General features: G+C 41.9%; 2 protein-coding genes across 2 annotated transcripts; one reads left to right on the forward strand and one right to left on the reverse strand.

The window, feature by feature from the left end:
• Positions 1-24,883: 24,883 nt before the first annotated feature.
• CIBAR1 (CBY1 interacting BAR domain containing 1) lies at positions 24,884-67,273 on the forward strand. Its single transcript, XM_050941501.1, is given in 9 exon segments — positions 24,884-25,659; positions 30,935-31,169; positions 36,392-36,460; positions 39,394-39,495; positions 45,928-45,933; positions 46,869-46,973; positions 48,623-48,736; positions 51,105-51,224; positions 66,120-67,273. Coding segments are annotated over 9 exon segments (1,287 nt in total). The 5' UTR covers positions 24,884-25,231; the 3' UTR covers positions 66,228-67,273.
• Positions 67,274-84,502: 17,229 nt separating this feature from the next.
• On the reverse strand, positions 84,503-91,109 carry RBM12B (RNA binding motif protein 12B). The gene is made up of 3 exons (XM_050940883.1): positions 90,819-91,109; positions 87,990-88,035; positions 84,503-87,267 (listed from the first exon to the last, which is right to left on the reverse strand). Exon 3 carries the CDS (start codon positions 87,237-87,239, stop codon positions 85,167-85,169), a length of 2,073 nt encoding a protein of 690 aa, XP_050796840.1. The 5' UTR covers positions 87,240-87,267; positions 87,990-88,035; positions 90,819-91,109; the 3' UTR covers positions 84,503-85,166.
• Between the last annotated feature and the right edge of the window lie 9,915 nt (positions 91,110-101,024).

The following is a 101,024-nucleotide window of genomic DNA, read 5'->3' on the forward strand; positions in this document are numbered from 1 at the left end:
GGAGCCCAATCAGAACATGGAGCCATTAGACCCCAGTGAGTAGAAGGGTAGGTAATTATAATGACAATTTTCACAACTTTCTCAAAGAAATGAATTAATGTAACACATAACATAGCCTAACACTGTCTGTGGGCCAAATAGAATAAATATAGTCATTAGCTAATTGTTTACTAAGCTGTAACTTCATTCTATATTCAGCTAAAAACATCTTTGACCACTTGGTTAAGACAAAAACTGCTAAAATTGGTTCAGATCACAGCAGTTCCAGAAGAGAGACTCAATTAAAGAACCAGATACAATTTTCCAGGATAAGCGGAATGCCTGAAAAGATGTTCAGGAAGAAATATTATGTTAAACATACTAAAATTAACTATTTATAATTCAGGACAAGGTAGTACTCCTGTTCGTCTGCAGTTTTTCCATATAAGGATAACAAATAGTGTAGTTCTTATGGGAACGTCCTGTGGAATTGAACAGAGAGATTGATCATTTTTCTATACAATTTTCATACAAACCTTTAGAACTGTTCAGCAGTGATTTAATTATCTATTGAACCCTATAGTTTAAAAATTCTACAGGAAGGATTCCATTCCCTATTATACTCTGTAGTTTTTAGAGTCATTTCTATAAAAATCTATTTAATTACTATTGAAGCTTATTGGTTTCATCTCTAAAGTTAGATTCTGTATGACTTTTCCATATGGAAAGGCTTTCTTTTATAAAGCTACAGCTAAAATAAGGTTATTTTACCATGGTTGTAGAGATCACATTTAGAATTCCTAACAGTGTTTGGAGAACACTGCAGCTCATTGAGTCAGATCCCGTCTGTGGAGTCCTCCTGCAGGTGTGCAGCCTAGAAAGGCTCTGCAGCAGGGAGGTTCCATACATAACCTGTGGCAAGATCCCCACTCAGGTGCAGCTGCATAATGCCACCATGGCCACTAAACCCCTCCTGCTGCCCAAGTACAGAATCACACACTCCACCACACCAGGTACTTCACTTGGAGATGATATCAACATCCTCCCTAACTCCATGGCAAGAGGATGGATTCTTCCTCTTCACAGAGGAGGAAACTTAAAGTGCTTACATGCCAAAATGGAGCTGCAAGCCAAGGAGTGGAGTCGGCCTTAATGGCAATCAAAGGGGTAGTCCCTCTCTCAGAAGTCTCCCTCTTGCTCATGGGAAAACTTAGTATTTTTAAGGAGAACAGGTCCAGTACCTCATCTCCAAGCTTGTCTCACCCTGAACAGGAGATCTATGGGGCTAATGTTGCCCTAGAGCTTTCTTAAAATCCACAGTCTCTATGCTGGAGGAGAGAAGTTCAGGATCTGAGAATGAGGGGGAAGCAAGTTCATGCTAACTGAAATTAATGTGAGTTTTGCTGGAATAAGAAATTCAGGATCAGATGAGTGAGCTTTCTCCTTAGCTCCTCTCTAAGGACAATCCTGCATAAGCGCCACTTTCAGAATTCCGATTCACTTGAGAAGTGGGTGGAACATAATTTTTGATAGTGTGCAGCCCTAGACATCAAAGTGTGGTCTCAGCCTCTCTTTACCAAATCTCTATGAAGAAGAATTATTACCTCCCCAGCCCTACATGCGAAACCCTTCCATAACTATCCCAATATATTATTGTTTTTATGGAATGGCATGCCACTACTAAGCCAATACATAACTCGCTTTACCTGCACATCACATTTGAAACCTAGAACAAAATTCCAAGACTATGGTTGTGTCATTTATGATTGTTTCTACACTGCAATATGTCCATCCTACACAGCAGTCTAGTATTATTGACCAGTGGTCTTAACTCACTTGTGACATTTTCATAATATTCTACTGGCTCCTGCCATAGTCTGCATACTCTCACAGAGCACATGTAACATCTGTGCAGAGTTATGAAATTACACAATTGGATATTTCAAAAGTGACTCGTCGTATTACCTTCCACTGAAGAGAGAGACATTCTTTTTGGTTCAAATTAGTTTTTCATTTATCCCTAGCCAAACAATGCTCACTCTCTCTATTTTTAACTTGCTATTTTAATGAGAATATTTATATTTTTTCTCAAGAACAGAGCAATTTCATCCTACCACAGTTGTCTTTTTCTGTAACATAAATATGATGCCTAATTTTCAAGTATATATTAAAATTCTGTGAGGCTGAATATCTTATCTATTAGTTTTATCTAAAATTACACAGTATACTGCACATGTAATTTTTTTCTAAGAATCAATGTGTACTTCTCTACCCATCATTTATTAATAGGCTTACCATCTGTATTCACCTTTAAATTCCACCAATTAATAGACCTGAGCCAGGCAACACTGTGTACAGCTTTAATAATGTGAAAAAAACGTTTAACATCGAGGAATTTAACCCAATACCAAAGCGATTGTATGAATAGATTTGTTGCAAAGACTTAAATTGATAAATTGATTTAGTTAGATGAGACTTCATTTCATAGGCACTTATTTTAAAAGCTAAATTTCCCCAGTAGCACAGAGTTAACAAATGGTGCTGCAAAGCACTAGAACTCCCACGTAAGCTGACTCACACGAGATAACAAAACCATCTGAACTTCAAAGAACCCTTTTCTTTTTTTTTGTGGTTCCAATGACTTCTCCAATTTTGAGGAGGAGAGATCTCAGAAGTGTACAGTATACAGAGGGTGATGTATAGAGATGGATGGATGACCAGGTTATAAATCAAAGTCAAAGGGTTCTGATGACAAGTGGTTTATGTCCACACCAGCAAAATTCATTTGAAACTAAAGTAATTTATCAAGTCAAATCCATTATTTTAATAACCAGCTACTAGCCCAATCCAAAACAAGAATGATCATTGCAGTTTTGCTCCTTCTCCGCTTCCTTCTCTTTCTTGTCTCATCTTTCCTCTTTACGTGGCTGCAATGTAGAAACCATGTTATCTCCTCAGTTAACTTGCACACTACAGTCATTTGTGTGTTCAAGTGACATTTTAAGGCTTACATACACTCTTACAATACAATTCTTATCTTGCTTGTTGGTCACTGAAATATTTTTCTCCCCTTTTGGCTCAAGTTCCAGCCCAAGTACAAATGTCTACACAGCAATTTTTTGCCCCACAGTCTACTCCAGCCGCAGATGTGCCACAGGGCTTTTATTCCAGTGTAGATATACCCATTGGCATATAACTCAGAAATTAGGTCTTGATCCAGCATCTGTCAATAGGAACTCTTTCCATTGACTTCAGTGAGCATTGAACCAGGCCCCTTGATCACTAGGACTCAAATTCTGGAAGCAGCAGTGGCTGCCAACAGCTTCAAAGATCAGCCTGCACATTGAGAATTCTCCAATGGTGGCAGGAGGGGCTGAAGGGGGAACAGATCCTGTTCATGTAGGATGCTGATAATAATTGGAGCCATTCCCTGGCTGCTACTGCAAACTCAAGTCAGTGGTGAAACTGAGATTAGAATTTAGGAATGCCTGGCTTTCATTCAGATCATACACTTGCTGCCTCTCTAAATGTATTGTCAAAATTCATTAATTTATGATAAATGGCTGAAGAGTATTGTTGCAGTTGTCACTTTGAATATTATGTATTTTTAAATGATTTACTGTTTCCTAGATTTGAAATATAAATTGTAGATTTGGCAATATCAGTGGCCAGATATCAAATATTGCAATGTTGGAAATAAGCTATTATTGACTCTTAGAATTTCAAACTTTATTCAAACAATAAATATGGAAAAAATTCTCAGGTTTACAGACATATGTTCAAAACTAATGAGTTGTAGATTTAATACCTTGCAGTCCATCGAACTATTTAACATTTCTGAGATCAATATTTTATTTCCTTTATTTTACATAATATGAAGGAACTTATCATGTTTGAGAAAACTATTATTTTTAAAAAAACATGATGTATATTTTGTATTTGAGGTTATGAACTATTTGATAGGGAATTTCAAATTGTGATTTAAAGATCTAATAGACTAGAGAACTGTACCATATAATGTATTTTAATAAGTGTTTTATTACTCTTTTCTGTTTCCTTTTTTCTTCCTAAAGAATGTAATTAAAAGAATAAATGTAATATTTAGAAATAGATATTACTCAGCTCCACAACATGGAATATGTTAGGCTTTGACAATCCCTTACAAATGAAATGAAATGTGACATTGTATGTCATGTTTCTCATAATATGTGAAATATTTATTTAATCAAACACAATAAAACATTATTTTGCTCTCACCGCTGTAAATTTTAAAGCTGTCTCTGTTCAATAGGCTCTCTCCAGGTCTTTATTTCCTGCCATGGTTACTGTAACTCCTCCTCTCTGTCTTCTCCAACATTTATATCACCCCCTCCACATCATATAAATTGCAACCTCAAAATGATCATTGCTCTGGTCATACCCTTCTCCACTGACTCCTGCCACCTTCCACTACAGCAAGTTCAAGATCTTTGTCCTTACCTGCTAGGCTCTATGTCACCCTGTCTCTCCTTAACTAATAGCCTAATATTTTATTGCATAGTTCCCTGCCTCCTGAGTTCCACTAGGGATGTCAACATTGACCCCCTGTTTGTCCTCTTCTCCCACAATCATCTCTGTCCTTTCTGCCAGGCTGCTCCCTCTGCACAGAATACCTTTGCTGAACTGCTACATGAGGGCCCTCTCCTCATTCATATCTCACTTTACTTGAGTTATTAAACAAAACACTGTTTATTCCACCATGTTGTCCATTAGCCTTTCTAAATTACATTGTAATTTTATTGATAATATCCCATCCTGTCTCTCTCAGACCCAGTCTTGGTATCCCTCAGTAATGTCATGTCTTAAATAAGTTTATAAGCTCCTTCTGGATAGGATCGTGTCTTCTCTGCATTTTACAAGCTTATCATGGCTAGGTCTTCTTGCTGTTGTGAGGTACCTAGCATACACTTGTGCACTAAAATATTTTTATTAACTATAGAATGATACATGTCTCCTCAATTATTTGGAACCTTGTTGTGAGTAGGAGTGTAGTCAAAGTGGATCTCCAATACTACTGGGGGGTGGGAGGGCGAGGGAATGCTCCAGATCAAGCAATGACCTTTCCTATACCCCTTCCTTCTAACATGCCCCACCTCTGAGTAAAGTGTCACTGCCAGATGCTTTCTCTGCTCGTTAGCCTAGAATGAAGCCAAATTCCCTATATGTATGCAGAATCCTGTAATGGTATAGGGCTGTCCTAAAGCCTCCTGCATCACCCCTGCTTCCAGCCACCAGCACAAGGGATGCAGCTAAAAGCAAGGGGGAAAGCTAAGGCATGGAGCATCACCATTAGCTTGCAATAATCCTGATGCTGCTTGAAACCATGCTGAAGATGGGTTGCAGGACTGAAGAGCTTCTGAGGGCTCCTTTCTGGTCCCTCCTCCTTAGCTCTGCCCAGTGTTCCTTGGACCATATGATTTTAACCTGCTATTGCTGACTCAATTCAGTATTGACATAGATGGTGGGTGAAAATTACACGTTGTTAAGTCACTGCAAATTGACGCAATGTAATGTAAACCACTGTAAGAGAGTGTAAACTGGGATAACTTACACAGTCAGGGAGTTGTAGCAGGAAGTGTAACCAATAAAAGCATAAAAGAAACTATAATAAACCAAAGCTTCATCCTCCTTCTCTTTCCTCCTAGAACTGTGCAGACTTTGGTAGAGGGCTCTCAAAAGCAAAAAGTATGACAGCAAGGTGTCTGCAACCTCCACTTCATCAGCGTGCCCACAGCTGGCCAGCACAGTGGGCAGTGCTGTTGACAGGGTGGCTGTGCTAACTACCAGGAAGAAGGAGCAAGAAGAAGTTGCTCTCAGCCTCTACTGACTAGTCTCCTAGGGAGCTGTCAAACCTTAGTCCCAGATTTGGACCTTAGCGTCCAAAATATGGGGGTTAGCATGAAAACCTCCAAGCTTAGTTACCAGCTTGGACCTGGTACTTGCTGCCACCACCCAAAAAATTAGAGTGTTTTGGGGCACTCTGGTCCCCCTGAAAAACCTTCCCTAGGGACCCCAAGACCCAAATCCCTTGAGTCTCACAACAAAGGGAAATAATCCTTTTTCCCTTCCCCCCTCCAGGTGCTCCTGGAGAGATACACAGACACAAGCTCTGTGAATCCAAACAGAGTGACTCCCCCTCTCCGTTCCCAGTCCTGGAAACAAAAGCACTTTCCTCTTCACCCAGAGGGAATGCAAAATCAGGCTAGCAAATCCAACACACACAGACCTCCCCCTGATTTCTTCCTCCCACCAATTCCCTGGTGAGTACAGACTCAATTTCCCTGAAATTTCCCAGAAAAGAAAACTCCAACAGGTCTTAAAAGAAAGCTTTATATAAAAAAGAAAGAAAAAATACATACAAATGGTCTCTCTGTATTAAGGTGACAAAATACAGGGTCAATTGCTTAAAAGAATATTGAATAAACAGCCTTATTCAAAAAGAATACAAATCAAAGCACTCCAGCACTTATATTCATGCAAATACCAAAGAAAAGAAACCATATAACTTACTATCTGATCTCTTTGTCCTTACACTTAGAAACAGAAGATTAGAAAACAGAAACTACTTCTCCAAAGCTCAGAGAAAGCAGGCAGACAGATAAAAGACTCAGACACAAACTTCCCTCCACCCAGAGTTGAAAAAAATCCGGTTTCCTGATTGGTCCTCTGGTCAGGTGCTTCAGGTGAAAGAGACATTAACCCTTAGCTATCTGTTTATGACAGGAGCCTCCAGCAAACATGAAACTGGCCCAATTGAGAGACGTTCCAGAGGAGTGAGGCAGTGAAAACAAAGTTAGCTGTCTCCCATGGAAAAAGCTTTCTGAGATAGAAGGGGCCAGGCTGGCACAGTGAGTGAAAGATAAATTATAGTGGGAACTATACTTAAGGTTACTGCAGGACTTCCTCTGCAGTATGGGACATGGGTCACTTGCAGGTTTAAACTAGCGTAAATGGTGAATTGTCTATAACCTAAAGTCTTTAAACCATGATTTGAGGACTTCAGTAACTCAGACAGAGGTTAGGAGTTTATTACAGGAGTGGGTTGGTGAAATTCTGTGGCCTGCAATGGGCAGGAGGTCAGGCTAGCTGATAACAGTGGTCCCTTCCTACCTTTAAGTCTATGAGACTTCGTTTTAGAGATTGACATTTTTAATTCCCCTAAAATAGATATGCTTAGTCAGATTCCTTTCAAATTTGGTGTTCCTCAGGAGAGTGCAGTATAGAGTTAGTGACCTAAATTTGAGGTCATTTGAGTTAGGTTTTGTGAAGATATAACCCCACACAAACAGCCCTTTTTCAAAGAGTTTCTAGGTGAGTTTTTTCGTGCTCAGAGCTAGAGACCAAACTACTGATGTGTCAAAATGGTCTCAAATCTGTCAAGTTTTACTCAGGGTAGTGCATGGCACCCACTAAGTCTTTGGCAGACCCACACCGAGAATGTATTTATAAAAACTGTACATTTTCCAAATGTGGATGTGTAGATGTACAAACTGGAAGGATTACAGTGTGCACACACCAGTAAAGAAAAAAATGTTCGGGTTTCTATGTAGCCACTTTATACTTGCCTGGGCAGTTTGAGGAAATTTGCTGACATCATTGGCCCCAGTGAACACCCCATCATTGACATTTCTAGTCCAAATTTTTGTACTCTTGTGGCAGTAAAAATTTGATAACTCATGTTGCTGCTTGCTACAAGCGCTCTCTGTGATAATGTAATGTGTTTGTATTTTATGGGGATATTTACCGTGAATAGCAGAATAGTAAGCAGACAGTCTATCTACAATTTTTGTTTTGGGCGCAGAGGAGTTGGAGCAAGAGCACTTTGGGGAGGGAACCAGCTGTAGAGGACAGGGACAAAGCACATGGCTGTGGAGAATATGAACAATGAGGACGTGGTAGGCAAGCCTTGGATTGATTGTTTGAGAAAAATCCATATTTTACTAGCCCCTTTTGAAACTTAACATTCAGTGGATGACTTCCAAGCCACAGAGAATCCAGCTCATTCTTTGAAAGCTATGTTGGTTCTGCACTGCTAATTGTAGTAGAAGGTAGAAAAAATTATTCTTGCCAGTAAACTAATTAGATACCATTCAATAAACACTGGGAACTTATTTGCTGAGTATGATGCTATCATTTTAAAATAGTCACTTTTCAGAAAAGAACCACTCTTAAGTATGGAAAGTTCTAAACATTTTTACTGTACCTGTAATAACTATTAAGTATAATTAAAGTTGAAAGCCACACAACCATACTCAATTCTGCTGCAGGACTGTGGAACACTTCTGTGGCCAGTGCTGTAAAGTACCTTATGTCAGCCAAGTGATAGTGTAGTCAATAGCCTAAACTACAATACTGTGTATGGCAACATTTGTGCAAAGTTACAGAACTCAGAAATGTACTATCATTCTGAGAAACAGGACCAACAAATAGATATGACAGCTACAACATTGCACCCCTCATCATTTTCACTAATATATAAAACTTATCAAAAATAAAACCAACAGCTTGGGACATAAGAAAAGTAAACTTTTTCCTATGGACACCAAACTTTTTACAGTAGTTCTCTAGGTAATACACCTCAAAGATATCAAAGCTAGTCTACATACTTCAACTCTTGACTTTTCTGGATGCCTTATTGTGATTTTTTTTTCCTGACACAAAAGTTACATAGACTATTCTATGTGTATTTTGTAAATTATAGATGTAGACAACAAAAGCTTGTTTTTTTCTACACTATGTTTTATTCACTACCTTATGAAGATTTGAAACTATGGGCCAAAGTCACACTTCTGCTTTATCAACATTAGGACAGTGAACCATTCCTGACAGTGGTTTTTCAGCTACAGAATCCCCGAGATGCAGCACTGAGGACAGATTGAGAGCTAAGATATTTTCAATACTATTTCAGAAAGTGTGATTGAAATGACTCCTTCTTTGCAACAGCCTAGCCACTGCATCCCAAGTGATATTAACCAGAGAAATGGGCAAGCAGTGTGCACTGCTGAGAGAAAGAAAGATCGCTGTTCTAGCCTGCACTTGAGAACAAACTGGTCCCCAGCATCCCCTGGATAGGGGAGGCATAAGCCATCCTACACCCATTGGTCATTATCCTGGGCTCAGGGATGAATTGTCCCCACAAGTCCAATTGCGCAGGGTTTAAAGGGTAATACAAAAACCTGTAAACATGACCTGTGTAATCCTTCTGCCCGGTGGAGTTGGCAGCAACAAGAGCCAAGTTCAATATCCAAGGGTCCCTCTTAACAATATAATACAGAACTGGCTCCCACCCAGAGCTCCCACCCAGTAATCTGGGAAAATTAAAAACCACCCCTGGGCATCTCTCAGACCTGGTCTACATTGGGGGGCGTCAGTGTAAGATATGCAACTTCAGCTACGGGAATAGCATAGCTGAAGTCGACATATCTTATTTTGACATATCTCCTGTCCTCACAGTGCGGGATCAATGGCCACAGCTCCCCCATTGACTTCGCTTCCGCCTCTCGCCCTGGTGGAGTTCCAGAGTCGATGGGAGCACGTTCAGGGATTGATTTATTGCATCTAGATGAGACGCAATATATCGATCCCCGATAGATCGATCGCTACCCGCCAATCCGGCGGATAGTATGGACGTACCCTCAGAGGCAATACTTCCCCATTCAGAACACTGAGTCCGTGTATAGCAAAAACAACTGTTAATAAAAAGGGGAAAGGAACATAGCATTAATTTGGAAATACACCATGATTCAAACACATCTGACTATTGATCACTTTGGCAATACAGCTCTGTCTGCTCATACGTAAGCAGAGGGGTGTGTTCATGTAAATACAGTCCAGATCTGAAACCTTTTCCCCTCCCCAGCTCATCACTAGCTGTCAGGGGATGGATTATCCAAATGTTGCCTACATCTAAAATACCTTTTCAATACACAAAGATGTTATATATTGGAACATTCCAGAGCTGAATGATATAATATGGGCAAGGGGAAAAGTCTCACACTCCAATTTTGAGCGCTGTATGGCTGAGATAACTTTAAAGTTATGACATTCAAGGAATGATTCTCAGTGACACTAAAGGCTCTTTATAATACTCTGGCTGCACTTGGGAAAAACAGCCCCTTAAGAATGTCCCGTGTGCCTCCCCAACCGGCGTAGTGCTAGTATTAGAGGAATATACTGATCCTAGACCCTAACATAAAGTGAAGATTGGGATTTGGTATAACCAGGATGCATTATGGGTATTCACTGCTTCTCAGGGCTCACAGGGGGCCTTAAGAAGCAAAGTATATGATAGAGCAGCCCTGAAATTTCTCTAACATACACCAGGGACCAGATTGTTCCCTGCATAGCCCCAGAATATGGGGAGCACAAAGATGGTTTTAAAGTCTGTCCCAAGCAAAGCAATAGAATGACTGAAGGTATGTACTGGGTCTGGACGACGCAATTTCCAGCTTGAATAGACATACTCATGCTAGCTCTGATCAAGTGCTCACACTAAAAATCAAAGCATACCTGCAGCCATGCAAGCAGCAGGGGGGACTAGCTGATTTGAGTACAATCATGCAGGCATGTACTCAGGGCAGTTAGTTCAGCCTGCACTCATGCTCTCACTGCATTTCTATTTTTAGCATGCTACCTTGATCAGAGTTAGCATGGGTATGCCTACTTGAGCTGGAACATATACCCTATAGCTCCAATGTAAACATACCCTGAGAATCAAGACTTGTATCTATAGTGAAGCTGTTACTGCTCCAGGCATGAATCTTGCCTATTCTGGACCTCAGGCAGGTGTAATTTTGAGAAGAAATTCCACATTTGAGGAGGCAAGGAGAAAACATTTTCCTAACAGGTTGCTTAAAAAAAATTAATGAGGGCTATTTGAAATTTCTTAGGGGATTAGAATATTAGTGAGATGGATTAGTGAGCAGAGAGCAGGGCAGGTAGTCATGTCTTTATAATTTACCACATCGCTCCACAGCTTTATCACATGCATATCACCTGTGTGTGTGTGTATGGAAGAGGCGTGTGGAAGAGAGATTCTTGTCACTCTGAGCCATTTTGTAGTCTTAATTTTATATACATAACATCCTCTCCTTACCTCTGCTAGCTGACATGAAGTCACCTTATTCCAATCAAAGTGAACCTGCACTATCCACTGAGACTACTCTAGATACCACTTATTGGCTCATTAGTGGATGGCTGATATCGAAGAGTTGTGTAATTCCTACAACTTGCACTTTCATTTCCATTAGAAATGAGTTCAAAGATACCAAGGTCACCCCTAAATGTGCATTCCCAGCACTACAAAACTTTGTAAACTTGCTCCTGGAAAGCTCATGGGCTGAGTACATTTTTAAGAACAGTGGATATTCAGATGCTTTAGTGAAGAGAGCTATAGAAATACCTATATATAAATTAAATTTAATGTATTATGAGTGGATCTTTTGTTTATCTTCTGTCTCCCTTTTAGTTGCATTAAACCCTATTTGTGAAGTGATCTGCGTTTATTTTCATAAGAGAGAGAATCCCTACTTCTCCTACTCTGGTCCTTAGTCACAATGTGTGGGCAGAAAGAAAATATCACTCACATTCCATTAAATGCCACAACAAAATAAAAAAGAAAACTATTGACCTGATAAATAGATAAATACTACTACAATTATGTCATGTACTCTTTTCCATAACTGAACTGTGTCCTCAAAATGTTAATAGGAAACATGATGTTTATATCTATAGTTCATTTCACCCCCATTCAAACAACAAAGAGAAGATTGATAATAAAAGTCTAATTTATTTGATAGGCAGCACTTGTTCACTTAAAATACAAATGAGGGGGTGGGGGAGAAGGAAGCAGTAGAGGCCTAATCCTGTTCCCACTGAAGAAAAGATTCCCACTGACTACAATGGGAGCTGGATTAGGCCCTTGGGTTGCTAGCAATGCATTATCTGAATTTTGTATTTTCTCTTGTTGCTGAAAAGCAGTCATTTGCTGCCCTCTAGAAGTAGATTACTGCATATACTCTACTTCTATGCAACACTCTTGCCGTCTTTAGATGGCCATCTGAGTTTAAATGAAAATACATATGACAATGCAAAACAATATGGAAATGTTCATTGTTTTTAAGTACTCTGGATAAATAGTAAGAGTTACAATGCAATATATAAAACTTTTAAGTTAAAGAAACTAACTTGTGAAGTTCACCCACTGCTACTTTCCTTTGACTTCACTGGAAGTTGGATCAGGGCCTAGAAGAAGAAACATATAGGTGTGATAAAACGTGGGTTATCCCAGAATTTCAGGTTCATAGTATTTTGGTAACATATTCACGGTAATCTGGTAACCTACAGCAGATCATGTTACTTTGTGTCACTATTGGAATTATTGCACACAAATCTACTTCCAGGAATCTGGTTACATAAATGGTTAATCCTGAAATTGTGGTGTCAGTTCCTGAGGTATCTCCTCCATTATTTCTCCTGGGAACTATAAGCAATAGTTTTCCCTTAGTTACACCTGTGTAAACCCAGTGACCTCAACAGGGTTGCAAAGGTGTAATTAAAGGGAAAATTTGGCCCAGTGTGAAAAAATATCTTGCCACCTCTTTAAAATACATTTTCAGAAGTTAATTGGTTAGAAGGGTGAAAGCAGAAAGAGGATGAAGAGAGGGTAATGGCAGTAAGAGGTTACATCAAGATGGGATTTATTTTTTGATTCAATTTCTTCCCTGTCGAGTTTATTCAAAAGCTCTTGCTGCAGTAACGTGTGACTGTCTAATTCTAGATTATTTGCTGGTATTTGATGCCATTTTACATCCCAAAGCCATGCATGTTCCCCTCATTGCAGAGAAGGTCCACCAAAACCCAAAATAAATTTAAAAAATTACTCATAATTAAAACTGCACACTTCATTGCAAAATCAAAAGTTGGACAACTTCCAAGAAAAATTTTTCTTAGAGACATTTTTTTTGTAAAAGGGGCTTGTTTTCCAGGGAATATTAGCCTATTCTTAGCACCAGGTGGGCTTTATTTTTATAAACCACACACTTAGCTACAGCTCCTGGGCATGTCATGCCATCTAGGGGCTTTGTTAGACTTTGCTAAAATTACCAGGTGTTAATTCAGCATGCTCAGAACTAGAAGTGATTTTTCAATCCCATGTAATTTTTTAATGTTTTATTCCCCCTCTCCAAACCTAATTAGGGGCCTACTCCTCAGTAAGGACTAATTGCATGTCGGTTTTGGAGTGATTTTGTTCAGTTGTTTAAGTTATTAATGAGAAAAAAAATAAAATGCTGGAAAAGTATCTGATTCTTGCCAACTTTTCATAGATCCAAGAATGCTTAATGGGATTGTCTTCAGATTTAAAAACAAACCTCCCTCATCTCTTGGCAAAAGTTAAAGGGAGATTTGGATGTGAAAATGGGTGCTCAAAAGAAAAACCCTGATATAATCTCAATTATCTTGCAATCATTAATATTATTAATACCACCTAGCTCTAATATAGCACCTTTCAGCAATAAATTTTAAAGCACTTTTACAGAGGTCAGTATCACTATTCTCATTTTAATTATGGGGAATCTGAAGCACAGAGAGGAAGTCATTTGCCCAAGGTCACTCAGCATTCCAATGAGGGAACCAGGACTAGAACCCAGGTCTCCTGAGTCCCACTCCAGTGTCTTAGCCACCGAGTGGCAATGATGTAAAGATTTTTCATAAGGGAAGTGTTTATCATCATGCTATCAACACAAATTGAAAAGTTACAGCTGAAATTTTCAAGAATACAAACACACCTCTACCCCATAACACCACCCAATATAACACTAATTAGGATATAACATGGTAAAGCAGCGCTCCGGGGGTGTGAGGCTGCGCACTCCGGCGGATCAAATCAAGTTAAATATAACGCAGTTTCACCTATAACGCGGTAAGATTTTTTGGCTCTCAAGGACAGCCTTATATCAAGGTAGAAGTGTACTGTCCCAGTAGCTAGAACTGCCAGTTACTATTTATCTAAGCCTTTATACCATGCTGTCATGATATAATTCCGCAATCTGAACCTTAGAGTCCAAAAGATGGGGTACTAGCATGAATTCCTCTAAGATTAATTAGCAGCTTAGATCTGATAAGCTGCCACCACCCAAAACTATAGTGTTTTGGGGCACTCTAGTCCCCTCAAAAACCTTCCCTGGGGACCCCAAGACCCAAATTCCTTGAGTCTCACAACAAAGGGAAATAAACCATTTCCCCTCCTTTCTTCCTCCCAGATCTTTCCCGCCCTGGGTACACTAGGAGATCACTGTGATTCAAACTCCTTGAATCACAACACAGAGAAATCAGGTTTTTTCTCCTCCTTCTTTCCCCCTCCCAGGCTTTCCCTCCCTGGGCTATCCTGGAGAGATAGACAGATTCAAGCTCCGTGAATCTAAAACAAAGGGATTCCACCTTTCCCCTATCCCTTCTCTCTCCCTATCTCCCACCAATTCCCTGGTAAGTACAGACTCAATTCCCTTGAGCCTCAACAAGGGGAAAAAAAATCAAACAAGTCTTAAAAAGCAAAACTTTTAATAAAAAGAAAGAAAAAAAGTAAAAGTTGTCTCTGTAATTTAGGTGGTAAAAGTTACAGGCTCTTTCAGCTTATAAAGCCTAGAGAGAAGCCTCCCCCCAGCAAAAATATAATTTAAAATACTTCCAGTAAAATACACATTTGCAAATACAGAAAACAATCAAAAGACTATAACCGCCTTTTCTACTTAATACTCACTATTCTGAATAGATAAGAGACTGTAGAAGGGAGATTGGCTGGAGCATGTTGCTTAGCCTTTTCTAATTCCAGGGCCTGCCAGTGGGTTTCCCTCAGGAGTTCCAACTCTCTCCTGTGGGTAGCCTCTTTTTCTCTTTCCCTCAGCTCCATCTCTTGTAGTTTTTTTTTCCATATCTCGCCTGTGCTCGGCGTCTTTGATTTCTTCCCCGGCCTCCATTTTTGCCATAGAAGGCATGGTTTCTGTTTTCTTGTGTTGGGGTGCCCTCCGGTGTTTATTGTCTGAACTGCTGGCTTTGTTGTCTCCTGGGGTCTGCCTAGCAACAGTGCCTTTTTCCTCTAGCTAATATTTTAAATGTAAAGTAAACCAGAAAAACCACTTTATTTGCATGTGTATTGCTGAATACTTGACTCTCAATGGGAGTGCTATTGTCTCACAAAAGACCCTTAATAGTTCCTTAATGGTTCCTTGCTTAATATGCAAGCCAAAAACTGCAAGACAGAGCAGAAAAAAAAATTCTCTCTGGTTCCTTTTAAAACCAAACCCTCTCTGCTTAAAAGCCCCTAGCAGAGAAAAGAAAAATATATTATTCCTACTGGCTTCTATCTATCCCACAACGCTGCCACTCATGTCATAATATTTTTCCCAGATCTAGACCTTAGCGTCCAAAATATGGGTGTTAGCATGAAAACCTCCAAGCTTAGTTACCAGCTTGGACCTGGGAAAGCTGCCACCAGCCAGGAATCTATACAGTGCCTGGCACACTGTGGTCTCCCCAAAACCTTCCCTGGGGGACCCCCAGACTCAGATTCCTTGAGTCTCACAACAAAGGGGAATAAACCATTTCCCTTCCCCATCCTCCCCTCTAGGTGTTCCCTCCCTGGGTTCCTGGAGAGATATACAGAAGCAAGCTCCGTGAATCTAAACAGAGGGACTCCACCCTCCCTGTTTCCAGTCCTGGAAAACAGAAGTACCGAGAGCTAATCTCTCTTCCCCCCTCACCCAGAGGGTATGCAAAGTCAGGCTTAGTAAATCTAACACAAAGAGATTTTCCCCCTGACTTCTTCCTCCCACCAATTCCCTGGTGAGCTGCAGACTCAATTCCCTGGAGTCCCCACTAAAGAAAAACTCCAACAGGTCTTAAAAAGAAAGCTTTATATAAAAAGAAAGAAAAGGACATTAAAATGGTCTCTCTGTATTAAGGTGACAAATACAGGGTCAATTGCTTAAGAGAAAAAAGTGAATAAGCAGCCTTATCCAAAAAGAATACAATTCAAAACACTTCAGCAACTACACACATATAAATACAAAAAAAAACAATATAAACATATTGTCTAACTATCTTTGTACTTACAACTTGAAAACAGAAGATTAGAAAGCCAGGAGACAGAAAGATCACTCTCACAGCCGAGAGGGTCAGACCCAAGACAAAAGAACAAAGAACTCACACCCAAAACTTCCCTCCACCCAGATTTGAAAAAGTCTTGTTTCCTGATTGGTCCTCTGGTCAGGTGTTTCAGGTTACTCCTTTCCAGGTGAAAGAGACATTAACCCTTAGCTATCTGTTTATGACAGCAAGAAACCTGGCTGCACGTCTAGTCCCTTTCAGGACCCAAAGAGAACAAAGCAAAACCCAAAAACACAAACAAAGGCTTCCCTCCACTGAGATTTGAAATTATCTTGTTTCCTGATTGGTCCTCTGGTCAGGTGTCTCAGGTTCCCCGTTTGTTAACCCTTTACAGGTAAAAGAGACATTAACCCTTAACTATCTGTTTATGACACATGCTCATCTCTGTATTATCTGAGTTACGTGATCACATAGTGAACAATAGATTTGGTGGCCAAAATATTCCAAAGAGACTAGTGATTTGGGATGCCTGCATTTTTGTATGTCCAACCTGAATTTCAGGATGTGCTGGGGACCCGCCTTTTGAAAAATCAGGCCTCTTTGGGTTGTCTGAAGTTGGGCAACAAAAATCTGAAGCATCCAAATTCAGCAGCCACTTTGGAAAAATCTTGGCTCATATCCATTCATAAAAGCAGCAAAGAATCCTGTGGCACCTTATAGACTAACAGATGTTTTGGAGCTCATGCTCCAAAACATCTGTTAGTCTATAAGATGCCACAGGATTCTTTGCTGCTTTTACAGATCCAGACTAACACAGCTACCCCTCTGATACTTGACATCCATTCATAAAACAGTCACACAAGGTGGCAAAACTGAGAATGCTATTGCAGCCTTAAATCCAAAGTGTTTTTTATTCCTGAGAAATCAAGAAAGTTATTGAGCCATCTGCAATTTTTTGGTCACCATACCTGGAGCAAAGTATCAGAGGGGTAGCTGTGTTAGACTGTATCCACAAAAACAAAGAGGTTGGCACCTTAAAAACTAACAGATTTATTTTGGCACAAGCTTTCACGGGTAAAAATACCCACTTCTTCAGATAGTCTTTAAGGTGTCTCCGGACTCCTTCTTGTATATCTGGAACGTGTTTTCTTCTAACTTCTCTAATACTAACCACAGTGTTAGTAGCAATGCTAATGTTCCATATCTCCCAGAGCCATTCTGTATAGTGCTTCCTTTGAAAAGTTGAATCAGAAGTTCCAAGCATTTACTCAGCTATTGACTAGTCACCCACTTAAAAAGCTTGGTTGCCTGCGAGCATGGCATCAATTGCCAATAGACAGGGGAGGCTCATTCTCCTCATACATGAGTTTTATACTATTTTTTCTTGATTTCACTTCACTGGAATTACTGCCTGGTTTACATCAATGTAAGTGGCACAGGACTTGACCTTGGAGCAGGAGACTGTCTGGAATGTAATGCGGACAGCTGATCTAGTGTCACTTTGATACCCCAGAAGGGGAGGAATATACAGTGACGTGGATGGAGGGCTGCCACACAGAAGCAGCACTGTGAATCCTGGAGAGTAAGGGGTGGGGGGGATGCAGTGCAAACAGTTGCTGGAAGGGAGGTGTCAGACATGAAAGGACGTAATTCTCAGATGAAATCACAAGGAAGTGCCCCAATGGCAAGTGGACCCCATTACTCCAGGGTCCTGATATCACCTTTCTCCCTCCCCTCAGCCCCTTGCAGTGACCTTGGCATGCCAGAGGTCTGGGTTTAGCTGGGTGTGCCCTGCAGAAGGCGCTGACTTTTTCAGGGGCATGTACAAGGTGAGCTGGTTCCTGGGTCTGCTCCTCGGCCCCGTAGCCTTCCCAATCAATGGAGGTACCACAGCTTCCCTCACCATATCTGGGAATCTATAATCTTGTGGACAAAATACTTTTTCTTGCCTTTGAATCTGAACTGGAGGGGGAGGGAAGGGTTGTGTTTCGTTAGGGAAGGAATTATCAGACAATGATTTCAGGAGGAAAGCATAAATACAAAATGCAGCTTGAGGGATCAGGCAAGCTAAAGCTTGAAGGTTCATGGATTGATTTGTCTGCAGATTTGGTAAGGATCCACAGACTGGTGGTCTATTTTGCAAATGAGTCAGCCTGTCTTGAGGTGTTGACCAAAAGCTCCACCTTCTGTCCCACAGCAAAAAGAGTGGGACTTTGCTGTTGGTGACAGTCAGCATAATGCTTGTGTTGTCTTGGCTACATCAAGATGTCACTTTAGCTCCCCTTGGGTTTGTGGTATACCGGGTCCATTGCTGCAGGAACAGTGGGTGCTGTGGGAAGTAGAAGATGAAAACAGGTGAAAAATCATAGATAGCCAAAACATGGATTCATCTAGAGGTGTGGTCCTCATTATTATATGCAAATTCCACATGGAATCTGTCATCTTGGTGGAATTTGTGAAGCACCCTAGTTACTATTCTAGTACTTAGTTCATCCTTTCTGGTTGGCCATGCTCGCGAATGATAGGTAGTTCAGTAGCTATATTAAGACATTTCTAGTAAGTGCAACACCTCCTTTTAAACCATGACACAATCTGGGGTCCCTTGTTTGAAGTAGTGTGGTCTGAGAGGCTGTGGACGCAGAAATCATGGGAGATGAAGAAGCAGGTGGTGTCCTCAGCAGGGTGAGTTATGTGCAGGGGATAAAAAGTGCCATCTTTGTAAGCTGATCCATCACTATCAAGATGGTACAGCAACCCTTGGATTTAGAGAGTTAGATAGTGAAGCCCATGGTGATCTGGTCTCAAGGCCTTGCAGAGGTCTCAGCATGTATTAGCATTCTGAAGGATTTAGTTTGAGGTCACTTTATATGGGTGCAGGTGTCATATGATCCGACACAAACCTGAACATTAGACCACAGTTTTGGCCACAAGAACGATCAAAGTGTTTGGCTTTTATCTGGCTGAAATAGCTCACTCAAGGGACATCATGGTATAAGCAAGAAGCTTCTAGACAAGAGTTTTCCTGGGGGAACAAGTATGCTCATAATGATGAAGTATCAGAGAGGTAGCTGTGTTAGTCTGGATCTGTAAAAGCAGCAAAGAGTCCTGTGGCACCTTATAGACTAACAGACTTTATAATGATGAAGGGGTCAGTCTCTCTGTGTACTTTCAGGTGAGGGTTTGGTATCAGAGATTAGGAACTTCTGGGCAAAATCCAGGTGTGGTGCCTGGCTGGGAATCCCAGCAACCCTGGTCTGGGAGCCAAAAGGCAGTTGGTTTGGCAGTACTCTGAGCTAAATATCACTATGTACCATTGCCAGGTGATACTTGGGTCATGCTTGGCCAGCCAGGGATTCCAAGTATCTCTTGGAAGGAGAGTGTCGGGATTGGATTAGGCTGAACTGAAAGAATTCATGGTGTTCCTCAATTACTACTTCCGGAGCTGGAGTTTCCTGATTCCTGACCAGAGGCGGCCATCAACTGTCTCAACCAGATCAGAAGTGGTCTTAGATTGCATGGGGAGACCAAGTACTTGGGCTATGGTGGCATCCATGAAATTATTCTCTGCCCCAGCGTCAAAGCCCACTGGAGGGAAAAAACATGTCTAGAGCCCTAAAATCAGAGTTGTAACTACAGCTGTAGGTGAAGGGATGATCTTCAGGAGGTGGGGAGGATGCCTGGAAGGACTTGCTGAGTGAGGTTTCCTATATTATCCAAGCTCAACCCCCATTAGCAAGGCTAGGCAGGGGCATTTTCCCAAAGCCACTCAGTTCAGGGCCTGGTCTGGGTAAATAGAAGCCACATGGCCCATGCTGCCACAGTAAAAGCCACAAATTATTTTGCCATCACAAATCGAAAGTTACATAGCAAAACCCTTCCTTCTATACATCTTTAGTAACATCTGCATTCCTGATTATACACTGCAATATGTGCTTCATGATTGTCTTGGTTACTTTTCAGGAACCAATCCTTGTGTAGCATACTCTGTCCATGTATAACCTGATCTCGATTTTCCAGGTCTATCTTGTCCATTGTCCCTACTAATTTGTTCCTGCTTATCTTAGCTAAACTAACTCCAGCTCGATGCTTATGTAAGTTTTCTGGGAAGTGGAGGCAAGCAACAAGGGCTGGGTTCAATATCTAGGGGTTCCTCTTAACAATACAAAACAGAACTACTGCAAGCCCCCATTCAGTAATCTGGGAAAACGAAACCTCACCCCTGGCCACTTCTAAGAGGCAATACATCCTTTCTCATAAGCACTGAGTCTGTGTATAACAAAAGAAAGCTTTTATTAGAAGGGAAAGGAATCCAGCATTAATTTGCGAAAACACCACAACTACATTCAAAAGTATGTAATCACAAACAAACACCAACCCCACAGTATGCTGGGCAGTGTCCTTTGCCTCAGTTTCCCATTTGCAGTGTGAAATTCCAATAAATAAATGTCCCTTTAACATGCCATTCCCTTTTCCCTCCACTGCATCCTATTCACAGCTGGTTGTCTTTGATCAGCAAAGGCTCAGAATTCAGAGAGGGTATTCGTGTGGGTTCACCTGCCACCCCTGCCGCACACCTCTGTGACTGCTTATATCTGCTGCTGTTATCTCTGCCATTGTCTCTGCTGTCACCACTGGCTGCTTGCTACTGCTGTTTTCTCTGCCACTCACTGCCACTTCTGTAATGCAGTGTTCTGAAGTTCCACTGCTTAGCCCAGCTCTTAGTGATTTCACTGGGTAGCAGGGAACCTCACAACTACTACAGCAACTGCACTGTTTTCACTGCAACATTGTCCCCACACTAGGCCTAAGGGTTAGCTCTGAGACCAGCTCATCAGTGACTGAGCTCTAGTAATCACTGACCAAAAACAAGGACTCTCAGTTGAGCCTAATTGGCTATGTCACTCAACACTGAAGAGGGGCGGGCCAAATGGTGTCAAGGATTCTTTAAGCAGACGCCATAGGTGGCCTGAGCAAACTGTAATGCCCAAGGATCAGATGGGTCAAAGGGCAGTCCAGATCAGTGGTCAGAGTTCACACAAGCAGTCCTGTCAAGGCTGATTCCCCACTCTGGCACTACGAGTGCAGAAGGTGGGGACCCACAAGGATTCTAAAAATTAATACTAGCCACTCCAGGCTTGTATTAAGCTCCCAAGGTCACAGCTTCCCTCTGACCTTGGATGCATAGATGATACCACTAGAGTGCAAAAAACCCCTTTGGACCCAGGGAGGTGCACTTGGGAATTCCTTTTTGTGGGGTACCCTCAAGCCCTTTCATCCCCCACCTGCCTTGCAGGGAAGAGCTGAGAAAGAAAACAAAGGAAATTACCTGTTGCCACCAGCTAATTAAACGAAATGTGCACAAGCCTCTTAGTACACAAAATCCAATCCTGTTCTTAAAAAACAAAAAGAGCCTGGAAACTCAGGCTATTACTAGATTTAAAACAAAAACAAAACAAAACACTTACAAGAATTAAGCATTAAGAAGAACTGTCTTGAGGTCCAGCTTAAACGTTGCAAGCAAAACAAAAGCATTTGGGGTTAGCACAGAGGAGTCCATAAGCCATAAAAAAATATAAAAGAGAGAACCCTAACTGCATCTTCCTAGACATTTCCTGATCTACTTACATAGCTGAGGGCTTCAGGTAAGTAGTTTCTAGGTATGATTCAGATGACTTTTCATACCTGGCCCCAAGCTTCTTACAGCATAGTTCCAGCCCTGTCTCTGCTTCATTCCAAGAACAACAACAGACAAACAAAGGGGAAGTTTTTTCCCATCTTAAAAAGTTCTAGCCTTCTCATTGGCTCTTTTGGTCAGGTGCCTACTCCCTTTTACCTATGCAGGGAGACTTTTTAAACCTTTACAAGTCAAGCAAGTAGAGAACAACTACTAAGTGGGATTTTATGGCTGACTGAGTGTCCATAAAAGGGAGCTACCCACCCACCCCCCTTTCATTTATCACAGGTGTGATAGCCAGGAGATCCAATCCAAGGGGAACGTATAGCAAGGCAGAGTCAAACAGGGTCCAAGTAACAACCAGCACAGAATTGCTCTAACAAGGCCAGAAAGGAATCAGGAAATTTATATACGGTTACCAGGTAATCAGGGTCAAGACTATTTGGCTGATCAGGAAGCAGGTCATGAAACCTTAAAAACTGGTTTACCCAAGTCTGAATTCCACGGTAATTCAATAATTTGGTATTGCATGACAGCTAAGATTGTTTCCCAATAACTCTGTGAGCCTGGGTTTCAGACAAGTGTTGTGATACCTTTGCTATTAATTATGCTTACAGTTATAAAGATTTTCCTACTGTCTAACCTAAATTTCCTTTGTTGCAGAATAAGCTGATTACTTTTTACCCTACCATTGGCAGACATGGAGAACAGCTGATCACAAACCTCTATATAACAACCTTTTATATATTTGAAGACTGCTCTATTTCAAGTCCTAAACAAAATAACCAAGAGTAGTTTGAGTTTAGCAGTTTTCAGTATCCATAAAAAATGACCAAGCATGAGTTTACAAGATTTTCCAATCTACAAAGGCACTGTTTTTAGATAAATAATGTACTAGATGCCACCAAGTGGTGGCTGCTATCACATACCAATATCCTTGGCATTATCCCATTTTAAGCAAGCACTTCAACTTCAGGAAATATTGATTTAATGTTACAAAATTTAGTGTCCTGATACAGCAGTTTTTTGGGAACAGGATACTACTGCTGGGGAAAGAGATAAAATATTGCAGTAGGGTCAAATTCTATTCCTACTTTCATGGCAAAATTTCCATAGGCAGCAGGTTTAAAAAAAACAAAAGGAAGTATTTTTTCACACAACGCAGTCAACTTGTGGAATGCCTTGCCAGAGGATGTTGTGAAGGTCAAGACTATAACAGGGTTAAAAAAAGAACCAGATATTTCATGGAGCATGGGTCCATCAATGGCTATTAGCCAAGATGGGCAGGGATGGTATCCCTAACCTCTGTTTGCCAGAAGCTGGGAATGGGCGACGGGATGGATCACTTGATGATTACCTATTCTGTTCATTCCCTCATTGACCACTGTGGGAAGACAGGATACTGGGCGAGATGGACCTTTGGTCTGACCCAATGTAGCCGTTCTTATTTTTTTCTAATGAACTAGTTTTTAAATAAAACACCCTTGTGACACTTTATACCTCAAAGTAGCACCCTGGAGCCCTCATATTCACCACTGTGAATCATGTTTTTTTAATAGTGCATGCCTTGTGAGGTATCATTTGAAGAGTCTTGATCTGTTGAACATTAATATTTTGTTGGATTGTATGTACTATCATTTTGTGTGAAGTTATGAAGTATTACTGAAATGTTTGTAAGGCTGGAAACACCCACAACCAGCCTTTCAGTTACAACAAAAGAGTAGCCATCAATAGCTAGCATTAATGCCTCATCCAGACACAATCCACTATCCTACAGAGGATGAGGCACATATGCCCTGGGCGCAGACTCACCCATGTCACAGCAAAGCTCTTACCAGCAAACTGGAAGAAAGTATAAAAGAGCGACAGTGACATCATCACTTGGCCTTTTTCTCCTCCCTTCCCCCCATCTCAACAATAAAGTCTGGAGGAAAAAGACTTTGAACTGGGGAAGATTGGTCCCTGGCTGGAAGTTAGTCCTGGCATGTGGATTAAGGAACTGCAACCTGCTTGTACCATCTATCAGGATGAGAAAAGCTGTGAGATTCAATTTTTGCTTAGCCTAAAAATTTAGGATTTAGCAAGAGTGTTTACTTTTTATTTTCTTAAGATAGCTATCTCTGACCTTTATGCCTACCATTTATAATCACTTAAAATCTATATTTCTACAGTTAGTAAATCTGTTTTGTGTTTTACTAAAACAGTGTGTTTTGGTTGAAGTGCTTTGGAAATCTCAGGTCAGTTTACAAAGGCTAGTGTGTGTCCACTCCACACTGAGGGAGAGGTGAACTACTTAATGAACTTGCACTGCCCTTCAGCAGTGTAAGACAGTACAGTCCCGGGGTGCAAGACTGGGGAGCTGGGGGCAATTGGCTGGAGTCTCTCTACTGAGGTAGCCCAAGTTGGTGGGATAGAGGACTCAACAGTCCACGTTGCACCCTGGGGACCCCGTCACAATCCTGAACCTGGAACTGATAACTGCTACATTAGCAGATAATTGCTCCCAGAACCTGTCTCTTGAGCTTGAGAAAAAAAGACAGAAATAGAGCCGATCAAGATCCCTGGTTCAAACAAGGGAACTGTAAGGTCATCTTCTCAAAAAATGAACAAAAATAAAGGGGAAAGAGCTGGGAAGGGGGAGGGTTTTTTTAAAAACCAACATAGAAATTGTTGAAGCTAGAATGGCAATAGCAGAGTTCATCTGGAATTACATTTTTATGCTTATTTTAAGAATGCCAGGCACCTACATACTACTGTGATTGATGTGCCTCAAATTTGATAGAAAGATGGAGAGGTTGCTGGCATAGCTACATCTGCAAATAGAATAATAAAAAACTTAAAGAATATAAGAGAAAATGTAAGAAAACTTCTGCAAATTTTAAAAAAATTCAACTTGAAATAAGAACATTCTTATAAAGTTATAAAACATAAAAACAATATGTACTGGGTCAGATCAACATGTATACAACAGACCAATACTATATAAGACCCTGATGATACAAGCTAATCCTTGCAGATGGACCTCTCTGTCCATGTGGATCAATTTGTAGTAACGCACCTTGGCCTATTCCATTATCTGAAATGAAGGTGGTTGTATGTTGCAGTGAAGTTCTACATATATATCCAGGATATGCTAACTACTGAAATGCTGCTACAGTCCAGTCCAGAGGTGGTTGCACTTCAGTGATGGCTGAAATGATTTCTGGATTGCCAGATTCTGCCCTGGTTTTGTGTGCTTGAGGCTTGCACACAAGAGGTTCCAGTCTGCGATGATGGACAACTGTTTCCCATCCCTAGCATCCCTCAAGGGGATCGTATCTCCCATGTTGTTTGATGTCCAGGGTATGGGTCTGATCAAAAACTCCGAGTCCAGTCAGTGGGAATCTTTCTTTGACTTCAATGGGCTTTGGATAAGAGTGTATGTGAGGCCTCTTGATGAGAGCATTTCTAAACTCGGGGTTAGACGATCCTCAGTAGAGATCAGATACACAGCTGGGTATCACTTGCCCAGGAATGCTGCAAAGTCTCTCTGTACTCTGGAGAAATACAGCGGGATGTCACAGCCTCCTTGTCCTCAGCCCTAGAAAAAGAGACGAATGTGACCGGCGGGTAGAAGTTGTCATTGTGAGGATACAGAATCGTCCTTTCCGTCTTACCCAGGGGACTGACTGGGAAGCAACGAGTCTCGGCATCGTTCAGTTTTACTCTTACCCAAACAGGCGCTGGGGGAGGGCCAGGCTCAGCAGCCCGGGCCGTGGGCGGCGCTCGGTGTCCATGGGAACTGGGTGTGAGCGGAGCGTGCGCCGCAGCTCCCCTTCTCTCCCGGCCGCCATCATGATGCTGGGCCGCGGGCTGGACGCCAGGTAAGTGCGGTGCCCCCTGCCCCGGCAGCTTAGACTGGCGCTTCCCGCCCGCGTCTGGCCCAGAGGGCTGGGCTGTGGGAGCGCGGGGAGGGGGGCAGACAAAGCCCTCGCTGTTGGGGCGCGGAGGGGGGCAGGCAGACGGAGTCCCGTTAGTGGGAGGAGGGGCGGGAGCCTCTGCTATTGAGGTGGGAGAGGGGGCAGAGTCCCTCCCTGTTATTCGTGGCTAGGCTTGGGGGAGAGGGAAGGAGGGAGAGTTTGGCTCTTTGACTTCTCCAGTCCTGATTTGTTACCCATCAGCCCCAGGCTTTCGAGACAGGGTGCCCTGAGGTTTGGGGGTGCTGGGTTTATTGTCTTCAGAGTAGCTGGTTTATATTTGTCTAAAGGGGATGAATCCAGTCTTCATGTTGTGTTTTAATTGGGGCTGGCTGCCAAAAATAGTTTTTAAAAATCTAAATAAAATAGTTTGGGAAGGGTAACACAGGGTGTTCAAAGTGAAAATAAAGCCAGCTCTATTCCAATAAAAAAGTTACCCACACCTATACATGACCAATCTCGTTCCGCTCATCCCAGCTGTCTGTTTTAAGCCATTTCATATTGTGCCCATTGCTATAAAGTCTAGGCAACAAAATGTATGTAGGTACAGTATTCTGGGATAAAATCAAGAGTAGCTGCTAATATAATCCAGCCTTGTGCTGTCCATCCTTTTGTGGCCTTTAAGTAGCATTTTAAAAAGCAAACTAACCTTTTCACACCTTCCCTTAAGGAAATGTAATTCCTGTCTCTCAGAATTGAATGCTGTTCACATGGGGAAACTGTAGGCACAAAGTTGCTAAATGTTTGGGCTGACCTGTCTTAGGTTCCCTCTCATTACTTGATGGGGGGAGGTGGTGGTTATATGTAAACAGTGTCAGATGGTTCAATAGGACAGGGGAGGGACCCTACATTGAAGATTATTTTTAGATTAGTGTTAATTGTGGAAGAAAGATTTTTATGATGGGCTTTTCAATGAGTTTTTATATTTTTACTCAGTTTGTGAAATATTCCTTATTTAGATGGTAGCAGACTTGAGCTGGGAGCTAGGAGACTATCCCCTGATATTTGTCTTTAAAAGAAAACAACCTCCCTACCTCAAATTGTGCCTGCTTACTTTGAGGTAACAAATTGATCTTCCTCTGCAATGGTATTTTCTTCTGAAAGACTTAGGATAACACACGTTCATTTTCAGCATGTGTTTTCGCATATCTGTCTTGTCAAGAAAATATAGACTGTGAGACAATACTTTGGTCTTGAAGTATTAAATTTGCTTGGATTTTTCTGAGTTTGGAAGGTTGGTGACAGTGTCATAAACAGATAGCTAAGGGTTAATGTCTCTTTCACCTGAAGCACCTGACCAGAGGACCAATCAGGAAACCGGATTTTTTCAACTTTGGGTGGAGGGAATTGAGTGTCTTTTGTCTTTTGTCAGTTTTCCTGCTTTCTCTGAGCTTTGGAGAAGTAGCTCTACTTTCTAGTCTTCTGTTTCTAAGTGTAAGGACAAAGAGATCAGATAGTAAGTTCTATGGTTTCTTTTCTTTGGTATTTGCGTGAATATAAGTGCTGGAGTGCTTTGATTTGTATTCTTTTTGAATAAGGCTGTTTATTCAATATTCTTTTAAGCAATCGACCCTGTATTGTATCATTTAATACAGAGAGAACATTTATTTGTATTTTTCTTTCTTTTTATATAAAGCTTTCTTTTAAGACCTGTTGAAGTTTTTCTTTACTTCAGGGAAATTGAGTCTGTACTCACCAGGGAATTGGTGGGAGGAAGAAATCGGGGAGATCTGTGTGTTGGATTGCTAGCCTGATTTTGCATTCCCTCTGGGGAAATAGGAAAGTACTTTTTGTTTCCAGGATTGGGAACAGAGAGGGGGAGTCTCTCTGTGTAGTTTCACAGAGCTTGTGTCTGTGTATCTCTCCAGGAGCACCTGGAGGGGGGAAGGGAAAAAGGATTATTTCCCTTTGTTGTGAGACTCAAGGGATTTGGGTCTTGGGGTCCCCAGGGAAGGTTTTTCAGGGGGACCAGAGTGCCCCAAAACACTCTAATTTTTTGGGTGGTGGCAGCAGGTACCAGGTCCAAGCTGGTAACTAAGCTTGGAGGTTTTCATGCTAACCCCCATATTTTGGACGCTAAGGTCCAAATCTGGGACTAAGGTTATGTACAGTGGTCAAAATTAAGAGCCAGGATCATTTCAGGCTGTTAGAATTGCAACTTACACAAATGAAAGAAGTTTTAAATTTTCCTCCAAATAAGTGAGATGTGAGCAAATTCCAAGGCTAAGGATCTTGTCCTGTGTTGTCAATAATATAAGGCCTGATCTTCCATACCCTAGCAAGCACAATGTTTGAGCAGTTTTGTTGGGGCCAATGGGACTTCTTACAGTACTCTGCAACTGGTAGTTAATATTTGCAGAATTGGATCTGTAGCATATTGTTGTGGGCACCAAGCAATGGAATGAATCCATTGAGAATCATATGAACTTCAGCAGCAGTAGAATTATGTTGCCAGTAGCATTGAAGTGCTACTATATAGTGATATATAGGACCAGCAGAGGTTAGACCCTCAACTGAAGGCACTCATTAAACAGATAGGAGGAGATCTAAGTATCAAGCAAAATATTAATGCCAACCAAATAAGTCTTGACTTGAATATGTGGAATGGTTTAAGAAGAATAATAAGTGTAAACCAGGGATTGTCAAATTTTGGCACACAGCCCGTCAGGGAAATCTGCTGGTGGGCCAGAACAGTTTGTTTACGTGCAGCGTTCACAGATTCAACAGATCACATCTCCCACTGGCCACAGTTCGCCATTCCAGGCCAGTGGGGGCTGCGGGAAGCGGCGTAGGCTGAGGGATGTGCTGGCTGCCGCTTCCTGCAGCCCCCATTGGCCTGGAACGGCGAACCGTGGCCAGTGGGAGCTGCGATCGGCCGAACATGCGGACACTATAGGTAAACAAACCATCCCAGCACACCAGCAGATTTCCCTGATGGGCCACATGCCAGAGGTTGCCAATCCTTGGTATAAAATATGCTGGTGTTCGGTTGGAAGTTGAAATTTAAGTTCCATTCATAACCCATCATTAGCTTGAGTTTCTGAATTAATAAAATTCTTATCAAATACATAGTTATTGTATTAGTATTAATTTGTACTTGTATAAAAAGCAAAATATAACCAATTAAAGTAATTTACATATATATAATTTTACCCTTACAGTTAATACATTCAATCAAAGATGTTGATATGTGAAAATTTACCTTGCATGTTTTTGACAACCCACCCTGTTTCACAAGACCATACCTGCGAACTCTAAGGATGTTAGGTAGAGAAGATATCTGCTTCAAGGACTTCCTAAGCTCTATTGGAGCATATAGTATTTGAGTTCCATTGGGCAGGCATATTTTTCTGTAAATACCCCTCCTCCCACCAACCCACCTAACCAAAGGGCTCACATAAAATTTCATGTGTTTTACCCTGCAACATTTTATGTTGTTGATATTGCATAATTAATACTTTGTTTGCTATTGTGATGGAGATAGCACTGTAAATATTTCTTACAATTAGGCTTTTTATTTGTTGTTTTGTTTAAATAACTGATTGTCTTTGTGCTAGATTTTATTTACCTCTTGTGAAAGTTAGAGCCATTCAAACTAAGGCCCTGATCCTGCAATCAACATGAGCAGAGCCCTATGCCAGCATAGTACCCAATAAAAGTCAAGTCGTTTTCTGTAATATGCTTGCCTCAGTGTCTCACTGCTGATTTTTGTCGGGTTTACGTTAATATTTTCCTCTTTTAAAATACTTTTTCTCCTCTGCTGCTGTGCAAAAAACCTGCATTAAAAGAGGAGAAACAGACTAACAACATAAAGGAAACATTGAAAATGACTATACCCAAACTGTTGTCAATTGAATAAAGTTAAAAAACAAGGGGAAAAACTCTTTATTCTTTCAGTTATAGTAAATTAGGTATAACATTTGTAAGTTTAACAAAAATTCAGACAAGTGAGGTGTTTGGTTTTTTTTAATTGATTATGTCCTTTAAGTCACAGAGACTTCTAAAATACTGAACGGATTTACATCAAATGATAATAAAGATGGATCTTAACATAAGTGCTGTAATTTTGTTTGTATTCAGTATTTGTTGTCATGCCTAACAAATTTTTTAAACTTACACTTTGAAAAATTGAAATGAGCCTAACTATGGAGTTGATATTGAGGACTTCAGGGCAAAAAATGATTTCCTGAATCTGATAGACTTTGTTTACTTCTATAGTTACAGAACTTTACTTTCAAAATCAATGCACTCTGGCACTTTTGAGTATATTCCAAGGAAAGATCACTAGACTATGAATCAGGAGACCTGGCTTTTTGTTCCCAGTCACATACCTGCTGTGTGTGAGTTAGGATAAATCAATTCACCACTTTGTGCCTCAGTTTTTCCATCTGTAAAATGGGGATATGGATGCTTGGATTCTTTGAAAAGGGCTTTGAGAGCTACAGCTGAAAAAGGTATATCCACCCATCCATCCATTCCAATAACTTGTTCTCCGACCCTGTGACAGATATTACATCAAGTCTCTGAATGTCTTTCTAATAATGGTTTAACATTCACACATTAATGTATTGGGGATTTTTCTATTTTAAGAGATTGGGGTGGTTTTGTGGTTATGGTCCTGGACTAGGACTCAGGAGAACTGGGTTCTGTTCCTGCTCTTCCACAGACTTCTTGTCAGTCTTGGGCAACTAAGTTAAGTGAGACCACTCATGCTTAAATTTAAGCTTGTGTATAAGTGTCTGCAGGGGCTTTCATTTCTCTGGGACAGACTTTTAAATGTGTGTAGGTGTCTAAAGATGCAGATAGATAGCTATTGAGATTTCCAGAGCACCTAACTGCATAGGAATTTTATGAAGATTTTCTCAAGTATATAGATATATCTTGTTTGTCTCTTCTGTTACTGCATTTTTACTTTTTAAAGTTCAGTTTAGTGAGTCTTAGGCTAAAATATAAATCTCAATTTTTTATTATTTTATTTGTCTTTTTTAGATAAGCAAACACCACATCGTAATATTAAGTATAATTTTCCTCTAATAAATTTCCATTTTGCCCAGAAGTAAAATGACGAATTTGAACTATTTATGGTATAGTGATGACAGTACTGTCAAACCTGTTTAATCTGTATGTATTGTAATCATGTTGGGCTTTTTTTGCTTGTTTTTCATTTTTCCTTGGTTTCTAGGGATAATCAAACTAGACAAGTACGAGAGGCTGTTTCAAATGTGGAAAAACATTTTGGTGAATTGTGCCAAATATTTGCTGCATATGTACGTAAAACTGCTAGACTACGAGACAAAGCAGACCTTCTAGTAAATGAAATATACGCATATGCAGCTACAGAGACACCAAGCTTAAAACTTGGATTGAAAAATTTTGCAGATGAATTTTCCAAACTTCAAGATTATCGCCAAGCAGAGGTATAGAATTAAACCTGTGTATGTTGTGCTTGCAAACGTATCTTTTTAATACGATTACCATAATGTATACCTTGGTTCTCTCTTACGACTGAGGGAAACCATTTTTAAATGCATTAGTAACAAATGTTAGGAACAAAGCAAAATAAGCCCCACCAACTTTCATAGTTTACGCTAGTAGTGACCTTTCTGCAGACCTAGGCCTCAATTGTGAAATGCCTCGTGAATAGTCCTCCTGAGTAGCTTCTCACACATATTGAAGAATGAGGGACAGATAACAGGTCTTCAGTGGAGATGAGAAGAGCCAATGGATTTTATTGGGTTATAGATTATGCTTAATAAACATTTGTTTTTTGGTTTTGTGACTTGGGCTGTCTTCTGGAAACTGGAAAGATACTGTAAGTCATTTCTTCTGCAAAATCTATTAAATGTTGTTTGTGTTTCTTTTTTCCCATGTTAAATTATTATGCTTTGTACTCCCAGAATTAGGCTCCTGAAAAGAATTATGCAGATAATTAACTTTTTGCACATGCATACTCTTTGATTTCAATGTGATGACTCATCTGAGTCAAGTTAAGTAGATAATTTTTTTTTTCAGCATCAGGGCCCTAAGAATAGTTTGACACTGTCCTGAAATAGGGCATTTTAACTAGATGAGTTTGGTTCATGATTTTAAGTTCACTCTAAACAAAGCTTATTTTGATATTAAAAAGTAACATGCAAAAGAGAAAAAGTGGCTATCTATTTATTGGGATGGGGATGTTCTCCATTTGTTATAATATGTAAAAAAGCCTCAGTGTGTTTTAAAGGTTTTTTTTGCTCATATTTTGAATTAGAATTCAGGTATTGTTCACTTTGTTATAAGTTATTGTAGACAGCTGGAAAATAGGTGAGTTTATGACATCAAATGTATCAAGGAAGACAGGTGTTGATCCTGCAGTGGGATCTGCAAGAGTCAACCCTGGTACTAGCATGGAGCTCCACTGACTTCAGTGAGTCTCTGCACGTGTGCAAGAATCCAGCTACATGAATCTAATTGCAGGATTGGGGCATAATTAGAGTGCAATGGATTTTTATTCAGCTCGTTTAAAATTCTGTTTTAAGGTAACACCTATTTAATGAAAACTTTTGGGAGTTTATTAAGGCTACCTCTCACCCCATCACTAAAGAGCTCAGAAAGTCTCTACTTCACATTTGAGTCACCAAGGCGTACACTAACTGAAAGGGGGAATGCAATCGTTGACCTTCTTGCTGTTTTTATAAAGAAAAAAGGAAGTAGAAAAAAAAACTTAAAAAAAAGACGTTCACGTCATCTGTATACATTAAGAAAAAATCATAAATCCCCTTTTTTCTTTTGAAGTTCACCTTTCAGAAGGTCAGCCCTTGTTACTCAGAAAGGGCAACTGAAAATAAAAGTACTATATCTGGTCCTTTCACTATGTATTTAGGGCCAGATTTTTAAGGGTATTTAGGTATCTAGAGATGCAGGTAGGTGCCTAGTGGGATTTTTGGAAGCACATAGATGCCTAACTCCCATTGATTTCAATGAGTTAGGCATCTAGGCACTCTTGAGAATCTCGTTGTCACAGTTCCCAAGGTAATTGCACTTCTGCCCCCTTCTTGATTTCCTTGAGGGAACCCCACTCTGGTCCTATCTGTCACTTGTCTCAGGGTGGGAACTCACATTCCTCTCACTCCAGATCAGGGATTTAGGCTGTAATTCCTCCTGCAATTCACTGTGATCATCTTAACAAGTTGGAGACTAGTTCAGAACTTGCTGTCCCGTTCTCTCCCTGAGGTAATGACAGGATAGGCCAGTGACCGGCCAGTTTGTTTAGAACAAAAGCTTTACAGAGAAAATATACCATAAAACAATAAATAGCTTATTGCATGCTTACCACATAATACTTCTCTACCATACAGGACCCTGGTCAGTTTCAGTCCTTCAAACTTTATCTGCAGGGTCTGTCCCTCTTGTTCACAGTGTCATATCAGTTCTTCCATTGAGAGAAAGTGACTCCTCTTCTATATCAGACTGGTCACTTGATATAATTCTTTGTTGCTGGGCATCTTGAACCCAGTAAAAACAAGTATAGCCAATTTCCTCCAGAAAGTGGTACTTCTCCACTCCAGACATGTTTTTCTGTCAAAGGTTTTGCATTAATTACACCCTCCCCAGTGATTTTAGTTCCTGATAGTTACTTCATTCAAGCTAGGCAACTTCCCCACAGTCACTGTACTGCTTGTCTTGTTTCAGGAAAGAAATTGACCCCATCATGCCTGCTGAGTAACTATATAAAGGGAGAAGGGAAACAGTCGTGCATATTATTTAAAAAAAAAAAAAACAGTAGCCCTTCAAGTTCTCCAAATCCACTAGACACACATTTCTGCATTTTTAGGCACCTAGATACTTTTTAAAATGTGGCCCTTCAGTCAAGCCATTTTCCACCATTCCAACAATTATTTGGGGTGGGGGGGTCAAAGACAGTATAGATATAAGGGTAAAAAAGAGAAGAGGCAATAAGTTCCATCTCTTGTTATCTCTCTGTCTCCATTCCCCTTCTCCTCTTTGTGGGCATCAATTTATGTAGCAGCTTTCATATGTATTTTGTCAGAAATAGCAAGTGAAATAGCTCATAAGAACTGCTGATTCCATTCATTCTTCAACAACAGCACCAGGTACTTAAAAATATTTTGAAGTTCTTTAATTCATAAAAGTTCCAGGAATATTAGCTTAAAAGCCTTTTAATTTCAGCATGCTATAGTCATCTAGTGTTGCAGGTCTCCAGTTCAAACCTGGTTTCTTTGTTGGGTAAAAAAGAAGAAGATTAGAAAAACATGCAGAGGATGAGAGGAAAGTCAGGAGACAAAAAGCCAACGAAGAAAAATAATGGGATTTAGCTCTGTAAAGATTAGGATAAACATTTATGGTTCTAAAAAGTCCAGTTCTTAATGTAATGCTTAACTCATGTCTAATTTTAGAAGAATTGAGATAATTGATAGTACCCTTCACAGTCAAGTACTTTGTAAAGCAGTTTTTATTTGGATCTTAAGCTTTGTCCATTAATAATAATTAGGAAACAGGTCTTTCCCCAAAATTTCTCTTCCTCTGTGGAACCTAACTTTAACTTGGCTGGCATTTTTTCTTTCATCACAACATTTTCTTTTTAAGATCCCTGGTTTTAAAATGGTTGGTCCTATTTTGTTTGTACACCTCTACCCCGATATAATGCGACCCAATATAACATGAATTCAAATATAACGTGGTAAAGCATTGCTCCGGGGGGCGGGGCTGTACACTCCTGTGGATCAAAGCAAGTTCGATGTAATGCCGTAAGATTTTTTGGCTTCCGAGGACAGTGTTATATCGGGGTAGAGGTGTAATTGTAAAGCTTTACTGGACTTCTCTGGAGTTGGAACTTTGCTTTATAAACTGTGTAGCAACAGAGCTCTTTTTATATTATTTAACAAGTTAATGTGCCCCTCTAAAAGAGATGCATGTCTATATAAAAGAGAGCATAGTATGATGACAGGCATAATTGTAAATGATTGAATAAGAATGGCAGTTCATTGATTGGCTGCCAGCGTCACACACTTTATTATTATGGGCACTAGCATGCTATGTGTTCTACATCCCTTCAGTAAAAAGTCCTTAGCCTCAAAAGCTCACAGGTAGGCAAGACAAAAGGGGTGGTATAAGCAGAGATAGGGGAAGGATAAGGTAACAATAACTTCCATTTTTTGTATGCAGTGATGTTGTAGCTATGTTGATCCCAGGATATTAGAGAGACAATGTGAGTGAGGTAATACCTTTTATGGGGGCAAGTTCTGTTCTAAGGTAACAATAAAACAGACACAATATTGTATGACATGCATAGTCTTAGCTCCATTACCTGTCTTGCTGTTTTCATCTGTTTTTCTATGTAGAAGGTATTAAAACAAAAGCTCAAGTGTAAATATCTCTGAATGCTTTCATACGTGTATAATATATCTGATATTTTTAGTATCTAGTTTGCTGCTCCCGTAGCTTTCAAGAATATGGAGCTTTGCATCTCTTAAAGCATATTAATGAACAGACAATTTTAAATCATAATCTAAAATTTAAAAACAAATATGTTTACTTTTAATCTCTTAAAAGCTGTAGAATTTAAGAGATTTAACATTGTGTATTTTCAGTAGTCAGTTCTTAGAATTCCCAGACTAATTTGGTATAGTGCCATTGAAATAAAAGAAGTTACACTAGGGATTAATGAAGACAAGTTATTTCTTGTTTAGTTTTACTGGTTCTGCATTTGCTATATAAATACATATAAAATATATTGTGACAAAGCTCCAAGCCTGTATTGGTGGGTCCCACACTTCCTGGCGGATACAGTGGCCTCAGAAGCTGTCCTCAAGATGACCTCCCTATCCCGGTATGGTGGCAGAGGTTACAGCTTATTGAGCTATTTTCATCACAGACTGGTATGGGAGGTGAGAAGGTGGAATACTCACAGTGTTTGTTGCTCCTTAGAGCTCCGTAGGTACTGTTTGGTCTCCTGCCTGGACCACAGTCTGTTTCCCCTTTCAAATGGATCTCTGTAGATCATGCAGGGGGAGGAGGGAAAAGGAGGAACCTGGGCTTTCCCTCTACTCCAGGTTCCAGCCCAGGGACCCTAATGGTAACAGCTTCCCTCCTTCACTGACACTGCTTTGATTCCCTGGGCCACTTCCCCATGCTCCCCTTTTCCAAGCATCACCCTTACCCAAGGGTTCAGTACTGCTTCCTTTCCTCCAGCACCATTCACCTGGGCTCCTCTCAACAGAGCTGGAAAGGAGAGCCTTTAAAACAGTATAAGTGGGACCTTAATTGGTTCCAGGTGTCTCCATTAGCCTATCAGCCTTAACTGACTCTTTCTCAGTTAATTGAGGTCAGGTGCCAGCATTAGCCTAACAACCTTAACTGGTTAAATTGGCATCAGAAGTCATGACTGGCCTGGAGCAGCCCTTGTTTGGCTATCCAGGGAACAGGGACCTGCTCATTCTGAGGCTGATATACCTGCCTTCTTATATCCTTCTGGCCTGAGTCCGTCACTATATATACACACAACTCTGCTTCCACTGTTTCTTCAGTGAATGTGGTTAAAATCCTAGTAAGATAGAATCAGCATTACTCTTAAAGCAATCAGTTTTCTAAAAATACATTTAATATGCAGAGGACTTGGGTAACTTGACCTTTTTTCCAGGTTGAAAGGCTTGAAGCCAAAGTTGTTGACCCTCTGAAAAGTTACGGGACCATAGTAAAACTTAAAAGGGTAGGTACTATATGGTGTATTTTCTCTCAAAATTTAGTGTTTTCTTAGCCATTTTTGTGAATCTTGTTAAGTATACTAAATTATTTAAACTTTTCTTATTAAAAATAATTACTGCAACAAAAATGTATAGATGTGTGACTCGTAACAATACATTGGCATTGCAGCTGGGAACATGTGTGAAACAGATGCACTTCAGGAAACAGCTGAGAGGAAGGGGTCCAGTCCTCTAGAGAACGGTGTCCAGCTGTGGGGAGGAAGGACAGAGTGGCTTATAGAGTACACATAGAATAGTGTGCATGTACAGCAACTTGCAAAAGCAACAGAACTCCAAAATGGCATTCCCTGTAAATCCTGGTATATTTTTATTTTAAAGAGATATGTAAAACTTGTTTGCAAATGCTTTAGGACAACAACTAAATTTCTGTATATATGAAATAAAGAGACTTTACAGTGTTAATTGAATTAACCACTCACATTTGAACTAATTTAATTTGAATTAAAACAAGTCTTTGTGTCATCTGGAAACTTTATCAGCTGTGATTTTATATTTACTTCCAGTGCACTGATGAAAATCTTAAATAGCAGTCAGGCCTATTCCGGATCCCAGTAGACCCTCACTTGAAATACAGTAACTCCTCGCTTAACTTGGTAGTTATGTTCCTGAAAAATGTGACTTTAAGCGAAAAGAGGTTAAGCAAATCCAATTTCCCCATAAGAATTAATGTAAATATGAGGGTGGGGTTAGGTCCCAGGGATTTTTTTTTCACCAGACAAAAACTATATATTATATAGATAAATACACAGTATACATTTTAAACGAACAATTTAATACTGCTTTCAACTATGATGATTGTGAAGCTTGGTTGAGGTGGTGAAGTTAGAGGGTGAAAGAGGAAGGGATCTTTCCCAGGGAATGCCTTACTGCTAAATGATGAACTAGCACTGGGCTGAGCCCTCAAGGGTTAACACGTTGTTAATGTAGCCTCTCACACAAGGCAGCACGAACGTTAGGGAGGGGAGACAGCATAGCAGACAGAGACAGGCACACACCTTGCGTGTGGGAGAGAGAGAGAGAGATGCACACTGCCCCTTTAAGTAAGCTGACCCACTCTTAAGTGCATTGTCTTTTTAAGTGGATCAGGAAGCTGAGACAGCAGCTGCTGCCCCAAGCTCTCTCTGTCCCTCTCCATCTATGTCCCCACTCTGCTCTATATGGAGAAGGGGTAAGCGGGGTGCAGGAGGGGGATACCCTGACGTTATCCCCCTCCCTTCCCCCCCTGCACATCAGGCAGGAGTCTCTGGGAGCAGCTCCATGTCAGAGGGTAGGAGCAGCACATGGCAGGAGGGGGAGGGACAGCTGAACTGCCAGCGATAGCCTGCTGGGTGGCTGCAGCACAGGGAACTTAGGGGAGCGGGGAGCTGATGGGGGGCTGCAGGTCCACCCTGGTTACAAGCCCCCACCAGTTTGCTGCAACGGGCTGCTCTTCCTGCAAGCAGTGGACAAAGCAGGCGGCTGCCAAATGACATTAGAAGGGAGCATTGAACAACTTTAAATGAGCATGTTCCCTAATTGATCAGCAACGTAACAGCGAAACAACGTTAACCAGGACGACTTTAAGTGAAGAGTTACTGTACTCCCATTTACTGATGTTTCCCATTGACAACTACTTGTTGAAATCTGTCAGGTAGCCAGTTCTTAATCCATTTAACATGTGCTCTCTTGATATTGTATAATGCCAATTTTTTTTATCAGAATATTGTGCAATACTAAGTTAAACACCTTACAAGTCTAATTGTTATATCTACACAGTACCTTTTTCAATCTAATTTATAATCTCCTCAAAGAACTAAATAAGTTTGTTTGATAAGACTTGTTTTCCTTAAAACTATGTTGACTTGCATTAATTGTATTCCTATTCCTGAATTCTTTATTAATTAAATCCAGTATCAGTTTCTGTTCTGTTTTTGCTTGGGATTGATGTCAGGCTAACCAGCCTATAATTCCCTATATCATCCTGTTTGCCTTTTTTGAATATAGGCACAACATTATTATTCTTCAGCTCTTCTGGAATTCCCCAGAATTCCAAGATTTACTAAAAATTAACATCAGTGGGCTACAGATCACCTCAACTAACTCTTCGAGGGCAAGTTATTCAGGCCAGCTGATTGAAAAATGTTTATCCTAAGTAGATATTGTCTAACATCCTTCTCATTTACTAATGGACTGTAAAGTACTTCTCATATAATATGACTACATCATCCTACTTCTTTCCAAATACAGAACAGAAATATTTATTGAGCATCCTCTGCCTTTTCTGCATCATTAATAACAATTTTACCATTTTAATCTAGTTCTGGGCCTATAACATTGCTAGGCTTTCTTTAGTTCCTAATGTACTTTAAAACTCTAGTCCTGCCCACCGTAGATTTTCCCTAATATATTTAGCTTCCCATATCAATCTTCTGCACTTCATACTTCTAATTTATATTGATTGCTAGTTCTCCTTTTTCTATTTGTTATATATCGCTTTTTTTTTCTAAACACTGGCTGCACTTTGCTACTAAACCAGCATGGGCTTTTAGCCAAAGTTAACCTCTTTCTTGGTTGTAGAATTGCGACTTTTTGCCCATCTAATAAATTCTTATTTAAGAACTCCTGATTTTCATTCACATTTTTCCCTCCAATAATTTAAAAGATGGCACACACAGCCTGGGGCCCAACCCTGCAAGGCCTTGAGCACTCTCAGTGCCCATTGATCTCTTTTTCAGGAAATGCTCATCACTTCACAGGATTAGTCTGTAAAAACCTGGTTTGATGTAGAGGAGAAAAAATTCTCTACGTTTTCTAGACAACTCATAAATGCAGACAAATGTATTTTATATGCCCCTAGCTCTATATCAACATATACAAAATGGTATAAATATATTTGCAGGATGATCTCAAAGCAACTTTAACAGCAAAGAATCGAGAGGCTAAACAGTTATCTCAACTGGAAAGGACTCGTCAGAGGAATCCATCAGATCGACACATTATTGTATCCTTTCTGTTTCTAATGAATATAAGAAGTAGTTGATTCTCCAGTAATTAAAAATATTATATTTAGAAAGAGATATAAAAGCAATTGTTTTTAAAGTGATTATTTCATACATTGATCATGAATCACAAATTCTTTGCTATATTTTGTGACAGCTAATTGGCTATCGCGTATAACATTTGCTATAGCAGCATTTATTTAACAGAAAGTACCTGAGAGTTTCTGACGTGTTTTCAGTCACCATATTCACATTTTCAATTTTTCTACATTTTTCTATCATTGATAGTAGGTTTAAATGTCTGTTATATGGTGTCTGAGGGTTATGGAAAGATTATATCCTATTGTGAATGATAACTCTTTGTAAAGTTAGTGTGGGACAAACTTCCTCCTTACATTTTGTTTCATTTTAGCTTTGTTTTCATTATTTGTCTCCTAACCACCCTGACAATTTTATTGATCTTTCCTGCAGCCACAGGGACATGAACTTCCCCCAGAGTTGCTGTTGATGTTGCTCACTGAGGCTGATTGGGATGGGGAAAGCTGTAGTCTACCAGCTAAGACCCATTTTAGGCACTAAGGCATAACCCATTGTCTAGAAAAATTTCATTGCTACCACTTGTTAGGTACATATCTGGTTATCATCACCAGGGCGGATGTAGATTCTGGAAATCGTACCGTTTTTTCTATATCACATAATGTTTAAACATTATCGGCATCCAAACTGAAAAACATCGTAAAGTCACAAAAAGGGCCATAACTCAAAGAAACAGTCTAATTTTTTGACCAAAATTGGCAGAAAGCTTCTAAATACAATTGATAATGCAGCTATGTACTCAAAAATCATACTGTTTTGGAAAGTTTGGGAAATATTTAGCCCCAGGTGATGTATTTTATGCATTTTCCCATATTTTTTGTCTTTGGTTAAAGCAAGTCTGTTGCATATAACAGTATGAGCTTGTTTGTACCATGTAATACATCAAAATATTTGTCATTATTTTTAGAATGGACTGATTTGAGGTTGTTGGGTTTTTTGCCTGCTGTTTATATGAAGTTTGCAGATAAGAAGACCTCTGCATCCTAATTATAAAATGTTATCAGTATTTAAAATGCCATGGCAGATTTCATGACCAGCACCAAATCACTCCACCAGCTCATAGACATTTATCTTACCCAAGGAAAAAATTGTTCAAACACGCTTCTGGGAAAACTATGTAATGGATTTCATCCAACTATTGATGGATTACATAGAGGCAAAGAGAGATGATGGTAGGTTCATGGAGCTTGACACATTCACAGAGATTATTCCACTTGATTTCCAGTGTGGTCAGGTGAATTTTGCTAGATGGGGTTGTATAAATGTAGCAGAAGACAGACTTCTGGAGGAGGAGAAGCCAGATATATATCATGCCTTAGTTGATAATCTGGGAGCAATGTATCAGACTACCTGACCCTTCAGTGGTATATGGCATGGCATGGCCATTGAGCAATCTCTCAACATGCATTATGGGAAGCATCAGCATCTTTGCACGGAAGATAAGGCTCTGACCAAGTGTTGCTTGACTCATTAATAGCTATGACAAAATAAATGTGTGGAATTCAGCCTTCAGCAGCCGATCTCAACAAAGAAACAACCATAGAGTGCATGACTGCTGATGAAAATGTCCAAGATACAAAAGTTGTGACTGAAAGAATGACACATCCTTTTAATACTGAACCTGGAACAAGCCCAGACAGCAGACAGCCACTTGTGTACATTGCAGTGTCTACTGTGGCTCCACTTGAAACTGCAGAAAGTTTGTGCATAATAAGAGCGAATGGCATAAAATAAATGAAGTGGTTTGTAACCAGTGGAGTGCAAAGGGGTGAGGTAGACCTCTTTGATTCCATAAAAAGATATAATCTCAAATCATTTGGTAATCTCAACAAGCCAATCGGGCAGCAGAAGCAGACAGCACAAGCAATAACTATTGTCAGACATTCAGCAAGCTAACTGCACTTGCCAAGTCCAGATATGCTGATATCCAGAAGTATGAGTTGACACCTCTCCCACTTTCCTTCTTCAGTTTGGATGAATCTCTAAGACAGACCCAAAAGAGCAACACACCATCCTGGCTGGAGAAAAATCTGTCAGTGGTTGAGCTACTATCATCCGATGAGCCAACATTAGCTATTTAATGACCTCATGATGCTTCTGCAGATGGTATGCACTAATACTGCCAAGTGCAAAACTTTTGGGGAGTTGTCTGATCAGCTGCAGAACATTATCCTTTGATTAAAATGTCAAGACACTGCTCTTGTTGGTGACAAGCATGCAAATGAAGAATCAGTCATCTGGTGAGAGAGACCTCAGGGGGAACGTCCAATGCAAAAAGTTTGGAACCCCACTATGTTAATATCATTACCAAAGCAATGCTTGAAGATGATATATTCAAAGAATAAATCAGACATTACAGAATTTTTTCTCTATGACTGAATTATGAAGTATGAACAGAGATTGTTACCTGGTTGTGAAGTATACCTTGCTGCTAGATTTCATGACATCTCACAAGCAGTAAAAGTAGCATCTGGCAACCATTCTGCAATACCAGAACTCAAGGCATATCACAAGGAAGCAGATTCACACATGTTCTTGCATGTTACTCATGCAAAGCAAACACTCAGTAAATAGGGTGCTAATATGGAGCTTAGATCCAGATGTTGTATCTGTGTTCCCAAGATATTGCTCTGCTCTTGGGGAAAATGAATTCTATTTCAAAACTGGTGTTGGCCAAAATAAGAGATTCATTTCCATTCACAGAGTGGCTATGGAGCTGGGAATGGACATGTCTTACACTGTCAGACATTCATGCTGTCGGTGGATGTAATTCTACTTCAGCTTTCTAGTACAAAAAGATGACTGAAGACAAAAATTGAGCACCCAGAGTTCACAGAAGTTTGAAAAATCTTGAGATCAGTGCAGCTCAGATAGGCTGCCTCTCTCTTTTCCTCTATGCCTCCACGATATCTTCATTGTACTGTGATAAGTAGCAAACATTATCCAGAGATGTTTGCTTAGAAGATGAAAACAAGTGAGAAATTGCCACCAACAATGGTCTCCTTCAGATAGCACCTGAAACATAGACTCATAGACTCTAGGACTGGAAGGGACCTCGAGAGGTCATCGAGTGCAGTCCCCTGCCCTCATGGCAGGACCAAATACTGTCTAGACCATCCCTAATAGACATTTATCTAACCTACTCTTAAATATCTCCAGAGATGGAGATTCCACAACTTCCCTAGGCAATCTATTCCAGTGTTTAACTACCCTGACAGTTAGGAACCTTTTCCTAATGTCCAACCTAAATCTCCCTTGCTGCAGTTTAAGCCCATTGCTTCTTGTTCTATCATTGGAGGCTAAGGTGAACACGTTTTCTCCCTCCTCCTGATGACACCCTTTTAGATACCTGAAAACTGCTATCATGTCCCCTCTCAGTCTTCTCTTTTCCAAACTAAACAAACCCAATTCCTTCAGCCTTCCTTCATAGGTCATGTTCTCAAGACCTTTAATCATTCTCGTTGCTCTTCTCTGGACCCTCTCCAGTTTCTCCACATCTTTCTTGAAATGCGGTGCCCAGAACTGGACACAATACTCCAGTTGAGGCCTAACCAGCGCAGAGTAAAGCGGAAGAATGACTTCCCGTGTCTTGTTTACAACACACCTGTTAATGCATCCCAGAATCACATTTGCTTTTTTTGCAACAGTATCACACTGTTGACTCATATTAAGCTTGTGGTCCACTATGACCCCTAGATCTCTTTCTGCCATACTCCTTCCTAGACAGTCTCCTCCCATTCTGTATGTGTGAAACTGATTGTTCCTTCCTAAGTGGAGCACTTTGCATTTATCTTTATTGAACTTCATCCTGTTTACCTCAGACCATTTCTCCAATTTGTCCAGATCGTTTTGAATTTTGACCCTGTCCTCCAGAGCAGTTGCAGTCTCTCCCAGTTTGGTATCGTCCGCAAACTTAATAAGCGTACTTTCTATGCCAACATCTAAATCGTTGATGAAGATATTGAACAGAGCCGGTCCCAAAACAGACCCCTGCGGAACCCCACTTGTTATACCTTTCCAGCAGGATTGGGAGCCATTAATAACTACTCTCTCAGTACGGTTATCCAGCCAGTTATGCACCCACCTTATAGTAGCCCCATCTAAATTGTACTTTCCTAGTTTATCTGTAAGAATATCATGTGAGACCGTATCAAATGCCTTACTAAAGTCTAGGTATATCACATCCACCGCTTCTCCCTTATCCACAAGGCTCATTATCCTATCAAAGAATGCTATCAGATTAGTTTGACACGATTTGTTCTTTACAAATCCATGCTGGCTATTCCCTATCACCTTACCACCTTCCAAGTGTTTGCAGATGATTTCTTTGATTACCTGCTCAATTATCTTCCCTGGCACAGAAGTTAAACTAACTGGTCTGTAGTTTCCTGGGTTGTTTTTATTTCCCTTTTTATAGATGGGCACTATATTTGCCCCCTTCCAGTCTTCTGGAATCTCCCCCGTCTCCCATGATTTCCCAAGAATAATAGCTAGAGGCTCAGATACCTCCTCTATTAACTCCTTGAGTATTCTAGGATGCATTTCATCAGGCCCTGGGTGACTTGCAGGCATCTAACTTTTCTAAGTGATTTTTTACTTGCTCTTTTTTTATTTTATCTTCTAAACCTACTCTCTTCCCATAAGCATTCACTATATTAGACATTCCTTCAGACTTCTCAGTGAAGACCGAAACAAAGAAGTCATTAAGCATCTCTGCCATTTCCAAGTCTCCCGTTACTGTTTCCCCCTCCTCACTGAGCAGTGGGCCTACCCTGTCCTTGGTCTTCCTCTTGCTTCTGATGTATTGATAAAAAGTTGCAAATTATCAGTCATACAGATGGAATCATACAACAGCTCAGTATTTTTAAGTGTCCCCTGTCAAAAACGGATCGGTGATACTTAGCCCAGAACGTCTTGTTTGTAACATGATGGTGCTGTTACCTGCTCCAGAAGCTGTCCTCACCTTTGCGCAGTATGAATGTGAGAGTACTTGTGAAACAAGGCGATGGAAATGCTGTGGGGAAGATTTGGTGTGCTCTGATACATGGTACCGTGACAGTGATGAGAGAAGCAGGAGAGTATTGAGCACTTCAGACAGGTTCTGAGGGAGAATAGTAATGTTTCAACTATCTGAAAATTACTGTGGCTATTTTTCTGAGGTTTAAAGAGTGTTGCATTAGACATTCCGTAGTTCATAATTATATGTAGGGTTATATAAGAGTACATGGTTATGCTTCATTATTCACACAATCTATTCATACAAGACATTCTGCAGCTCTTCTACTAAGAGTCATTACTTTTATAAGTAGTGTATTTGTATTGTCATTGTATTCAATGATGGTGAAAAGATAAGATGATTACAGATATACCATGTGTGCTTTAGACTTATGTCTGCAGCCAAGCAGATAATATCAAAAATATATGTTTTATAATTAAGGAGTAAGTTCATCTTATCTGTATAACTTCATAAAAATAGCAGACAGAAAAAATTTTCTCAAATCAACCCCTTCTACAAATAATGACAAATATTTTGATGTATTACATGGTATAAACAATCTCATATTGTTATGTGACTACAGACTTTTGCTTTAAGTGAAGGCAAAAAAGTATGGGGAAATGCATACAGTATATCATCTAGGGCTAAATATTTCCCAAACTTTTCAGAACAGTACTATTTGAGTACATAATTGCATTATCAATTGTATTTAGAAGCTTTCTGCCAATTCTGATCAAAATTAAACTTTTTCTTTGCATTTTGGCCCTTTTTGTGATTTAATTATTTTTTTCAGATTGATGTTTGATAATGGTTAAACATTATGTGATAAAGAAAAACTGCACCACCAACTTCAGCAGCTGTCTACCCTGGTGATGAGCACCAGATATGTGCCTAACACATAGTAGCAATGATGTTTTTCTCTCAGATGGATTACCTCAACTCATTAATAAGACCCCTTTTTAATTCTAACTGGTAGACAACTGTAAAATTATTAGTGGAATAGGCTGATAGAACTGCTTTCCCCTCCAAAAGACTGCTGACTACTTGCAGCATAGTATTCCATTCTATATTTTAAGTATACAGAAGCATGCAACTGTTCATTTCTGCTATAGCATATTTGTGACAAGCTCCCAGAAGGAACATTCACTGTTACTGGGTATTTTTGGTGTGTGAAATATTTCACACATGAACACACACAATGTATTAAAGATAGACACTGTAGATAAAAATAATTTTTATGTAAGCATATTAACTTTTTACCAAAGGTCACATGTAACAATTGTACTATAAATATTTTACTTTCATTTTCATCAAAAATATTTTCCTTTATTAATAATTTCAGTCACAGGTGCATGTTGTGTTTCTGAAGAGGAAACATCAGAATAAAATCTTTTAATGATTTAATTTTGAAATATGAATGTTTTAGTATTTTATTGTATCACAACAGTCTGTTTTTCCTAAGAAATTAGTATATAAAATATGTCCATATCTGTTTTAATTGGATCAAGAATAACATTCTATTACCGTGACAATAATATAATTAACATTACAGTATCTGCTGCTTACTAAATACCAATAGTGACAGAACTGTATCAGACAAATGTGATATGCCAAAAGCTGTCTATTGCAGTGCATTATGGGAGGATTCAGGAAAACACGCGCATACTTAATAATTTGCTCAACAGGGCAGGTGTTACTGCTGCTTAAAATTAAGATAGTGCTAAGAACTTTGCTGAACTGGGACCTAAAGAAGGAGATGAAGATGATGTACGTTTATTTATTACTAATTCCATAGAACAGGGATGTGCTGGCCATAGAATTCCATAGAATAGGGACATGCTGGCCGCCGCTTCCTGCAGCTCCCATTCGCTGGGAACGGTGAACCACGGCCACTGGGAGCTGCAGGCGGCTGTGCCTGCAGATGGTCACCGTAAACAAACTCTCACGGCTGACCAGCGGATTACCCTGATGGGCTGCAGGCAGCCAGGGGCCACAGGTTGCCCATCACTGCTTTAGAGACTCACTTGCTTAGCATACTTTTCTACATCAGGATTTATATTTCACATTCTCTACATTTTACTTTTTTTCTTGTACAAATCTTTGAAAATTCTTCTAAAGGACTCTACATCAGTGTAAGTGATATTAATGTCCAACTCACAAGAAGTCTAAATTATAGTAACTTGCATGTGCAGGAGAGCCTATTGGTTTCTAAAGTAAAGCATAGTACACAACTTTTTAAATATCAGTTCAAGGAATAACAGTCTATTTGGTTATTTTTATAAGGCTGAAAGTGATCTACAGAGAGCTTCGATGGATGCAACTCGAACAAGTCGGCAGTTGGAGGAAACTATTGACAATTTTGAGAAACAGAAAATAAAGGACATAAAGGTGTGCATGTAAAAATATATATATATATATTTTTCACATTTAAATGCATGGCATCACTCTTGATGTATCAAAAAGGTTTTAGTAGCTGTTTGGCAAAATTAGGCAATACTTCTAGTTCACGTGAGTTGTGCACAAATACAAATTGGTGCGAATACTGTGATATTCACAACTATTTCAATACCCAAATAACATTACAGGCAAAAAAATCAGCTAGTTATTCTTCATTTCATTTCGATACAATATTAACTGTTGCCTTAAAATGTCATTTGGTGTCTCACTGAACTGTTAAACAGCTGCCATATTCCCCCCAGTAGATACTTGGGTTTGTGCGTGGAATGAAGTGGCAGTGCTGAACAACAGTAACAGCTATCAGTAGCAGAATATAGTTACCAAACTTGGAATTCGGCTAGGTTATGGGAGTTAAAACCCTTACTATTACAAGAAGCGTTTTCAGATTCTTAATGATTACAAGTGGGCAAGGCCTTCATTTTCCTCTTATCTGAGAGGACAAACGTAAGATGCTTAAGGATATAAATGACTGAAAGGGGCTTAGAAAATGTTATCGCAGCTTTACTATAAAGTTACTGAAGTGGGCTACTTTTTTTATTTAAAAATTAAATAACTAATCCAAACAGGAAAGAATGAGAGAGGAAGAAAAGATAAAACATCATGCAGTATATAGTAACATGGATGAGAATCATCCCAATAGTTTTGGAGATTCAGTGACTGTTTATGTTCGAGGGAGGGTAGGGTTTTGTGGTATGTATTAACTAGGGCTTTGGAGCTGTGCTCCGGCTCTGCTCTAGCTCCAGGCAAAAACCTGCAGCTCCACTGCTCCGGAGCTGCTCTTTGCTCCATCTCTGGGCTCCGCTTCAAAGCCCTGGACTATTAACAAAATCTATATAGACAGTAGAATAAAAAATAGACATAGATTCTTCCTAACCAATTTTAAGTTTTCAGTAGCTGGCTATCGTTAAGTTGTAATTCACAGAATATTTTTAAGGAAACAAAATGCAACATTTGAATGAGAAGGGCTGTGTAAATCAACCAGATATATATTAGTCTGATAAACTAACACTCTGTTAGTGTGAGTTTTCATAGGCAGGCTTGTTTTGTTTTGATCTATCATTTTCCTCTTCAGTGCCTGTCATATATGTCACTGGTCAACTGTTTGCTAGGAATTAAAATGGTATATGAAGTGGGAACAGCATAATCAGGGGTTCTGAAACTGGGGTCGTGACCCCTCAGGGGTTTGTGAGGTTATTACATGGTGGGTCGCGAGCTGTCAGCCTCCACCCCCCAAACCCTGCTTCGCCTCCAGCATTTATAATAGTGTTAAATGTTAAAAATGTGTTTTTATTCATAAGGGTGTTGCACTCATAGGCTTGCTGTGTGAAAGGGGTCACCAGTGTAAAAGTTTGAGAACCACTGGGATAGATAGTGTTTGCCAAGCTGCCAGCAGACCTAATAGCCAGAATTAAAGTCCAACTTTTTTTTTAAAAAATGCATTCAACTATTTTGCTGTTTGTGTCCTACAATATCAATGATATAATTCTGATACAGTTTTTGTGTGTTTGAAGCAGGAGTGTACTTTTGTCATGTAAATTAATATATCTGCATACAAATAAAACCTTTCTCTTAATTTTTAGAGCATATTTTCTGAATTTATAACTATTGAAATGTTATTCCATGGAAAAGCTTTAGAGATTTACACTGCTGCCTACCAAAATATACACAATATTGATGAGAATGAAGATTTAGAGGTAAGAGCAATCAACATTTTTTTTTATTATTTACATACGAGGCCCAGTTGCACGCTGGATCTACAAATGTTGACTAATTCAAAAAAAGCAAAGACAGATTCTCATTTACACTAAGGCCCCTTTTACACTACTCCAGCTGTGTAAAGGTGCCTTAAAGTGAGTATAGATTCATGTACCGATTTTTAAAGCCATTGTTATCATCTCATCTAATCCTCTGAATAACACAGGTCATTAGAACTTCCTTAGCTCCTGCTTCAAGTCCAATAGCTGTGGTTGAATGCTAGAGTATTTCTTTTAGAAAAACATCCAATTCTGATTGATTAAAAGATGTCCCTTGATGAAGAATCCATCACAACTCTTGGTAAATTGGTTCAATGGTTAATTACTCTCACTGTTAAAAATGTGCACCTTATTTCAAGTCTCAGTTTGTCTAGCCTCAATTTCCAGCCATTGGATTTTGTTATACCTTTGTCTGCTAGATTCAAGAGCCCATTATTTAAATATTTGTTCCCCAGGTAGATACTTATAGACTGTAACTAAGTCACCCCTTAGCCTTCTATGTTATAAACTAAATAGATTAAGCTCCTTGAGTCTTTTATTAGAAGGCACATTTTCCAATCCTTTAATCATACTTGTGGCTCTTTTCTGAACCTTCTTCAATTTTTCGACATCCTTTTTGAAGTGTGGACACCAGAACTGGACACAGTATTCCAGTAGCAGTTCCAGCATTGCCAAATACAGAGGTAATATAAGCTTCCTACTCCTGCTGGATATTCCCGTTTGTAAATCCAGAGATTGTGTTAGCACTTCTGGCCACAGCATCACAGTGGAAGCTTATGGTCATTTGATTATCCACTAGGACCCCCACCCCCAAGTTTCTTTCAGAGTCGCTGCTTCTAAGAATAGAGTCCCCCATCCTGTAAGTATGACGTACATTGTTTGTCTCTATATGGTATGACCTTATATTTGGCTGTATTGAAATGTATATTGTTTGCTTGCACCCACTTTACCAAACAAGTCAGATTACTCTCTATTGGTGAGCTGTACTCTTGATTATTTACCACTCCCTTATCATGTGTTTTCTGCAAACTTTATCAGTAATTTTTCCCCCAAGGTCATTGATAAAAATGTAGGCCCAAGAACTGATCCCTGCAGGACCTCACTAGAAATGCTTGATGATGAGTCCCTATTTATAATGATATTTGAGACCTATCATTTAGCCAGTTTTTAATCCATTTCATGTGTATCATTCCAGTTTCTCAATTAAAATGTCATGTGGTACCAAGTTAGATACCTTACAGAATTCTGAATATATTACATCAACACTGTTACTTTTATCAGCTTAATTTGTAATATCAAAAAATGATCAAGTTAATTTGCCAGGATGTATCTTCCATAAACCATGTTCAATGGTATTAACTAGTATAGACTATTACAGTGGTTCCCAAACTGGGGTTCATGAAATGTTACAGGGGGTTCTCAGGGAAAAAATTCCCTAATGGTGGACAGAGCTGTCCCTAGGGACCCCGGGTAGCACGGGGCCAGCAGCCCAGAGCCCCTGGACTTCCAAGAGCTCAGCAGATCACAGCAAGCATATATATCACACTGAGGAGATTTAAACTTCAAGACTCCTTATAAGAAATGGAAAGGGAGGTGGATATTTTTTGCTGTTTTTAAAATTAAATAGGCAGCTAGTATTGCTTTTTAAATTATTATGAACAACAAGTTTAAGCTTTGTTGTAACATGCATTGTTTGCCTGGACTGCTCAAGACCTGAATGCTTGTGTAGGAGGAACTCTTTGAGTTGGCTTCTTAAATACCTTCATGCTGTTTCACATCTGATACTCCTTGATGAAACATAGGAGCCTTGTCTTATAACAGGCTTATTCAAAGTGATACAAGCTACGAAAGTGATATCTTGGAAGAGTGTTGCAATTTTCATAATGTAATAAAAATACTGTAATGATAAATAATAATAATAAAGTGTGTAATAAGCTTGTCATAAAACAAATTTATATTTCCAAGATCACTGCTTTTATAATTTATACTCAGGTAAAGGAGAAAATCCCTGGAAATATTCATTTTTAGGAGGGGGTTCGCGAGACTTGACATTTTAGTGAAAGGGGTTCACAGGTTGTTAAGGTTTGGGAACCACTGGACTATTAGATAATATGCTATATATAGACTAAGTATAGATAGAATTATTCTCTCTATTCCAGAGATGGTCTCTTTAAATCAGGGTTGGGAGGGTAAGATTGTATAGTCCCTGTCCAATGCTGTACTTGTGTTAGATAGCTTCAGTCTCTTAGGCTGTCAGTCTGGCATTTATATCATGTCACTAAAGTCACTGCCATTTTACATTGAACAGGTTTTTCGGAGTTCACTGTATCCACCAGACTATCAGTCTCGTTTAGACATAGTCCGTGCAAACTCAAAATCCCCCCTTCAAAGAACTGGTTCATCAAAATTTTCATCTGGAATAATACAGGTAAGATAGAAAACGTGAATGTTAGGTTCAAGGTTAATTTCAGAAGGTGTGTTAAATTAGAGAGAGTATCTCAGGAGCATAGCCTCAGGTGATGTAAATTGTCATAGGCCCATTGACTTTAATGGGCCTTTGACAAATTACACCATCTGAGAACGGAGAAGGGTACATTCCAGATACATTCAGTTGTTACACTAATAAAATAATACCAACAGGATCTTATAAGAGGGAAAAGGCAAAATGCCACATTTATTGCAAATACAACAGACAGTTGTTACATTCATTCATTCATTCACACACTCACTCACACAGGTTCTGAATTAATCCGTTATAGTTACCAGCCTGGAAGTTGCTTGTGACAGAATACTGGCCAGGTATCTTGTCCACAAGAGTGTAGCCGAGTCTATGTCAGATGCACACCTGATGCTCCTGGAGGGTGGTAGCAGAACCAGAGACTCAAAGTTCTTAGTCTTTAGAGTCCATTTTTATAGGAATTTATTCCTATGTCAGTCTATGGGAATTGCTTCATCCTACTGTTGCTGAATTAATCAGCAGGTGGCACATTCCTGATAGCTCCATGCTGTCAGATGTTGGTTTTTCTCATCCTTTGAGATGGTGGGGTGGATTCCAGTTTGCCCTCCGGGGGTCATCTGGTTGTTCCCACTTGACGCCTTCTTCGGCCAGTGGATACTGCATTCCTAGGCTGGCACCTCCCTGAGCATTCATGTAAACCAAGCATTTGTTCACATATATTCCTTCTTTTAATCACATTTATTTTACTGTCTCCACTACTTTCGTGGAGTTACTAAATTTATTTGAGACTTCCTGCCCTTTAATTACAGAGGGAGGGGTTTTTTTCTGTGCTGCCTCTAAGAGCAGTTACCGTTACAATGTATTGTTTTGAGTGGAGAGTTAATTAACGACTTACCGCATTGGTTTACACAGTATCAATTACAGAGCATGCTCAGAAAACAGAATCAATTGATGGTTTGCAAGTTTTACATAGCAATAAAGTATCTTTCTGAGAACAGATGCAATCAATGGCTTACAAGTTTTACACACACAGTAGCTTGTAAGTTAATAAATCCAAGAGATCTTTTACTTGGTAATGATATGAGATTTAAATTATGGGGGAGCAATTATGGGGAATCACTTTCATTTCTAATATAAACCTTCTTTAATATCCCTACACAGTGAACATTTTAATTTTGTATCTTGTACCTAGGAATTATAATAACCTTGTTAAAACTGACTAAGATTTGCATACAATAGTAAATACTCTACAAAACTATTTTACACAAAAAAGAAACAATTGGGAAGGGACATGTCAGAAACAAAGTTCTTCCAACACTTGGGTGATAGAAGAATAAAATAGATAAAACATTTTTCTCTTCTTAATTTTAGAATACTAACTTTGTAAAATGATTTTTTAGGAAATAAAACCTGGCCGTTATTGAGTATGAGATGTGGAGAAGAATTCTGTAGAAACTCTTTTTAATATTTATTTCATTTTAGAAGAGCCAGCTTTTTAGGAAATGTGAACTGACTGTGATTAAAAATAAGATACAGAAATTGGGTAGGATAGACTTGTCAATATTAATGATTGCAGCAAGAATTCATTCCACTTAAGGATAAATATATCAAGATGGGTAAAATGATCTAGTATGGATAAACAAGGAGATTTCATAGTACATCTAAAAATGTGTCCAGTAAATTGAAAAAATATGAAGAGGGAGATGATAATGGAGAAATAAAAATGTGAAGTCATGCAGAAAATTGGAGGTATGACAGAAGCAAAAATTCTTGACAATATTGGAAGGAATAAGATGTCTAAAAATATACCATAATAGGGCAAAAAAGGAGCGTGTAAGAAGAGAGATCTTACAAACAAAACAGTCGCAGGTTGTGGGAAATTGAACATTTCCTAATCTCTAAAATGAAGTGTTTTAGGACTGTGATCAGTATTAAGCAAGCAAGCAGACTTTTGGCTCTCATGTTGCATTTTATGCAGCAGTCTAGTAATAGGAGCTTTTTAGAGTCACAGTGACATTCTTTGAGTGGCCTCTGCATAGTCCCACTCTTGAACTGCATCAATAGTGTAGCTTGGACCAGTGGAACCTTCTAATAAAAGTGCTCATTGGAGCACTCTCATGGCTCCATGCCCCTCTCCTTATGGATCTGAAGATTTGAGGGCAGGGCTATAAAGGAGGTGTGGTGTGATGATTGCTTGTGTTCTTTCCAACTACGGCAGCAGATTGACCAGGACACTTGCCAAGTCGTGGCACCCCCAATTCAAAGGAACATATTGTTCCCAATGTCATCACCTTAGTTTAGCTAGATGTTAGGGTGGTTTGTTTGTTTGTTTGTTTGTTTGTTTGTTTGTTTTTGAGGGGGTTTTGACTAAGGATCTTAGTGCCCTGGCACAGGTCCTTGTTTTTAGTATGTTGGAAACAAAGACACCAGGTTTCTTGCCCTGCAGCTTTTCCTGCTTTGAATACCCTTCTGTTATATGGCCTGTTTGAGGAAATGTCATTCACCTTTTCTTTGCTCTATATGCAGCACCTTCACCCCTTGGGCCAGAAAGGAGTTGCATTTGCCTCCAACCTGTTATTGCAGGAAGCATTACACCTAAACCTTTCAATTCAAGAAACCCAGGGATCTGCAAACGCTGGGAGACCAGCCTCAGCTTTCACCCCAAAGGGGGTCAAAAAGTCCAGTAGAATCCTAATATAGGTGTCTCTCTCATTGATTGAAGTCAAACCTAAGGTACTACCAGTCACTGTGAATCCATAAGATCAGAGGTGACACCTCTGCTGAAAAAGCTAATTCTCGAGAGCACATATCTAAGGAACTTATATGTCTGGTTCCATGCACTGAAGTGCAAAAGTGTCCCCATAAGGCTTCAGCCTTGGAAGTCAGAGCCACAACAGAGAGTGGTTATAGAAGGCCAAGACCAAATTACAGAGCTGTTTTCTGGTCTGGATCAGAGGCCGTTGGTTCCATACTTGAAACTTCATTGTGAGCCTGATGAGGCACCTGATGCTTCTTGTGAGCCACTAAGTTCCTACTGGAGGATCCACTGTTAACAGGGTGACTCAGTAACATGGTGGCTCAGGTATCAAGCCCTGGGAACACCCTCATTCAGATCAGGGGGACCCTCAATCCTTAAAGGTAAAGAAGGGAGAAAACTTGTTCACCTTAGCCTCTAAGGATAGAACAAGAAGCAATAGGCTTAAATTGCAACAAGGGAGGTTTAGGTTGGACATTAGAAAAAAGTTCCTAACTGTCAGGGTGGTTAAACACTGGAATAAATTGCCTAGGGAGGTTGTGGAGTCTCCATCTCTGGAGATATTTAAGAGTAGGTTAGATAAATGTCTATCAGGGATGGTCTACACAGTATTTGGTCCTGCCATGAGGGCAGGGAACTGGACTTGATGACCTCTCAAGGTCCCTTCCAGTCCTAGAGTCTATGAATCTATAAGTGTAAGGTAGTGGGATGCTAGTTCCACCTTCTCCAGAAAAGAAAAGGCCTTACAAGGGTAAATCAGTTTCCCTATCTATACAGATCTCTCCAAAGATAAATGAATCTGCCCCTAGAAACTGTACTAGTTCCTCAGGGAAATGTCTCACCTCCTTTGACTTTTTGCTTACCAAACTATTGTTGTCACCCTTGGAAACTACCTCTGATCCAGAATCGGGCCATGTCCTGCCTGATACCATTCCTTGCCCTTCTTTTGCCAGGGAAAGGATGAGGGAAATTAGAGTTATCAAGACTCTCAGTTCCAAATCTTCAGACCATAAGATCACTCTTCCTTGGACTAGGAGGTACCACCCTGGGTATTATGGCCCTATTTGTCTTCCCCTATGTATTAACCTGAATTTAAAAAGGCTGAAGAAAGGCAGGTTCCAACAGAGCCTTCTCCCAAAAGAATTCAGGTGAAATATCATGCCCCGATTTGTCACTGACTGGTACTGAAGGAACAGTCTCCTTTACTTGTCACAGACATACTGCCTGAAGAGGAACTAAAGGGGCCTGTTGAACCTTTAAATGCAGATATGGATCTGGATGATCAAACTTCACCAGATGATAGTGTGGGTGCATCATCTTCCTCCCTTCCAGAAGATATGTTCCAATTTCACAAACACATGGAAAGGTTGGGTACTAATTACCTTGAACATCCTTTAGGAACCTCAGAGTAAAAGACACATCTGTTTTTGATATACTGGGGTCATCTTCTAGAAGTGAGATACCTTGCAAGTCTTTGATGGTTTATTATAGCTGGCAAAAAGTATCTGGTTAAATAGATTACCCGGATAGACAATTTCTAAGAAAACAGACAAATTATGCAGCTACTTGCTGAGGAATTCTCATTCTCCTGACCCACCCAACTCCAAATTCATTGGTGGTGACAGCTGCCATTCAAAGAGTTAAAATGCGGGGGTCAAGACTTTGTCCCTTCAGTTAGATAGGTAAGATAGGCAGATGTTCTCTTTTGCAACACTGGGCATTAGACTGTGAGCTATCGGGTGGTAATGTCCACAAGAGCTTAGTAGGCTAGTCTCTCCGTTGAAATGGAACCACTGCAGTGGGACTCAGTCTGGCAGTGTTCCTGAACCAGCACTTGCTAGTCAGTGCTAACAGAGATGTCTTACTCTATCCTTCACTGAATTTTAGACCTCAGTCAAATTACATCATACTGGCCTCTCAGAGTTAAATGCCTAAAGCAGGCTGGCACATTCATTCAGAAGGGGCTTTGGGTTTTGTGGATAAGAATGCTATCTTTGTAAACTATTGTACAGATTTTTTTCTGGTTTATGAAATGGGTTGCTTTAATTTGAATGATCAACTAAACAGAAAAAACTTCCTGGTTTGGTCTTCTATCTACTTTTATTTGCTTTTTCTATTTTTCTGCATAAAATCCAATAAAAAGTATTGGAATCTTCAACAATAACTGTATAGTCCTCCTGTTCCATAATCATTTTCCATTGTCTGTTTTTCGTATTGGATTTTATCCCAAGCCGCAGGACCACAGTAATCACTTTTTCTTACAACTACTGTAGCTTCCCTTATAGAGAAGTTCCACTGTCTCATCAGCAACAATTAACAGTGGAATACTTCCAGTTTTTCTCTACTGTAGATTTACTAAGTATGCACTGTGGCAGTAATTGAGATCCTCTTCAAAATAGGTACATAAATAATGAGTGAGCAGTGGACATCAGATAAATGTGGCAGGGTTAGAAACCTAGCTGAGATACTTTGGGTCAGAGCAGGTGACAGAATCAGACACCTGGATTATATTTCTAACTTTTCCACTGACTTAGTATATGATGTTGGGCAAGTCACTTAATTTCACAGGGCCTCCGTTTGTTAGTAAAATCAGGAGTGTACAGGGTTTGTTAGTTTTAATTCTTATTAGGAACTTACAGAGCCTCCTAAATTGCTATCTAATGCCAAAGTATTACGATTTTGCTGGTTAAATCTAATTCTAGGTATTTCAAGCTCTCCTACATTTCCACTGGCAAAAATCATGAAAAATTGCACTAATCTGTAGCTAACCCTCAGCAGCCGTGCATTAAATATGGAGTGTTAACACAGCTGTATAATACTAAATTTTTTTCTAGTTATGTTATACCCTCCCTGCTAAATCTACAGAAATAGTAGAGCTCAGATTTCTATTTATTTTAAATGTGTTGCTTATGTACTCTATTGATGGAGGAGTTGGTAGTTATAATTATTGTTAGCCTAACCAGAATCTGAATGACTATGCTTTCTTTATTTGGACATTTATTTCTATGCTAAGGTTATGTCAGATTTTTGTATAGTTGGAGATCCTGCTTGAAATCTGCCCCCCTTGAAGTCAATAGAAAAATGGCCACTGACTTCACTGGGACAAGGATTTCCCCTTGTTTCCTAAACCTGGTTTACTGCAGAGTGGCTTTCAACATTTTATATATAATAATCATCTTTGGCTTTATTCTGTTTTTGTGCAAGACAACTGCCTCACCATGGTTTTACCAAGCAAGGTCCTTTAAAACCCTATAATTACACTAGCACTTGCATAGTGATTTAGACTTGTTTACTAATACAATACCCCTAGAAGTTATTGTTGTATTATCCCCATTTTACAGATGGGGAAACTGAGACACAGATTAGATACTTAACCTCTCTATACAGGATATTTCTAGAGCGTGCGTCTAAGCATGAAGTACAGTAATATAAAACTTGCAAGAAGTCACCCTAGTAAATTCTTCCAGAGTGCAGGAAGTCTTCCCATATTCATTTGTTAAAAATTCTTTGTAACTGATTTGCTACAAGGACGTTGGAGGATCTGGAATGAGATCTAAGATTATAATTTGAGAGTTTCTGGCTCCTAGTTCTCTGCTCAAATCTCTACAGCATATCATGTTTTTTAATACCTGCAACAGAATCTTATTTCTTTAGTAATTGACTAACCTTAATTACTTAGGATCACTGCAGGCTATTCCTTCAGTAGATCTCTGCAACTGGGCAAATGCAGCAACCAACAGAAAGCAAACAGCAAATTTCTCATTGAGGAAAAATGTTCAAGGGTTGCTTCTTCAGTCAGTTAGCACTGCGGAAGTAGAGTATTGGTATCTGCCTCTTAACTTTGGTCAGTGAGTAAATAAATTTTCTGTTAATCTATATTTTCAAAAATTGATAACAGTTGTAAAAATTTGCTCCATGCTAACATATGATATGCCGTGTCTCAGGTTTACAGCAATTTATATTTTCTTTAATTTGCAAGTTTCAACACCGCCAAGAAAAGGAATTCTGCTAGTTCCTGTAGCTCAAATATTTCTTCAGTGTAAAACAAAATATTTTATTACAGACTTACATACATAGATATATAAACACAGTTTAAATGTATCAGGTATGCACATTGTGTGTATTCAAAAAAATTTTTAATGTCAAAAGTAAATTACACCCTTTTTTGAATTTGAAATTTAACAGGGCAAAGGCAGAGCAGCAAGTTGTGTATCTTCCACACAAAAGATGGTGTGCATACAGATTATCCAATGTGAAGACATGTAGATGCCTCAGCTGAATTCTTAACTTTCTGAGCACACTGTTAGTAAATGGTTTAGTTGACATATTCGTAAAAATCCATTTTAACTTATACTAGTTTTATTTTCAAATAACAAAACTGATTTGTGAGATGTTCCCTCTACTGTATGTACTTCAAAAATGTCAAGTTGATACTCTGGCAGCGACAACTCTGAACTTTAAAAATGAATATCAAATGATATATTCCAATATTACATTTTAGACATGTTCTAGTTATGTATCACACCCACTGTATGAAGGCAGTAAGTTTCAATGGAATTGTAATACATAATGTAAAATATGTATCTTAGTTGTCAAACCATGCTGGAGTGCCCTGCTAATGTGTGGAATGTTGCTCTAATATGTCTATCACTCAAGCAGATAGAAAATGCTTCATAATTTGGGAGCAACTGAGTAGCAATAAATAGAAAATACTTTAAGCTGCTATCTATCATACAGGAAAGCAACACTAGATGTCAGAATTGATATGTTAGGGCTTATCACACAAGTTGTATGACTTCAGCTGTACTAGTATTTTTAAAGTGGTATGACCCCATAGTATGGATGCAGTTGTGTTGGTACAAACGTATTTTGTACTAGGCTAGCTATTCCCATATGGGATAAGGCACCTTTATGACGGGAAAACTATTTTGGACAGAAAAAAAACCCAAACCCTAACTGAACTAGTACTGATGCACAAAGCGTGTGTAGAATAGGCCTTAGTCTGCCAAATGGCATGAATGCTACTTTGAACCCACTGAATCACTTGCTCCCAGGGCCGGCACAACCCGTTAGGCGACCTAGGCAGTCACCTAGGGCACTGACATTTGGGGAGCGGCAACCGCAGCGGCTGGATGTTCGGCCGCCACGGTCATCGGTATTTCGGGGGCGGGACCTTCCACTGTCTCTGGGGCACCATTTTGGGGGTGGGACCTTTCACCGCCTAGGGCGCCAAAAAGGCTGCCGGCGCTCCTGCTTGCTCCTTATAATCTTTGTAGTTCATTTTTTAAAAACAGGTTCGGTGTAGAATCCAAGTTCTAAGGCTCCCATAAAGGAAAACTTCAGTGTAATATGCAATATCCTAATCCAGGGGTGGGCAAACTTTTTGACCCGAGGGCCACATCGCGGTTACACAACTGTATGGAGGGCCAGGCAAGGAAGGCTGTGCCTCCCCAAACAGCCTGGCCCCCGCCCCCTATCTGTCCACTCCCACTTCCTGCCTCCTGACTGCCCCCCTCACAACCCCTAATCCATTCAACCCCCCCTGCTCCTTATCCCTTGACCGCCCCCCTTCTGGGACCCCCACTCCCATCCAACCACCCTCTGCTCTTCGTCCCCTGATCACCCCCTCCCAGGACCCCTTGCCCCTAACTTCTCCCTGGCATCCCACCCCCTTATCTGACCCCCTCCCATCCCCTGACTGCCCTGCCGACCCCTATTCACATCCCCAACCCCTGACAGGTCCCCCGGGACTCCCACCCCTCCCTGTTCCCCATCTCCTGACTGCCCATCCAGAACCTCCGCCCCATCCAACCGCCCCCTCCTCCCTGACTGCCCCCCCCCCCCCCCCCGCCCAGTACCCTCTGCCCCCTTACCAGCAGCAGGAGCTCGCAGCTGCAACACCCGGCGAGCCAGCTGTGCTCCCCACACTGCCCAGCGGGAGTGGCGGGCCAGAGTGCGGCCCATGCGGCAGCATGGCTGCAGGAGATGGGGGGACAGTAGAGGAGGGGCTGGGGACTAGGCTCCCCAGCCGGGAGCTTAGGGGCCGGGCAGGATAGTCCCGCAGGCCGTAATTTGCCCATGTCTGTCCTAATCACTAAGGGCAAGGTCACTAAACATGTTTAAGTGCCAGAAACATAAGCCTCGATTAAAAACAGGAAGCTGCCATTTTGACAGTGTCATGTGGCAGATTAGGACTGAGAACACAAGTGTCATTAAGAAAACACTGAAAATCTGATTTTTTTTTTAAAAAAAATTTAACAGGTCCATTCTTTTATAATAAATCTTATAAAACTTGTTTTACAACTTAAAGAGATAAACTTAGTATTATGCAAAAATGCACAATTATAAATTGACCTATGCAAGTCCCTAAAGCTGTACCGACAAGACCTGCTACCAGTCACTTTCTTCATATTTGTGTTATTGATCACATATTGTGGTTGATGCTTTTCTATTCTTCCTCTTCCATCTTTTCAGTTGATAGCACCAGTTAGTCTTTCATTTCATGTTTAGGTCTGCACTTCTGTTTTTCATACATATAGATGTTACCTGTTTATTAGTCGTCCTATCAAATTCTACACAATATTAAGCCTTTTCTCCTTCACTCAATTTTCCTTTCTTGATATCTCAATTTTGAGTTTGATTGTTGTTGAAGGTGTTTCTCCCTTCCTTATTATTCAAAAAAAAGTTCTCAAACAACCAAATGTGGTGTTGAGCAATGACCGTCTTCCTGCAAACTCCAAAATTTCCACAGACTTCTAAGTAATTATGTCAGCAGACATATGGGAGCCACTCCTCTTCTACCACCTTACTATAGTAATTTTTGCGGCATCTGAGATTAATTCTTTGTGGCTTTTACAAAACAGTTTTCAGGACGATTAAATAAAAATACTAAGGGGTTTTCTGACAGCTGACACCCTGTTATTTCCGTCCCTTATGGAGTCTCCAATGGTTTTCTAAACAGTCTTAATTTTTGGGCAGGTCCACAATATATGGAGAAATTACTCCTATTTCATTGTCAGAGGGGTAGCTGTGTTAGTCTGGATCTGTAAAAAGCAACAAAGAGTCCTGTGGCACCTTAAAGACTAATAGATGTATTGGAGCATAGGCTTTCGTGGGTGAATACCCACTTCGTCAGACGCACCTATTTCATTACATTTTCTCCAGCATTTGCCTGTCCCTGTACCATAAATTTGTTTAATTTTAAGGGGAGCTAAGTACCCTTAATAAAGAATTTTGTGTAGTTTTCTTTTGTTAACGTGTTGAGGTATGGGAACTGTTGCTGCATATGTTCCTCAGTTTTGGGGAGTCTATGCCTACATCAGCTTATTTCCTGTAAGGGCTAGCCTACACTAGAATCGCTATAGTGATTCCAGAAGACTTGAGAAACGCTAACATTGTTCTAATCTTTAAGAGAGAAGATAAGTCAGACTGTGGAAACTATTGAGGCATTGCCTTGCTATCTACAGCAGGGAAAATTCTTGCCTATATCCTCTTAAACTAATTACTTCCCCTTCCTGAGGAAATATTGCGGAATATCAGTGTGCTTTTAGATCATCCTGTGGGACAACCAACATGATCTTCGTTGTATGCCAAATCCAGGAAAAGTGTCTGGAGCAAAATCAGGACCTGTACATGGCCTTCATTGATTTGACAAAGGCCTTTCACTTTGTCAATCATGAAGCCCTATGGAAGGTGCTGGCCAGATTTGGCTGCCCTCTAAAATGTATTAAGGTCCTAAGGCTTCTCCATGAACAGGTGACTGCCATGGTTCTCTGTAATGGCCTTGAGATGGAACCTTTCATCATCAAAACTGGGGTGAAGCAAGGATGCATTGTTGCCCCAACCCTGTTCTCCATCTATTTAGCAGTTATTTGGTCCTCGTTAAAGACCGACTCCCCAGTGGAGTTGACATTCAATACAGAATGGATGGGCAACTCTTTAATCTTAGACATGTCTGCTCAAAGTCTAAAGTCTTCAGGGCATCCATTATTGATCTTGTATGCTGATGACTGTCATCCTTGCACAAGCTGAGAATGACCTTCAGTCCACACTGGTTTTTCTTTCACAAGCTTACCGAAGCCTTGGATTCTCACTCAGTCCTGAGAAGACTAAAGTGCTCTATCAACCTCCTTCAGGCCTTGCACATGACCATCGAGGGTCAGACTTTGGAAGACAGTTGAGCACTTTTGTTACCTCGGTAGCCAGCTTTCTCAAAATGCAAAAATTGATAGAGAGATCCAGCACAGGATCCAGTGCGCAAGTGCTTCCTTTGGGAAATTGTTCTGACGCATTTTCATGGACCGTGACCTACGGCAGGACACCAAGATCCAGGACTATGAGACAACTGTTGTTCCCACACTGCTCTATGGATGTGAAACTTGGGTGACCTATCAACAGCACTCAAGAGTCTGGAGAGGTACCACCACCAATGCCTCCGGAAGATCCTTCGCATCAAGTGGCGAGATTGCTGAAGCCAATGTCACCAACATTGAAGCAATGATCCTCCTGCACCAACTTCACTGGGCTGGACATTGTGTGCGGATGCCAGACTCTCGCCTCCCAAAACAAGTCCTCTACTCTCAGCTCACCCATGGCCGGAGATCCCGTGGTGGTCAGAGGAAATGCTATAAAAACACACTGAAAGCGTATCTTAAGAAAACTGAGGTAGACATCACAAGCTGGGAAGAGCAAGCCACCAGCTGACCATATGGCACCATATCCTACGTCAGGCAGTGGCCCACTTCAAGGAGAAGCGCCTTGCCCTTGAAGCTGAAGAGAGAGAAGGAAAAAGAAAACTTTCTCCTAGCAGGCAGCTGACCTGACACAAAATGTCTGTACCTACTGCAGGTGGATTTGCGGTTCCATAATCAGACTCCTGAGTCATCTCAGGACCCATATGTAAATCTATGATAGAGATCATCCTCGAATCGAGGGATTGCTAATCACAGTGGTGCAGCTAGTGTAGATGCTCTATGCAACTAGCAGGGCAAGGGACTGGACTCAATGACCTCTCGAGGTCCCTTCCAGTCCTAGAATCTATGAATACTAAATCCACTTCTTCTGCGAGAGATGGTAGCTATGTCAACAGGAGAAGCTCTCCGGCCATCACAGCGCTGTCCACACTGGTGCTTAGGTCGGTGTAACTTACATTTTCATACCCCTGAGTGACATAAGTTATACTGACATAAATGCTTGTGTGTACAAGCCTAAGTAACAGTTAAAAATTACTTTTATAGAATGAAGGTAAACTTTTGTGTTTCATTGATGTAGTGAGTAGTTCTTCAATTTCCAACAATTTTTTCTTAGGTTTGCCTTTTTGTGGGGTGGGTTGAAAAATGTCTTAATAGTATATATTGATACCCTGGAATTTTGCTGTCTCTTACGCATCATATTTCATCAAGTGATCTAAATGTATTTTCTGCAAACTGATGGCAGAATTTTGATATACCTGAAGTTCCCAAATGTCAAAACTTCCTAGGTTTTTATGGTGTTAATTTCTATATTGTCTGTCATGGATATTAGAGGTGATAGATGTGGGTTTAGCTTTCTAAATAAGTTACCCCTAGCTTCTACTGCTCTTTTTAATAAGAGTGGTTATAAAGCCAGTCTTCCCTTTTATCCTGGCCTTTATAACATCGATTGCTTAACCCTGGGATTCTTATTTCTCCAAATAAATTTATTTATTGTGGACACCATTGATCTATGAGACTTCCTGGGACTAAAACCTGGAGCATTTGGAAAAAGCCAATTAAGGATCAGATATTCATTTTAACTACCTGTAGTTTCGCCTTTGAAATTTCATATTTTTACCAAATTTCCAGATGTCTTGATTTTCTTAATCAAAGAAATATAATTAATATTATGTAAGTCTTGCCCTCTTTTAGAAAAGTATATTCCAAGGTATCTTAATGATGTAGTTATACATTTATATTTGTATTTATCTTGTATAGCATTCAATAAATCAGAGCCCTCACCTACATCCAGGCATTCTGACTTGATTATTTTAAATCCTGACTTTTTGCCACATTTTAAGATTTCCTCTTGCAATTAGTAGTGTGTGAGCTGGATTTGTAACACATACCATGACTTCTGCATATAAGAGTGACTTGTGTTCCCTGTTTCCTATTGTAATTCCATTTATATTAGGATTATTTGAGTGATTGGGCAAATCAATCCTTTGCTGTGGCAAAAAGAGGTGATATGGGGCATTCTTGGCTTGTGCCTCTAAAAATGAGGAATGTTTCTGATAATTATCCATTCACTCATAATAGCATATGGGTTGGAATATAAGTTGTTAATCCAATTTTGAAATTTAGGGCCTAAACCAAATGTATCTGAAGTATCTTTTAAGGAATGCTAGTTTACTCAGTCAAAAACTTTTTCTGCATCTAGTGATTAAAAATAGATGGGACTCATAGGTAGAATCTGCACAGATGATCAGTTCCAAAACTGCAAACATGATCTGATAGCTGCCTGTCTTGGATTCGTTAATGTAGCTAGGTAATAATTATAAATCAGATGGTTTCAAAGGACCCTTGGAAATAAAACCTTAACTTTTCAGAAAACTAAATCATGGAGAAAAATAACCAGACTTAATATTTGCATTGTTTTACTCCTCCAGCACCTCTGGTTTGGATTGTGATTTTTCAGGAAGACCCACTCCCTTCTTTGAAGGGTTAACTATAGGCGTGATCCCAGTTCCCATAAAAGAGTGGGAGTCAAGTTTAAGCCCCTATGTCAGTAGCAAGGGGGACTGGACAGAATAAAATTGGACAGCAGCCTCCTCAGATGTAGGTTATGGTTGGAGAAGCAAAGAAAGGACATATACATTGCACCCCTCCACGTTAACTAGTAGCAGGAAGGCAGGGACAGAAATACCATCTTGTATGCATGGAAAACTGTGGTGAGAAAGGCGTTCCGACATTGGTGGGAATAGGGAGGTTGCAGAAAGAACACCGAGACAATACCTTGTGATCCTTTCTCAGGAGAAGGACATGGATGTTCCTCTGGAGCTTGTCGTTGCTGATTCTTGGCTAACTGAAGAGGTTGGATTCTTTTTTTCCTAATTCTTACAAGGCCTCCACAGAGTTCCCTACACAGCTGGCTTGTGGTATCAAGGAAATAAACCTGGATTTCCCACAGTCTGGTCTACACTTAAAAGTTAGGTCGACATAGCTACAGCATGCAGGGATCTGAAAATGTCTTTCCCCGCCCCCCCAAGGGCACTGTAGCTGTGCCGACCTACACCCGAGTGTAGACAGAGCTAGGTTGATGGAAGAATGGTTCTTTCAACCTAGCTATCATCACTTGGGCAAGTGAAGTTCCTACAGCAATAGAAAAACCCCATCACTGCAGGAAGGATCTACACTTTGGTGCTATGGCCATAGCCTAGACATGGCCCACCTAGCTGTGTTGGACTGCTACTAGCTTGTTAATTCCGTCCCATAAATGTATATTTATTTTTCCTCTTTTACTGACACTGGTATCATACGAGCAACATTTTTAAATCAGTCTCTGCAGTTAGCTAGCTGAAGTTTATATTATGTACTGTGTCTTATGCTTGGTATTATATTCCATGCAGGAAATTTAGATTACATACACCTCTATCCCGATGTAACACGGGTTCGGATATAGCACGGTAGGAGAGGGGCTCTTGCTGCTGCAGGGAGCCCCTAGCCCTTTAAATCATCACTGGAGTCCTGCCACTGCTCCTCCGGGGCTGCAGCAGCGGGGCTTGGGAAGCGCTTTAAAGGGCCCGGGGCTCTGGCTGCTGTGGGGAGCCCTGGGCCCTTTAAATCACCGATGGAGCCCTGCTGCCGCTACCCTGGGGCTGCAGCAGCGGGGCTCCCTGTGGCCGGAGCTGCGGGCTCTTTAAATCACCGCTGTAGCCCCGCCACCGCTACCCCGCTATAACAGCATTTCACTTATAACACGGTAGTGATTTTTGGCTCCCCATGACTGTGTTATATCAGGGTAGAGATGTGTATATATATTTTAAACAATAATATAACCAGTTCAGTTCTAAAACTGCATGGATTCAGGGTGGGGGAATTTTTTTTTCCCCAAAGTGTCATACAAAAAGTATGATTTGTGTTGGATTCCATTTTTAGCAAATTTCTACCAGTCGGCTAAGAAAAGAGGAGGAGGAAGATGAAGAGGAGGAAGAAGAGGATGATGATGATGATGATGAATTGGAAGCTACCAAGGAAGAGAGATAACTTTAGGAACTGTTCTAAGTTTTTTTTTAACATGACAAGGCAGCCTGTCTTTGCTTAACAGCTTTTATATTTTAGATTGAGAATTTCACTGAGGTCATCCATTAAAATAATTACAAGCAGCAAGAAATTGGCAGCAACATTTAATCCTGTTCATTTGATTGGCTATTTGTTACTTGAACAGCAGGTCAGTCTTGAAGATTGTAACTAAGTGTATTGAAAATGGATGATTTCAGTAGATAGAAAATGAAAAGCAAATAACATTTCAATAGAATTACACTACAAGCTTGTATAGTCTATTTAATTTTAGTCAAACTTAATTTTTGTCTACTATTGCATTCAAAGTGATATACTGTAACATTTAATTATTGCCTAGATAGTGAACACAAGGATCCTTATTCTTAGGTCGAGCTGAGCTGTATTTGTCACAGGATTTGGGTAGCTGTATACTAGCTTCATTTCACCCTCTCTCCCAATCTTGGGGACAGGTTGTAATGCAGCTACTATTGCAACTTGTACCTGGCTATCCATAACCCCAAACAGCTGCGCTGGTTGCTCCAAAGCAGAATACAGAAGCGATCCTGGCATCTTGCCTTGCCTTGCCAATGCCCGTCTTATGGAGTAGGAGGCAGAGTAGCATATTGCTGTCTTCTGCCTTTCTGTTTCTTGGGGATTCCCCCAAACGGGAAAGCCTCAACTTGCTAGTTAAGCTAGCTTTTTGGTTTTTACACTACTGGGGTGGTGCAAATGGCTTGTATCAGAACCAAGGATCTAGTCCAAGAGTTTTTTTTCCCATACATCTTCCTTTTTACGTGAAAGTGCCTTCATGATAAAAGAACCATTGTATAAGTGTACATCGCCTTTTCATACTTGCCTTTTATACTAGTCAATTCAGTTACTGATTCTTGCCACTAGAGCAGTTATGGACAGTTGATACAAGATTTCAATGTATTTTCCTATACAAGTATCTCTTATACACATTCCTGTATCAAATTTATATTCAGTATTATTGTATGGAGTGAAAGTCTGTCTGCCAGATAGTTATTTCAGTATTTACTAATCTTAATCTGCAGTTATTGAAACTGTGTATATGATGGAAAAATAAAGGTTTTTAAGGAACTCCTTTTTTTTTGTCATTTGGAATTTTGACACCGTTTACTTATCTGTGTCCAGGAATGAGTAACACACAATCTAAATTAGTATCTTAAGTAGGCACTAGCTAAACTAAGTAATTTATAACTGGATTCTCTGGCATGTAAGACATTCTTTTAGATACTATGTGGAAAACAAAAGAATGCACTGAGGAATATTTCACAATTTATATTACATGGACAAGTGTAATCTTGAGGTGTTGATACTGTAGGATATTATAATACACCATTGTTTTGAGGAAAAATAAAACCTTGCTACAATGTAACTCTGGTGAAACTCCAGATGAATCTCTTAAAACATGTTAAAGCAGCAAAGAATCCTGTGGCACCTTATAGACTAACAGACGTTTTGGAGCATGAGCTTTCGTGGGTGAATACCCACTTCCTCAGATGCATGTAATGGAAATATCCAGGGGCAGGTATATATATGTGTGCTAGCAAGCAAGCTAGAGATAACGAGGTCAGTTCAATCAGGGAGGATGAGGCCCTGTTCTAGCAGTTGAGGTGTGAAAACCAAGAGAGGAGAAACTGGTTCTGTAATTGGCAAGCCATTCACAGTCTTTGTTCAATCCTGAGCTGATGGTGTCAAATTTGCAGATGAACTGAAGCTCAGCAGTTTCTCTTTGAAGTCTGGTCCTGAAGTTTTTTTGCTGCAGGATGGCCACCTTAAGGTCTGCTATAGTGTGGCCAGGGAGGTTGAAGTGCTCTCCTACAGGTTTTTGTATATTGCCATTCCTAATGTCTGATTTGTGTCCATTTATCCTTTTCCGTAGAGACTGTCCAGTTTGGCCGATGTACATAGCAGAGGGGCATTGCTGGCATATGATGGCGTATATTACATTGGTGGATGTGCAGGTGAATGAACCAGTGATGGTGTGGCTGATCTGGTTAGGTCAGACTTTCACTCCATACAATAATACTGAATATAAAATTAGACCTAACCAGATCAGCCACACCATCACTGGTTCATTCACCTGCACATCCACCAATGTAATATACGCCATCATATGCCAGCAATGCCCCTCTGCTATGTACATCGGCCAAACTGGACAGTCTCTACGGAAAAGGATAAATGGACACAAATCAGACATTAGGAATGGCAATATACAAAAACCTGTAGGAGAGCACTTCAACCTCCCTGGCCACACTATAGCAGACCTTAAGGTGGCCATCCTGCAGCAAAAAAACTTCAGGACCAGACTTCAAAGAGAAACTGCTGAGCTTCAGTTCATCTGCAAATTTGACACCATCAGCTCAGGATTGAACAAAGACTGTGAATGGCTTGCCAATTACAGAACCAGTTTCTCCTCTCTTGGTTTTCACACCTCAACTGCTAGAACAGGGCCTCATCCTCCCTGATTGAACTGACCTCGTTATCTCTAGCTTGCTTGCTAGCACACATATATATACCTGCCCCTGGATATTTCCATTACATGCATCTGAGGAAGTGGGTATTCACCCACGAAAGCTCATGCTCCAAAACGTCTGTTAGTCTATAAGGTGCCACAGGATTCTTTGCTGCTTTTACAGATCCAGACTAACACGGCTACCCTCTGATACTTAAAACATGTTGTAGTTCAGAAAAAAATCTGATAGGAACATGTAAAATAATTTTAGGAATGACATCTTACATATTAAAATAGAAATATTACAGTAAAAGTGTAGCCAGGGAACAGTTGATAAAGAGGAAAAGACTGAGCACTCATATGTGGACCTCCGATTACATCCTTTCCATTTCAGATACTAAGTCATCTAATCCATCACCCAAATGGACAAACTAGTTGACAGCTTCCTGGGTGTAGATAGCATAAAAGTGAGTTTTGTGCTGTATTTTTAAAAGGGGTGGGGAATAAGAGAGGCAATTACGATGTTCCAGCCAGACTTCATCTTTGGAGGTGACTAACAGTCAAATTGGCCCAATCTGGAGCATTAGCTAGGTATAGCAAGATGAAATTAAAAGTACAGTAGAAAAGGGCACAGTCATGAAGAATCATAAGGATTGTTGTAGCACAGGAAGGCAAATTACAGTCTGTGGGCCGGATCCGGACCACAGGATTGCCAGCCCCGTGGCAGAGTGGGGCTAAGACAGGTTCCCTGCCTACCCTGGCCCTGCTCCCGGAAGCGGCTGGCACCACATCCCTGCAGCCCATGGGAGAGCAAGTGGTGGCAGAGGGCTCCATGTGCTGCTCTTGTCAGCAGGCACTGTCCCCCACAGCTCCTATTGGCCAAGAATGGGGAACTACGGCCAATGGGAGCTTCAGGGGTGGTACCCACAGGTGAGGGCACACATGACAGAGCCTCCTTCCCCACCCCACCTGCCCAGTCAGTGCTGGACATGCTGGCCACTTCCAGGAGTGGCATGAGGCCAGGGAAGGCAGGAAGCCTGCTTTTGCCTCGCTGCATGCCACTGCCACCCCAGAGCCACTCGAGGTAAGCAGCACCAGGCTGGAACCTGAACCTCTCCTGCATCCCACACCCTAACCCCCTGTCCTGAGCCCCCTCCCGCACTCTGCACCCCAACCCCCTGCCCTGAGCCCCTTGCCGCACCCCAAGCCCCTTCCTGCACACTGCATCTCCTCCCACAACATGCACCCCAATCCCCTACCCCAGCCCAACATTCATGGCCCTGCATACAATTTTTTTCCCACCCAGATGTGGCCCTCAGACCAAAAAGTTTGTCCACCCGTTGTAGCAGCTGGAGTGTCAGAAGTCTACCACAATGTAACTGCATACAGCAAGCATGTGCTTCTGTGTTTTCAGAGTAAGGCTAGAAGAGACCACTGTGGTCATCTAGTCTGCCCTCCCGTATAAAACAGGCCCTAGAACTTCCCCAAAATAATTCCTTTGGCATATCTTTTAGAAAAAAATCCAGTCTTAATATAAAAATTGTCAGTGGTGGAGAAACCACCACAATCCTTGGTAAAATGTTTCACTGGCTGAACAACTACCTAGGGACATAAAGGGTAACAAGATGACATTTTATAAATATATGAGAAGCAAGAGGAAGACCAAGGAAAGGGTAAGCCCATTACTCAATGAGGAAGGAAAGACTATAACAGAATACAGCAATGGCCAGTGTTAAATGCCTTTTTTGGTTCAGTTTTCACTAAAAAAGTTAGCAGTGACTGGACAACTACCAGTGATAGTGAACATCAGTGTAAATGGGATAGGACCTGAGGCTAAAATAGGAAACAAGTAAAGAATGATTTAGACAATTCAGATGTCTTCAAGTGAGCAGGGCCTGATGAAATACATCCAAGAATACCTAAGGAAATGGCTAAAGATATTTCGGAGCCACAAGTGATTATCTTTTAGAACTCATGGAGGACAGGAGAGAGACCCTGAGAACTGGAAAAGGGCCAATATAGTATCTATCTATTAAAAGAGGGAATGAGGACAACCCAGGGAATTAGACCAGTCAGCTTAAATTCAGTACCTGGGAAGATAATAGAGCAAATAAATTTGTAAGCAACTAGAAGAAAATAAAGTGATCAGTCAATCTGCATTTGTCAAGAACAAATCAACCTAATATCCTCCTTTGGCAGGATACCAAGCCTCGTAGATAAGATGTGATACATCTTGACTTTCCTAAGACTTTTGATATTGTCTCATATAACTTCCTTATAAACAAACTAGAGAAACAGAGCCTAACTGTGGATGTACAACTGGCTGGAAAACTGTATTCAGTAGCTCTTCTTCGAGTGCTTGCTCATATCCATTCCAATTAGGTGTGCGCGCGCCGCGTGCATGTTCGTCGGAAGATTTTTACCCTAGCAACCCCCGGTGGGTCAGCTGGGCGCCCCCTGGAGTGGCGCTGCTATGGCGCCGGATATATACCCCTGCCGACCCAACCGCCCCTCAGTTCCTTCTTACCGCCCGTGTCGGTCGTTGGAACAGTGGGAGTGCGGTTTTATTAACCTCCAACTCCCTAGCTACTCGTAGTTCTCTAGTTATTTTTTTGTGTATGTAGTTCAAAGTTATATAGTTTTAATTAACTATATACTAACTATGAACAATAAAAATTAAGAGGGGTTCGGGGATTAGCCCCTTCCCCGCACCCGGTGCTGGGGCCCATGCCCGGTGCACCGGGTTTCAAACCATGCTCGGTCTGTCATAAGCCGATGCCGACAGGAGATCCACACAACTCCTGCCTTAAGTGCCTCAGGGAATCTCACCTGACAGATAAGTGTCACATTTGCAAGGATTTTAAACCGAGAACAAAAAAGGACCGGGACTTTCAGCGAAAGCAGGTTCTCTTGGAGGCGGCTCTTACTCCTCCGCCTTCGGCACCGAGCCCTGGTCAATCGGCGGGCAGAAGCGCCTCCTCGGCACTGGACTGCACCGGTACTGCCAAGGCCTCTTGGCACCGGCTGTCGCCGGCACCGCAGTCAATTCGGCATCGTTCCCTCTTCCCGAGGTCGAGAAAGCCTACGTCTCCTGCTGCTTCCATGCCACCTGCACCGCAGCCAGAGAGCTCATCTAAGTCGGATCGCCCGGCACTGACACCTGCCGCGGCACCGGCCACATCGGCACCGTCGATTCCGGTCCCACAAGAGCCGTCAAGTCCGGTGCCTGTCAGCTCCCCGCCGTGAGCCACAGTTGAGCTTACTATTCCATCCATGCCGGAGGCGTTCTCAACGGCGAGGGATCTGATTACTATGACAGAGTCAACGCTGCCTCAACCCCCAGCACCGCCGGTGCGGGTAATACAGTCTATCGGCAGGCCTGCCTTGATAAGACCATCCTCTGTCGGCACAGCACAGCGGCACCGTTCACGATCACGGTCCCGCAGACGTTCTAGGTCCCGTCGGCGCTCCCGCTCCCGACGCCGCTCACAGTCCCAGCACCGTTCTCCTCCTCGGTACCAGTCGCACTCGCGGCACCGTTCAGTATCCCGTTCGCCGGCCCGCTACTCTCGGCACCGTTCCAGCTCCCGGCACCACTCCAGGCACCGTGACTCCATAGCCACTCCCAACGTCGAGCCTCAAGATCTCGGTCGACCTCCCAGCATCGCTCCGGTCGCAGGTCCCTATTTCGTTCCCGGTGCCGGTATACCTCCCAGTACCTGTCCCCGGTGCCGAGTAGAGCAAGGTCCGCTAGAGACAGAGACTCTGCCCAGGGCTTTTCAGCCCCTCCATGGCCATCCAGACTCGCATCAGTGTCGTCCCACGCGGACAGCTCTTATGCACAGGACCGTGATTCTGATGTGCCCACCAGAGTCTTCCAAGAGACCCAGGCCCAGGATCAAGGACCCCATCAGTGGTCTTTCTGGACACCTTGGGCGTACCACTGGGCCCAAGGCGCACCAGTAGTTCCGTCCCGCTCTGTCCCATCAGAGCACCGAGTGCCAGAGGCGACGGTTAGCCGTCCCCCTCCGACTGCTACGGAGGAAGCCCCAGTTCACCCACCGGACTCCCAAGTTCCACTGGAGCAGGAGGTCGCCCAAGAGCAAGAGACCACACAGGACCCGCTCGTCGCCAGCATCTCCTCTTCCTCTTCTCCAGATGAGGCGGTGGCAGGAACATCCTCCTCGGGCCCTCCTCCAATCGACCTGAGAGCCCATCAGGACCTCCAAAGGAGGGTAGCACTCAATATGAACCTCCAGGTAGAGGAGGTCCCGGAGGTAGAGGACCCGGTAGTGGACATTCTATGCCCCCCCTAGAGTGGCCCTACCGTTTATGCAGACCATCCAGGCCAATGCCGATACTATATGGCAGTCTCCAGCCTCTATCCCTCCTGCAGCCAGGGGAGTTGAGTATAAATATATGGTGCCCTCTAAAGGGTACGAGTACTTATATGTCCATCCTCCTCCCTGCTCACTAGTCGTCCAGTCTGTTAATGAGAGGGAACACCATGGCCAGCAGGCACCAGCCCCGAAATCGAAGGAGGCTAGGCAAATGGACTTACTCGGCCACAAAGTGTCCTTGGCAGGTGCCCTACAGCTCCGGGTGGCAAATCAACAAGCCTTGCTTAGCCGCTATAATTATAACACCTGGGTGGCGGTGGATAAGTTTATGGAGCTTATCCCTCAAGAATCCCGCCAAGAGTTCGCTGCCCTCTTGAAGGAATGGAAAAAGGTGGCCAGAACTTCCCTCCAGGCCTCGTTGGATGCAGCCGACTCAGCAGCCAGGACTCTGGCCTCGGGTGTTGCCATGAGGCGCATCTCATGGCTTCAGGTTTCAAGCCTCCCACCGGAGCTGCAGTATACCATTCAGGACTTGCCATTTGATGGTAAAGGCCTCTTCTCGGAAAAGACTGACCCCAGGCTGCAAAGCCTGAAGGACAACAGGGTCATAATGCGCTCTCTCGGCATGCATACGCCGGTGACCCAACGCAGGCCTTTCCGTCCCCAGCCTCACCGCCCATACTCTGCGCCTAGAGAAAGACAGGACTTTGGCAGGCGGCGCGGCCGAGGTGGTCGCAGACGACCATCAGGACCCCAAGGGGGCCAAAATCAACATCCCTCAAAACCACCACCGGGACCAAAGATGAACTTTTGAAGGTGTGCCCGAGGGCAGCATACCAGTTGCAGGCCAGAATCCCTCTCCTCCCTTCTCCAACCGTCTCTCCTACTTCCTCCCGGCGTGGTCCCAGTTAACTTCTGATCGCTGGGTCCTACGCACGGTGGAGTATGGGTACCACCTCCAATTTATTTCAACCCCGTCCTCCCACCCTCCAACCCTGTCCCTCTTCAGGGACCCCTCTCACGAGCAATTCCTCTTACAAGAGGTGCGGACGCTCCTCGCCATGGGAGCTATAGAGGAGGTACCAATGGACGAAAGGGGCAAGGGGTTTTACTCCCATTATTTCCTAATCTCCAAGTCGAAGGGAGGTCTCAGACCTATCCTAGACCTGCGAGGACTCAACCAGTTTATGATAAAGTTGAAGTTCCACATGGTGTCCCTGGGGACCATTATCCCGTCCTTGGATCCTGGAGATTGGTATGCCGCCCTCGATATGAAGGACGCGAACTTTCACACTGCCATTTTTCCTCCGCACAGGAGATACCTCTGCTTTATAGCCAACCATCAGCACTTCCAGTTTACGGTCCTGCCGTTTGGCCTTTCTACAGCCCCAAGGGTATTTACAAAGTGTATGCCCGTAGTCGCCGCCTACCTCCACTGACGTCGGATACACGTTTTTCCGTATCTGGATGATTGGCTCATCCGAGGGGCCTCCAAGACACAAGTCACTCAGCATGTGGGCATCGTCAAGGACCTAGTCACACGTCTAGGCCTGATGATCAATATAGAAAAATCCACTCTGGTTCCCATGCAGAGGTTAGACTTCATAGGAGCTATCCTGGACTCCAGTCTAGCCAAAGCCTGCTTACTACAGCCGCGGTTTCAGGCAATGGCAACAATCATCCGAGGTCTACAGAATTTCCCGACGACCTCGGCTCGCACTTGTCTCGGTCTCCTGGGTCACATGGTTGCCTGCACGTTTGTAACCAAACATGCCAGGCTCCGCCTCCGTCTGCTCCAAGTTTGGCTCAACTCGGTATAGCGCCCGGGCAGGGACCCAATAGACACGATAGTCACCATTCCCCCGAGCACCCTAGGCTCCCTAGAATGGTGGCTATCTCCCTCCCTGGTGTGTGCAGGGATGCCGTTCCATCCGCCCCAACCCTCAATGTCCCTGATGACGGACACGTCATTTCTCAGCTGGGGTGCTCACCTCGGTCACCTTCGTACTCAAGGCCTTTGGTCATCTCAGGAGCCAGCATTACACATAAATGTCCGAGAACTGAGAGCAGTCCGCCTGGCGTGCCAGGCGTTCCAGCAACAGTTGCGAGGCCGTTGTGTCTCAGTGTTTACAGACAACACAACGGCCATGTACTACATAAACAAACAGGGAGGGACACGATCCTCCCCCCTTTGTCAGGAGGCCATCCAACTCTGGGACTTTTGCGTTGCCCACTCGATAGATCTGGTAGTGTCCTTTCTCCCAGGCGTTCGGAACACTCTGGCGGATCAACTCAGCAGGTCTTTCCTGTCTCATGAGTGGTCAGTCCGCCCCGATGTTATTCATTGTTTTCCAGAAGTAGGGATTTCCTCACATAGACCTGTTCGCTTCCCGCGAGAACAGGAAATGCCAGATGTTCTGCTCCTTCCAAGGTCTCTCCCTGGGATCGATCTCGGACGCTTTCCTGATGCTGTGAAAGAGCCAGCTCCTTTATGCCTTCCCACCATTCCCGCTGGTTCACAAGATCCTGCTAAAACTCCACAGAGACAGAGCGCGCATCATCATGATCGCTCCAGCGTGGCCCAGGCAGCACTGGTACACCACGTTGCTCGACCTGTCGATAGCCAACCCAATTACCCTGCCACTCCACCCAGACCTCATAACTCAGGACCACGGCAGACTTCACCACCCGGACCTGCAGGCCCTTCACCTCACGGCGTGGCTGCTGCGTGGCTAAACCGGTCAGAGTTACATTGCTCTGCATCAGTACAACAACTTCTCCTGGGTAGCAGGAAACCTTCCACCTGGTCAACGTATCTGGCCAAGTGGAAGCGTTTCTCCTGCTGGTGCAAAACGCTTAATCTTACTCCCACTGAGGTCTTGATCCCCTCTATTTTGGACTACCTCTGGTCTCTCAAACAGCAGGGCCTAGCAGTATCATCACCGAGGGTACACTTGGCAGCCATCTCTACCACCTTCCACCCAGGCAAAGGTGTCTCACACTCCCTGGACGTCCGTAGAGCGCTCACTTTTTATATTGAGTTCCTCCCTTTCGTAAAATGCCCCAACTCTTTGTTGCAGTAGCAGACCGAATGAAAAGCCTACCTGTTTCCTCTCAGAGGATCTCATCTTGGGTGACGGCGTGCATCCGCACTTGTTATAATTTGGCTCATATTTCCCCAAGCCACATCACTGTGCATTCTACCAGGGCTCAGGCTTCATCTGCTGCCTTTCTGGCTCGTGTACCTATCCAGGAGATATGTCACGCAGCTACCTGCTCCTCAGTCCACACCTTTGCTTCACATTATGCTCTGGTTCAACAGTCCAGAGATGATGCAGCCTTTGACTCAGCAGTTTTGCATTCTGCAACATCTCACTCCGACCCCACGGCCTAGGTAAGGCTTGGGAATCACCTAATTGGAATGGATATGAGCAAGCACTCGAAGAAAAGACTGTTACTCACCTTTGTAACTGTTGTTCTTCAAGATGTGTTGCTCATATCCATTCCAAACCCGCCCTCCTTCCCCACTGTCAGAGTAGCCGGCAAGAAGGAATTGAGAGGCGGTTGGGTCGGCAGGGGTATATATCCAACGCCATAGCAGCACCACTCCAGGGGGTGCCCAGCCGACCCACCGAGCGTTGCTAGGGTAAAAATCTTCTGATGAACGTGCACGTGGCGCGCACACACCTAATTGGAATGGATATGAGCAACACATCTCGAAGAACAACAGTTACAAATGTGAGTAACCGTCTTTTATCAATGGTTCACAACTGATCTGGAAGGGTATATCGAGTGGGGTTGCACAGGGATCTGGCCTAGGTCCAGTTCTATTCAGTATCTTCGTAAGTGATTTGGATAATGGCATAGAGTACACTTATAAAGTCTGTGGATAATACAGAGCTGGGAAGGGTTTACAAGTGCTTTAGAGGACAGAATTAGAATTCAAAATGATCTGGACAAATTGGAGAAATGATCTGAAATAGAGAGGATGAAATTCAACACAGAACAAATGCAAAATACTACCTTTAGGAAGGAATAATTGCACAAATACAAAACGGGAAAAAGATTGCCTAGAGAGAAGTACTGCAAAAAAGTATCTGAGTTATAGTGGATCACGAACTAAGTAAGTCAACAATGGAACTCTTACAAAAAAAAAAGCAAACATTCTAGGATGTATTAGTACGAGTGTTGTAAGCAAGACATGAGAAGGCATTCTTCCACTCTATTCAGCAATGATAAGGCCTCAGCTGGAGGACTGTGTCCAGTTCTGGGTACCACACTTCAGGAAAGATGTGGACAAATTGGAGAAGGTCCAGAGAACAGCAACAAAAATAAATTAAAGGTCTAGAAAACATGACTTATGAGTAAAGATTGAAAAAACTGGGTTTGTTTAGTCTGAAGAAGAGAAGACTCAGAGAAGACATGAGTCTTCAAGTACATAAAAGGTTGTTATAAAGAAGAGGGTGATAAATTGTTCTCCTTAATCACCGGGGACAGGACAAGAAGCAATGGTCTTAAATTGTAGCAAGGGAGATTTTGGTTAGCCATTAGGAAAAAATTCCTAAATGAGGTTAAGCACTGGAACAAGTCATTGAGGAAGGCTGTGGAATCTCTACCACTGGAGATTTTTAAGAACAGGTTAGAAAAAGACCTGTCAGGAATGGTCTAAATAATATTTAGTCCTGCCACCGTGCAGGGGAAGGGACTAGATGACCTACTGAGGTCCCTTCCAGTCCTACACTGCTATGATTACTCTCACTGTTAAAAATGTACACCTTATTTCCAGTCTGAATTTGTCTGGATACAACTTCCAGGCATTGGATTGTTGTATCTTTCTCTGCTAGACTGAAGAGCCCGTTATCAAATATTTGTTCCCCACGTAAGTATTCACAGATTGTAATTCAATTACCCATATCCCATCTCTTCGTTAAAGTAAAGGGATTGAGCTCCTTGATTCTGTCACTATAAGCAGGAGCGGCGCCAGGGTTTCTGACGCCCTAGGTGGACGGCCATTTCGCCGCCCCCCGCAGCCCCGGTGGACCTACCGCAGTCACGCCGGCAGGCGGTCCGCTGGTCCAAAGGCTCCGGAGGACCTGCCGCAGGCATGACTGCGGTAGGTCCGCCGAAGCCTTTAGACCAGTGGACCGTCCGCCAAAATGACTGCGGCAGCTCCACTAGAGCCTTTCCAGCAGTGGACTGTCTGCCACCATAACTGCGGTAGATCCACCAGACCCGCATGCCGCCCCCCCGGCAAAATAGCGCCCCCCAAAATTTCTGGCGCCCTAGACCATTGCTTAGGTCGCCTAAATGGTAGCGCCAGCCCTGACTATAAGGCATGTTTTCTAATCCTTTAATCATTCTCCAGGCTTTCCTCTTCACCTTCTCTCATTTATCAACATCCTTCCTGAATTGTGGGCACCAGAACAGCACACAATATTCCAGCAGCAGTCACACCAGTTCCAAATATGGAGGTAAAATAACCTCTCTGCTCCTATTCAAAGTTCCCATTTATGCATCCTGGGATCACATTAGTTCTTTTCGCCACAGTGTCACACTTGGAGCTCATGTTCAGCTGACTATCCACCACAACCGCTAAATCTTTTTCAGTCACTGCTTTTACGATACGGTATGGGGTACATTCTTGGTTCCCCCATGTACATATTTACATTTAGCTATATTAAAACATCTATAGTATGCATGTACAGTTTACCAAGCAATCTTTTAAACAGTACTTTTGATTAGAATGTAACTTGACAATGAACACTTGTTGCAGCCACAATACTGTGAGCTGGACAATTTTAACCTGGTTTCTAAATTGCTCAATTTAATAAGAATTTTGAAAAGTGACCTGCAAAAGTGCAAAATATGGACTTAATCCCTTTTGCTGTATTTATGATGCATGAGAAGGATATGAAAGGTTTGTTTTAATACTTCCTGCTTGTTTCTTAGAAAATATCTGAATCTATAATGTATCTGAGAAACTAGAGAAGAGTGGTCTAATCTCACAAAAAACATAGCTGAGGAATTGAGAGCAATGAATTTTTAGTTCCACTACTTTGAACTGTTTTTGTTGCCATCTACTTAATATCTGACATTCCCCTCATCCCCCTTCAGTTATTGTGGGGGAGAGTTTTCTATACACATTAAAACCTCCAACCTCTGTTCCCGTAAAAGCAGGGGAATCTAGATTTGACATTTTTGGAATTTCTAAGGCAGAAAGATCCATTATACCTATACTTCTAGGCTTTAATATGTCATAAGTGGGGGAGGGGTGATGCAAAATAATTATTTTGAGTTATATATAATTCAGAATAAATGTAATGTGATCAAGACCTGTGTGAACTATTACCTTTTTGCATACAATTTAATTCCTGGACTTGTGTGAAGAGGTATGAAGTGCACTTCCTGAAGTGTCATTTACAACAAGGGATCGTGTGAGATATCTCCACCAGTGCTCATGTTTGATTATATAGATGGTTTTACCATAGCCTCAGTTTGAATTAATAGCAGGGGTGGGGGAAGGGGAGGTGAGGTGGAAAAGTCAAACACTGGCCTCCCTAAATACAAAGCACAGTATGGAATATAAAAACAACCAAATTCAGGAACTGACATGAAAGAACACTTGTCTTTTTTTCAGCCTTACAATCTATAAACCAGTGAATCAAATGCTCAAGATTCTAGTTGGGAAGCCTTTCCTTATTTTATTCTAGATCTGAAAACAGACCTCACAAATTTGTATTTTCACATTCTTGTAAAACTGTCAAGTAGTACTTCAAGTACAGATATAGTGAAAAAATTGAGTGAAAGTGACACCTCCTTCAGCAGACCTATGCTCCTATGTAGTACAAGGCATAGGATTTTGACTAATCCATTTTTATTATCAGTAGAGTGTAGAACTGTTCTCACTTCTGCATTATCAATAGCAGTAGCTTAGTTCTGATTGTGGAATATTTAAAAATAGGAATGAGAAGGCTGCATAAATGCTGGGTGTTAGTTCTTCAGCACATTTTTCCCTAGCACTTAAGGCTTTGGGGCCACTGATGGTAGCAGAAGCCAGGCTCCTTAATTGTTACTGCACACCAGCCCCTGCTGAGTATACATGCTGCTCTTCGGAAAATACCAGTCAGTTCCTTCTTGACTTTAATCAGCAATGAGCATATCACTCTCCTGCAAACCTCAACACTTAATCAGATCCCAAATATACCTTGTTATCTTTCACCTCTGCCTTAATGACAAGTACCTGAGACCTACCTGTTCCAGATCATTAGCATAGTGGTGATTTTGGCATGCCACACTGCTGCCTGAGCCTAGCTCAGTGAGGTTAACATTTGTTCTACTGGTCCAGCACTTTCCTTGCCAATGAGTTATTTCCTGTACTTCAGGAATGGCATCTAAGAAGGAAGACTGCTCAGCAGCTTCAGACTCTGTCAGAACAGCATCAAAGAGAGGACAATGATTGTGGCGGATTCTGAAGCAGAGGGAACAACAGTGTGCTGCATTGCCAGATATATTCGCAGATTAATAAAACATCAGCCCAGTGTCTCAAAAGATACAAATTCAATGTTACAGTTTAAGCCATCCAAGAATGCTTAGTGCCACCACTGCCTGCATCAATACAGACCAGATCCAACTCGACTTTCAGTTTGAGATTGAGTTTGTTCTATCTGGAGGCACTGCCCCCATCTCTTTGATACCGGGGAATAGAGAATTTATCTAAGCAGGTAGATAATATGTAAAAATACTGGAGAACTAGGCTTCCAGCTACCTTTTCCCAGTACAGTAATGCAGCTCATCAGCATCCTTTCCCAATAATTTTCCTCTAAGCCAGATGAATTGAGTATTGCAATGTACTTTTCTAAAGACTCTATCTAGGACTTGTATGATGTGTCTGAAAGTAACTGAACCATGGTAGAATATGACTGTAGCTAACCTAGAAAGCCAAAATGTAACACTCAAGAAAGCCCTGACATATTAAGAAAGCCATGATAGGTACATATTTTTCATGGCAACATTTCTTTGTTAAATAATGTTCTTCTGGCATTTCCACCACTGGAGGTTGCAGGGGATCAGTGCTTACTATTACATCCAAGACCATTATAAATTATGGGTGACCTGCAAGAGGTTTAAATTTTACTCCTTAATAGTGTATGAAGATGACCTTTATGGATTTTTGCCATAGAAAAATGAGGAATATCGAGTTGGATCTTTCCTAAGGATTTCATTGATGTCGCTGGCTCTGAGTTTATATGGTAAAGGGGCAGAGGTCTAAATCTTTATCAAAGCCATCTTTTCTTTTCACTGTTCATTAGTCACTGGAGTTAAACATGGTAAAAAAATGGGTTTTTAACAGTCTACCCAAAATATCTTCCCCTGTACATTAGTTAGTTTTATTTCTTACCGTGTACAATTACTGAAAGATTCCGTTTTCCCTATCATAACTGTTGGTTCTAGCCTATCGATAAAAAGAACTTGCCAGTAAAATATATAATGAACTACAGCCCTGGAGATGGAGAAGCCATTTTATATAGACAGCTGCATAGAACTACACACTTCAAAGAAACAGCAAATATGTTGTGAGATTTATATATTTTTACTTCCAGATGCCTGTTAGTACGCAGCATAAAGATTCTAAAACTTCAAAAATGCAGGAACTTGGTTGAAAGAATTAGCAATTTTTTCCATTAGTTGAGATACTGGGTTTTGTAAGAGCTGGAAGAATTGTGGACTTTAAAATAAGTTAAAAGTAGTGTACAGAAATCTTACCAAAACCTTTTTCCAGATGAAATTTATTATATTTTGTATTTGTCACTGCAATGACAGATTTCCTGTCTGGAATTTTTTTCTAACTCAGAGATTAGACAAAATTATGTTCACTTTATTTTGACAACTCTCTGGAATAGTAGTTTTGATATTGATTTTAAGTGCTATTTCAAAATAAAAACTGGCAGGAGGACTCAAAACCAGCTTACTACGAAACTACTTTCAACTAGAAATTTAAATGTGAGGCAAGAGTAGGTAAAATTTTTAAACGCAACTCAGGAGCCTAAGTCACTTTTGGAAGTTTTACTGTATCTCTTAATTTCTCAGCTCACAGGTTTCTCCATGTACAGGCAGAGCAATGCCTTTTCCATCTTTAAAGCAGAAGTATTGAAAGCCATTTTCCTAGCCTTTGAAAAAAAGATGGGACTACTCACAAGGAACATTCAAAAACAGTTACCATTTAAATTCTTTATTTAAGAAAAATATAAGAGATGATAATGCTGCTTGCTCTTCTTCTTCTATTCCTAACATTAGTACACAAAATAAATTTCTGAATGATAGAAAAAATTTCAGTAGCAATAAAGCGGCCAGAAGTTTTCCAGCATTTCATTTTTAAAAATTTGGTAAAAGTAATTAAGCTTTTCCTATAGCAAATTGTTTAATGTGTTACAGATCTCATGTGAAGTTTTATGCAAGCTTGTGTTCCTATAAGTAGGTAACATTTAACAAATCCCCATCATAAGCAAACTTTATTTTGATTAAAATCCAAACTGATTTCAAGTCATTATTACTTTCATGGTGTCCCAGATAAGATTAGTAAGGGGAAAAAATGCACTGTATGGCATGCTTGTGTGATATATGAATGTTTTTGATTAATCAGCCCCTCCTCTTTCAATTCAAAAGGCAGGCTGTTTCATCTACATGCCTTTTTTACTGCCAAAAACTGCTCTCTCTTATTGACAGTTCTGGCTCTTCATCTGCTCCTTTTAACCTTTCTCCATTGATATGCAGTGGCACACACTAACCCTCATATCCAGATCATACAAAACCCCAGAAATTCATTGGCCAAGGAGTAAGAAAACCTAAACTTCTCTCTCTTCTACAGTACAAGAATGCTGGCAAACACTCATGGAACTCACATGAACAGTGCTTTACATGATGAAGGCATCAGCAGAACTAAAAGTTATTACAAAAACTCAGAACTGTTCTAAAATACAGTAATAAGCCACAACTCTGTATAGTTTAGAGCTATCAGTAAGAGTGCCACTATCACGATTGAGATTTTTTACCTTATTCCCTTACACTACTTGCAATGAATTAAACTGTGTATTAATATTTACTGTTTGAATTGTAAGAAGGTAGTTACAATAGGGAACTCATGCATTAAAATGATACTGTGGGGGTCTCTGACAGTCAGATAAAAGACAGGGTAGACTTTTAAGCATCTAAATTCTATTAGTTCAGTTTTGTAAATCTCCCACTCAATTTAAACAATCATGTTTTGATCTTGCTATATCTTATAATGCAAAGTATATCACAAATAGAGGGAACCTAACTTATTTTCTGAACTACAAAAGAAACAAGAAGCAACCTCACTTTCTATTGCTCATTTCAATTTTAAAAGTAGCAGCATACTACTTAGAAAAGCATTCTAAACATCTAGATTTAAGCCAAGGTCTTTGTCATTCCTATAGGAAAAGGTCAGTAAATAACTGGATGTAACTGAGTAGGTGCCATTGACATGCTGTCAGATGTTAGTAAGTCTGTACAGCATGGTCACTGAACTAGCTTGCATTTAAGAATTTTGTTGTAACTACCAACTTATTCCTAATAATAGTTTCAAGAATGTGGATATGGGACACTAAAAAACCCATATCCTACTTTCACTCTCCACTGTTGACAATATACTACGCTGAGACAGAACAGAAAATCCCACCAGATTTTGAACATAGATTTCAGAGGAGCGGTTCTCAACCCAGCTGTGTGCTAAAAAAAATTCAAAATTTGTCGCTCTGGTCTGGTAGGGGGAAGGGCTGGCTGAGGAAAAGACAGTGCCTGGCAGCCTAGAGGAGCGCTCCTAACAGCAGGGCGCTGGTAAGTGCCGTAGGGGTGCAGAAGAGTGGGTCTCTGGGCAGGTTTGGGGGGGGGGGTCGCGTGCTTGGAACTAGGAGTTTGCAGGGGTCTGCAGCACCTCCAGGTTTTAGGTGAGCTCTGCTCCTGGACCCGTACCTCGGGCCTGGCTGACGACCTGCACCAGGTGCTCCGCTCCTAGCTAGCCACCAGGCACCCCGGCTACCTGGCTCCATGTGGCAGGCTCCTGGGGTCCAGGTTGCGGGGTCCGGCTGCCGGCCCCACACAACAGGTCCTGGGGTCCAGCTGCTGGTTGCGATCCTGATCCCGCCCTGTGAAGGGGTCTCTGGGTGCAGGGCACTGGGCATACAGGACTGTGGGAAATTTTTTAGGGGGGAAGGGAGCGGAGGCACTGTGGTTCTCAACCTGCGGCCCACAATGATAAATAGGTTGAGAACCAGTTTTAGAGTCAAAAGTGACCAACATGTGCAAAGAGCAGTGTATACTGAATATCCATTTTTCACCCCTTCCATGAATGATGGTCAGCATGATTCTGACCAAGGGTTCGATGAATAAGTGTACACAAAGAAATTTTAAACAGGTAATCCACATAGCTGTAAATCCTTTTATTTATTTTTTTTAAAAGTTGCACAGCCAGCTAACATGAACAGGAAACTAATTTTATGAGAATAACTTGAGATGCCTGTGACCACGTGAAACTGAACAAGACTAAACAGTTTACACATAAGAAATTCACTCATGTTTACAGTTTACCTATTCTAAAATATATATATAGGGTTGACTATAGCCCCAAGGATATTTAGTAATGAAGGTGGCACTGAAATTGTTCTCTTTGACTAGTCTGTACAACCAAGTCAACCAGCGGTTTTACGTTTTCAAAGGATGCAAAGAGTCATGGAACCATTGAACGAAAGCACAACTAAAAAAAACCCCAAATGCATTACAACTCCATGTTTGCATGTCTCAATATCAAGAACAAAGTCAACGGACAATCCATTAGGATTACTGAGCCCTCCATCTGCCATAAAAATAAAAATAAACATAATACACTTCTAAGATGTCTTCTAAAAAACCTTACAGATGTCAATTTGAACCAATGCAAAATAACTAAACATGACACTATTTACAACTTCCTCTCTTTATGGAAACTGTTTCTTCTGCATCTTCCAGTAACAAAAAATTGTAAATAAGAATCCATCTTACCCCATCAATACTGTGATGTCTAGAATTTTTAATCTGAGAAACATTTTCTCTTTAAAGCAAGCTTAGCTTAACTTTACGTGGGCCAATTGGTCTATCATTTAGCTCATTAATAGCAGCCATTGCTTCCTCATAATTTGTCATAGCAACAATGGCATCACCTGAAGGTAATCCGTGTTCATTACACTGTATAGAAACAGATTCTGGAATGACACCATAGCCATAGAAAAAATCCAAAATTTCATTAGGGGTGGCTCTGAATGGCAAATTCTTTAATCTAATAGGAGTTACACGATCAGAACCACCACTGAAATTTGGATCAGACATAAATCTTCCCTCAGAAAAGCCTCCCATGTTATTGTTTCCATAATCCATCCTACCAAAAGGTTCACTATCACCACCAAAATCCATAAAAGGTGGAGGACCTCGAAAATCCTCAGGAGGTCGTCTAACATCAGAAGGATGCCTAAAGCTCCCAGGAGGACCAAATGAGTGCATAGGTAGTCCTTGTGGTTGTCCAGGTGGTGAACCAGCTGGACGGGAATGCTCACCTCTATCATATGCCTGCATTTTTCCACTTGGTGCTGATGGTGGAACATTTAAACCAAACTCCTGCATCTGTTCTTCAGATATAAGTCTTAGTAGTACCTCTGTTCCCAAGAACCTTCGACGATTTAAACTTTCTGCTTTCATTGCCTGCTCTTCAGATTTAAATTTTACCAATGCTTCTCCCAGCCCAACTCCTTTGTCATCATAAAGCAAGTAGACATCATCTTCATCAATAGCAAACCCCGCAAAGAACTTTTGTACTTCAACTTTTGTCACATCAAATGGAAAGTTTCTTATATATATGCACATCTTTGGGCCAGAATGCCCCTCCCGATAACTTTTTTCCGATACAGCCTGTCCAGGCCGATCTCTTTCTTGTGAGCTCTTCCTCTCATATGACTCAATTAGTTTCAACATAGATTTTCTAGAAATAGGAAAAATGTAAACAGGACGATTGAAAAGAGACATCCTGTGATATTCCAGAGCAATATCAAAATCTTTCTGATTCTTCAACATCAAAAACGCATTTCTTGTCCTCCTTTGATGCTTGTCCAGTAAAAACTTGATTTGGTTGTTAGACACATCCAGCTTTCCAAAGAAAGTTCTCAGATCTTTCTTCTCAAGATAGGTATGTAGATTTCTTAAGTGTAAGTAAAATTCCTGGCCACGAGGTGAACGAGAGCGCGTTCTTTGTCTCCTTGGAGGAGATCTTGAATGAGAATGTTTTCTTGAATGAGTATAGTTTGAACCTCTTGTTGGAGAACGCTCTTTGCTTAAGTAACGAGCAATCTCATTCTTCATGTCTATCCTGCCACCATGTTCAATCCACTGTTCTTCAGTAGCTAGACTTATTTCTATAAATCTTGGACCCATGTATTGTCTATGACGTTTAAGTCCTTCTAAGGCACCATGAGGTGTAGCAAATTTTACCAAACCGTCACCATTATTTAGGCCATTGCGACGTTTTATAAAGATCACTTCCTCTACTCGTAATCCAGAAAAGAAAGCACGTACTTCATCTTCTGTTGCAGAGTACGGTATGCCATGTAGAAATAAATAAACATCATCTGAACTCAGTGACTCCTTTCTTGACTGGTTATAGTTTGATTTAGGTATACCTGGATCACCATGTCTTGTGCCATTGGTATGAAAGCCAGACTCTGGGTGATTTGATGGAACATAACCAGATTTATTTATTCCTTTTGTAATAGCTGCAACTAAGTTTGAAAGGTTCCCAACACCTGATGCACCAGAATTACTACCACCTGTTCGTCTAGACCCAGACATTGGTTCTCTTCCCCCACGATCAAATCTTTTCCGGCTCATTTCTATTGTATTTTGCATTTCAGTCTTGCTGCTGAGAAAGAGCTCTATAGGGGAGTCTTTGATAAGCTCTCCTGAACAGCTCATGGCACGTCGTGCATCTTCATCTGTTGCAAATATTATAAAAGCCTCCCCAGTTTCTCCTCCAATAATATGCACTCCTCCATCAGGAATATTCAATCCCGAGAAGAAACGGCGAATATCTGCAGGACCCGCAACAACAGGAAGCCCCTGTAAACGGATGACTACAGCCATTCTGAGCTCAACCCACAGCAAAAATCACCTGCAGACAAAAAGGTACACATGATAGCAAGTCTTTAGTACTCATCTATTACAGTATCTTAATATATAAGCTAGAGCCTTTTTAAGGAAGGTCCCTGCCTCAATCAATCAAGATTTATGAAATCAAAAACTCTCAAATTCAAATCAATCAGTGACCCTATTTTAATCTTAAAGTTGATTAAGTAGTCGGAATAATTAGCTACTCCACCTGGATGTATGCACATAACTGTCAATATTCCCTATCTTAAGGGCAACAAAATCCACGTAAGTCACTCTTCTCACCATCCAAGATAAGTAAGGAATGCCTCAAGTCCTTCTTGGCATGGTTGCTACCTGCCAGAAATCTCTACCTGATACTAAGGACCAAAATCTTCTGTTTTAGTGTTAACAGGACACTTTCCATCATAGCACTGTGAAGTCTAGGTAGAAGATTACAGACAAAAAGGATAACTACTTCACTGAGAAGTAAAGTAATTCATCAACAATGATGAATTTAGACTTTCAGACAAGTTGGTCTACCAACTGACCAGTTCTGCTCACCAACGGGTATGTTTATTCAGCGTTCAACAACGTTGCCTCTTTCAGGTAGTCAGGATGCTAACTGCAGCAGCCACATGCACTCAGGAGAGTACGTCCTAATTCCCAGTCATAAGTATGTGAGAAAAGGCCATGCGTGATCTTTGACAATATTCAGTGATAAGCATTAAGCCTTAGGCAGCTTACCTGTTTTTGCTTGGAAGACCTGATAAATTCTGTAAAATCAACTTAACTGTGGAAAGAAAATGAAACATAATTAATGGCTGATATTTGAATTTTGGTTTACATATTGTGCCACATTACTGTGGCATGTCCATATCAATGGATAACATTAACAGCCAAGCACTGAATTGAAACCACAATTTTGAGTAATATGGAGAATTCCTTCCTTGTTCCAAGAGAAATATAAGTGAGACATACTGTATTTCGGCACACTGCTATGCATTGCATCTCTGTCTGTGAATCCGTTTTAGATGTAGTAAAGGAAATTCAAATGTTAAGAGTGACGTCTGCAAATGATGTAAACATGCTGAGATTAACTGGTCATCAATTGTGCCACACTGAACTGTTGAAATTCAACCGAACTGCCAATAAGGTAGAGGGAAAACCCTCTGTTACTTCAGTCCTTGAAAGGTGTATAAATCCAGCTCAAGATTACATGTCCAATTCTTCTGAAATCCACCTGCTTTTGAAGTGCATGACAAAACATGCTAATCACCACCAGTCCAATATTGCACTGAAGATAGACAATCACATGAAAGAGCCAAAAATCCCAAACAGATTTCAATGAGTACATGAATTTACAAACAAATCTCATTTGCACGGTTTTCCACCCGCAAGTGCTTGCTGCATTCCAAACACGCAGCCAAGAACCACTGAATGTGCTCTGACAAACTACAGGATTATATACAGCTATATTACAGAAACAAGGCAAACCCATGCACTGAATTACTACCAAATTATTATTCTTTTTTTAACAAGCTACTACTGACAATTAAGAATGCTACCACATTATACAGAAAACCCTAGTTTATCACAAATATAAGATACCAAACTGACTACCCTACATTTTTCAGATTTCTGATCCACTTACATCTACTAATCACAAAAGCTGATCACACTTCACCTGTATTAGCACCAAAAAAGCCCAAATTTTGGTATCTGAAAGACCTTAATTTACTTCTAAACTGTCAGAATACTTCCTTTCTATAGGCAAGTCTGTAAGCTAGAAAAGACTGAATGTTTGATAATTGCACTTGTAGATAAACAGCTCCTCACATCTGTATATGCTATCTTCTCAATAGATGAAACAGCAATGCCAAGGTGCAAGGAAAGAATTCAATGGGAGAGAGAATTCTCTGAAAGGGCCTTCGTTTCTTGAAAAGTCAAATCCATTTGCCCACTAATTCATGTAGCATTCTGATGTAGTCTTTCAGCAGTTTTCTAGACCTTTCTGTGTTCCTATGACCAAAAATCATTTGCCAATATTTTGTCGTCAACCCAGAACCAGGTACACTCAGTACTCCTGTGATGACAACTGTCAAGTTTCTCCATTGTACACCATGGACACAATAAACAACTTCTCGTGCCTGAGCCAGACAAGTTAATTTCAGATCGCCACATAAAATAAAATCAATGTTAAGCTGTTCCACAGATAGAAATGCAAGTTAAACTAATAAATTTTTGCTAGCTGTTCATCCAAACAATCAAGAGATGGTAACAAATGTAGACAAGTCATTAGATGGCTTAAATGAATAACCCAAGGAGATGAAATGTAGTTTAAAAAAAGTTTTGTTTTGTTTTTTAAAACGTTAAGTCCAAATCAGCAGTAGAATAAGGCCTTCACAGAACAAATGTTTAGATAAATGGATAAGGCTTTTGGGAAAGCACTACGTACTCACCTATTCAAAGCACAAAGGCTTCATTAAATAATGTTTTCAAAAACACATCAATAAGAAGTACACAAGACTAGGACTATACTGTCAGTTCATCACCTAGCAAAACCTTATACCATACTCACTTTCACTACCAAATAGAATCAAACATTTCATAAAACTAGGTCTCCATAACACTGATGCTTAGTTATCACTGTATAATTTCCCATACCCAGATCCCATGCAATCAAATTCATGGTCTGGGAAGGCCAACTGAAGAAAATCCAGCATAAGCCAGAGGATGGCATTAACTGAAACTAAATAAACTAAAGTGGGTGAACAGTGTTTATGAATTTTATTAGAACAAAACTGGTAAGTCGGTAAGCGATTCCCTATATCAGCTGCTGGCAAAAAATGGATTTAACAGTCAAACCAAGAAGTTTATCAACTAGGAGATTTAGTTTCGCTGGAGCAACATCTAGTGAAGTCTGCAGACAGGCCCGTTGCACGGGCGGCTTCGGCGAGGCGCTGCTATTTAGGAGAAGCCAGCAAGTGTCGAGCCTGAGCCAGCGAGCGATCCCACAAACTCAAGACCTCAGTCCCCACACTCCGCAACCCGATTAGGGCCACTGCCGACGCATCACAAGCCTAGAAAGCACAGCGCCTTCCGCCTCCAAGCGGGGAACGACCCGGGAGCCTCCAGCACCAGCTCGCACGTTCGCCGGTATCCTCCATCCAGAGGCCAACGGGGCCCGGGAGGGGTCGCTCCCCCCATGCCAGGTGCGCCCCAGTGCCGCCAGAGGCCGTCTGTGATCCGATCCTGCGGAGAACAAGCCCGGCCTCCCCGCGGCACCGGGGCGGGAGGGGACAGGACGGGGCACGGGGGCGGATATCCAGGCTCACGGTTGAGGCGGACCATCCGGAGCGGTCGATAGGACTCCATATGCGACAGCATCACAGAGACCAGGCCGGGACTCCAGCGGAGCCCACCTAGGCAGCTGGAGAAACCGGCAGCGCGTCTCCGGCCCCGCGGCCATCGCGCAGCGCAGACCCTCCGCCCCGGGGACAGGCGGCCAAGCGCACCGCCGGGGGGAAGAGGAACTCCCCCAGCCCGCTTCCCTCGCCCCACCCACGTACACACCGCTGCCCGCTACACGAGGGAGAGGCTCCCCGCAGAGCGCCTCGCTCCGTGTCCCCGCGGCTCCGGAGAAGCAGCAACAAGATGGCGTCCTCTCTCTCTTTCCCCTTTCCCAACTGACCGGGCCAACACGCATGCGCGCACCGTACGCTACAGTTCAGCCTCCGCTACACATGCGCGACCCTGCAGCCTCTTCCCGCCCGAGTGATTTACGCCAGGCTTATCTTTGCGCATGTGCAAACTCGACTTCCTATGGCAGTGTCACCGCAACCTCTTCTTGTAACCGGGACCAGTGTACATGTCTGCCTGACCTTTTTGCTGTCATCATCTCGTCTTACTGCGCATGTGCTAGTTCGTGGGCGGCCGGCGCATCGGAGCTCAGTACGCATGCGTCTAGCCTTGCTGTGGCTGCCATTCCTTTCCTTGTCCACCCGTGTTTGACTCACAGCTGCGTTTGCCATCGTCTGTGTGGGCAGCGTGCATGTGCTAGGGGGAGCTCCCGCCTCATAGTGGGCAAAGGACCTGTCTGATTCAGGTTGGGGGATCCCTGACCTTCAGTCTCATGGTCTATATTGGCATCTCCTTAGTACAGTGGTTCTCAAACTTTTGTACTGGTGACCCCTTTCACACAGAAAGCCTCTGAGTGTGACCACCCACGTATAAATTAAAAACACTTTTTAATATATTTAACACCATATAAATGCTGGATGCAAAGCAGGGTTTGTGGTGGAGGGTGACAGCTTGTGACCCACCATGTAATAACCTTGCAACCCCGAGGGGTCCTCCAGTTTGAGAAATCCTTCCTTAGCATTATCAGTTGTTCTGATCTCTGCCTCTTGTTTCCAGGGTAGTGTCCACCCATCCTGTCGTGGTGCTGGCTGGAATAGCATTGACATTGGGTTGGCAGGCTGAGTGTTTGTTTTCTGGTTGGACGAGAGATAGGATACTAGTGATGGTGTCAAGGTAAATGAATGGGTTATGAGGTCCCTATTGTCAGTGACAGATGCCTTGGCTAGGTCTACACTGGCAGATTTTTTTCACCAAGAGTTTGGTCAGTGAAACTCGCTGTTGTGTGTTCACATTGTCTTCCACTGTCAGCAGAGCATGTTCACACCTGTGGCACTTGCATTGGCAATGAGAGCATTGCACAGTGCAGCTGTCCCCCTTCTGCTGCTCAGACTTGTGGGAAGGTGGAGGGTATCATGGCACATCATTGTTAAGATAAGTTCCTGTCTGTATCCTAAAGATTTGCCCATACCGGTATTGCCCTGGCCTCTTCCTTTGTCAGTCAGTGTTAAAGGCATTCTGAACTATATGCATTTCCTCACCTTTTGGGGGCGAAGCCAGACTTTCAGGCACCTGCTCCCCTACTTGGTGTAAACTTTGCTTGTACCAATCAGAAACCAACACACACAGTTTTTGGGCCCCGTCCCCTATGACACTTTTATGATGTCATAGTGGGTATTTTAGGCTGGTCTGCCATGTGCAGGCAGAAGAGGAGAAAGAAAAACGAATCCTGTGTACCTTGTGCACACCCGTAACCGAGCCTGATCACCTCGAAGCCTCTCTCAGCTCACGTGTTTTAAGCAGAGTTTCTACGTTTGCCGGTCGTTATGAGTTGGTTTGTATTCATAAGTATTGGTTATTACAAAATGCTGCATCTGTGTTTATAAATATTGTTTACTGCATCTTTGTTTATAAATATTGTTTAATAGTAAATACTTTAGCCATTGTATGTTTTAAGTTCCATTAACCCTATTAGCTAATCATACACTGCTCCCCTACCCCTTGTAACTATCCCCAATAAAACTTTTAATTAATTAATTTTAGTTGTGTGCGTGCCTGCAGTTTGCATCGTGACCCAGACCCTCCTTGCATCCCTTACCTATACAGTCTATTGCCACGTGCAGCCTGGTAAATAACAGCTCTGCATTTTTCTTTCGCCCCTAAAAGTACGTGGCAATCTATATGGTGTCACGAACAGGATGCACGGAGGTTGGGCCATGTGTCAGCAGAGCATGTTCACACCTGTGGCACTTGCATTGGCAATGAGAGCATTGCATAGTGCAGCTCTCCCCCTTCTGCTGCTCAGACTTGTGGGAAGGTGGAGGGTATCATGGCACATCATGAGTCCAGGCTCAGTGCCCCATGATGCACGGCTTTCCATCCCAGCATTCCATGTGCTTCTGTCTTCAGTTCGCGGCATTTTTCAACGTCTGTTGTTTTCTGCTTGCCCCGCCACATCTATCTGCAGGAATTGATCCTGCGCTCATCTCCACTGCTCTGCAAGCTAACACTAGCATATCGTGAATAGCAGTGGAGTTATTCTTGAAGTTACGAAGGCAATGGCAGTCACAGTTGCCTGAAGCGGTGTCCGACATGGAACGCAGCAACATTAGGTTACTTCTGGCATTCACAGAACAGCTGAACACAGTGGAACGTTGCTTTTGGGCTTGGGAAACTGGCACTGAGTAGTAGGATCGCATTGTTATACAGGTCTGGGAACTTTCGGATGTAGAAAGCCACCTACCTGGAACTGTGTGCAGCGCTCGCCCCAGACCTGCGGTGCAAGGATACCCAAATGAGAACTGCACACTCGGTGGAAAAGCATGGAGCGATTGCAGTGTAGAAGCTGGGAACTCCAGACTGCTATCAGTCAATCGCGAACCAGTTTGGAGTGGGAAAGTTGACCACTGAGGCTGTGTTAACACAAGTGTGCAAGGCCATTAATCACATCCTACTGCAAAGACTGTGACTCTTGGCAACGTGCATGTAATGTGGATGGCTTTGCAGAAATGGGTTTCCCTAACTGCAGGGGTGTGATAGATGGAACACATATTCCAATTCTGGCACCGGGCCACCTTGCAACAGAGTACATTAATGGGAAGGGGTACTGCTCCAAGGTTTTGCACACACTTGTGGATCACCATAGGTGTTTCACTGACATCAGTGCGGGGTAGTCTGGAAAGGTGCATCATGCATGTATATTTAGGAACAGTGGCCTGTACAGAAAGGTGCAAGCAGGGACTTTCTTTCCAGACCATAAGATCACCGTACAGGGAAGTCAAAATGCCCATCGTGATCCTGGGAGACCCAGCGTCTAAGTTCCCTCTAAGCTGCCTGGCCACATGGCCGTGCAGCTGTCTATTAAGCCCTGCACAGGGGCTCAGAACTACAGTGGGGAGCATGGACCTGCTACAGTGGGGAGAGGTGCCCCTCCCTGCCGACCCCAGCATGTACCTGCCCTGGACTTGCTGTGGCCGGGGGGAAGGAGCCCCTCCCCCAGCCTGGCCCAGGGCCACCAGAGCTTCTGGGGAGAGGAGCCTCTCCCTCGGCCCAGCCCACGCCTGCCGGAGCTGCCATGCCTGAGGAGCGGCGCCTCTCCCCCAACCCCGAGCTGCTGCAGTGAGAGAGGGCTGGGGGGAGTCCTCTCTCTCCACCACAGCCTCGGGGTAGCCTGCACCCCAAACCCATTATCCCTGGCCCCAACCTAGAGCCCACAGTTCTCCGCACCCCAACCATCTGCCCCTCATCCCCACCCCCACCACCAGAGCCCACACCTCCAGCCAGAGCCTTCACACCCTTGCACCTCAACCCTCTGCCACAGCCCTGAACCCCCTCCCACACTCCGAATCTCTTGGACCCACCCTCGCCACATGAATTTTGTTATGTGCACCAATATGAAGGTGATGCATCATACATCACTTCCATATTGGTGCACATAACGAAATTCATTCCACACACGGACATAAAAAATTAGAGGGAAAACTGCCTGGCGTACCCGTTAATGCCATGGCTCATGAAGCTGTACACAGGAAACCTAGACAGAAGTAAGGAGCAGTTCAACAACATGCTCAGTAGGTGCAGAATGACCATTGAATGTGCGTTTGGCCGGTTAACGGCACGTTGGTGATGCCTATATGGTAGGTTAGACCTTCATGAGGAAAATATTCCCATGGTTATAGCCACGTGTTGCATGCTGCGTAATATTTGTGAAGGGAAGGGCAAAACGTTTATTTGGGTGGATTGCCGAGGCAGAGTGCTTGGCTGCTGATTTTGAGCAGCCACATACCCCAGGGCCATACTGCGTAGCTATGCAGGGAAATGTCCAGCATGCAGAAACAAAGCCAGCCTTCTACATTTCTCTGCCCTTTACCCACTTCAGAACTTCACAAAGCAAAACCACTTACCAGGGGTCTCCTCTCCTGCTTCTGGCTCGCCAAAAAGCGACTGCAGACTGGCTAAACACCTCTGGAGTGGAGACCGCCTCCTCTCCCCAAACACTTATCAGATCCAGTAGCTCCAGTGATCCAAGTGGGAGACTGACTGCTGCGCGGAGCCACCAGGATCACCTGGGAGGATGCGATGTGAGCTCTCCATGCTGTGCAAACAGGGAAGGGAATTTCAAAATTCCTGGGGCTTTAAAGGAGGAGGGATGGAAGGTTGTTTACCTGGTGGCAGGGCAGCAGAGTTGAAACTGCTGACCAGAGTGATGAGTATGGGCATTGTGGGACACATTCTGAAGGCCAATAACAGCACTAAAATCAAGCACGGTGTCTACACGGGCACTACAATGATAAAACCTTGGAGCAAAAGCCTTATGACACTCGTTGAGGTGGTTTTTATTACAGTGCTCCAACTGAGGAGTTTCATCACAAAAATTGGCTTAGCAGTCTGTACACCTCTGGTGTTTCCCATTGCCAAAAGTTGCCTTTTGGTGAAAAAACTTAGCAGTGTAGACCAGGCCTTAGAGACTGGGCATTAGGAGAGAGCATTAAGTCAGGATTCTGCTCTCCATCTGAGTAACAACTATGTTCAATTTTGGTTTGGAAATAGGTGCCAGTTTTTCTGGAAGGGGTTCTCCAGCTTTCTAGTCATGCTGCATGGGGACAAGATACAAGATAGTTGGTGGAACAAAACATGTAGGCAGACTGAGTTTATATGACAGCTGGGCCTCTTTCCTGTCTCCAGGAGAAATATTACTGGCACAGGAAGATAAAAGTCTCTGTCACTAGGTAACTAGACCCTTAAGAGAGTCATTGTTACTGCTGAAAGGTGTATCCAGTTGGGAACTGCTAGGAAGCAACTGGTGTGATAAATATGGTTTCCAAGCAATAATAGCACACAAGATCATAAAATGTTATGTAATTTTGTGTTAGGAAAAGGATGGTCAGGAACAATAATGAAGACATCTAGTGTACAGAAGTTTTGGTAGGGTTTAGAGAAGCATGAGGGATACAAGTGGGTTTTGGTAGCTGGGGAAAAGGGAGAAGAAATTACCCTCTCTCTCTTCTACCTTCTCATCCAGCCACTTTTCTTCTGCACCATAACTCTTCCCACCTTTCCAAATAAAAAGTAAAGTAGGATACAGTCAAAGGTGAGCTGAGAGAGGAAGGTATCTAGAGTTGTGTCCCCTTTACTGTTTTCTGCTTGCTGCTTCTTATTTTACCTTTGCTTTGCAGACAAAAAAAAATATATATTTTTTTTTAAATCTATTTTGAGCCAAGTTTATTTCTCTTGCCTCTGCCTTGGTCTATACAATCTCCTCTTACTGGGTTCTCTGACCTTGTATTTTATGCTGTTCTTATATTCCCCTTTCTTTGTTCCTTTTCTCCCTCTTTCTCTCGGCCTATTAATCTTTTCTTCTTCCTTATTTCTCATCCTATTCCTCCCTCCCTCCCATTTAATCAATGGGACACAGTAATACCAGAGTACAAAATATATAGGAATGACTGAACCAGTCATGTTGGTGGGGGAGTGGCACTATATGTGAAAGAAGGCATAGAATCAAATGAAGTAAAAATCTTAAATGAACCAAACCATACCATATAATCTCTCTGGATAGTAATTCCATGCTTGAATAATAAGAATATAGCAGTAGAAATATATTACCAATCACCTGCCCAGGATGGTGATAGTGACTGTGAAATGCTCAGGGAGATTAGAGAGGCTATTAAAATAAAAAAAAACCTCAATAAAGGGGGATTTCAATTGTCCCCATATTGACTGGGTACATGTCACCTCAGGACAGGATGCAGAGATAAAGTTTCTTGACACCTATCATTTAAATCAGTTTCTGTATCAAATGACTGGAGGATAGGCAATGTGATGCCAATTTTTAAAAGGGCTCCAGAGGTGATCCCGGCAATTAAAGTACTGGGCAAACTGCTTGAAACTATGGTAAAGAACAACATTGTCAGACACACAGATGAACATAATTTGTTGGGGAAGAATCAACATGGTTTTTGTAAAGGGAAATCATGCCTCACCAATCAACTACAATTCTTTGAGGGGGTCAACAAGCAAATGGACAAGGGGGACAAGCGACGGAAGTGGAGCAGCCCGGCCCCACCCCTCTCCACTCCGCCAGCTCCCAGCTGCAGCGCTCCACTTCCCGCCGCACATGAATACAGGGCGTGTCCTTTCCCCAACTTCCCTGCACTGACCTGTGGCAGGAAGCGGAGCGCCGTGGCTGGGAGGTGGCAGAGTGGAGTGGGCTGGGGCCACATTTTTAACTACAACAACCAGTGAGGCCACTGGACAATTGAGATGCTAAAGGAGCACTCAAGGATGATAAGGCCATTACAGAGAAACTAAATGAATTCTTTGCATCTATCAAGGCTGATTTCCCCACTCTGGCACTTCAAGTGCAGAAGGTGGGGGCTTGCAAGGATTTTTAAAATGAATACTAGCCACTCCAGGGTGGTATTAATCTTCCAAGGTCACAGCTTTTCTCTGACCTTGGATGGGTAGAATCATAGGTTATTAGGGTTGGAAGGGACCTCAGGAGATCATCTAGTCCAACCCCCTGCTCAAAGCAGGACCAATCCCCACTTCCCTAAATGGCCCCCTCAAGGAATGAGTGCACAACCCTGGGTTTAGCAGGCTAGTGCTCAAACCACCACCTAAGTGCAATCATCCACCCTTTTGAGAACCCAGGAAGGAACACTTGGGAATTCCTTCCTGTGGGGTACCCTCAAGCCCTTTCACACACACCCTCTGGGAAAGATCTGAGGAAAAAAAACAAAGGAAATCAGCTGTTGTCATCGGCTAATTAAACAACATATGCACAAACCTCTTAGGGACACAAAAATTCAATCCTGTTTTTTAAAAAGGTAAATTTTATTAAAAACAAAAAGAAGGGAAATACATTTGGAACTTAGGCTTTTTGCTAGATTTTAAAAGAAACAATTACAAAAATTAAGCATCAAGATACCTCTTTTGAGATTTAGCTTAAAGGTTACAAGCAAAAGAAAAGCATTTGGGGTTAGCACAGAGGAGTTCACAAGCCAATAAAAGAAATAACCCTAATCGCATTTTTTTTAGACATTCCCTGATTTACTTATGTATCTGAGGTTTTAGATAAGTGGATTTGAGGTATGAATTGATGGTTTTTCATACCTGGTTTTAAAGCTGCTTACAGTATTGTTGCTCTGTGTCTCCGCTCTCCAGAGAACAAACACAAAGGGAAAGCTTTTTTCCCCCATTTTGAAAAGTTCCAGCCCTTCCATTGGCCCTTTTGGTCAGGTGCCCACTCCCATTCCTTTACCTGGGGGACTTTTTTAGCCCTTTACAGGTAAAGCAAGCAGAGAAAACCCACCAAGAGGGACTTTATTGCTAACTGGCTGGCTGGGTGTCCATAAAAGGGAGCTACTATCCCCCCCCCCACTTCATTTATCTCAGCATTAATCTTCACAGCTCAGGATGTGATGGAGATTCCAAAACCTGAGCCATTATTTTTAGGTGACAAATCTGAGGAACTGTCCCAAATTCAGGTGTAATTTGAGGAGGTTTTGGAACAAATTGATAAACTAAAGAGTAATAAGTCACCAGGACCAGATGGTATTCACCCAAGAGTTCTGAAGGAACTCAAATGTGAAATTGCAGAACTACTAACTGTAGTCTGTAACCTATCATTTAAATCAGTTTCTGTATCAAATGACTGGAGGATAGGCAATGTGATGCCAATTTTTAAAAGGGCTCCAGAGGTGATCCCGGCAATTAAAGTACTGGGCAAACTGCTTGAAACTATGGTAAAGAACAACATTGTCAGACACACAGATGAACATAATTTGTTGGGGAAGAATCAACATGGTTTTTGTAAAGGGAAATCATGCCTCACCAATCAACTACAATTCTTTGAGGGGGTCAACAAGCAAATGGACAAGGGGGACAAGCGACGGAAGTGGAGCAGCCCGGCCCCAGCCCGCTCCACTCCGCCAGCTCCCAGCTGCAGCGCTCCACTTCCCGCCGCACATGAATACAGGGGGTGTCCTTTCCCCAACTTCCCTGCACTGACCTGTGGCAGGAAGCGGAGCGCCGTGGCTGGGAGGTGGCAGAGTGGAGTGGGTTGGGGCCACATTGCTCCGCTTCCCACTGCTGGTGAGTGCGGATGGCATCCTGTCTCCAACCTCCCCGCACTCACTGGCAGCGGGAAGCGGAGCAGCCTAGCTCCAGCCAGCTCTACTCCACCAGCTCCCAGTCATGGCACTGCTACCCGCTGCAGGTGAGTGCAGGACTTTTCCCCAGCTGCCCCCCAGCGACACGGCTGGGGCAAGGAAAGCAGAGCAGCCTGGGGCCGCGTCACTCCGCTTCCCACTGCAGGTGAGTGCAGGGGGGCATCCTTTCCCCAACCTCCCCGCATTCACCAATGGCGGGACTATAACAGGCATCACAGAAACTTGGTGGAATAAGGATAATCAATGGGACACAGTAATACCAGGGTACAAAATATATCGAAAGGAGAGAACAGGTCATGCTGGTGAGGGAGTGGCTCTATACATGAAATGGCAGGTCTACACTATGGGACTAAGTCGACCTAAGTCCAGCTACGTGAATAACGTAGTTGAGGGGAGTGTCACGGGGGATACAGTGGATATAGCGTTCTTAGATTTTCAGAAAGCCTTTGACAAGGCCCCTCACCAAAGGCTCTTAAGCAAAGTAAGCTATCATGGGATAAGAGGGAAGGTCTGCTCATGGATCACTAACTGGTTAAAAGATAGTTAACAAAGGATAGGAATAAATGGTCAGTTTTCAGAAAGGAGAGACGTAAATAGTGGTGTCCTCCAGGGGTCTGTACTGGGACCAGTCCTATTCAACATATTCATACATGATCTGGAAAAAGGGCTAAACAGTGAGGTGCCAAATTTTGCAGATGATACAAAACTACTCAAGGTAGTTAAGTCCAAAGCAGACTGCAAAGAGCTACAAAAGGATCTCTCAAAATTGGGTGACTGCGCAACAAAATGGCAGATGAAATTCAATGTTGATAAATGTAAAGTAATGCACACTGGAAAATATAATCACAACTATACATATAAAATGATGGGATCTAAATTAGCTGTTACCACTCAAGAAAGAGATCTTTGCGTCATTGTGGTTAGTTCTCTGAAAACATCCCCTCAATGTGCAGTGGCAGTCAAAAAAGTAAACAGAATGTTGAGAATCACTGAGAAAGGGATAGATAATAAGACAGAAAATATAATTTTGCCTCTATATAAATCCATGGTATGCCACATCTTCAATACTATGTGCAGATGTCACCACATCTCAAAAAAGATATATTGGAATTGGAAAGGGTTCAGAAAAGGGCAATAAAAACGATTAGGGGTATGGAACGGTTTCTGTATGCAGACAGATTAATAAGACTGCGACTTTTCAGCTTGGAAAAGAGCTGACTAAGGGGGATATGATAGAGATCTATAAAATCATGACTGATATGGAGAAAGTAAATAAGGAAGGGTTATTTACTCCTTCTCGTAACACAAGAACTAGCAGTCACCAAATGAAATGAATAAGCAACAGGTTTTAAACAAACAAAAAGAAGTATTTCTTCACTCAACCTGTGGCACTCCTTGCCAGAGGATGTTGTGAAAACAGGGCTCAAAAAGAACTAGATACTTTCCATCAGGACCACTGGCTACTAGCCAGGATGGCTGCATGGTGTGCCTCGCCTCTGTTTGCCAGAAGGTTAGAATGGGTGACGGGGTGGATCTCTGGATGATTACCTGTTCTGTTCATTCCCGCTGGAGCACCTGGCGCTGGCCAGCCAGAAGACAGGATACTGGGCTAGATGGCCCCTTGATCTGGCCGTTCTTAAGGTCTCCCTCTTTCTGCCACACTCACCCATTCTCTAAATTAACTGACAGCCTTTTGTCAATTTTTTCTCCCTCACACCATATTGTGCTTCTCTAAGCCTGAAGTTCCGCT

The sequence above is a fragment of the Gopherus flavomarginatus genome, chromosome 2 (genome assembly GCF_025201925.1).
Source record: "Gopherus flavomarginatus isolate rGopFla2 chromosome 2, rGopFla2.mat.asm, whole genome shotgun sequence".
NCBI lineage: Eukaryota > Metazoa > Chordata > Testudines > Testudinidae > Gopherus > Gopherus flavomarginatus.

Coding starts and splice junctions, on each gene's coding strand:
- RBM12B (XM_050940883.1), bottom strand. CDS start 87,239: ATGGCTGTAGTCATCCGTTTACAGGGGCTTCCTGTTGTTGCGGGTCCT.